Source organism: Chelonia mydas, chromosome 9, assembly GCF_015237465.2.
Source record: "Chelonia mydas isolate rCheMyd1 chromosome 9, rCheMyd1.pri.v2, whole genome shotgun sequence".
Lineage (NCBI taxonomy): Eukaryota > Metazoa > Chordata > Testudines > Cheloniidae > Chelonia > Chelonia mydas.
This window is the reverse complement of record NC_057855.1, coordinates 89,873,510-89,997,838: the sequence shown is the minus strand read 5'-3', so window position 1 is coordinate 89,997,838 and position 124,329 is coordinate 89,873,510. Positions and strand designations below refer to the sequence as shown.

General features: G+C 43.4%; 1 protein-coding gene and 1 long non-coding RNA gene across 4 annotated transcripts; both read left to right on the top strand.

Moving 5' to 3' along the window:
• Positions 1–2,956: 2,956 nt before the first annotated feature.
• On the top strand, positions 2,957–87,824 carry LOC122461786. Of its 3 annotated transcripts, none has more exons than XR_006283964.1 (7): positions 2,957–3,127; positions 51,386–51,531; positions 54,126–54,229; positions 55,390–55,585; positions 74,881–74,979; positions 79,980–80,072; positions 85,975–87,824. It is a non-coding gene; the product is annotated as an uncharacterized LOC122461786 (long non-coding RNA). The 3 variants fall into 3 exon arrangements; XR_006283966.1 differs by lacking the exon at positions 2,957–3,127 and adding an exon at positions 58,388–58,438 and having other exon boundaries at positions 51,096–51,531; XR_006283965.1 differs by lacking the exon at positions 2,957–3,127 and having other exon boundaries at positions 51,096–51,531.
• Positions 87,825–95,574: 7,750 nt separating this feature from the next.
• On the top strand, positions 95,575–101,627 carry VMA21 (vacuolar ATPase assembly factor VMA21). Its single transcript, XM_007060104.4, has 3 exons — positions 95,575–95,716; positions 97,735–97,844; positions 99,316–101,627. The coding sequence occupies exons 1-3, from the start codon at positions 95,676–95,678 to the stop codon at positions 99,456–99,458; spliced, it is 294 nt and encodes a 97-aa protein (XP_007060166.1). The 5' UTR covers positions 95,575–95,675; the 3' UTR covers positions 99,459–101,627.
• The last annotated feature ends 22,702 nt before the right edge of the window (positions 101,628–124,329 follow it).

Sequence of the window (124,329 nt, the reverse complement as noted above, 5' to 3'; positions counted from 1 at the left end):
TAAACAAAACTCTTTTTTGGAAAAATGTCAAAACATTTCAATTTTGATTGTTTTGGTTTTTTTTACTGAAACAATGTAGCAAATTCAACATGAATTTGTGAAAAGCTTCAGTATCACCAATTCTGAATTTTTAAACTCCCCCTACTCCCGTGAAAGTTTCAAAGGAATTTTTTTTTTTGCCAACCTCTAATCCTTATTTTAGCAATGATGAGTTTTCCCATATGTCTTATAATCATTAGCTAGTTAATCATCTGAGCAGTCCGGTAAGAGGTGAAATATTATTATGCCATTTAATGAATGGGGAAACTGAGGCAGAGAATCAAGTCCCCAGAGGGAGCCACTGTTAGAGCCAAGATTAGAATTAAGGAGTCCTGTGGCCAGACTACTAGTCCATAATATCTTCTCACATATTTATCTAGATTAAATAAAAACTCAGGTTATTTCCAGAGGGTGAATCTCATTTCCTTCTATCCCATTTGAGTTATGTCTTGTCTGAATCGCGTGGGCAGGGTAAAGACAAGACAGCTACAGAATAAGAGAGAAATGTTCAAGGTAGAGATTACCTTCTTGGGGACCTAGAAACCCAAACTGTTAGAAATATAGAGAATGGTTATTGTTTATGAATGCCATAACTTTACATTGTACTCCAAAGGCCTAAATTGTGACAAAGGTCACTGTCCTGAGGATGTTTTGCTCGGAGGTTCAGTTGGATCCTGCAGTGAGAACTACACAGGTGGACCCAATTACGTGATCTGGACATGGAGAAATGGAAAGCATGGTGTTAACTGGAAAGACTGGAGTAATGCTAGGTGAAATGGGCGTTCCACCAGGGCCTGGAAATGGCAACGTATAAATCATTGCCCCAGAAACTAAGAACAAAAGAGTACGGAAACTTTGAAACCAAGTGGAGGGTTTAATTTTAATTTCAGATAAATGTGTTGGCAGCAAGAATGAGTTGACGTGTGAACCAGCCGGGAACCCAGGTGGTACAAAGAAAACGGAGGCCTGCTATATCATGGGAGAGGACTGTTCTCTAAGACCCTGACTGCACTAGGCAGCTGATCTGTTGCTAACTACGGTCAACAACACGTCCCCTTGAACTGGGGCTGAGAACTGTTTAACTGCTGGACTTAAGCATGCTACCTGTAATGGAGGATGAGCAGGATTTTTGCCCTGTCTACACTAGCAATTAAATAATTTCCAGCACCACTTCAGGGGGACTGGTTGCTAACAGCAAGGATCAATAGGCTTAGAAAATTTTGTGTTTTAACAACACTTAAAAAGCCTTTTTCTCCCTCCTAACTTTTCCTGAATCATTCTGCTAGGCAGTTTTAAAAAGCTTTAGGGAGCATGTTGCTATATTTTCGTAATAGTCTCATTAAAAAGTATTTAAAGACCAGTCTGTCTGTCTTTCTCCATTTGTAATTTCTTGGCAGGCAACACAGGTGGGTTGTTATTTCAAAGACAACTGCACTCATTGGTCAGATTCTTCTCTGTGTTAAGGCCCCTTTGCACAATGTTACTAGTACAAAGTGGCCATAAAGACAGTGTGGGCATTCCAGGAAGATCACCCAGTGCAGGGGGACATCTAGTGTGGTAGACACAGCATAGTGTCTCCTTTCTTCATGTGGTTCTGGGGGGGGGGGAGGGAGAGACACAATTAGGTTTCTGTTGGGGCTATTAACAGTCATGTAAACTAGAGCAACCTCAGGGCTACTCTAACATGCCAGAGTTTGGCCCAGTACTCGGCCCAGTGCTCGGCCAGCCCAGGATTGAGAGAGCCACCTCTGAGTCCCCCTCTTGAATTGTGCTGTTCACTCCTTGGCCACAGCCAAGGAACTGGGCCATTTTGCTGAGGTCAGCGTTCTTCATATTCTCTGCATGTATGAACCATGAATTTCGAATAAAATAAAGTTTTATTAATTTAAAGTGAGTGTTTCTGAGCCACCAATAGCATTTACCAGTGTGATCCTCACTTGTGTGGAGAGAGGTGAGAACTAGTTTCCTCCCTACCTTACTCAGAAGCAGGCTGTGCTATTTTATATATGATGTTTGAACTGAAGAATTTTTCAACTGCTATTAAATTACTACGACCATTTCTATTAAGATGGGAGGCCATAGGGTCTTGCTCCTTCTCCCATTGACTTGAATGAGAACAAATCTGGGCCCATGCCTTGGCCACAGACACTCCAGAAGTCTAATCCTCACTCTGATACTTACTCCCTTTGAGGCCTTGGATAACTCACTTAACCATTATTTGCTTTACTTCCCCTATCTGTCAAAGGAGGAAAATAGCACTTAAGTCTTGTCTACACAGTGGTTTAGAGGGGTGTACATTGTAGTTGGCACCAGCATGTCACACACTAACTGGCCTACCTGGACTCTGCTGGCATGCACTAAAAGTTCCCTATTGCGCATTAATGTAATCCCATTTCAAACAGTACTTCCCACTAACTGATTGCAATAACAGGTTAACCCTTTCTGTTGTCCTAGGCAGAGACTATAAAGGTTGTCTCTCTAACCTGCTCTGCTTAGCAGAAGGAAATAAAAAGCTTGACCCCACCTTTGAACTTGGCTGTATCTCTGGTAAACAGCCAACGTGTCCAGGACAGTGGTACTGTACCACTACAAATGGGATATAAATATAGATATACAATTTATAATGACATCACTGTCCTGAACACGTTGACTGTTTACCAGAGATAGAGCCAATTATATATATTTGCTAGTGCTGGGGGAACTGTTCGTAGTTGTGATGGGGGGAGGGGCAGACTTCATCTGGAAGCAGCTGATGTGCAGAAAACAGCTGGATTTTGTATTACAGAAACAAAATATCAAAGGATGTCACTGTATCAAACACAACAGCCTGCAGCTGGGAAAAGCTTCCATTGGCTTCCTGGCCCCCAGTAAGGTGAGAATTCAGCCCCTTTTCTGGGAACTGTGAGTGACTGGATACCAACCAGGCTGTCCAGAATGGCTTCACCCTCTTAGAAGAGCCTTTCCCCAATTCCCATCATGCTCTTCTCACAGCTGGGCCTTTAAATCCAGGAGAAATGAGCAGCTGTTGCCTTTAGGTGGCCATTTTGTAGCTGACTTCTGCAGGTTCCACTCTCCTCCTTGACAAGTGGTATGTATTTTTAGCACCTTATTATTTCCCCCTTTCCTTTTCTGTGTGTCTTGGTGGCACATTCTCACTTTCATGAATGATGTGAATGGATTTTGGTTTTCTCTAGTGTAGTGTTTGTTTTGAATGGGCTGTGGCCTGCATGAGCTTGTTTGCAAACTGTTTATATACCTGTTGCTGGTATCTGACTGCCTTAGTCACATTAAATTGTGTCTTTTCCCTGATCAGATGAATGAAATATTGCCAATGTATCCTTTCACCCTCACTTTTAAATGCTGGATGTTATCCCTTGCACACTATCACTCTGCACATTTCACCCACCTGCCCCATAGTTTAATAAATTACTGTTTTATGGGAGTATTATGGGGACTCATTAATACACAAGGCTTTGAAGGTGAAAAGTGCTATGTAAGGGTTGGATCCTGCCAACACATATGCACATGCTTTATTTTACACTGTGAAAGTGGAATGTGTAATCAATGCCAAATCAATGTGACTACACGCAGTAGTAAATTTATGGACAAATGTAAGGGTTTGATGGATCGGGCTTAAGTGTTCTTATCAGCGCTGGTAGAAACTTTTTGACAAAACGTTTTTTCATTTGAAAAATGCTGACGTGTCAAAACTGAAGTTGTTTGCAGGAAAGGGTTGGTTTTGATGAATTTCCCGTTTCAAAAAAATTCAAGATTGTCCAACGGTCCTTTTTCAGCATTTTGAAAATGAAAGGTTTCCATTGTGGGGGTTGAAATGATTTTTTGTTTCAAAGTTTAAGTTCATTTATAGTTTAAAAAGGACAAAGTCAAAACATTTCAAAATTATCTCAGCAAAACATCTAGCCTGACTCAGTCTGAAACGTTTGCGGATTTGTGGTTTATGAAAATGTTTGAGATTTTGACTTTTTGTCCCAGTTCAAGAGAGGAAAAAATGTCAAAATCTTGAAAATTCTCATAGGATGGGAAACTGTTCTCCACTCCGCTCTTATTATTATGCAAGCAGGATGGGAACTAACTTACTTCATAGTCTCTGGCAAGCAGTTTCCCATGATTTCCTCTGTTCTAGAGTGTGTGGTTGTTTAGTTTGTGCTGAGCAGGTGGGACCAGGAAGAGTTGATGATACTGTGTGTACAGACTAGTATATATGCAGTCTTTATTGGTTGGCGTATCAGACCTCCTCTAGAGTGCGTGGATGGTCTGGAGTATCCATAAGGCTTACTACTACGGTATTACAGCTATTCATAATTTCTTGCACTTATACAGCAACTTTCATTACCCTTTCACTTTTAGTGGAAAGGAGCATTTTGAATCACAAGGCCCTGGATTCTGTGTCCATGAAGGCTGAGAGCTCATGCAGCCATGGATCAGCTGTGTGGATAACATGAACTCTAAGCTCTTAAAAATACAGGGTTCAATTCTTGCCCCACTGAAGTCCGTGGATGTGTCTGAACCTCAAGCTGGGGCTGTGAGTTCCAGCTCGAGCAGATGTACCCATGCTAGCTCTAATCAAGCTAGTGTGCTAAAAATAGAATGTAGCCACAGCGGTAACGAGCAATGGGTGGGGCTAGCTGCCCCAAGTCCCTGCTAGTCGGAGATGCTAAATTTGCATTCGGGGCAGCTAGCCCCTTCCGCTGCTTGCACTGCCGTGGCTATGTTCTGTTTTTAGCACACTAGCTTGATGAGAGCTAACATGGGTATGTCTCCTCCAGCAGAGAATCACACCTCCCAGCTCGAAGTGTAGACACATCCAGCATCAAAACTCCCATTGACTTCAATGGGGCCAGGATTTTAACTGCACTTCTGTCACAACACCTGTAGTAAAGCAGACAAGCCGTCTCTGAAAAAGTGCACGTCAGAATGGTTTTGTCACTTCTTCTTTGAGTCAGATTAGGGAACATGAATAACTGAATACCTCTATTGCGCTTCTGCACTGCAGGGAAGCCAAGCTGTAAGCCCCCTTTTGTGTGCTAGATAAAATTGCTTCAGGACTCACAAGAGTTCAGCAAAGTGCCGGTGGGCATTTTAATTCCCATACTTGCTACTTTTTGTTTACTTCAGTCTCTAAAAGCGACTCATCTCAGAAATTACTGCTGCACATTTAAAAGTGAGGGATTTGTTTTTTGGTGCCTCTTTATTTCCTTTGAGAAACCATGAAGTACAATGGTGGGAGATGACACAAAAAACTGAAATCCTTGGACTCCAAAAGCATCAAAGCCTGGATTCTTTGAAAATGTTCCATGGGTTGACTACTGTTAACCCAGGCATTTATAATGCACCCATCAGATAGGGGTTATCTTCCTTTTCTTGATCCTTGTGTCTGTTTCTTTCTTTGATGTGAGCTGTTTCCTACTTAACTAAATGAGCTAAAAGATACAGAGGAGAAAATCCAACCTCAGAAATCGGTGTCACAGGAGACAATTGGCTGTACATACAGCTCTCCTGAGATGCTTAGTGCTGTTGAGTATAGGAGGATGGCTTATGCTTTGAAGCTCCAGGAGACTCAAGAGCTATTTATGCACTTCCTCTCATCCCTACCACCACCAATCACTTCTTTCTCTCTGCCTTCCAACCTCAACTCCAGAACAATTCTTCCATCAAACTCCATGTGTGTGTTTGAATGTTAGGAAAAAAACATGTACTTGTCTCACTAATCAGAACTCACCTCCAGCTCTTTAGACTGGGCCTGGCCTACATAATGAGGTACTTAAAGAGTTGGTTTAAATTCAATATGGATTTTATATTTTTAACTCCACAAATAAAGAGGAACGCAAATGAAATGTCACAGCACCAATAGCATTGGCATGCACTGTGTCAATTCGGATATAACAATGGAGCTTGTACAGTGGATAGGGTGACCAAACAGCAAGTGTGAAAAATCGGGACGGGGGTGGGGGGTAATCGGTGCCTATATAAGACAAAGCGCAAATATCAGGACTGTCCCTATAAAATCAGGACATCTGTTCACCCTAACAGTAGCAGCCTAACAAAGCACCCTAACAAAGATCAGCTTTGTACAATATTTTATTCAGCAGCTAAAGGATTCCATTGCTTTGCACATAAGTTAACTAGAACACCATCAGCCTGTTCAATAGATATACCTGGAAACTGTCTCTGCATGGTACATCAGTGCAACTAATATTTTCATTTGCTTCTGTGTTGACTTCAGGCCTCGGTCCTGCAAACCCTTATTCATATAAACTGTCCCACTAAAGCCATTGGGAACCTCATGTGGGGAAGGGTTTGCAGGAGCAGACTCGACATACGATGACATGATCCCATGAGGGCACTCGGCACCTTGCAGGATCGGACCCATGGTTATTTGGAAACCTTTCTTCTCTTTTATGGAAGTCAAGCATCATTGATTCCCTCTTTCTCCCCCTCCCTCCCAGGGAAGGAGAAACTGAGTTTGCTCCTTCTGCCCCTTTTCCACAGACGGCTATGTTAATTATAAGACACACGAGAGACACCTTTTATTTACAACATGAGTCAGTCATCAATGTCAAATCATTAAAGATTTGTTACGCACCTAAGTAAGGACAACAGGATTGAGCCCTTGTCTGATCAGTGATTTCCAGAATCTCTCCTGCTGACAGGCTTTAAATATTTGCTTTTAAATATTTTTCAGACAAAATGTTTTCCATTGTCATAATTAAATTATGGAGGAATTTTTTCTCTTAACTCTGTTCTCCCTCTTATTATTTCCTCCCGACTTCTGATACCTGAGCAAGCCATTTATTTATGTCCAATTCCTTAATTATACTTCTCCCCTGAGATTGCATCCGTGTCAGTGGTTTTGTTTTTTTCATTTACATTTTATTTTTCCTCTTGCAAATTGACTGCAATCAGGATGGCTGCATGCCAGCAGTCAAAATAATGGGATTCAGAACAGAAGTAATGAGATAAGTCTAACTGAGGAATGAAACAGATCCCTGCAAGCAGAGAGGGCTCAGCAAGCAACAAATGCTACTGGCAAATTCTATTCCTTTAACCATGTGCAGTAGCAGATTACTCTGCAAACAGCCCCACTGAACTCAATGGGCCTATTCCTGGTGCATGGTATTATCAGTGGGAGCGAGGGTGGCACAATCCAGCGCACAGCAAAGCCATGGCTTATACTGTGTCATGTTTGGCTTCTTAGGTTCCATTTGCATCTGTAGTCATTGGTAGGGTGACCAAATAGCAACTGTGAAAAATTGAGACTGGGGTGGGGGGGTAATAGGCACCTATATAAGAAAAAGTCCCAAAAAACAGGACTGTCCCTATAAAAGCAGGACATCTGTCACCCTAGTCATTGGGCATTTCTCATGGCTCCCCTGCAGGCTTTGCGGGACCCTGGTCTGTGCCCTTTGGACAGAGTTGGAGTGGAGCGGGCTCTAAATGCTGTTCCTTCACTGATTCTTTGTAGAAGCTGAAGAATGGGAACTTCACATCTTGAAGGGGTAAAACCACGTGTCTACAAAAGCAGGAGTTGAAGAAGCAACTCAGAAGATATGGATGGGAATTGCAAATGGAGTTTTGGGTGCGAGGTAGAAAAGGCTCCTGACAACTAAAATAATTCCGGAGCACAAAATGGGTCATGAGTCATTTAGGAAGATTTTGGCCAACCGACAGCCTGTGTGGATCGGGAGAGGAAACATAGCAACCAATGAAGTGCCAAACTGTTTTCATTCTGAGCCTGACCTTACCAACAAAATCTCTGGCTGGAGGCTCAGATGCTGAATTCATTCAAAACCTGGGACTAACAGCTATGTGTTCTACACAGCTGATTTTGATGGATTTATTAGTAAAACAATACTTAGATGATTCCAAAAGAGGATTTTTCAAGAAGGAAATTGTTGAGATATGCCCTTTACGCATCACTAGCTAAGTGGTGTTTTTCCCCCACTCCGTGTGAGTATGCCAGCTGAATGTCTGCCAGGCTTGTAATGCTCCTTTTAAAGGGATCACTTGTCATGCAGAGTTTTTTTAAATTTTCTATTATTCAGATGGGCACATTTGACTTTTAATTGGTTTCAGGTTGCTAAGGACCCAATCCTGGGAAGTGCTGAGCACCTTGGCTTCCACAGAAGCCTATAGAAGTTACTCATGTCCTGCCACAAGAGCCTAGTGGCTGAGGGTGTGTGGCACATCACAGGATCAGGTCTTGAGTATTCTAGATGGTTCATTGAGCAGTATGTAGGGAATAACGTTACCATTGTTCTATGAGGGAACATGAATATCCATAGAAACACTTCTTCCTTCCAGAAGAGCAGTGCCATGGTGTTGGTGCCCCCCCCAGCCCCAAGAAAAAGCGGACAGCTTGAGACTGTGAGGTAGGCAATTTGAAAACAAACAAGGTTCCTGGGTTTACAGAACTGATGGCATCACGAAGGCCCCAATCCTGCAACTGGGTCCACCTGGGAGGACCACTGGATATGAAGTCAGATTTGTGGTTTATGAACATTTTTGAGATTTTTACTTTGTCCCAGATCAGGACAGGAAAAAATTTCAAAATCTTGAAAATTCTCATAGGATGGGAAACTGTTTCCCACCCAGAGAGAAGCCAGTGGGGCTCTGCATAGGGGCAGAAGTTTGCCTATGCCCCAGCACTTGCAGGGTCGGGACCTAAATCAGCCTGAGGCATGTAAGAACTGTCCAGAGGTCAGAAAGATCAACTGCAGGGGGCTGTAATGTTTGAAGAAAAGTAAGGATGATTAAAAATCAAATTGATATTGTCATGCGCTGGTGCCTTAATGTAACAACATAAAGCCACAACTAAAATAATTACTAATAAATATGTAGCAATGATAGGGCTCTTTTACATCTTCAGATATTTATGAACATTCACTAACAAATCTTCCTTTATAAGGGATAGAACCGTTCTGACAGCGAGGGAACAATTGCTACCATGTTCAGGGCTCAAGACAGTTTGGGAAGCTGTACAATACAGTAAAAAGAAAAGGAGGACTTGTGGCACCTTAGAGACTAACAAATTTATTTGAGCATAAGCTTTCGTGAGCTACAGCTCACTTCATCGGATGCATTCAGTGGAAAATACAGTGGGGAGATTTATATACATAGCGAACATGAAACAATGGGTGTTACCATATACTCTGTAATGAGAGTGATCACTTAAGGTGAGCTATTACCAGCAGGAGAGTGAGGAGGGGAAACTTTTGTAGTGATAATCAAGGTGGGCCATTTCCAGCAGTTGACAAGAACGTCTGAGGAACAGTGTGCGGGGGGGGGGGGGGGGGGGGGGGGAATAAACAAGGGGAAATAGTTTTACTTTGTGTAATGACCCATCCACTCCCAGTCTCTATTCAAGCCTAAATTAATCCGCACAGACACACCCCTGGAACCCCGACCTGGGGTATTCTATCTGCTACCCAAGATCCATAAACCTGGAAATCCTGGACACCCCATCATCTCAGGCATTGGCACCCTCACAGCAGGATTGTCTGGCTATGTAGACTCCCTCCTCAGGCCCTACCCTACCAGCACTCCCAGCTATCTTCGAGACACCACCAACTTCCTGAGGAAACTACAATCCATCGGTGATCTTCCTGAAAACATCATCCTGGCCACTATGGATGTAGAAGCCCTCTACACCAACATTCCACACAAAGATGGACTACAAGCCATCAGGAACAGTATCCCCGATAATGTCACGGCAAACCTGGTGGCTGAACTTTGTGACTTTGTCCTCCCCATAACTATTTCACATTTGGGGACAATGTATTCAGATCAGCGGCACTGCTATGGGTACCCGCATGGCTCCACAGTATGCCAACATTTTTATGGCTGACTTAGAACAACACTTCCTCGGCTCTTGTCCCCTAATGCCCCTACTCTACTTGCGCTACATTGATGACATGTTCATCATCTGGACCCATGGAAAAGAAGCCCTTGAGGAATTCCACCATGATTTCAACAATTTCCGTCCCACCATCAACCTCAGCCTGGACCAGTCCACACAAGAGATCCACTTCCTGGACACTATGGTGCTAATAAGCGATGGTCACGTAAACACCGCCCTATACCGGAAACCTACTGACCGCTATTCCTACCTACATGCCTCCAGCTTTCACCCAGACCACACCACACGATCCATTATCTACAGCCAAGCTCTACGATACAACCGCATTTGCTCCAACCCCTCAGACAGAGACAAACACCTACAAGATCTCTATCAAGCATTCTTACAACTACAATACCCACCTGCTGAAGTGAAGAAACAGATTGACAGAGCCAGAAGAGTACCCAGAAGTCACCTACTAAAGGACAGGCCCAACAAAGAAAATAACAGAATGCCACTACCCATCACCTTCAGCCCCCAACTAAAACCTCTCCAACGCATCATCAAGGATCTACAACCTATCCTGAAGGATGACCCATCACTCTCACAGATCTTGGGAGACAGGCCAGTCCTTGCTTACAGACAGCCCCCAACCTGAAGCAAATACTCACCAGCAACCACACACCACACAACACAACCACTAACCCAGGAACCTATCCTTGCAACAAAGCCCGTTGCCAACTCTGTCCACATATCTATTCAGGGGACACCATCACAGGGCCTAATAACATCAGCCACACTATCAGAAGCTCATTTACCTGCACATCTACCAATGTGATATATGCCATCATGTGCCAGCAATGCCCCTCTGCCATGTACATTGATCAAACTGGACAGTCTCTACGTAAAAGAATAAATGGACACAAATCAGACGTCAAGAATTATAACATTCAAAAACCAGTTGGAGAACACTTCAATTTCTTTGGTCACTCGCTTACAGACCTAAAAGTTGCAATTCTTCAACAAAAAAACTTCAAAACCAGACTCCAGCAAGAGACTGCTGAATTGGAATTAATTTGCAAACTGGATACATTAACTTAGGCTTGAATAGAGACTGGGAGTGGATGGGTCATTACACAAAGTAAAACTATTTCCCCTTGTTTATTCCCCCCCCCCCCCCGCACACTGTTCCTCAGACGTTCTTGTCAACTGCTGGAAATGGCCCACCTTGATTATCACTGCAAAAGGTTCCCCCCCCCTCCCCCACCCCCGGCTCTCCTGCTGGTAATAGCTCACCTTAAGTGATCACCCTCGTTACAGTGTGTATGGTAACACCCATTGTTTCATGTTTTCTATGTACATAAATCTCCCCACTGTATTTTCCACTGAATGCATCCGATGAAGTGAGCTGTAGCTCACAAAAGCTTATGCTCAAATAAATTTGTTAGTCTCTAAGGTGCCACAAGTACTTCTTTTCTTTTTGCAAATACAGACTAACACGGCTACTACTCTGAAACCTGTACAATACAGTGTTATCACAGGGTATGTCTACACAGCACACTAATACTGGTCCTGTGGGAGCCAGGCTTGTGCACTCAGTGTTTCCAAGCCCACACTTGAGCGTTCACACTGCATTGGAAGCCAGTTTACAATAGCTGAACCCAGGTCTTATAGCCATACTAACACGGCCACACTTCACTGTGCAGAACTTCTGACTTGGGTTTGCAGCTTGACCTGCGTCCACACTGCACAGTGACAGTGTGGACCTGAGTCTCAGTGGGACTCAGGCTCTGGCTCGTGCCCAGCTTGGTCCTAGGACCATGGTCCTGAGTGCTTGCTGACCCGAGTATGTGGACAGAAGTGGGGCTTGGACTCAAACCTGACTCGGAGCCCAGGTTCGGTGTGCAGTGTAGACATACCCGCAGAGGGAAAGCTTCTTTGGAGTGCTGAAACATGGGGTTCAGGTTTCCTGAAGTATCTCCAGCTGGGGACATGGTGAAGAGTATTGCTACAAGCTACACTTCCCGTATTTGCAGGGTGTCCAGTGTATGCTTTGCTTATTTAATTGCCATTCATACAGCAGCTTGCTCTTGTAGTAATTAGATATGCAAGCTTTTGGGAGCAGGGACTGCCTTTTTGTTCAGCCCCTAGCAGGATAGGGCTCTTAGGTACTGTCGTATTACAAATAATTAATAATCTAATCCCAATTTTACTCATTGAGCTAGAATCAGTGATGGATCTGTGCAAGCCTTGTGCAGATGCCTGAGTCTGCCTTGGGAGTAGGTTGTGGTGAGGCTTCCCAGCACACCTACTTCCCCACTCCTCCTTCAGAGCACCCTTCTGCTCCTTCACTGGGTCTCGCTCTGTACCCAGCTTCCATGGCCTTGCTCAGCCCCCTCCCTCTCCCTATCCAGCCCTGTTGTGAGTTCGCACCTCTCTGTGTGGCTTCCTCTTCCCCCGGGCCCACCTACTAGCTTCAGCTTCCAGCTCTGCTCCAAGGCGCAGATAGTGGTCTGGCTATAGAGGGGACCCTCCCCAAATAGGAGATGCCTTTCTGCCTCAGAAGTGCTATCATCCCAATGCACTGTGTGAAGGGACTCTCCTCTGCATGGCTAAGTCCAGGTGGGAGTGGGGATCGGTGGGTTCAGGTTGGGGCCAAGAGGGGGATACTCATGGTGTCTGACCCTCAGCCCACTGGAGATTGCCCACATAAGATAACAAAGCCCTCAGCCTGTATTATCACTGCTGTGCAGCCTCCCTCTGGAAGTCCCAGAGCAGCTATGGCCATAAGGACTAGAGCCAGTGCAGGAGTCCAAGGCCTCCCTGTGGATGGCCCTGATTTCCCCTGGATCCTGGGGATCACTCATGTTTGGGGGAGAGTCCCATGGCCTTTTCCAGGAGGTGGAGAATAAATAAAAATCCTACCCCCCAAAGATGTGGGGGAATCTCCATGAGGGGACCCTTGCAGATCTTCTTCCTCAGAGCCCTGTCTTGTGGGTTTTACCATGAGAGGGGAGGAACTGGGCCTAGCCTAGCAGTATCCCTATGAGCGCTTCCTTTCTCCACCTCACACAGCTTTCAGAATCCCCTTGTCATAGCTTCCTGGCCTTGTCAGTCCAACAGGATCTGTCTGGTTGTCTACAGGTGCCAGGAAGTGAGGAGGAAAAGGTAAAAACAAAATATCTTAATCCCCCCCCCCCCCCCCCAACTCCTCAATAAAAATTAATATTGTACTGTCAGCCTCTCCAATTTAAAAAGCGCTGTCGGGGGAGTAATACTTTGGTTTAACCTGACTCAGGAGGTAACAGCGATGGGAAAAACATTGATGAAAACACCTCTAGGAAAAGGAAGATTACTTGGCTATCAGCTTGTCTTTCAGTGAAATCACGGGGAAAACAACCTCCCCAGATGTTAAGCCCACACAAATGAGTGGTCATCATTCTTCCTTTACTATTGCATAGCCCTGCCCCGGCCCCCAAAGGAGCTGCTTTTGACTCAATGCCAGTGGGATCGGAACCTCGGGTAGTAAATACCACACAGTGATTAATGTAAGCAATCTCTGTCTTTTGCCACTGCATTGCTCTCCTGTGGATTGTGTGTACTGAAATGAAAAAACAGCACCAGCGCGCCCCCACACCCAGCCCACCCCGGAGTAGTGAGAGCAGGTTGAATCAGGCAGAGCATATCTAGAAATAATAGGTTTGCTCTGAAAAGCCCTGATTAGACAGACTCCTTTGGGGAGATGATCTCATCCCCAAATCTGATTTAATAGTGAAGAGCCCATGCTTTACAGAACATCTATTGTGCTGGGTATTTGCCCTCAGGCACAGAGAAGTGAACAGCAAGTTCCAAATTACAATGAAGGCCATACGTTCCTATGGGCTCCGCAATGGCTTTTGGCCACAGCCCTAAGTAAGGAGTGGGGTACACAGGAGTAGTGTGATGAGGAACACAAGGAGGTACAGTGCCTCCCAGAGCTCTCTGACCTACAGACAGAGCAACCTGCTATTCCAGACATCACGGAGCACAGCTTGATGCTCCCTTGTGCAGCAGCTCTACTGACTGGCACAAAGAGGAGTGGTGTCATGGGCCTACCCCCGCAGCCCTCTGCCCCTTTCCTCACCCCCGGCTTGCTAGCGGGAACCAGTCCCTGCACTCAGGACAAAGCAGGAGGGTGAGTGTGGCTGGCAGCTGGAGAAGATGGGATAAGAGGGAAGAGTCCTAGCATTGTCCTCTACCTCATGTACCCATGCAGAGGCCAGCGGCTATCTGGCCCTAAATCGGCTCCATCCAGTGTAATTCAGAAGCTCTCCCCCCCACACACACATTTCTGACTGTTGTTTTGTTTTATCTGCAATTCTGCAGAGACCTATGCGCATATTTAACTTTATGCACATGTGATGGGGGTGTTCACCCCGACACTTGTCCGGAAAGGGTTAATGTAGGCTAAGAAGGGAGCCAATTAACCAAACAGGCCACGGTTGAGAGGAATCAGGTGGCTTAAGCAACCCCCTGACTGTGGGAAGGAGCCCACTTGGGAAGGAATGAGCTGGGCTGGATTTATAGAGGCAGGAAGCTGATAGCAGAAGGGGCTGTTAGGAAAGTCTGCAGTCACTCCCTGAGAGAAGGGAGAGGCATTTGGGCTGGCAAACCCAGAGAGGGGAGGAAGGTCCTAAGGTCTAGAAGGGAACATACCTGTACTGATGGCTAAATGTCCCTGAGCCAGAACTCAGAGTAGAAGGCGGGACCAGGTTCCCCTGCCCGCCACTGAGGGGAGTGATGCTACAAGGTAGCAAACAGGAAGACTGCCTAGAACTGCTTGTGAGGGGAAAAACTTTGATACCCTGGAAAGGGAAAATGCAGATAGAGAGTCGGCGGGCTCTCACAAAGAAGCAGCAGCAACTTGTGGAACGAGAGAGGGACTGGAGACCCAAAGAGAGAGGCAGAGAGATGGTGTGCAACTGGGGAAGAAGCACTGATCTCTCGAGCTATTCCCCGCATGGCCAGGAAGAGGTGCCATCCGAGCAGTGAGTAGAGCCCCTGTCATAGCACAGGAGAAGTCCCACTGAAGTCAATGGGACACTCAGATGCATAAGATTAAGCATGTGTGAGAGTCTTTGCAGGACTGGGGACAATGACTATAGAAACAAGTCTCTGTGAGTAAAAAGAAAAGGAGTACTTGTGGCACCTTAGAGACTAACAAATTTATTTGACCATAAGCTTTCGTGAGCTACAGCTCACAAATAAATTTGTTAGTCTCTAAGGTGCCACAAGTACTCCTTTTCTTTTTGAGGATACAGACTAACATGGCTGCTACTCTGAAACCTGTCTCTGGTGAGTGTCACTTGAAAGTTGGCCTGTCTCTCATGAGCTATCTAACTAGACGTCCCTCATCGTCCCACATCTTCTTGTGATCTTTTATCATGGCAACCTATGCTGAAGTAGAGTCCAGAGTGCTGGAAGTTTGGCTGGGAGCCGCATTCTGCTCACTGTTCCACCGGCCTACATCTGAAGTAGCGGCACTGGCATGTCTCTGCATTTACTCCACAGTAGCAAAGTGGAGCATATATAGTCCCAGTGATGTTTACAAGGAGCGGCATCGTATGTACGACAGCCTCAGAATCCACCAAAATAAGAGGAGAAATAGATTTTTGTAAAGACAATCTGTCGTCTTCTGCTCTTGTTCACATCAGTGTCACAGGTTCAGGGTCAAACCACGTGTATTTCGCCCCCATGCTCCACTCCAGGCGTGCCCAGTCCGGTCTCAGGACTCCAGCTGTCACTTGTCTCTGGGCAGGGAGGGACCCTTCTGACTGGGGTTTTTAAGGCTGCACAGCCCCCTGCAATATAGTGTGGTATCCCCACAAGCCAGTCAGCCTAATGGCTAACACCCGGGCTTTGCTCTCTCTGCCAGGGCCAGCTGTTACAAGTTACCACACAGCTCTTCCTTGGCAGCATACGTTTATATAAGGACAAAAGCATCACAGAGGCAACATAAAAAAAAAAAAACAGTTCCTCCATGCTTACTAACAAACATCTTCCTTGTGAGGCCCTAGTAGCCAACAGTCTCTTCCAACCCTTCCATAAGGGCTGGGATCACCCTGGGACAGAAGGTCTCGTCCCTTTGCTACCAGACCATGAGTCAGTTCAAGCTGATCCTTTTATGCCTGAAGATCTTCCTCTCTCCCCCAGTCTCCAGATAAGGTTGTAAGGTTATCTTTATTGGAGACCTCTAATTAGAGAATGAACTTGAACAAAAGAACAGCCATACTGGGTCAGACTAATGGTCCATCTAGCCAGTATCCTGTCTTCTGATAGTGGCCAGTGCCAGACGCTTCAAAGGGAATGGAAAAAATACCAAGGAAATTATCAAGTGATCCTTCCCATGTTGTCCAGACCCAGGATCTGGCAGACAGAGGCTTAGGGACACCCAGATCATAGGGGTTGCATCCCTGACCATCTTGGCTAATACTCATTGATGGACCTATTCTCCATGAATTTATCTATTTCTTCTTTGAATCCAGTTATACTTTTGGCCTTCACAATTTCTCCTGGCCAAGAGTTCCACAAGGGTGTTGTGTGAAGAAGTACTTCCTTATGTTTGTTTAAAACCTGCTGCCTATTAATTTCATTGGGCAACCCCTGGTTCTTGTGTTATGTGACTTTCTTATTCACTTTCTCCACACCATTCATGATTTTATAGAGCTCTATCATATCCTTCCTCAGTCATCTCTTTTCCAAGCTGAGTAATCCCAGACTTTTTAATCTCTCCTCATATGGAAGCTGTTCCAGGCCTCTAATCACTTTTGTTGCCTTTCTCTGTACCTTTTCCAATTCTAATACATCTTCTTTTTAAAGATAGGGTGTGCAGTATTCAAGGTGTGGGAGTACCATGAATTGATCTAGTGTCATCGGGATATTTACTGTCTTACCTATCCCTTTTCTAACATTCTGTTATCTTTTTTGACTGCTGCTGCACATTGAGGTGGGTGTTTTCAGAGGACTATCTTGAGTAGGAACAGCTAATATAGACCTCATCATTTTTGTATGTATAGCTTAGATTGTTTTCCAATGTGCATTACTTTGAATTTATCAACATTGAATTTCGCCTGCCATTTTCTTGCCCAGACACCCACTCTTCTCAGTCTGCTTTGGACTGACTTAAGTTTGCAGAAGATAGTTATCATCTGCAAATTTTGCCACCTCACTGTTTACCCTGGTTTCCAAACCGTTTATGAATATGCTGAACAACACTGTTCCCAGTACAGATCACTATGGGACCCCGCTATTTACCTCTCTCTACTGTGAAAACTGACCATTTATTCCTACCCTCTGTTTCCTGTCTTTTAACTGGTTACTGATCCATGAGAGGACCTCTCCACTTATCCCATGACTGTTTAGTTTGCTTAGGAGCCTTTGGTGAGGGACCTTGTCAAAAGCCTTCTGAAAGTCCAAGTATCCACTGGATCCCCCTTATCCACATGTTTGTTAACCCCTTCAAAAAACTCTACTAGATTGGTGAGGCATGATTTCCCTTTACAAAAGTCATGCTGATTCTTCCCCCAACAAATCATGTTCATCTGTGTGTCTGATTATTCTGTTCTTTACGAAAGTTTCAACCAGTTTGCCGGGTACTGTCTTTTGCTAGTTGTTCTTCAAATTCTTTTTTGGCCCCTGTAATTATGCTTTTACACTTGACTTGCCAGAGCATTATGCTCCTTGCTATGTTTCTCAGCAGGATTTGATTTGATTTCCAATTTTTTGCCTCAACTGCGTCTTTTTCTTTATTTAGTTGTGGTGGCATTTTTGGGGTCTTATTATTTTGTTTGGGGTATACATTTAATTCTAGCCTCTGTAATGGGTGGTTGTTGGGTTTTTTTAAAGTTTCCATGCAGCTTTCAGGCATGTCACTCTTGTGACTTTTCCTTTTAATATCTATTTAAGTAGCTTCCTCATTTTTGTGTTCTTCCCCTTTTTGAAGTTAAACGCTACTATGAAGAGCTTCTTTGGTATTTCACCACCCATAAGGATGTTAAATGTAGTTACATTATGGTTGCTATTACCCAGCGGTTCCGCTATATTCACCTCTTGGACCAGCTCTTATGTGCCACTTAGAACTAAATAAAAATTGCTTCTGCCCTTGTGAGTTCCAGGACTGGCTGCTCCGGGAGCTGTCGTTAATGGCGTCTAGGAAATTTTTATCTCTGCATCCCATCCTAAGGTGACATGTACCCAGTCAATATGGGGGTAGTTCAAATCCTCCATTATTGTGGAGTTTTCTATTTTTATAGCATCTCTAATCTCCTTGAGCATTTCACAGTCACCATCCTGCTCAGGTTGTCCGTGTAATTTGTGGGTGAGAAAATGTTTATCTTTTGGAATTAGGATGCCTCTTTCCAAGGAGGTTAGTTTGGCCTGGATCCAAACCCAACTGTTTCTTCTTTCACTTCTGGTCCATTTAATATCCATGTCTTTCAAGGGAAACGTGCAGGCTTCCTGGCTTGGGTGGAGAAGGAAGAAAATTCTTGTGGCATTTGCAGTGACCTACCCTGCAAACAACTTGTTCCCAGCATATTTTGTATGGTGGCGTTTTGCCAGTGGGAAAATAATGGACTGGGCAAGGAATACAGAGGGGGAGGAGATTGTACAAAAGAGAATAGAACATTGGGGAGAGAGGGAAGGAAATCTTGAGGGCCTGGAGAATGCAGCTGCAAGGAAGTAAAGTATCAGAGCTAGACAATGTGAGGGGCAGGAAAACAGAAGAGTGTATGGGAGCCAAGGAGCCAGCAACATGGCTGAGATTTAATTAACGGAGACCGTACTACATGTTACACTTAGTGCCTTGCTGAGAGGGTCTGCTTTTGTGCTTGCACAGCTATAATGAACTAAACAAATTCTACGCAGCTAGGGTGATTAATTTTGATCAGAAAATCAAATATTGTTTGTTTTTTCCATCATGGTACAGAGTGAATGAATAGATACTGTGCCATGGTTGGTAATTTGATCATGGTAACTATGCCAACCTGACAACGTAAAGTCTTAACTTGATGAAATCCGAGGTGAGATTGAGTCTCCAGGGTAGAGCTAGGAAAAATCTGAAGGATTCTGTGTAGAGAGGGGTTCACAAACAGAACTCTGCCATTTGGGTCACAGGCGATGGCAATGAGTCAACATCTGCAGGCTCCCATGAGGTTTCATGTTCAGGATCTCGTCTCCCATGGTGTCCAGATTGATCAGTCCATCACCCCCAGCCACACCCAAGACGTGCCTTCTTACCTTAGATGTCTGGGGAAGGAGGTATCATAGGGCTGGGAAGAGGTGATGAAGTGGCTATTTAAAGGGATAGGTTAATTAGCATCATGTGACTGTTGAAATAACCTAGTCCCATGAACTTTTGCACATCAGGGCTGAGAATTGCAAATACATTGAGCCTTGAATGCAGGACTAAACTTGCGAGGTTTGAGGTTCCATGTGAAATATTTTGCACACTTTTAGTAATAATGCAAATTCAACATGACGGGGAGGCAATTGGCATTTGGATTTTGTTAGCTAGGCCTCTGGCATCTTAGCCAGTAAAATGGACAGCTCTGATTAGGAGGGTGATTTTTTTTTTCACATTCCTACCTATAATTCCCCCCTCCCCTCCCATCTTACTGCAAGAAGACTCTAGCCTTCTTAATATCTATAAAAATAAATGAAGCGAAGACTTTCATTTCTTTTTCACAACATGTTCTGATCCCTAGGACTAACTTAAAAATAAAATGACTTTTTAGACTCTGAAATGTGGTGGTGTTTTAACTGCCTATATCTTTTCACTCGCATCATGTTCCCTATTGGTCTGCTGCAAAATAAGGTGTGTGCAATGAATTCTTGAAGGCATATCTTATGCCCTAGTAATACTGCTGTAGCAGATGGTGACTATAACTGGAGAATCACTGCACACTTTCCAAATGTATAAAACCAGTGGGGCTGCATTGTAGGATCAGGCAATTGAGCAAAGTAAATTAATAGCCTGACTTTCAGAAGTAAAATAAAATGAACTAAAATTATAACTTTATAAAGTTATTTAGCATCACTAAAATTATGGCAAGATTTCTTCCCAGCGGTTTTACATAATTCCAACAACTGCCAATTATATGCTCACTATATGTAGTCCTTATGTCTGCCATTAATGTAAATGAGATCCCTTCTCTATAAGGGGCATCTTAAAATGATCTATGTCATTGCATTAAACATGTTAGGGCATGGACATTTCTTTGCAGAAGTTTCTCATCCAGATTTCCTTGCATTGCGTCTATTAAATGTTACACTAGCAAGAGCTTGTGCAGAACTCTGAAAAAGATTTGGGGGTCATGGTGGCTAATTAGCTGAACATGAGCTCCCAGCACAATGCTGTGGCCAAAAGGGCTAGTGCAATCCTTGGATGCATAAATAGGGGAATCTCGAGAAGCAGTAGAGGTTTTTACCTCTGTATTTGGCACTGGTGTGACCACTGCTGGAATCCTGTGTCTAGTTCTGGTGTCCACAATTAAAGAAGGTTGTTGATAAATTGGAGAGGATTTGGAGAAGAGCCATGAGAACAATTAAAGGATTTAAAAACTTGCCTTATAGCGATAGACCAGGGATCGGCAATCTATGGCACGCGGCCCGTCAGGGAAATCCGCTGACAGGCCGGGACGGTTTGTTTACCTGCACGTCCGCAGGTTCAGGCGATCGCAGCTCCCACTGGCTGCGGTTCGCTGTCCCAGGCCAATGGGGGCTGCGGGAAGTGGTGGCCAGCACATCCCTCGGCCCGTGCCGCTTTCCACAGCCCCCATTGGCCTGGAACAGCAACCCACAGCCAGTGGGAGCTGCAATTGGCCGAACCTGTGGACACTGCAGGTAAACAAACCGTCCCAGCCTGCCAGCAGCTTTCCCTGATGGGCTGTGTACCAAAGGTTGCCAATCCCTGTGATAGACTAAAGAAGCTCAAACTTTTTAGCATAATAAAGAGAAAGTTAAGGAGTGACTTGACCATAGTCTGAACATATCTATATGGAGATCAAATATTTAATAACGGGATCTTCAAGCTAGCAGAGAAATGTGTAACATCAATGGCTGGAAGTTGAATCTAGACAAATTCAGAGTAGAAATAAGGTGTAATTTTTTAATGATGAGTAACCATTACAGCAATTTACTAACCTGTCGTGGCGGATTCTCCATCACTGACATTTTAAATCAAGATTGGATGTTTTTCTAAAAGATCTCTAGGAATTATTTTGGGGAAGTTCTGTGGCCTGTGTTATACAGGAGGTCAGCCTAGATCACAGTGGTCAACCTTCTCCTTTCTCTAGAATGGATGCTAATGCCGACTATTTCAGCCACTTAAAGCTGCCATTGGTTCCTGCTCTTGGACATCAATTTCACACCCGCCAACAGCTTTCTCACGGCCTCCTGCACAATACTGAAATAATTTTCTTCTCCCTTTCCTCCTGGTAGCTCTGAGTCCCCCCCCACCCCCCACCTCCAACTTTTCTTTCTTTCTCTTTCCTCCTTCCCCCCCACCCCAAGTCATGGTTTATGTAAAACTTGCTAGCATCACCTTTTCTGATGATTCCTAAGACCACTAACATCAGTTGTCTTCCTCTCTTCTACATAACCGCTCCAGTCAAATGAGCTTTCACTGCTGAACGTTTCCATGCTCGTCAGGTTGTGTTCAGTTCTGTTGGCTCCCTCATGAACGTTCTTTGTCATTTATCTAGATGAAACATGGGCCAAAGGATTATTACTGTGAGAAATGTGCACAAAAAAAAAAGAAAGGCAGCTAATTTTGTAGAGAAGAAGAATGGTTTACTTTCTCTCAGTGGTTGCCTTTCTTAGTGGTAAAGGGCTTTTACGATATGAACACTTCTTGTGTGTTTGTGGAGGTTCTAGTGTGGGGATTTCAACTATTTGTGCTGTTTTGTTCTTGTTTTAAAGGGATTTTTAATGCCTCAGGCAACCAATAATCAAACCAATACTATTCATATCTATTTCGGTTCCTGGATGGTGGGAAACGGCAAGACCACCTAATTTTACATTAGTTGGCCTGATTGACTCCCTGAGGTTACCAAGAAAAGAAACTAGTACAATTACCAAGATATTTGGGTTTATTTGGTTTCTGCCAAATGCCACAATCTAACTCCTTTTTTACTAGCAGGATGGAAATTCTGGGACTTTACTGTTGCATAATTATTTTTTGAGGACTAGATGAAGCCAAAATATCATAGGGAAAAGAAATTTGTATGTCAAGAACAAACAATATAGCTGTGAATTAGTCAGAGCTCTCTACTGCAGACATGTACTGTATAGTTTTACACTCATAAACTCAATTTAGACCAAGTTACTGGGGCCTGCTTGTTCCTCTGCAAAGTATGAGTAACTCCCATTGATTCAATGAAATTCCCTTGATTGATTTAAAAGGAATTACTTGTATCCTGCAGTCAGAGAACTGGGTCACTGAAGAAAGAAAAAGAGGTTAACATGACTTAATGCAGTATGAGATTGCAGGAAGGGTCTAATATGATAAGAAAAGCACATGAAGATGTCACAATCCCTAATCTTACTCTGGGAGAGAGGTAATCCAATTAGATAACAGCTAGAATTATACAGATAATGCTTGTTTCACATTTGCACAGATAATAAAACCAAAAGAACAGACATTAAATAGAAACTAAAGAGTGATAAAGAAGCACATTTCAGGAAGCCATGATAAATGTGAGTTTATAATATATATTTGTTGAAATTCAGTAATATGCTCGTTCGATAAGATGCATAGCCTGTCATATTAATTATACGATCAATTGGCCATTCAGCAGGCGTAAGAGAGAAGACCTCTTTTAGGCCACTATTTATGCTCGCACTAAAGAGTAGCATTTTCTCGTATCAAAGGCTTGCAATGTACTCCTCAGAAGCTGGCTTTTGATAGAACAAAAAGCTTTTCTTCCTCTTAAAATGATTTTATAAGTGAGTTTTTGGTTCAAGAGAGATTAACCCATACATCAAAGGATTTAATGTTGTCCACCACCACAGATTGTAAAGGCATTTGGTTATAAACCACAATATTGACTGGCCAGTACTTGTACTGTGCATAAATTGGGGACTTTGGTTCAGGACTGGCAATCTGCCAGCTTGTATCAGCACTAGCATCGCTTACAAAAGAAATATATTGGACAACAGCAAATTGCTAGAATCAAGCATTTTAAATTGAGCACAAGGGGCTGGGCAATTTTCAGCAGGGACCTAGGGGTCACTTAGGCATAACGAAGGGGTGGCAGGGCCAACTTTGAACGACTCAGGTTGCAATGCTACTTGCATATGGGGCAGTCAGGCAGGTAACCTAGGCCCCCTGCTTGGCAAAAATTCTGGTTGCACCCCGTGATGAAGACTTGAAGTACCACTTCAAGAGGATGTGGAAGTCGGGTTCCACTTCCTTTGGAAGCAGTGCTTCCCCTGGGTCAAAGCTGGGTACTGCGGGTGGAAAAAGAAGCAGAAGGGGAGGGTTAAGGCCAGGCAACAGGTTAGTCCTGCAGACTTTTATCACTGGCTGTGGTGCTTACTACCAGGCATAGTCTAATGGGACTCTGTCCTAGATGACACTGCACTACAAACAATAGTCCTACAGAAGACAACGATGCTGTGCCTAATAGTATGTCTTTCCTGGAGCATATCCATTACCTAGAAACATTTAGTAGCAAGAATTTAGATATATTAGAAGCTACAAAAACTGTGTCCTGGATTGTACAGCTAATGTCAGTCAAGATGAACAGATGGTGCTTCTAATGTGTATTGTTACTGTTGTCCCTAATAGGGAGAGAGCATTTCAGGGTGAAAATATACAAACACTTTCCTGAAGATGCTCGGCCCAGAGACTCCACTGGATTTGTAATAAGGAAAACAATCTTGGTGTTTTGCAACTGTGTTTCCTCCCTTCAGGAACCTGTGACTAATGCTATAGTGACCCTCGGTCTTCTTAAAACAGTATTTTTATTTAGCAGATGAACAAAACAGAGAAAAGGGGATTTTAAAACAAACATTTGACAGACATTCAGTCTCATATAAACTTACACTTGATTATAAGCTAAACTAGATAGGCTTTCCGCTTAAGTCTGTTCTTCCTGTAACTTATGTTCTCCCAGCCAGAGCCTGAGGGTATGTCTACACTGCATAGTAAACTCAGGCTCTGACTCAGATTTACGCCCAACCCCTCCTACCATCTACACATAAAGCCTTTGACGCTCACCAGAAGCATCTCAGGACAAGATGACCTCAGGTGACTCGCCCAACAGTATGGGGCTGAGCCCAGGTCTCACTATGGTGTAGGACCAGAGGGACTCTCCCACTCCAACTCACCCTATTTGGGGGCCCTCCCAGGAGAGCTGGCTAGAACCATTAAGGCTGCTATAGCGTGGCCTCCTAATGACTTTCGATTTCAATGAGTTGTAATCACTGACGTTATCACTGTCTCACCTGTGGGTGAAGGTATGGAAGCTGTTTGTTCCCCTACCACAACTGCACCATCCTAAAAGTCTAATGCACCAAACACCAGTTTTGGGACAGAGATAAATAATCCTTACCAAGCACTCCTGCATTCGTCACAGGAACCTAGGGGAGTTGAGTAACTATCTCCTGTTGACTTTCACTGGGACTTGGGTGCCTAACTCCCTTCATTCCATTTGAAAATACTTTCTGTAAGGCTGGTATTCTTTCCAAGAGCTGAATGAGTATTTCACACTTAGTCACACTTAGTCAGATGTAGCCTTTTCTACATCTGAAATATCTGCAGGCAAAGACTAAGTCACATGGTGGTCCACATAATTCAGCAAAGTTTATGAATCTCTTCATTCTGTGGCTTAATCAAAACATTATGAGAACATTTGATAGTCAAACTAAGTTGATTAGTTGTGATTGGCAAGATAAATCAGGGTAATCTTTCTGTTTCCTGACTGGATGAGCTTGCAAACAGTTGTGCGTGTGAATTTACAGTTTGGTGTCTATACATGCTGCATATGTGGCTATGGCATTACCTATTGTCAGACATTCATGCCTGTAAAACTGGATCACCCAGATGGTCACAGAAGTGAACAAAAGGGTGAGAGACTGGTCAAAGGTGATTAGTTTAAAATTTGAGCAAGTGTGCATTGAAAATAGCTTGCAGTATTTGCCAAGTTGTGTGACGTTCTATACCATCTAGATAGCCATGCCCTCCACGAAATCTAGGTCATTGCTTCCATGCTGTCACAGAAAAATGTTCGTTTTTTTTTTTTTTAATTTAAATCAGTGTACTTTAGATTGCAAACTCCTTGGGGTAAGGACAGCCTTTTCGTTTTCTCTTTGTACAGCACCTAGTACACTAGGACCTTGGTCTATGCATGGGGCTCCTAGGTGCTACGGTAATACAAATAATAACTGTCACAGTACAGGGCAACTGCACCTGCATTTCCCCTCTGTGTCCAGCAAGGTCACCTACTCTCAGGTTTCCGGCCCCACAGCCCTCACCTTTCTTGGGTGGAGACACGCATCTCTCTCCGTCCTCACTGGGGTATTTCCACGCTGCACAGTCCCTTGTCTACACTCTGAATTCCCCAGCAAGTCAGACTGCCTAAGCAGGCCTGCTTTGCCTTCTCCTCAGAAGCCATAAACAGTGTAATTGCCACAGTTATAAGTTACCGCACAGCACATTTAGTCTTAGGGTGTGTCTACACTGACAGAGTTACAATCGCCAGCAGTTACAGCACTGCTCAGAGAGTGCTGAAGGGAAACAGCGGTTGTGCGTTCACACTGTCAGCTGCCTGCACAATCGCGTGTTCACACTTGCGGCACTTGCAGCGGTCTTCGGAGCAGTGCACTTCTGGGCAGCTATCCCACCGAGCACCTCTTCCACTTCTGCTGCTAAGAGTTGTGGGAAGGCGGAGGGGGTCGCGGGGCACCCGGGGTCCTGTCCCAATGCCCCGTGATGCTTTGCTTCATATCCCAGCAGTCCCTGTGCTTCTGTTTGCATTTGACGCCATCTTTCAACAGTTTGTGTACTGCGCACTCTGCCTCTTGGATCTGCAGGAATGGATCCCGCACTGTTGACCAATATGCTGCTCGCTCTCACTAACACATCATGAGTGTCAGTGGAGTTATGCCTTAAACTACAAAGGCAAGAGGAGTTTGACATTGATCTCGCCACACATAGTAGCTACGACATGAGTGCTTGTGGCATTCATGGAGGTGCTGACCACAGTGGAACGCCGCTTTTGGGCTCGGGAAACAAGCACTGAGTGGTGGGATCACATCATCCTGCACGTCTGGGATGACAAGCAGTGGCTGCAGAACTTTCAGATGAGGAAAGCCACATTCATGGGACTGTGTGATGAGCTCACCCCAGCCCTGCGGCGCAAGGACACGAGAATGAGAGCAGCCCTGTCATTGGAGAAGCGCTGGTGATTGCACCATGGGAGCTGGCAACTCCAGACTGCTTCCGATCGGTTGCTAACCAGTTTGGAGTGGGAAAGTTGACCGTTGGACTCATATTGACAGAAGTGTGCAGGGCCATTAATCACATCCAGCTCCGAAAGACTGTGACTGTGGGCAACGTGCGTGACACTGTGGATGGCTTTGCACAAACGGGCTTCCCTAACTGCGGAGGGGCCATACATGGCACGCATATTCCAATTCTGGAACCAGACCACCTAGCCACAGAGTACATTAAAGGGGTATTTCTCAATGATTCTCCAGGCGCTTGTGGATCACCATGGGCGTTTCACGGACATTAACGTAGGCTGGTCTGGAAAAGTGCATGACACACGCATCTTGCTGGCTTGTTCAGGAAGCTGCAAGCAGGGACTTTCTTCCTGGACCAGAAGATCACTATAGGTGATCCTGGGAAACCCTGCCTACCCCTTAATGCCATGGCCTATGAAGCCATACGCGGGGCACCTTGACAGCAGCAAGGAGTGGTTTAACAACAGGCTGAGCAAGTGCAGAATGACTGTGTGTGCTTTTGGCCATTTTAAGGTTCGCCGGTGCTGCCTATATGGGAGGCTGGACCTGGCTGATGACAATATTCCTATGCTTATAGCCGCGTGCTGTATGCGCCACAATATTTGGGAAGGGAAGGGTGAAAGCTTCACTCAGGGCTGGACTGCTGAGGCTCAGTGCCTGGAGGCTGAATTTGAACAGTCAGAGACCAGCGCTATTAGAGGGGCGCAGCATGTGGCCATGAGGATCAGGGATGCCTTGAGGCAGAAATTTGAAGCTGAAATCCAATAATAGGAGACGACTGTAATTGGTGCAGACAATGCACTATGAAGGTTTAAGAAAATTGCCTCTTGGTTTGCAGGGCTCTGTTTGCTTTCAGTTAATGGAATAAAGATTGCTTTCAAACCAAAATTCTTTTATTAAAAAAAAATACTTATCAGGGGCCTCCTCTCCTGTTTGTGCTTCGCCAAGCTCCAACAGCTAGCCTCCTCCAGGGTAGAAAAGAGCCTTGTCATAGGCGTTCCGCAGCTCCTTCACGTTGACCCTGGACTGCAGTGTGTCCCGGTCATGGCCCCTTTCTATCATGCATGTTGAAATCTGTCTGGAGGTATCATAATTCCTATGGCTGGAGCGCAGCTGGGACTGCACAGCCTCCTCTCCCCAAATGCTGCTGAGGTCCAGCAGCTCAGCATTGCTCCAAGTGGGGGATCGCCTGGTGCGTGGAGCAGGCCTGGTCACCTGGAAAGATGCGCTGAGACCACTGCACGCGTCACCGAGCAAACTGGAAGGGGACTTTCAAAATTCCCAAGGAATTTAAGGGGTGGGGCTCACGGTTGGTTACCTGAGGGCAGGGCAGCAGCGTTCAAACCGATGACCAGAGAGGCGAGAACAGGCATTGTGGGACACCTCCTGGGGGCCAATTGCAGGGCTGTAATCGACCCGGGTGTCTCCACTGGCACAGCGGCGCTGTAGCCCCAGCGCAGAAAGCTCTACGCCTCTCGTCGGGGTGGTTTTTTATTTTTTTACAGCGCAGCAAGTGTGCAGTTTCTGCACACTACGTTGGCAGTGTGTACACCTCGGGAGTTGCACTGGAGAAAGTTATATTAGTCATGTCTTCCCACTAGAGAGGTTACATAAAATCCCACAATAACACACACACATTGGCATTTTTAATACAATGACCTCCTAAAATACTTGCATTTAATTCAATCAGCTTTAACTTAATTCAATAAGGTTTGTCCAGGATATTGCAGAAAATTGACGTACCTGTCACAGTAACAATACAGAAGGAGCAACTTAAAAGCCCATGTGACTTAAACTGCTATAAGAAATGCTGTTGGAAAGTGGAGCATGTTGGCAAAGCAAAAGCAAGTGTGCTCGCTCATTGGGACAATAGACTGAACCAGTCCTTCAAGCAGGATGCTGTAACGTTATTGCCTACTACTACTAGTTCTACTTATCCAAATTCATCTGCATTATGGGTACCTGGCCTGACGTTCATGAAACATTCACATAACCAGAAAAATGTTTCGGGGGCCTCAGTCTGACTCTTCAACTGTCCTTAAGACCTTGTCTGCAAGAACTCCACCCTGGTAATAGATTTGCGTGGATGCCAATGCTAAGCAGATAGCTCGACATGCAACACACTCTTCTAGCTGCTTCTGCATCCAAGTGCTTGAGGAAATAAGGAGCTAGTCATTTATGACTCTGAAGTTAAACTTCATGGTCTCAATACTAGCTCAGGAAGGTAGTGGATCTGCAAAGTGCCCAGAAGTCCCAACCAAGTTTAAGACCACATTGTGCTAGGCGCTGTACAAGCATATGAGAGTCCCTGCCCTGAAATGCTTACTATGGTAAATTTATTTTTCTTTCTTTTTCCACCCTCCTGTTTCCTTACTGCAAAGGAAAAGCTTAGAAGATGGTCACTATCCACTGTAATGGGAAGCAAAGTATGTACATAGTGTGTGCAGGGCCAGGGGGAGGGAGAGGTGTTAGTATATACTAGCCATGGAAAGTGAGTCTGATAGCAGAGATATTTCAGCAGAAGAACTTTTCTCTAGCTCCAGGGAAAAATACACCATGTTTGAATGAAAAGTGACTTTCAGGGGTATATGTGCAAGAAGTTGGAGAGAGACCAAACTAGAGGAGAAGAGAGCCTGTTTGTAAAATGTTTGAGAAATTAGGTTACACAAGAATCTGATTACATGGAGCAATTGTTCAGGAATAAAACGCTAGGGGTTCAACAGAAAAGAATCAAAAAGGTAGCGTGGCTATTAAAAGGTTAATTGTAAAAGGTAAGATAGAGGGATCAAAGTTGCATAGATGTGTTAAGAGCTAAATATTTGCAACAGAGATAAATGGGAGCCAGAGAGAACCCATTGGGGGGAAATGAAAACAGAAAAATCAGAGAAGGAATCTGTGTGATGAAAGTGTAGGGGAAAAGAATGGTCTGAGTTAAAAGCTACGAGAAAGTGGCTATTGTTCCACAGCTTCCAAACAAAAAATTAAGTTCATATTTTTCACACAACAAGTCATTTTTGACAAAATCCCAGTTTCCGGCAAAAAGCTATTCATTGAAAAAATGTAAGCCAGCTCTACAAAACAATGGTAAGCATGTTAGTTTGCACAATTCTCTACCCTTGCATCTGTCCCCTCCCCCAAGACACACACATACACCTTATCTTTTGTCACATCCATTTGCTTGTGTGTCACCTAGGATTTATATTGTACCCATAGTGTCTCCGCCCCTTTGTTGAGCACTTCTCTTGTCTGAGTACAAAATCTTCTGTAGGGCCTGCTAGCTTGCCTCCGCCTGATCTCTCAATTGTCAACCCCCCCTGAGGTCTTCAGGAATCCATGAGGGGCCATTCTGTCCCCTGGACCCAGCAGGTTCCTGACAGAAGGCGCAACTGGAAATGGTTCCTGCCTGACACCATTTTAACAAGGTCTTTTGCCAGAATGAGCAAAATCTTGACCTTGTAGAAGTCCGGGATCTCCAGCTGTTGCCCTCTTCATTTGTTTTAATCCGTCATTTTAAAATGTCAGTTTAATGACTAAGAAAGTCAGATGTCTCCTGATACCATCTGTCTAAACGTTGCTTTTGCTAGGAAGTCAATTAAGTTATAGTTCTTCCTAGAGTATGATAGCAGCAGCCCAATGAGCAATGTACTTGGTAATTTAACAGGCACTTTGTCTTTTTAACAAGCTTTGTTGTTTTCTGAATGGTTCACTTCGTAAATATTAAAATGAATGAACCTCAGTAAAAATCTTAGTAGATCCATTAATCTGAAAGATGTTTACTCTTTACAAACTAAAAGCGAGTTCCATGAATTATCTGTGCAGATTATTAGTATCTGAATGATAAAAGTAGTTATTAGTAGAGCTGGTCAAGAATTGCTTGACTAAACATTTTTCTGTCAGAAAGTGCCAATTTGTTGACGCTGAAACTGTTCGTGTGATAGAGTCAGTTTTGATGAATTTCCCATATTGAAAATTTTTTGAAACAGTTTGGAAATTGTCAAAATGACCTGTGTTGACCTTTTTTTTTAAATTAAGTTTTGGTTTTCTGGTCAAAATGACTTGTTTAGAAATTTAAGTTCATTTTACAGTAAAATGTAAAAAATTTAAATTTAGAAATTATTGAACTGAAGCGTTTCCATTAACCAAATCTAAAATTCTGTTTGACTTTTCAGTTATCAAAAATTTGAGATTGACTTTTTCCCCCCTGCCCTGAACCAGGTCAAAATTTTTGTAATCTTGGACATTTTCTCACGGGGCAGGGAAACCTGCTCAGCTCTAGTAGTTACACTGCCTACTAGGAGAGTTATCTATATTATTATTATTATTATCATCATTATTTTATTTATTATTATTATAGGCAGAGCTAATAGTGACACTTAGAGCTAAGGATGACTAGTAATTTCCATAATAACCTGCTGATTTCAGATCCTTATAACTTTGCAACTGTTTGGGCTGAAATTCCGTACCTCTCAGGCTGGATTTTTTTATACATAGTTTGCCAGTGTTAAAAATGTAATTCCAACCATTGTTTAGAGCAGCGGTAGCGTAACTGTGGCTTGGAGCTATAAGATTAATTCTGGGGGTGGATAGTCAGAGTGATGACTTGCTGTCCTCATGAAAATCTATTCAGTTTAGCTGAATATTAAAACTACAGAAAATGGCCATTTGCACATGTGTAGTAGAACTTGTTTAGATTAAGCTTGTGTGGCATCTGCCATCTTGACCAACTCTGGGGACTGAACCAGCTGAAAGCAGAAGTCTCTAGAGCTGGGGCTGAAGAGTGAGATTCTGTAGTCTGGGTCTGTAACAGACTCTCATCCCTTTGGCCTAGTGGAAGGAACACAGGGCTGGGAACTTGTTGACCATGGGTTCTTGGCTGCTTGCCCACATGCTCTTCTTCTGTGGGAGCCTTTTCTTCAGGGGCACATTGCAATCCATTCCCTGAATTCTGCCTTTTTAACTGGTGTCTCAGGCCTCACTGACAACTTTATTGCCACTGAAAAATGCAGAAAACATTCTCAAGTTCCCAGGGTATTCGAAAATCCCATTGTGTAGAGGATCCTTCCCTCCAGTTACACTAGCCAAAGAGTAAACATAAAATACCTTGGTACGTCTGAGGCTTTTCCCCATCTTCTAATGAAAACCAGCGGCACGTGGTTAAATTTGTTTTCTGTAGGGCAAGGTGTGTATCTGGCTGAAGGCTGTTACCCACGATAGAGAAGCACTTGGCTGTTAGAGAAGAACTCTTACAGGAGGCTCTGAGAAGTAATAACTATTTAGGTCATATGAGATGCGGACAAACAGATGAACAGTGAGGAAAACGTAGGCAAACTCTGTGTAATATGGGGCCTTTGTCTCTTAGTGCCTCTTTGCAGCAGGAAGGGGAGTAACGCCAACCTGACTCTATCCCCCTTATGCCACCGCACTTGAGTCTGTGTTCGTCGAGTCCTTGTTATGACCCAGCCCCTGATAGTCTCTGTCCCAATTAGGGTAATGGCAAGTCAGAAGTTCCCTGGCTTTAGTCGGGGCTAGACAGCCCTAGGTCTCCTGGTTTTAGAGCCCTCTTCTCTGAAGTCATAGGCTGCAATAGCTAGGGGAATCCAGGGCTGCCTCTGCTGGGTCTCAATTTAGGGCTCTTGGTTGGAACAGTCAGAACCAATCCTTCTCAGTTTCATGCCGCTTCCTAGCGCTCCCCTTCTGTAGGCTTCCCACCAGCCTCTTGCCCTGCCTTCGTCTCTTTGAAGCGCTGGCTTCTTTGGCAGCTTCTCCCCAGTCTGCTGGAGGAATCCTCTCTGGCAGCTTCTTTTCTTCTCAGGAGTTCCCCCTCTGCAGTCTTAACCTTTTATCATGCCGAGGTGCTTCCCTACCTAGTTAACTGCCTCTCAGTGAGTTAACTACTCCCAGGTGAACCTGAGATGTCTCATTTCCCTTTGTGGAGCCTGTCAGAGAGAGGCTGGACCCAGACTCCCTCAGAGGGCCAACTACCCTCTGACACTCGGCCTACGTGAGGGGTGTGTGGTCTTGTGGTCTCTACAATCTGCTGAAATTACAGTAACTAGTATTGTCACATTCAGAAACCAAATGAAACAAGCACAGAACGAGAAATAATGTGGATCATTAATCAGAAAAGTCACATGTGTGGATTTCACAAGGCCTGTTTTGCTTTCCCGTGTTTTAACAATAAATATGTTAACTCTGGCAAGTGACAATAAGCATCCATATGGGGCTACATTTCTGTATTTGCACTAATTCCAAATATGTAGATTGGGAGTCTGTTCCAAAATGACTAGTGTATCAGAGCCAATTCATTTTTAGACTCTGATAGGGACCAAAGCTGAAAGGAAATATCACAAAAGCGTCTCATCTTTCACCCTGATTCCTGCTGATTCGTATTTGAGTAACACATTGCATATTTCCCTGAAAACATCCACTCAGTGTGAAGCAGCAGCCAAAACAGCTAACCGAATGTTAGGAACCATTAGGAAAGGGATAGGTAATAAAACAGAAAATATCATAATGCCACTATATAAATCCATAGTGTGCTCACACTTTGAATACTGCTTGCAGTTCTGGTTGCCTTATCTCAAAGAAGAAACATTAGAATTGGAAAAGGTACAGAAGAAGAACAATTAAAATGATTAAAGGTATAGAACAGGTTCCATCCGAGGAGAAATTTAAAGACTCAGACTGTTCAGCTTAGAAAAGAGATGACCAAGGGGGAATATGACAGAGGTCTATAAAATCATGACTGGTGTGGAGAAAATAAATAAGGAAGTGTTATTTACCCCTTCACATGACACAAGAACTAGGGGTCACCTGATGAAATTAATAGGCACCATGTTTAAAACAAACAAAAGGAAATATTTCTTCACACAACACACAGTCAAGCTGTGGAACTTGTTACCAGGGGATGTTGTGAAGGCCAAATGTACAACAGGGTACAAAAAAGAATTAGATAAGTTCCTGGTAGATAGGTCCATCAATGACTATATTAGCTAAGATGGTCAGGGATGCAGCCCTATGCTCCGGTGTCCCTAAATCTTCGATATCCAGAAGCTGGAACTGGATGACAGTGGATGAATCACTGAAAATTGCCCTGTTCTGTTCACTTCCTCTGAAGCATCTGGCACAGGATACTGGGCTAGACTGACCATTGGTCTGACCCAGTATGCCCGTTCTGATGTAACTCCTTGTAGTATTCCTCATTTCAGACTTGAAAACATTTATTAGTAGGCATTAGAAACTTATAAAATCATAGGACTGGAAGGGACCTCGAGAGGTCATCTAGTCCAGTCCCCTGCACTCATGGCAGGACTAAGTATTATCTAGTCCAGTGGTGTGCAACCTGCGGCCCTTCAAGGTAATCCACTGGTGAGCCGCGAGACAGTTTGTTTACATTGACCGTCCGCAGGCACGGCTGCCCGCAGCTCCCAGTGGCCGTGGTTCACTGTTCCCGGCCAATGGGAGCTGCGGGAAGCAGCGCGGTCCACAGGGGCGTGCTGTCCACTGCCTCCCTCAGCTCCCATTGGCCGGGAACGGGGAACTGCAGCCACTGGGAGCTATGGGTGGCCGTGCCAATGTAAACAAACTGTCTCGTGGCCCACCATCAGATTACCCTGAGGGCCACAGGTTGCCCACCACTGATCTAGACCATTCCTAATAGGCGTTAGTCTAACCTACTCTTAAAAATCTCCAAAGATGGAGATTCTACAACCTCCCTAGGCAATTTATTCCAGTGCTTAACCACTTGACAGGAAGTTTTTTTCCTAATGTCCAGCCTAAACCTCCCTTGCTGCAATTTAAGCCCATTGCTTCTTGTACTATCCTCGGAGGTTAAGAAGAACAATTCTTCTCCCTCCTCCGTGTAACAACCTTTTATGTACTTGAAAACTGTTATGTCCCCTCTGTCTTCCCTTTTCCAGACTAACCGAACCCAATTTTTTTCAATCTGCCCTCATAGGTCATGTTTTCTAGATCTTTAATCATTTTTGTTTCTGTTCTCTGGGCTTTCTCCAATTTGTCCACATCTTTCCTGAAATGTTGCGCTCAGAATTGGACACAATACTCCAGTTGAGGCCTAATCAGCATGGAGTACAGCAGAAGAATTACTTCTCATATCTTGCTTACAACACTCCTGCTAATACATTACAGAAGGATATTCGCCTTTTTTTGGAACTGCGTTACACTGCTGACTTATATTTAGCTTGTGATCCACTATGACCCCCAGTACTCCCTTTCCACAGTACTCCTTCCTAGGCAGTCATTTCCCATTTTGTATGTGTGCAACTGATTATTCCTTTCTAAGGAACTTTGCATTTGTCCTTATTGAATTTCATCCTGTTTACTTCAGATCATTTCTCCAGTTTGTCCAGATCATTTTGAATTTTAATCCTTTCCTCCAAAGCACTTGCAACCCCTCCCAGCTTGGTATCATCTGCAAACTTTATACGTGTACTCTCTATGCCATTATCTAAATCATTGATGAAGATATTGAACAGAACCGGACGCAGAACTGTTCCCTGCGGGACCCCATTCATTATGCCCTTCCAGCATGACTGTGAACCACTGATAACTACTCTCTGGGAGAGGTTTTCCAACCAGTTTTGCACCCACCTTATAGTAGCTCCATCGAGGTTGCATTTCCCTAGTTTATTTATGAGCAAGTCATGCAAGACAATATCAAAAGCCTTACTAAAGTCAAGATATATCATGTCTACTGCTTCCCCCTCCCCCCCCCCCCCACAATGCTTGTTACCCTGTCAAAGAAAGCTATCAGGTTGGTTTGACATGATTTGTTCTTGACAAATCCATGCTGACTGTTACTTATCACCTTATTATCTTCTAGATGTTTGCAAATTGATTGCTTAATTATTTGCTCCATTATCTTTTCGGGTACAGAAGTTAAGCTGACTGGTCTGTAATTCCTTGGGTTGTCCTTATTTCCCTTTTTATAGATTGGCACTATCTTTGCCCTTTTCCAGTATTCTGGAATCTCTCCTGTCTTCCATGACTTTTCAAAGATAATCGCTAATGGCTCAGATATCTCCTCAGTCAGCTCCCTGAGTATTCTAGGATGCATTTCATCAGGCCCTGGTGACTTGAAGACATCTAATTTGTCTAAGTAATTTTTAACTTGTTTTATTCCTATTTTAGCCTCTGATCCTACCTTATTTTCACTGGCATTCACTACGTTAGACATCCGATCACCTCCAACCTTCTTGGTGAAAACTGAAACAAAGAAGTCATTAAGCATCTCTGCCATTTCCACATTTTCTGTTACTGTTTTTCCCTCTTCATTGAGTAACAGGCTTACCCTGTCCTTGGTCTTCCTCTTGCTTCTAATGTATTTGTAGAATGTTTTCTTATTACTCTTTATGTCTCTAGCTAGTTTGGTCTTGTTTTGTGCCGTGGCCTTTCTAATTTTGTCCCTACATGCTTGTGTTATTTCTTTATATTCTTCTTTTTGTAATTTGACCTATTTTTTTTTGTAGGACTCTTTTTAGTTCATTGAAGATCTCCTGGTTAAGCCAGGGTAGTCTCTTGTCATACCTTCTGTCTTTCCTACGCAGTGGGATAGTTTGCTCTTGTGCCCTTAATAATGTCTCTTTGAAAAACTGCCAACTGTCTTCAGTTGTTTTTCCCCTTAGACTTGCTTCCCAGGGGATCTTACCTACCAACTCCCTGAGTTTGCTAAAGTCTGCCTTGTTGAAATCCATTGTCTTAATCCATCTGATGAAGTGAGCTGTAGCTCACAAAAGCTTATGCTCAAATAAATTTGTTAGTCTCTAAGGTCCCACAAGTCCTCCTGTTCTTTTTGTCTTAATGTTGCTTTTCTCCCGCCTACCATTCCTTAGAATCCTGAACTCTACCATTTCATGATCGTTTTCACCCAAGCTGCCTTCCAGTTTCAAATTCTCAACCAGCTCCTCCCTATTTGTCAAAATCAAATCTAGAACAGCCTCTCTCCTAGTAGCTTTCTCCACCTTCTGAAATAAAAAATGGTCTCCAATACATTCCAATAACTTGTTGGATAATCTGCGCCCTGCTGTGGTGTTTTCACAACAGATGCCTGCGTAGCTGAAGTCCCCCATCATCACCAAGTCTTGTGCTTTGGATGATTTTGTTTGTTTAAAAAAAAACCTCATCCACCTCTTTTTCCTGGTCTGGTGGTCTGTAGTAGGCTCCTACCATGACATCGCCCTTGGTTTTTACCCCTTTTATCCTTACCCAGAGACTTTCAGCAAGTCTGTCTCCTATTTCCATCTCAATCTCAGTCCAGGTGTATACGTTTTTAATATGTAAGGCAACACCTCCTCCCTTTTTTCCCTGCCTGTTCTTCCTGAGGAAGCTGTATCCTGCTATACCAGTGTTCCAGTCATGTGTATTATCCCACCAAGTCTCTGTAATGCCAACTGTGTCATAGTTGTGTTTATTTACTAGCAATTTACTTGTCATCCTTCACCTCAATGCTCTACAGCCAGCTACTCTAATTTTACTTATCTCCCTTGTGCACTTTCTTAGCCCATTTTGTTAAAATTCAGTTGAAGTCCATTCTGTATTTAGTATCTTATGAAACAAACGATAGTCACCACATTAATATATTTAAAAAGGAAAAAAACCCTAAACACTATAAGCTAGAAACCTGTTCATAAATTCTAAATGGAGAAATCTTTGCTCAGATATGTGGGATATTGGCATAGCAATATTAAATCATTTCCCACACATAGAGTAATGTGCAAAGGAAATAAAATGTTAAACACACTCAATCTTTTACAGACCCCATGGAAATTGACTCCTTTTTGAAACTTTTTTTTTTGATAGCTGCTTGAAGAAACCTGAGGTTTTATATGCTTGCAAATTATTCATTTGTAGGTTATTTGTGATATGCATAGCCGGAGCTCTAGGCACATGTTCAAACTCATTTACAAAGATCAGTAATATCTGTATAGTTAATGCCAAACTGAATGCTGTATTCAAGGTGAGGGTGAGCTGCCTGGGTTTATAGTGGCATCCTAACCTTGCCATTACTATTTTCTATTTCTCTCAATACAGCCGAACATCATGTTTACTTGCTTTTTAATCAGCACTGGTAGCTGCCCAGTGTATGTTGTAAGATAAATGGAAAAAGGCCTAATACGTAATGTGTTCAAACAATCAAGTGGATGGGTGACAAGGCACTGTTTGTTTCAAAGTCAGAGCATGGAAAAAATGAAATCTAGACATAAATCTTGGGTAACTCAATGTTATGGTACTGAATAGCCCAAATTTTGACTCATCGCTCACCTGCAGCCAGGAGCCTGTCGAACTCTGTGGTCTGGCCATAATGCAGACATGGAGAAGTGGAATCTAGTATCCTCCATCCCATACAACAAATGCTGATGGGCTGTTCTGCAGCTCCTGGACCCTGTCTACTGTTTCTAAAGGGCAGTCAGTGACTCCATCCCCAGTGTGTACATGAAACAAGGTATTAGAAGTGACATCAGGGGATGGTAGGGGCATGATCTCACTGGCTGAGTGACAGCCAGAGAGACAGTAAAGGAATTGAGCAGTCCCCAGTCTGCAGAGCTGGATGACCCCTGTGAAACTCTGTTGTGAATCAGTGAGCACTGGCAAATCGGTGCAGAAGGAGGTTCACATGAATGCAGGAGGAGCAGCACCCTCCAGGACCCACCCCTATATCCGGTCTCTTCTACAGTAGTCTGTCCCCCCGGCGACAGACAGGGGTATGAACTGTAGATGGTCAGTCTGGAAGTACAGGTAGGAACTCTTGCATGAGTTCCCTCCCGCTTTCAACAGCTTTTCAGGTCTGGGCGGTGGAGCTGCTATGGGTCTGCTCTTGGAAATCTTCCAGGTTGAACTCACTGTCTTGGGGATTAGTCAGGCCCATGCAGAGTCTCCCCCCCCAGCCCCACACACAACCATTATTCCTGCACAAGAGGGTCATGGCACCATGACTGGCGCACTAGAAATACTTAGATTAGATTATATGATAGAACCTGAGCCTGCCTGCTTTATGTCTCAAAACAAGTTGAAAATTACTTATGGGGCAAATTCTGTTCTGTTACACTGGTGCAAATCAGGATGCAGAATCAGATTCAGGCCTTTAGATGCTTTCAGTAAATGCGATAAGCCTGGCCTTATATTGTGAAGTATGGAATCATAGAAATGTAGGGCTGGAAGGGATGTCAAGAAGTCAGCTACTCCAGGCTCCTGGGCTGACCCCGGACCAATAAACCTAGACCATCCCAGACTGATGTTAGTCTAGCCTGTTCTTAAAAACCCAGTGACGAGGATTCCACAACTTCCCTTGTAAGCCTGTTCCAATCCTTAGCTATCCTTATTGTTCAAATTTTTTTCCTAATATCTAAACTAAATCTCCGATGCTGCAGATTTAAGCCAATTACTAGTTCTCCTTCTTTCAGTGGATATGGAGAACAGTTGATCACCATCCTCTTTAAAAGAGCCCTTAACATATTTGAAGACTGTTACTAGGTTACTTCCCTCCCCCATAGTGAGTTGTTGGTTTTTGGTTTTTTTTCTTAAGACTAAACATGCTCAGGTTTTTGGGTTTTTTTTAACCTTTCCTGATAGGTCAGGCTTTCTAAAACTTTTATCATCCTCGGGATTCGCTAAACTTTCTTAAAGTGTGGTGCCCAGAACTGGACATAGTACTCTAGCAGAGGCTTCACCTGCTGCAGAGAAGGCCAGCTTATCCACTGGTGCTTGCTTGCCATTTGCTATTTTTTTCTTTCTGCGTTCATTGCACAATTCTGAACAAGTCACATTCAGTAATGCACTAGCTACGCATTAAACCTGTGGGATGAGATATTGGCTGGAGTCTCGGCTGGTGTTGCCGCGGGGAGGTATCGGTCACACCCTACCCTTTCTGTGGCTGCATTTGTGCCACATGCAAGATGGCATGTGTACGTGGCGCTATTTGTCTCTTGGTGGGTTGCATGGGATCAGGCAGCAATTTTCCTCTGAGATTCATTCTGTTAATTCAATATTAATAAAAGTCCATTAAATTGAGTGTAACAAACTGGTTTTGCCATTTTGTCTCATCAGTCACGCTACTCTTTGCCATTCTGTTTTTTTGTTTTTTTTAATAGCATCCTGCTAAAATAGGGGCTGAATGTCTGTATGCTAGGCCAGTCTCTGTGCTAGCATGTCTGGTGCACAAAAAGAACCAGTAAGAGTGACAGGCACAGAAAAAGACTTGGTCATTTATTTTTAATAGGCTGGTTTATACAGTCACCTGCCCCTCGTTTTTAATAAGCTCTCATACGATCAAAGCTGCACTTGGCTACTTGCTTATTTTTATGTATGCTTATAAAATGTGCATATTAAAAATAGAATCATAGAATATCAGGGTTGGAAGGGACCTCAGAGGGTCATCTAGTCCAACCCCCTGCTCAAAGCAGGACCAATCCCCAACTAAAAGAGGATGATCAAAGGAGGAATCTGATTGAGGAAGATTTGACTGTGCAGGTAGCCAGTATAACTGTCCTGCTTATGCAGCAAACTGTTTTCGTTTAGTTAGGGACTAAGTTTGCATGTTATCTACTGAAGAATCATGACTTGATTCATTTGGTAAATCAAAAGGATTCCTGAAGACACAATCCTTTATTCCTTCTAAAGGAGTCACTGGGAGTTTTGTCTGAGTAACGAGTGAGTAAGCAATGCAGGCTGAGGCCCATATATATACTTCGCTTGAATTTATTGGTGTTTCACTGGTGAACCAAAAGGTGAATTTGGTGCATGATTTGAATCCCAGGTGGGTAAATTATGCGCATGTCGGTCAATCATTTTAGCAAACCGTCTTCTGTTAAGTACTTGGGTGCAATATAAAATTAATATGGTAATAATAATATATTAATATTAATATCAAATCAGAAAACTCCACAATATAAAATGGGGGTTGAGAGGGGCTGTTGTCCAAAACTGTCAGAAATGCATTTAAAATTTATTTACCAACTTGAGATGTATAAATTATACAGCAGACGTTCTTTTCCAACTTGCACTGAAACTATTAGTCACACAGAAATGAAGCCATTCAATTAAAAAAAATATCATGTGGGAGTCGGTGGAAGAACAGAACTTAGTTTTCATAATGTATGGTGTTTGCCTGTGGGAGGCCCATTTTTAGTGTGCACAGTTTTAATAGCAGGCTTTCCGCTCTCTTATTCTGCACTTTTTCTTAGCCTGTCAAAAGAGAATAGTACTGATCCCACAGACCAAGCTTTCATTGTCACCAACAGGAGCCAGCTGGAATCAGTAAATTCAGATGCCATGGTGATGGGCATGTTACAGGTACACAAATACAATAGGTAGGAAGTCTTGTCTGTATTGGGACTGCTAGCTCTATTTCAGTAGTTGGATAATTTTGGTTGAGGTTTCTGTAATTTAGTTAAATGTGGTCTCATCTTGGAGTTAATCCTCAAAACCTATTGAAAAATGTATATTTGGGACAAACTGCCCTATCTAATCTGTAACATTCCATTTAATCTCTTGTGGGCAGAAACTAGCTCTCACTCTATACAGCATCTAGAACAATGGGTCCCTGATCTTGGTTGGGGCTTCTGGAATACAGATAATAAATACTTGCTCACACTGTTTTTATATGTCCTGTAAAAATAGTTCATTTTGATGTCTCAGTGGTACACCCTGAGAATTCTGCTTTGAACTTGTTCTGTCTATATAATTTACCTTGTTATTCCATAGCTCCCAACACCATAGGCTCTAAAGGGAAGATTTTCCAAGATGCGTAGGGGAGTTGGGCAACCAATTCCCATTGATTTTTCAATGGCAGTTGAAAGCCTAACTCCTAGGCGCTTCTGGAAATCCTAAATGCCTTTCTGTGCTTCCAATCAGTTTGCTGAGCAAGGTGAATATGGCACAGTCATTAGTGTTCTTCAAGATTAAATATAGACCTATCAACAGAGGTAACAGTAGTATAGGAATCTTAGAATTCACAAGGACCTTGATATATTGGAGAATTGTTCTGAAATCAACAAGATGAAATTCAGTAAAGACAAGTGCAAAGAACTACACTTGGGAAGGAAAAATCAAATGCACAAATACAAAATGGGGAATAACTGGCTCAGGAGTAGTGCTGCAGAGATCAAGGTGACTGCTTTACGAAGAGCAAGCAGAAGGATGCAATGAAGGGCAGAAGCTAAGGAAATAATGGAGAGACTGCAGCGCATGTGAAAGGCTCCTGTAGGGAAGACCCTGAGACCAAGGGAACTATGATAGAGAGGAGCTGCAGTGAGTTCTTGTTAGAGACCCTGTCTGTGAAAAGGGTTTGGAAGCCTGGAAGCCAGAGGGCTGACCTCCAGCTAGGTAAAGCTGAAGAGACTTTGAATTTGAATGTAGCTCTGGGAAGAAGGCCTGATGAATCCCTGTTTAAAGGGAATGAGTGACTGAACTGGGGTTGGGGCCTGAAGGGCCAGTATGTAAAGACTTAATAAATGGGATTGCAGGAGGGGATGTTGTAATTACCTGTGCGACGGTGAGTTAAGGGGCCCTGAAGAAGGGAGAAATTGGTAGCAGAGCACTGCAGAGTGACCTCTGGCCATGAGGGGGCACTCAGGAGGCAGCTAGCCCTGTTACAGGTATAACAGGAGTGTTGTATGTAAAATATGGGAGGTCATTGTCCTGTTTTGCTTGCAATTGGTGAGGCCTCCAGCTGGAGTACTGTGTCCAGTTCTGTGTGCCACCAAACTTTCAAGCTCCACTAGTATGAATACTTGTTAAACCTGAATTTTTCTATGTTTGCTAAAAGCAAATTTTGAGTTGTGTATTCAGTCGCAATATTCATAGTTTGCACTGATTAGGGATGGCTGTCATCCAATCAAGGAATGGAATCAATGTCATGTGACTTGTGTAAATTGCCAGTGCAGAACATTTCACCAAAACTTGAATATTGAATTTTCACAACGAATTTTCACGAGCTATTCAAACAGGGAAAAATCCTGAAGAAATTCACACATTGTCTTAAATACTGGACACATTCAAAAAGTTTACAATCATCTTACAAATGGAAATTCACTTTTTTCTGTTCATGAATGAAGAATAAATTGTTTGCATATGATTCCCTCAGCTCTAATATTAACAGGTTTTATACAAATGCCTATTTACTTTGTGTCTCATAGTGAAACTTCATAACAAAATTATGAGATTAATTAGCAGTTCTGCTAAAGAAAATTGATTTGGGACTTTGAATTACATGTCTTATGTTTAATTCATAGCAGCTTCATTTTGTAACTCTGCATGTAGTTTCTGGGGATAAGAGTGCTTTCTATGGACTGCCTTGCAATTTAAGAAAACCAATTTATGAATCTCTGCTCCAAATATTCTATAACAAAGAGAAGTAACATTTGAGCAATGAAACATTTGAGCAATGAAAGCTTTCCAAGCTATCATCAAAATTCACATTTTTCAGATGTCAAGGTCACCCAGAGGTTCATAAATTAATTCATGCCAAGAGAAATTAATGAACCAGTTAAAAGATTAATACTCATGTCTGGCTCTGTCAACACTTTGGTTAATCATGTCATCACTGAGAGTCAACTAAATGTGCTTTAGAATACTCTTCTGAATTTACTTCTACATTTACTTTGAATAAATCTTTATCCAAAGTTCACTGTGGTATATCAAGCAGATTCCTCCGCTGGGTCATCTTGAACATTTTTGATATTTATATTAAGGAATTGGTAGCATAAATGTTCTGTAACCAGCATATAGGATAGTCACTGGAGTTAGAACAAAGACCTTCTAGATACCGACACAGTCACAATGTAAAATAAGGATATAAATTGTACCCTGGTTCCAAGAAATAAACCATTAAAGACAAACTTCACAAATGTGTTGGGGGATCATCTCCCATGGATCAGCACATGAAAGGTTCTTCCTCCTCTCCAGCTCTTTAGGACTTCTCTCCCCTTTTTGAGACAGGTGGAAAAATGGGGTCCAGCCACATCCATGGCACCATTGCTCCCTGTCCCCCACCCTTAGGGGCCTGTTGTATGTCCAGGGATTCATACATGAGTGTGGGCAAAGGCCAGGGATGGGTATGCCAAGTGAATTGTCCTACCCAGGAAACAGCACTTCTTTGGTAGTTAATGTTAAAGTTAATGTCACTGAAGGCTGCATTAGCTTTCCCTTGCCTCCTTCTGGGCCACGGAGCATGCCTTTTCAAGAAGCAAGTGCTGAGGGCGGCAGCAGGTGGGGGAAATTGATGTCAGTATGGGCCTCGCCTGGAGCTGACAGTGAGTGCAGAGGGGAAGGGAAGCATAGGGTTCACAGCTGGTGTGGAAGCAAAAGACCAGTGTGTAAGAAGGCCCTCTACCTCCACCAGGTCCCTGAAATCTTGGGGAATCCACAAGTTTGTAGCCAAATGCTCATTCTCTGAGAGGAGGGAATGGGGGGAAACAAGGACCCACACCACTACCCTACTGACAGAAGAATTCAGAAGAAACTTCATGAGGGGACTCTCACAGTGATGTCTACCCTGCCCCACCCACAGACATCTCTCTCGGTATGGAGCTATCATCCCCAACCACCCCAGCAACAACAAAAAAATAAGTTAGTAAATTGCTGGATTTAGACAACAGCTAGTCAACGATTTCTAAAGCTGATTTGAATGTTGTAAGGCTTCCAGAGCAACCTGACTACAAAGGTTGTGCAGAATGTATATAATATATTAAATTACAGTTCTTTTGTCTCCATTAGTACATTTGGCTTTAATTTACCTGCTTTGTTTATTATGGTCCGATCCAGTTAAAATAATACCTGCCATGCTAATTGCCTAATAGTTAACCTGGAAGACTTCTGTCAAGGTTCCTTCCCCACTCTGAACTCTAGGGTACAGATGTGGGGACCTGCACGAAAGACCCCCTAAGCTTATTCTTACCAGCTTAGTTTAAAAACTTCCCCAAGGTACAAACTTTTTGCCTTGTCCTTGAACCCTACACTGCCACCACCAAGCGTGTTAAACAAAGAACAGGGAAAGAGCCCACTTGGAGACATCTTCCCCCAAAATATCCCCCCAAGCCCTTCACCCCCTTTCCTGGGGAAGGCTTGATAAAAATCCTCACCAATTTGTACAGGTGAACACAGACCCAAACCCTTGGATCTTAAGAACAATGACAAATCAATCAGGTTCTTAAAAGAAGAATTTTAATGAAAGAAAAGGTAAGAGAATCACCTCTGTAAAATCAGGATGGTAAATACCTTACAGGGTAATCAGATTCAAAACATAGAGAATCCCTCTAGGCAAAACCTTAAATTACAAAAAGACATAAAAACAGGAATATACATTCCGTCCAGCACAGCTTATTTTACCAGCCATTAAACAGAAGGAAATCTAACATGTTTCTAGCTAGATTACTTACTAACTAACAGAAGTTCTGAGACTGCATTCCTGATCTATTCCCGGCAAAAGCATCACACAGACAGACAGATCCTTTGTTCCCCTCCTCCAGATTTGAAAGTATCTTGTCTCCTCATTGGTCATTTTGGTCAGGTGCCAGCAAGGTTATCTTAGCTTCCTAACCCTTTACAGGTGAAAGGGTTTTACCTCTGGCCAGAAGGGATTTTATAGCACTGTATACAGACAGGTGGTTACCCCTCCCTTTATTTTTATGACAACTTCTTAAAATAATATTTCAGGGATTCCATTTCACAGAACTTCCAAAAAGGCTCGCTCTATTTAAATGGCCTCCATGGCCATACCACCTCACAAACTTTAATGTATTTCTCATCACAACACCTATGTGAGGTAAGTAGAGGAATTACTCCTATCTTACAGAAGGGAAACTGAGGTACATAGAGATCAAGTGGCTTTTCCCAAGGTCTGTGTCTTCCGCCTCTGGATTTTGCACAAAACTCCTCTTGACTTTAATCTGTGCACAGAACAATTGCAAAAGATGGGTCCAAATACCAAACAAATTCCCCTTGTCAGGGCTCTGATAAAGCGAATTATTTCAACCTGTTTCATAGTCCAGCACTGCCAAACATGGTCTCGCTCTTCTTACGGCAAAGTGGGAGAGGCTATTAAGGCAATAGCTTGGTAATGAGCGATTAGAGAACATCTAATATGAATTGATGTTATAAGCAAAGAGCTGAATACTGTGCTTGAGCAGCGTTAGTTCTTTAGGGAACTGAAATATGTTCTTTCAACCTCTCTTATGGACATGCATTATCTAGTATAGATTTCAGTGAGGCAGTAAAAATAATATTGATCTGCTTCAATTTCAAAGACGTAAGTCCCAAGTTTAGTCTGTTGAAGTTGATCCAACAGGAGTGTAAAGGGCCAAAAACTATGTGGTGAGGGGTTCAATGCACAATAAGTCCCTGATCTTCTAAAAATTTAGTTTTCTCAGGCAAAATTCCCACTGATGTTGGCTCAGGTCCTCAAAGGCATTGGGGTTTCTAACTTCCATTGAAATCAGTGGACGTTAGCAGCCTAAATATCTTTGAGGATCTGGACCTTTGTACTTAATTTGGCCTAGGCTACACCTAAAACTTAGGTTGACCTATTCACGTCTCTCAGAGCTGTGAAAAATGTTGTGTCCTAAGCTCTGTATTTAGGTTGAACTAACCCCCCATGTAGCTGCAGCTAGCTCAATGGAAAGATTCTTCCCACCAACGGAGCTGCCACCTCCTGGAGAGGTGGATTTACAACAATGACAGGAAAAACCCGTCTGTCAATGTAGGAAGTGCTTCTTGTGCTGGACCAACTCAGAGCCCTTCCTGTCCTCAGTAAATGAACATCCAACGTGGCGTATGGAGAAATTAAGTTTGTTTGTCTTTTTATAGAGGCGCATTCAAGACTCAGCCCAAAGGTTCATACTATCTTTAACTCAGGCTACACATCCCATCCCAGCCTCAGTCTGCATTCTTTTATCAGGCAAAATTCCCACTGACCTCAGGAGCACAGATTGCTGGTCTGTTTTAAAGCTTTGTGAAAGGAATGATTTAAACAAACAGGCAATGTGACCTCCAAAAGGAGGGCAGACAATTAGGCATTAAGCTGAGTAACATTTTAAAAGCCATTATGAATTTTACTTGCAGATCAGTAGTACCAAACAGACAGCTTTAGGGCTGGAGTGTCACACTCATCTGCTAGGGGAGACCACATTTGAACTAGTTTTTGGTTGCATAAATAAATAGTTTTTTAGCTAAACCATCTAGTGATTTAGATGCTTGCCTGACTGCATCAAAGAAATATTTTAATATCGGCTGCTGATGAAGTCATTTGATATGCTGACTTAGCAGCAGCATCACTGGTGTGATCAGACTAGCATTCCTAAAATATGCTGTAAAAGAAAAGCCTATACGTTAGATACTGTGGGGAGACGGTAGTGCCCACTTCTCATTTACAGAAAGGTCTCTTTAATCATTATGGCAGTTAATAATATATGGTTTTAAAAAAAACAGAGTACTATTTAGAGTCCTCTGTAAATTGCTTGCCTCTCAATTTCATTCAAAAGTCCCCTTTATTCCTGTGTTATGAGATGATAAATAGGATTACTGAATTATCGTCTCGAAAATATTTATTATTTTGTATACTCTGTCATATTCTCTGTCATCCGGCTCCTCTCTCCATTAAACGTGTCCCTTTTTTCTAGTGTCTGTGCATCGAGAAGCTGAAGGATTTCCATCCCCATCTCTGAACTCCCTCTATTTCTGCTATTGCCTTTCGAGACTGGGTGACGCGTGGAAGCTTGGTGCTGCCTGGGCTCAATCTGTTGCTCAGATAAAGAGCATCTGAGTCTGTAGGGCTCAATCTGGCACGTTTCAGCAGCACATTTGCTTAAACAATTTAAAGCAGGAGGGTGGGAGAGTATCTAGCCAATCCTGGGAGTCCCAAGAACCATTAAATGAGGAGTGATAAACTGCCCGATTTGTGCAATAACTGTAGAAAAACTCTCCAGGAAGAGTTGGTGTCCAAAGGCCTACACAGCCGCACTTTAAACCATATCCACAGACAAGTGTTAGCGTACAGCAATATCCAAATGTGAAAGATAAAGCAAGGGAAAAAATGCACATAAGTTCACAGCCTCTTTCACATTAATCTTTGACATTTAAAATTTTTTTTTATTTAAAAAAAATACACTAAACTGAGAGCGGCTGTATCTTAAAAGAAATAATGGAACCATTTATGTTAAGAACCACAAGAATTGCTTACTCACATCTCAAGTTAAATATGCCTGGATTCCCTTCATAGGACTGTATAAGTATGATGATAAAATTAAAGAGAAATGTAGTTTTGTATTAAAGCCAATAATCTAAACATCTGTGGGCTCTTGAGTTAAGGAGGGTTACAACTGGCACTTGTATGTTTTGAGACTAGAAGTGCAGACGTACTGACTGATTAGTTGTCTTCACATTGGTGTAGTATTGTATTTTTCTTCCACTTTGGCATTTTTTTATTTATTTATTTTTGATAGGTCATAAAGGACGGAATCTGAGTCAGACACTCATCTAAACTGAGCATGCCAGAGTGCATACCTGTCTTTGTAGCTGATGGGTGTCTACACGTCTGGACTGAGTGTGTGCATTGATGCGTGTGCAGGCTAATCAAGCAGGCTTTGGGAGCAAAAGAGGGCACATACACACTTTTCAACAAAGGCTTCTCTTGGAGGAGGGCTGGAGTTTATTTGGGAGGTTGTGAAGGAGGCAGGGAACGCAGCCTCCAAATTCCAGGCCCTGGAATGAAAGATCCTGCACCACAGTGTGCTGACCATTCAGGAATGCTGCCTGGCTTGCCCTTCCCCCAGGGTGCCATGACGTCCATAGACACTGTACTACCATTGGCTCCTCTTCCTTTATGGGTGATACAACCATGGCACATTAACTTCCACATGGGTATCCGCCTGGATAGCCACTGGCTTCTGGTGGCAGCCTGCTTCAGAGAGTGGTTATTCCCCAGCCCGTCTTTCCAGGATGACCATGCTAGGTTGGTGTGAATAGGCTGCCAAAGGCTTTTGCGTGGCAGCATGCCGTGGAGATGTTGCTGCTGCTCGCCCCCACAGTCCATGTGCTTGTACCCCTTTCTGTCCACAGAGATGGAGGGGATCATTGGTCTTTCTCCCGTTGAAGCAAACTCCCATGAATCCTTTAGGTTCTGTTCATCTGAATAAGTTAAAAATAAGCAGGAGTACCTAGAGAATATCTGGCTTAATTCAGGGGATCAGTTGAGGATTGATGAGATCATGCCTATCAAATCCGATTGCATGTTGGGACAAAGTAAAAAAACAGCTTAGAAATCAACAAGAGCCCTCCCCTCTTCATGCTTTGTTCTTCTTCCAGAATACAGAACAGTCCCGTTAAGTGCTGTGACAGCGCAGATGCATGGTTAGGCCGCCCGTAGCTGCGGAAGAACATAGCGTCTAGGTCTGCTCTGGAATGGAGATTTCACCGTCGTGCGTTTTGGATTCAATACATGGAAGAAAAGCAGGGAGGAGGAAAAAGGAAGCAAAAATAGCTTGTGCCCTCAGAACATCCCAGCTGTGAGAGCAGGGATGAGTGAGCATCAAGGGCTAGGCATGTGAATCCCTGATTCAGTCTGGCACCTCTGATACGGGTGCTAAGTAGGCATGAGGTGGACTTGTTGTTTGCTGTGTTACAGACCAGGAAAAGGATTTTATGGGCTATGGGGTGGATGCACAGGTGGACGTGAACCAGGGCCAATGACTGGCTTCTATCCAGTAAAGTGGCAGGTCATATAGTGTCAGCTCTGATTTTTTTTAAGGACTTATAATTTTGCCGCTGAATGAGGTTTCTAGCTTCTAGAACTGATCCGTTTAGTCTGTCGTGACAAAATACGCCTGGCTTGCCATTGTAGTAAAAGGGAAACAAATGACTATCCTTATTTCCTCTCTCTTCCCCACCCCCCACCCCCCTCCCCACACCACACACACACACACACACACACACACTGGTGTAAATAACCGCACAGAAATCCATGGAATTACATTGGCATAAAACAGATTAAATGAGGGGAGAACTAGGTCCATAATGTCTAGTTTTCCTTGGAACAGTGTCCCCAATTCAATGGGCTAGATCCTCAACTGGTGTAAATCAGTGTAGCTTCATTTACTCCAGTGGAGCACTTCTGATTATCCCAGCTGATGATCTGGCCCACTAACCCTTTTGCAGAACTGGTTACAAATGTTGTCGAGGTTGTGGTTTTTTTTTTGTTTTTTTTTTTTTTTAATATTACTGTCCTAGGTAAAGCCCACCTCCAATGTGTTTGACTTCTCAGGTCTCTTTAAAGATGAAAAATGATGTTTGCATCATGCTGTTATTTAGAATCTGGTAATCTTAGAGGTCCTGCATGGATTTTCAGTTGTGCTTTGATGAATTTGCCTCTGTGGGACAACGTTGCCTCATCTTCGTTAGGGTCTTTTTTTTTTTAAATGATAGTATGTACTATAGGTGTCACCCGTGGAGAGTGAAATCCTTTAGCCACAGAACAGGTATGAACATGGAGTGAAAACTTCACAAGACTGTCTCATTCCAGGGACTACCTTTTTAGATATGGAAGTGAAGTACAAGGTCCAAGTGCATTCACTCCTTGACCTGAATGGTAAGAGGTGGATTTTGTGGCATACACACTTGCTCGATACAAAGGATACCAAATCATCTCAATTAGGTCCAGGACCAGCCATCGGATGCTGAACCTAGCCAAGGCTGGATTTGAAATGGTGTCCTTGAGATTAAAGACACTATAACTCTTGACCAGTTCCTGGATCCATACATTGATGGATCTTTTTGTAATTTGCCTTTAGTAGCTAACATGATGTGTGACTTCAAAGACCTTTATGCTTCATTTGATAAACTTTAATGAAATCTACCCTAAGTCTGGCAGGCCAGAATGGAAACCACCTACAACATTTGTTGGTCCAATCAAATCCATGTATTCTGACCCTAAGCACCACACAGTCTCATGGAAGTCCATGGCTATGTCCTTACTCATGCGGCCCTGTTACCTTAGCCTCTGAGTGGCTTCTGTGTCAGGTCCTGCCATGTTGACCAATGCCCCTGTTTTCATGTTCGTCCCCTCTATTTGTAAATATCAGGTGACTGACTCATCAATGACTCCAAACCCTCTCTGGCTATTTTTGAGCAGCTCAGAATAAGCCACTCAGATGTGCAGCATCTTGAGCAGTTTTTAACCTATGCAAATAGCATGAGATGTTTAGCAAGTCTGCGCCATTGGCTACAGGCCGTTGCTGCCAAATTGAGACATGATGAGTGACAGCACTTTTACTAATTTAAAAATACGAGTTTTCCCAAAGCTAAACCCTTGTCCCTACAAGATTTGTCTAAAATAGAGAAAATGGGCAGCAGCTAGGTTGGATTTGCGCTCATTGTGACCTTTCAACTTTCTTCCTTTTGTGCTGAGTGGGAGTCATGGGTGCACCTCAGCCAAGGCAAAGTGCAATGTATCTGCGCTGAAAGGTCAAGCGTAGTTCAAGCACACAGCTGACCTAACCGTGACCCATTTGACTAGTATAGACAAGTACTGCTTACTTCTCAGAGCTTGGTATTTCAATATCCTACAGAATATCAGGCCTACTTGTCAAAAGTTCTGAATACAGACTGTTGTAGCTATATTTTTTTATTTACGTTGGATCTCTGTTGGCCTTCCTCTTATCCGCCACGCTTTATCCACCACCTGAAAAAATATGAGCCATTCAGTGCTAGCTAATAATCCCGGTTCCATTCTTCCCCACGTCCATCCCTCCTGGCTTCATGAACCACAATCCTTCCCCCTCCATCCATCTCATATCGTCCTACGATTCCTTTCTGTCACACCTTCAAAATAAATAACATTCCCTCCTTCGTTGATTGCAGCTGGAATACACTCATGCAAGGGGAAGATGGTGGAACTACTCCGGGCTGGAGGATCATGCTTTACATTGCCTCATGCAAATTAGCCCTCTTGATTTTTATTTTTTTTTATTTTTTTTTCAGTGCCCTCAGGTATGGAGAACTACCTGGCTTCACCTCTGTTACCACCTCTGGTCAATACAGCAGCAGATGCCAAAGAAAACAGGAAGGTGCTATTCAGGGTGATGTAGTGGCCACTTTACATTAGTGGAGGTGGTCCCAACACAGCTGTAAGTGCCTCCCCCTTTTCCCAAGGGTAGTCCCAATATATAGAGCCTCCCTGAGAGGCATAACATCCACCTCTGCAGGAGCCATGTCTTCTTCTCTCCTCCCCTTCCCCCACCCCCGCCATAAGTGGCCCACTGGGGATGTAAGAGGGCACCACTGGGGTGTTCTTACACCCAGACATTTCTCTGGTAGTACAGGGGCCCAGAAGGGACATAGTAGCTGAGTCACAAATTGGGCCTCAGGTCTGCTCTATCCTGGATCAGGGGCTCAACTATGCCTGGGCAGGCCCAAGAAAGGGGAAGCACAAGCTGCCCTCAGCCTCTGCAATGGAGTCCCCCAGCAAAAGACGGCAAGCCTGACCCCCTTCCCCTGCCCACACACATCCCCCTAGTAATGTTGCAACAGTGAAAACTTCCAAGAATAGAGTAGGCAAACCTCAGTGCTTTAATTTCAGCTACTTTCTATTTCTTCAGTTTTCTAATGGGTGGAGACATTGCGCACCTAGAAGGCTAAGAACTATGCCATGAACAAAAACAGCACAAGGAATACAATGTTTAGAACTGCGGCAATGGAAAAGATGTGTGTCCTCATTTGGAACTTCTAGAGGCCTTTGAACATTGTCCTCCTCTATCAAACTTTTAAAATCTCACCACAGCATGCAGGTAGCAGTTTGTACTGATGGGGCAGCATAATAAACATCAGCTAAGCTTACAAAAACTAAACACCTACAACTCCCAGCTGTGGAACAAATCAGTTAACACAGCTGACCCAGAATAGAGACAAGCAAGCAGAACGGAGGACTGAACATGATATGAATAGCAAAGAGGGATAGGAGATCAGAAACTCATCTGATCTGCAAACTTCCCTTGAATTTACTGTGCAAAGTGTGGCTGGAAATCCATATGATCCAGACACGGGGAGACAAGAAGTCCCATTTGTTTAGACCTCTGCTTGTGATCAAAAACCTAAGAAAATGGGATAGGAGGGTAGATGGGGAAAGCTGCAAGTCTGTGTCACTTACTGGACCCCTAAATAGTTTGAGCTTGGGGCACTGCTGGAAAGCCACAGAACACAAGTGCCTGCACGTGTGTTGGTGTTATCCAAAGGCAGAAAGAACGCTGAGGGGAGCTATTTTTTCAGATAAGGCCCATTTGAAAACATCTATCAACCTGATGACAATATTTGTTCATTCAGAGTGAGAGAGGAGAAAAACTCCACATATTGACTCCACCCTGCTGCTGGAGAGGTGTGCAATTGTCAGACCTCACTCCAGGGATTTCTCCCTGGGGGCAAGCAAAGGGAGGGCACCATCCCCAGAGGAGCCTTGGTTCCCTTAGGGATGTGCTGTATCACGAACCCTGGGCATGCCCTCTTCCCAACCAGTGCCACCTACTTTGGGGGCTGAGATGACTAGCTCTGGGCCCCAGGTAGAGCAGGGCTTGCAAGTGCTTTGCAATACTGTGAGTAGCCCCGTGGACTTTCCGCCCTGAGGAGGCAGTGTCTGCGGTAAGCTATTAGTTGTCAGTACTTAAGACACCGGATAGTTCAACTGTTCAGTGGCTGATTTGCAATGGCCAATGCCCTCCCCCCCGCAATAGAATGATGAACAGGAATTTCCTTGAGTTAAACTCAGAAGCTTCCAGGGGTCTTTTTCCTGTATCAGGAATGAACTGCTTCCTGAGCTGAAACATCCATTGCCCCTCGTATTCCTTCTGTAGAGCAAGTACTGAGGGAGGATTGCAGGGCTGTAGTGAGGTAAGTGTTATTGCAGTACCTGAATCTCCTCTACTTCAGAATGGTTGCAGAAGTAGACTGTGTGTGCAGAACGTGAATAGTTCTCTTTTCTCTTGCACAAAGTCTTTACCATAATGTAAGCAGGTTCTGCATACAAAGCAGGTTCTGATGTATAAGCGGGTTCTGCATACGTACAGTAACAATTTGGTGCAACAGAAGGGGCCCTAGGTTTTGCCTGGGCAGGGGGCGGGAAAGCCCTCTGTGCAGTAAGTGATGTGCATCCTCAGCATCACCCACACAGCACAGGGATTTGACACCCTGGTGACTGCAGGGCTGTGGGGGAGGGTGTCACATGCTGGTAGAGGTGGATCAGGGAGTTTCGCTTCGGGGAGGTTACACCATGAAAGAGAGATTATCAAGAGTGCAAAGAATTTAAAAATGAAGGCAGGCACTCTAGCTCCTGTTGTCGGGGGGGAAGAATTCCAAAGGGAGCCCAGGCTAGCCGGGGCACTAAACTACCGGACACAAGTTCTGAAGTATTAATATCAGGCTTGCATCTGTGCTTTCAAACCATTCGTTTTCTCACTGAGGCATAGGCTCAGCTGTAGGAGAGAGAAGACACAGTCCTACATAAACAAACACATGGACTTAAAATGGCTTTGCAAGGAGAGAGTTTCCTGATATGGATGAAAAGAGGCAGAGGTTTGAATGGCACAGCAAGGAAAACCGAAAATAATTCCTTGTTTGGTTCCGGGCTAGCCTTCATCCCCAGCTGTCCAAACATACATCTTTCGACACTTTGGCTCACATAAAAATAAAACCAGCTATTTCCCAGTCAGTTCTTTTATTTTCTTATTCTCAGATTCAGATGTTCACGTTTGAAACCCTAAATTCCTGAGGAGGTTATGTCAATCGTCTAGCCACACAAGTGATTTGCAACATGTACCACTGGAATAAACTTCTTGGGTATGTACAGTATTAGGAATTAGTAAATAATAGCAGAAGGAGATACCTTCTGGGGGGAGGAATAGGTCAGTGGTTTGAGCATTGGCCTGCTAAACCCAAAGCTGTGACTTCAATCCTTGAGAGGGCCATTTAGGGATCTGGGCCAAAAATTGGGGATGGGTCCTGCTTTGAGCAGGGGGTTGGACTAGATGACCTCCTGAGGTCCCTTCCAACCCTGATATTCTAGGATACCAGCTAAGGGGTAGAGACAAGGGAGGAGGGGCAGGGGAAAGAAGAGGGGAGGCTTGGTTACTACCAGATGAAGAGAGAAGCAGCCAGTCAGTCCTTCCTTGAGATATGATAGAACATGGATTAAGTTGAAGAGTTTTTAAACACAAAGGTACAAATACACTCTCAATCACATCTCAGGTCCCATTTGGCTGCCTCAGCGAATGACCTACTCCCTCCTCTCCACTGGCTCAGTTGCACCTGCTGGCATGTTGGGGGAGGGTACAGGCAGGCTCCATTCCCCCACCCACCAGCATGGGAGTGGGAGCAGCCAGAGTGTCTTCGCTCGCATGCCCACCCACCACATAGGTAGCAGCTGCCTGGGCGTAAGGGGACTTTCTGTGCCCCTTTAGTCCTTTGCACAAGTTCACCGGTGTCGCAGTCTGGCCTGGAAATTTGAAAGCAGCACTGAGACTGGCACTCCTATGCCTGAAAGCCCGCGGGAGGCATTCTCTCTGACGGAAGAGCTGTAATGACCAGCGCGTGGCTTGTCTCACAGGCACTGAGGACCGTGTGTATGGGGACAATAGCGAAAACACTTTAAAAGCGCTCAGATGGTGCGTTGTCACCTGTGGCGCCTCATGCATATGGTTTTAAAATGGAGCCAATGTGGTGCTCAGAGAAGAACAACAAACTGGACTAACTTTAAGCCGGGGAGAGCATGAACAATCGCAGGCCATGCTGTTCCCCCACCCCAGCTCTGCCAGAGCATCTGAGTCTAACACCACTGCTTTTCCAAAGCAGCCATCTGTTGCTGCATTGTGTGATACCATGTGGTGGGTTTGGATATGTGGGTCTTTAAAAAATAAAAAGACACATTAAAATACACTGTCTATTGTGAGCTAAGTCGGATTCGAACCAGGGTTTCATTCTGATTACTCTTTCTGCACTAGAGGGATTCCAGCGCTTGCTGGAATAAAGCTGATTGCATTTGGAGACCATTCCTTGGGCTGCTTGAGAGCTGTGGCCAATTCCTTGCTTGACACTGCTACTGGACGGTGCACCCTCATGTACTTTGGACAAGACTTTCATCCAGCAGCTACTGGGTTCATGTTGAGTTCTGGAGCACAGTAGCTTAATTGGAGCAAGGTGAGCTTGCCTTTTTCTATTGGCTAGAGGTGCCTGGAGGTAAGCAGAAACCATAGTTGGTGCCTTTGGAATCTCCTGGTTGGTCCCTGGTTTTGCCCGTTGAGAAGACTGAGTTGCTTCTGAGCCAGAAAGACCTGGTAGGGCCCGAGAGAGGTTGCTCTCTTCCTTTCCTCCCGCTCTCCAGCAGCTGGGCTCAAACTCCATGTGGTGCTTTACCTCTTGCCCGAAGGGGGAGGGTGAGCCAGCAGGCCTGGTGGGGATTAGTGTTCCACACACCAAATAGGACCTTTCTGGTTGCACAGGTCACTAGCCCCAAAAGGAGTGTTTAATGAGAGGTTAGCAGCAGGCCTACAAGACTCTGGCTTCATATTGCTTTTTGGCTGGGCCAAATATTGACAAGTGAGTGACAGTAGTAGTATTCATATGTGAATCTGTGGCTTCCTCAACTCCCAAATGAATGAGATGCCTGAACATAGCCCTTATAGTAATATCACTATTTAAGAGTCATTCACATCTCCTCTTCGTGCTGGAGTCAGAGACAGAAGGCAGACTGGGGTCAGGACTATGAAAACCCTATTTTCCTTTGCTGAAGATGTGAATTATTTTATTTAAATAGTTTAGAAACAAGCTGGCGGGGGGGGACAGATTTTTATCCACTCATGTCTTCACTGTCCTTTTTCTTAAAAATAAGCCGATTCTTTCTATATAAACATTGACATTTCTTTCAATAAACTTCCAGTGGCGGTCTGAAACAGTTGTCTCTCCAGAAAGTTACTGATTATTTCAGTAATTCCAGCATTTGACAGGTATTTATGAGTTAGAAGGCTGTATAAAGTTTAAAGTGAATCCAGGGATGCTGGAACAATTTGTATAGTGGGGGTGCTGAGAGCCATTGAACCAAACTATAAACCCTGGATATGATGGAAACTACTTTAAGCCAGGGGATAAAGCAGCACCCCTAGTTTCAGGACCTATGAGTGAATCCATTCTTACAGTGAACGAAATAATACTCCAAAGACTGAAAATGGCCTTAGAATTACTGGTTTCAGAGTAGCAGCCGTGTTAGTCTGTATTCGCAAAAAGAAAAGGAGGACTTGTGGCACCTTAGAGACTAACAAATTTATTTGAGCGTAAGCTTTCATGAGCTACAGCTCACTTCATCGGATGCATTCAGTGAAAAATAGAGTGGGGATCCACTTCATTGGATGCATTCAGATAATTCAGATTATCCCCACTGTATTTTCCACTGAATGCATCTGATGAAGTGAGCTGTAGCTCACAAAAACTTACGCTCAAATAAATTTATTAGTCTCTAAGGTGCCACAAGTACTCCTTTTCTTTTTTCTTAGAATTACTGTTTCTTATTGCTACATTTAAAGTTTTAGTTACTCTTCTATTGTTATGCTTAATGGGTTGGCAATTTTTATTTGTGTGGAGTTGAACCAGGGCAACATGTAGCTATTAGAGCTGGGTTGTTTTTTTGTTTGTTTGTAGGGGTTTTTTTTAAAAATCCCATCCCATGGGAAATTCTGAGAGTTGGAAACTCCATTTTTCCACGTATCAGGACAAAAAGTAGAAATCTTGGAATTTTTCATGAAACTAAATATTCCGAAATACCTGGTGAAGTCAGGAGGGATGGTAAGGGTGTTCTGCTCTGGATCCAGTCTTCCCATTGAGAATTTGACTTCAGTTGGCTCAGGGACTGACCCAATGGCACCGCCTTTGGGCTTCCACAGCCATGCCTTTTTTTTTTTTCTTGCTTTCTAAAGGTGTCTGTCTTCCTCCTTTTTTCCTGGGGCCTGACACTGAGAGCCACCCAATGCCATTTGAGTGCTGAACAGCTGTTCAAAATTATTCTGTAAATTGCAGCTCCATGGCATGCAGCAGAAGAGTGGATCAGACGGGACATTCCAATGGGAGATTTAAAAATATTTTAAAAAATTTAACCAATATTTTTCCTCATCCTCCATTACCTCTGCTGCCCCCCAGCTGAAGCCCGTGATTGCTCCTATTTTATCCTGCCTTATAACAGACAAATACAAAAAAAGTAATTCGCCCAAAGAAGGTATTGAGGAAAAGAATTTAATAGGATTCCAAAATGGATTAGACACACTTTTATCCTTTAATATTTTTGTATCTGGGATACCAACCCTCATGCTTCAGGACATAAGGCAACATTCCAACTGTCTGGGGATAGGAAGAAACTCCGCACCCCCACCCCGGGAAACATGCTGTTATATAGTTGTCTATGTGTATTAAGGAAGCGGACTGTGACAGAGTGCTGGAGGCTAACAAGCGAGCCAGCTTTCTGATCATTTACGCACCAGTTAGTTCCCCTGGAGAAGGCTGATTGGTTCATCAGCTAATATTCCCCAATTAGCCATCAGCTGAGGGGGGAGAGGACTGGGTTAGCTGAGTTCAGCATGTTCTGAGATCCCAAGGGACGGAGCTCTCTGTTCCTCTCTGGCCCTGTGGGGCAAGCAACCCCAGTAAATACTTTGCTGCACAAGATTGCGTAGGGGTTGGTGCCAAGAATATAAATAAAGAACATGGAGGTGCCACTCACTGCAGAGTCAGAGGCTTCTGGGCATCAGAGGGCAGGGATGGAGCCTGCCCATTACAGGGACTTACAGCTTCTTCTAAAGCATCTGGAGCCAGTAAGTACAGAAGATAGGCTGGCAGAGCTGTGATCTGATATGGGGCTGCTTCTGTCTTTGGCTAGTGCAGCCTCTTCATAAAGAAAGGAATTTATAAAAGAAATTGACCCAAGAGGTGACCTGCCTTTTTGTTCTGTTTGTACAGAGCCTAACACAAGAGGATTGTGGTCCAGGAACAGAGCTGCTATGCACTATGGTAATACGAATCAATGCATAACAGATCATTGGGTAAAAGTACTGTGTGCTAATCCCCCTAGCAGACAAGGAGGATGAAGCCACTGAGGACAGCTCAGTCACATGGGCTTACATTATGGCATGCACTGGGGAAAGCATGTGAGTGTAAAAAGAACTACCTCAATCAGTTATTTTTGTGGTGCAAACGTCAGTCACTTGTAAATTCCCCCAAACTTTTAAACAGATGGCAATTATAAGCAGATGGTGGTGGGGAGTGGAGAGAGTTTTGTCAGATGATTTTCTAACTGAATTAGTCCATAAATATAAATGAAATCCAGGCTGCATTCTGTTCACCTCTCTTCATCCTCCTACAGAGTAAGGTCTATTGGTTAACTTATATGAATTAGGGGCCAACAGATCTGGGGTTTATTCCTGATTCTGCCACTTACTTGCTCTCTGATCTGAAACAAAATCCTTAACTCTTCTGTCCTTCAGCTTTCCTTTTTGCAAAGTAGGGGGTGTTGTAAAGTTTAACTAGTTGTTGTAAAGTGCTTTGAGATTGAAGGTGCTAGAAAAGTGCATTGTGTCTCCGTAATAAAGAATCTAAATTAGAACATCTGGAAATGGCTATAGAGTAAACTGCAGTTGCTTGATCCCTCTGTTGTCCAAAAACTTTGCTCAGCATGCGTAAGGGTATATTTTTTTATTATAACTATTTGTATTACTGTAGCACCCTTATCATGGGCCAGAATCCCATTGTGCTAGATGCTGTACAAACACAGAACAAAAAAAAAGACCCCCAAAGGAGCTTACGATTGACGTATAAAACAAGGGACAGATGCATATAGACAAACTGAGTACAAGGAAACAATGAGATATTAGCAGGCTAGGCAACGGGCTCAGCACACCAGTGGCCTAACTGTGTTGTCAAGGCTTTTGTGGGCCTCTTGGCAAAGGAGGATAATGAGAGCTCTGCAGATGTTTGAGGAGTACGACCTCCCAGGCATGACGGGAGAAAGCACAAAGCTAGTTTCCCTGCACTGTCCCCAATAAGGGTAGTACCATTACTGCATTCCATCTACATTCCAAACAGTGATGTAAATATGTTCTGGCTAGTGTTTGTTTGAAAGCACCAGAGATTGTGACACTTCTAATCCAGGTCCCAAGATTTGGAGGAGAGCACTTGGGGCTTCTTGCACAGAGGCAAATGGAATCTTGGGGCTTGTAGTTCCTGAACAAGAATTGCGGGGGAGTTAGAAGTCTGCCAAGGTGTTAGGCTCCCTAAATGCCGCAGGACAGCAAGACACCACACTCCCACTCCCTCTCTCCCCTCCCTCTGTGCCAGCCCGTGGTGTAGACCCAGTATGGCATTCTGATAAGATGTAGCAATCACCATTCCTGTGTGTGATCCCCAACCACACCTAGATATGTTGTGCTTTCTGTCTCCAGCCATGAACGCCACAAATCTGGCCCTTGGCTCCAGTCATTGCTTGGTGGTGGTAACACATGCGTCCATGAATGCAAAACTGCCAAATGAAACCAGGAAGCCTTCTGTTCTTTAAAGGCTTCAGCTTTATGTATTGGCCTATTTCAGGTATTTTTAGTACTCAGAGGGCTTAGTTCTTCTCTCGTTCCAGGGAAAATCAGAAGACACTTGTTTGAAGTCATTGGCTTATAAGAAGGTATAAATGAGATGAGAATCGGGCCAAATATATTCAAGGAAACATGACAACAAAACTGGCTTTATTACCATCTCTCCTATTTGTAAAATGATGGAACTGATGATACTTTGCTTCATAGAGTGCTTTGAGATCTATGGATGAAAAACAGCACAAGTGCTGAGTATGAATAAATACTGTCCCTCCTGCAATAGTTAAACACCTTCTTAAGGAGCTGTCTTTGAGATAAGGCTTTCTTGCCCTCTCTTCTCCAGGAGCCGATATGGAATACTAAGCATTAGCTGAATCAGTATTGCCTTTCTAAGGCTTGGCTGAACACATACCAGTTACATACCCAATCCAAAAAAATTTTCAAAAGCTGAGCACAACCAGACCCTTTTGTTGAATAAAGCCAATCTGTCCTATTATTAAGCACTCCCACCCCAAAGTGGTACTTCTATTGGAAGTCTTATCAGAGGGAAAGAAGCTGCTCTGACTCCCAGGAAAGGATGGAGACATATTGAAGGAGAAGCTTGTATTTCTGTGTCCTGTACTCCACGTGGTTTGGAGACGGAGGACCCTGTCTCCAGGCAGATGGTTGACCCAGCATCTTTGATAGCGTTTCCGCAGCAAGTACTTTAACTGTACCTTTAATGTGTTGTCAAGTTTGAAACACTTGCCATTGTAATGCAGCAGCATAGCTATTCAGTTGAATGCCTGACAAGGAAAGTATTTATTTAATTTATCCAAGTGTTATCAAAGATCTGAATACCATACAGGCATCAGACTTAAACCTCTCCAGCTGACTGCCTCTAAATTGTTCTCAAGCATCTATAACGAGATATAAGCTCTGCAATCAGAGATTCTCATATAAAACACATTAGCTTTCTAAATACTCTGCTTCAATTTTTAACACTTGATAGAAATAATGAAAAGTACCTTTTTAAATTATCGTATTTGTGTATGATCATGCATTAATATTAAAAAAAACATATGCTAAGAAAAGATCTGAAAATACTTGCCTGCAAATCCAAAGTTGCAGCATTTATCTCCTTCTATACTTCAAAATTAACACTGGCTGCTAGCAAATAATAATGTAACACCAATGTATAGAGCATTACTTGCAATCACTAGCAAACACTGTCCTAAGAAAGAATAAAGTTGCTTTGACAGCAAAAATCCTTAGATACTGTTTTTATTATTTCATGTGCCGTTAGCCCGGGATTTGTGGGAGGTGTTGCCTAATTAAACTAGGATTTTTAAGCACCAGACATCACAAAGACCAGCAATAGGTGATCATCCTGATGTCTCTGTCTGACAGATAGAACTTGATCGTATGGCTCTGGGCAAATTTTAATTGTGTCTTTACTACACTTTTCTCCAGCTGGGGAAATAAATTGCAGAGTTATTTATTGCTCTTTTTCCCCCACTCTGAAGTCTGTAAGATGTGTCTGAGTGTAAAGCAACTAGAAATACACCGGTGATTTGCCCAGACGGGGAGGGGAGCTTGCAGGAATGTAACTTTTTTGTCTGTTTGACATTCTGGAAAGTAGGTTTGATTATCAACTCTGTGTGCCCCCCCCCCCGCCCCCAAAAGGGAAGGAAGCACACTAGTCTGACACAGAACTGTAGTGATCTAGAAAATTCATAGATTCCAAGGCCAGAAGGGAATATTATGATCATCTAGTCTGACCTCCTGTATGACACAGGCCATAGAACTTCCCCAAAATAATTCCTAGAGCAGATCTTTTAGGAAAACATCCAATCTTGTTTTAAAAATTGTCAGTGATGGAGAATCCACCATGATCCTTAGTAAACTGTTCCATTGGTTATTTACTCTCACTGTAAAAAATGGATGCCTTCTTTCCTGTCTGAATTTGTTTAGCTTCAACATTATACTATCATCTATCCATCATCTAGCATCCATCCTCTATCTATTATACATTTCTGCACTAGGCTGAAGAGCCCATTGTTAAATATTTGATTCCCATGTAGATTCTTAGACTGTAACATCACCCCTTAACATTCTCTTTGTTAAGGTACATAGATTGACTCAAGGAGCTCAATCACGGCAAGGCATGTTTTCTAATCTGTAATCACTCTTTTCTCTAATTTATCAATATCCTTCTTGAATTGTGGGCACCAGAACAGGACACAATATTCCAGCGGAGGTCACACTGGTGCAAAACAGATTCCCTTATCTATGCAAGCCGGAGATTAGATTAGCTGTCTTGGCCACAGCATCGCGTCAGGAGGTCATGTTCAACTGATTATCCACCAACATATGCCCCCACATCTCTTTCAGCATTACTGCTTGCCAGGATAGTCTGCCATTTTGTAAGTATGGCCTACATTCTTTGTTCCTAGATGTATGCATTTACATTTAGCCGTATTAAAACACATTGTTTGCTTGTACCCAGTTTACCAAGACATCCAAATCACTCTGAATCAGTGATCTGTCCTCTTAATTATTTAACACGCCAACTCTTGTGTCATTTACAAACTTTATCCGTGATTTTTGTTTTTCTCCAGTACATTGATAAAATCATTAAATAGCATAGGGCCAAGAACTGATCCCTGCAGGACCACACTGGAAACACACCGACTCGATAATGATTCGTCCCTATTTATACTTACACTTTTGAGTCTTAGCCAGTTTTTAGTCCATTTGCTTTTGATATCCTTCTATGTTTGTTTTTTTTACCAAAATGTTGTGCAGTACCAAATCAAACGCCGTACATAGGCCTAAGCGTACTACGTCAACACTATTACCTTCATCAGCCAAACTTGTAATCACATTAAAAAAATATAGCAAGTTAGACAGGATCTATTTTCCATAAACCCATGCTGATTTGCATTAATTCCATTACCCTCCTTTAATTCTTTATCCAATATCAGCCACTCCATTATCTTGCCTGGGACTGATGTCGCGCTCACAGGCCTATAATTGCCTAAGCCCATTCCATTTATCCTCTTAAATTGTCACAACATTAGCTTTCTTCCAGTCTTCTGGAACTTCCTCAGTGCTCCAAAACTTATTGAAAATCAACATTAATGGTCTAGCAAGCTTCTTGGCTGGCTCTTTTAAAACTCTTGTATACAAGTTATCTGGAGCTGCTGATTTTAAAATGTTTAACTTTTTAGTAGCTTCTGTTTAACATCTTACAGAGATACTAGTGGAATGGAATGAGTGTTATCACCATATGATGAGACTGCATCACCTGTTTTCTGCCCCTCCCCAAATACAGAACAGAAATATTTATTGAACACTTCTGCCTTTGTTGTAGTCCTGCACTATCAGCTTTCTCTTTGTTTCTAGTGTATTTAGAAAACTGCTTCTTATTGTCCTTAACTTTGCTGGCCATAGATTTCTCCATGTGTCCCTTGGCTTCCCTTGTCAACTTTCTATAATTCCAAATTTCTGATTTATATTCATTACTATCAACTTCCCCTTTCTTCCATTTGTTATATATGTTTCAGCTGCCTTCACTTCCCCTCCAATCCAGGTCAGTTTTTCAACCAGTATGGCCTTCTTCCAGGATTGTAGCTTTTTGGGCACCTAGTAAGGTGTTCTTAAATAATTTCCAATGCTAATTTTTTCTGATTTAAATTCTTCCTCACAGCTGATTTGGCTGATAACTGTTTTCAACTTTGAAATTGGCCCTGTTAAAGATCCAAGTATATATATTACTGGTCTGGACTTTATTCTGCTTGTACATTATTAATATGATCAAGTTGTACCGAAGCCAGCATTAAATTTTTAGGTTCTGTGGTCCATTTCAAAGTCGAATAAAGAATTCCCCCATCCTCAGTGTAACAGTTCTTGAGACAGGAAATTGTTGTCTATGTTTAGAAATTTTAAGGATGTTTTAGTACTGGCAGCATGAGACCTCCAGCTAAAAGTCTCCCATGATCACACAGCTTTTTTCCTACACATTGTAGATAGGCACATAAGGTGCGATTTGGTGGGCTGTAGCAAACACCAACTAGTACCCCCATCTTGTGCTTTATCTGTTCAGACACTGCTCTATTAGCATTCAAGATCACTTTCTTCTGCGTTATCGGTGACTCAGAAACAGGTAATGCCCTGTCTGACAGAGTGCCACTCCTCCGCCCCTTCTGCCCACTCAGTCCTTCCTAGATAGGTAAGGCCATTGGTTTTACAATGCCAACCATATGAATCATCTCACCAGGTTTCAGTAATGCCAACTAAATTGAATTTATGCTCATAAATGAGCGATTCCAGTTCCTCGTTCCCCAGGCGCAACTCCTTGCCGTGGTGTATAGATAATTCACAAACTTCTTCTCCTCATGTCCTTTGGTTCCTTGATTAATTCTGTTCTCAACATCTCAGTTTGGGGTTCTTATATTTTTCCCTCTTTTTACTTTCCATTCTGCTATTCGTTTAACCCTCTCCTGATGACTTTAGCCAGCCTGTCCCCGAGGAGATTGGTCCTGCCTTCTATGGAGGTGCAGGCCATCCAAACTATACAGCCATTTCTCCCCCTTGGAGATGCACCAGTGTTCCACAAAACCAAACCCCCTGTCCTACACCACTTAGTTAGCCAGCCATTCACTTCCAGAATCTTCTGCCTTCTGTTTCTCTGCTCATGGGACAGGGAAGGTCACTTGGGCATGCTTCTTGAGTTCCCTTAAGTGATCTACCATCTGCAAGATATCCTTCAATGCAGTGTCATTAGTGCAGATAGGAGCCATCACCAATGGATCCTTGCCTGTTGATTTCAGAAACCTGTTCAATCTGCGTGACCTCTTGTGTCTTGGCTTCAGGAAGGGGGCACACCGTCCTGTTGTCCACCTGTCCCTCACAGAATGTTCTTTTGATTCTTCTGAGTAGTGACTCTCTAACAAGGATAGTCTGATTTTGTTCGTTTAGACCTTGTGCAATCTCAGTTTGAAAAAACCTACCAAGTAGTGTTGGACCGGGTCAGCATTTGGATGGGTGACCAAATACTCTGAGGATGCTATAAGACGTAGGACCACCAAGGACTCAGGTGGCAATCTTCCCTCTGTACCCATACTGAATCAGTGCTCCAGTGGCGTTAGAGCATGCTGATGCTGGAGGTGATCTTTCTTGGGTGAGCTAGGAGGCTGAGATCCTAACCACCCACGATCATTGAGATATCAAAGAGCTTTTGTCAAGGATTAGACTGTTCACACAGTTGTCATGGACATATTCCAGTTGGGCAATTGTTTGTGTCCGAGTTACCAATAAAACGCAGAGAAGGGAGTGAGTTGGGATACTAAGGGTTTGATCCAAAGCCCACTTCAATAGGTTTTGGTTCAAGCCCTAACTCAGTGTCTGCATCTTCTTAATAGCCTTCTGTTCCTGCAGTAATTTTTTTCTTAACATGGCAGAATAGAGGGAGATGTATGGGTTAACTTCTGGATTCAATTTGTCTTGTATTTTTGTTATTACTAATTTTAAAATCCTGGGAGAGAAGGGAGCAAGATGGCTTGGATTGGTGTCAATTACAATGGAACTCTGCAAAAAATAGAAGTGGTTTTAAACCACTTTCATTACATAAAATGTCATTCATGCAGATAGATCAGAAGATTCTCCGATATTTATGTGGCTGGCATCCTTGTGTCCATATCATAGTAGCCTCTAAGCCTTCTATTCCATGGCTGCACACAAATAAAACCCAGGCCAGATCTTTTACAATTCCATAGAGTTAATTCTGCACCAGAAAAACATCATATTAATGGGTAATTCTATCCGCAAGTGTTCCTTCTAATAATAATTTAGTAACCAACATGTGCCTTCAGTTAGTGGTCATTTAAGATACATGGTAAGCACTAACAACAAAAAGATCCCAAAGCTTTACTCTGAGGAAAAGCACAACTACTGCCCTCTAGCAAATTCACACAAGTGTAGCAAATCTTCAAATAATAATTAATCTCCTGTTCCAAATCAAAGTACATATCGTACCGTACATATTCAAGACCGTAAATGCAAGTAAAGCAGAGTTGAAGTATTACTTATATCAAGGCAGGAGATGCATGCAATTAGGTACTGTAAAATACAAAGAGATCGTCACATCTTAAGTGATGTAAGGCTCTAGTTTTAAGAAGGGATTTTGTTAAGTGAGTATAACAGTGCTTTTATATGTTGGAAGATTGTGTTTGTGTGTGTGGCTTCATTTTCAGAGTACAGCATGGCATATTTTGATATTTAAATACCAACAAAATACAGATTTATTCATTTACTTATAGCATTTTGCTTTTCAGTTTTCAGAAGAATGTGCCTAACATAATCAGATATAAAAAATTTTATAGCATACTTCCTGCAATTGATAGCAGCCAAAGACAATCCCAAGTTTAGAATTCAGCCACCAGACAGGAGAGCAAAACCCAGACATGCTCATCAATCAGTTGCCCTGCCAAATCCTTTGGATAAGACTCTCTGCTCACACCAAATCCATCTCAGGCAAAAGCCTCAATAAACAGATGCTCCTTGCACTGAGCCCTGAAAAATTAGACTCTGATGACCTAAAGAGAAAAGTGCATTGCAAATTCAAGGGCCCTCCATCCACTTGGAAACAAATTCAGTAGCAAGCTAATGCAGCATGCAGAACACATGTGTAATACATTGAATGTCACTTGCACCATTCTGCAAGCACGCTGAATGGGACAATTCAGGTTCTTAAAGCTAGTCCTGTGCTTAAATACCTTCTAGAAGCAGAGTACAAATGGTTTGGATGAGAAACTTTCAGACTCTGGGTCATTCAAAAAAATATTCACTTTGTCTTACTATTTTTGCAGCGTACAGCCATCATTTCAGCTTCTAGATTGGATGGACGAAACACTTAAACAGGAGAACAGACTCCAGTGAGAGACTGCTGAATTGGAATTAATTTGCAAATTGGATACAATTAATTTAGGCTTGAATAGAGACTGGGAATGGTTGATTCATTATAAAAAGTAACCTATTTCCCCTTGTTTATCCCCCCCCCCCCAGGTTCCTCAGATGTTCTTGTTAAACCCTGGATTTGTGCTGGAAATGGCCCACCTTGATTATCATACACATTGTAAGGAGAGTGATCACTTTAGATAAGCTATTACCAACAGGAGAGTGGGGTGGGGGGAGAGAAAACCTTTTGTAGTGATAAACACCCATTTTTTTCATGGTCTGTGTGTATAAAAACTTCTTCTGTATTTTCCACAGTATGCATCTGATGAAGTGAGCTGTAGCTCACGAAAGCTTATGCTCAGATAAATTGGTTAGTCTCTAAGGTGCCACAAGTACTCCTTTTCTTTAAACAGGAGAATAACAAATAATCACAAGTAAATGAGCTCATGAAACTTTTTCAGGATTCACAAACATTTTCTGGAATTCCCACTAATCGCTGAATGCTTCTGAATAATGAATAACAGAACCTCCCAAACAGCAAAGAATTGATGTCAAGCTGTTAGGTTTGCAAATCAGTTTTCTGTTGTTTGACCAGTTCTAATGCTAACCCTAGTGTCTTAGCCATGTGCCAGTCAGAAGAGTTACATTCTTCCTATTTAATTTCCCCAGCAGTGCCCGTGTTCCAGTGAGGGGTGAAGTGATTTTTTTTTTGGTATGTCTGGGTTTTTAAGCCCTTTGGGATGAACGACACTATATTAGAGTAAGATGATCCTGTTGTTGTTAGTGGAGTATTACTTCTGAGAATAATTTGAGGCACTACAGTAAATGGCTTTTAAAATATTAAGGGATCTATTTTCCCCTCAGTACAAGTGCTCTGAAAAGAAGCTTAGGATTGCCTCTAATGTATACGGATACTTTTCCTACCACTCCAGAAACTCTGGAGTGCTTTGTGAGAAGGTAACGTCAGAGATTGTTGATAATGTTTTCAGAGAATTCCCATCATCCAAGATACCCCAGGCCCTCTTGAAAACAAATGTTAATCTTCATTGTATATTACAGTAAAGAAGAAAAGCTAAAGGGGAAACACTCAGTTGTAAACTAATGCTTAATGCATTTTTTTGCTCTGGAATTGTTGAACAGAGAATTTCTCTATACTCCGTCAGGTATGTGCAGATTTCCTCCTTACTTCAGTAGGGGTTTTGCCATTGTGGGCATTGGAGGACTGGGCCAGAGAGCAGATCAATGGGAATTGAGGGCCCCCTGTGGCTAGAGACTTATTCTGAGCAGAAACAAGCAAGGGAATAAGGGAGGCTGAAATTTCTTATTCCCCTGTGTGACTGGCTAAGGGCTCTGACAATTTAGCCCTATTAAGGGCGCTGGAACTTTTGTAGAAGTGTGGGGAGGACACTGGCGCTGGGATGGGGGGGCCATGCCCCACTTTTTAACACAGGTATAGTTTGGGGGGTAGGGGATGGTGTGCTCCCCCAAACTGCAAGCCTCAGGCAGGCGCAGAGCAGCTTGGGCAGGGACTGCACTATGCAGCAGTGTTGCACCCCCCAAATTATGCCCATGTTAAAAAGTGGGGGATCATGGCCCCCTGCCACCTCCAGGTTCTGTCACTGTTGAGCCCTGTGTATTTATGGGTGTGGGCCCTCAGTGTCCACGCATGGTGTAATTTGTATTGCTGTCAAACAGCAAAATTGTTAGCAGTCCCCTCATTATTCATGTAATGTTGAGCTAGTTTAAATGAATTGTCTGTCTGATCAGAGAGTAATTTAGGGAAAAGGCAGATGATGGTAAGTACAGGAAACAAGCTAAAGCACTCTCCAGAAGGCACTTAGCACCTCCCAGGATCAGGTCTATAAAGAGAATGGAAGGAAATCTGAGCAGCTGCAACTCCCACTGAAATGAATTAAAAACTTCATGAGTCATTTAAAAAAAATTCATAATGCAGGCCACAGTGACTGTTTCCTCATGATAACACCTGTAGAACTGTCTTGGGATAGGCCCTGCCCACACTGCTGTCCAGCGATGCTAACAACAAGGCAGACTGAGTACAGTTTCAGACCCATGTGGAGAAGGACTTTCCTACCGGGCTGTCGACAACCGCAGGGACGTGGCTGGGCTTAAGGTCAGAACAAGCCATGAACAGGAATGAATGGTGACAGTGTAGCTGCTCCCTGTATCTCTGCAGATGCTCTGGGATGAAAAGGAAAAGAAGAATGGACACCTAAGGTTATAAGCAAATTATCGCATTCTGCACGTCTGGGTGTCAGGGCTAGGACCCTGCTAATATCCACCCAGTTTACACATGGATGGAGAGCACAGACTCACTTACCCCTATAATCTGCTTTGTGGAGGTGCCGGAAGACCACCGTTCCTGTGACCTTTCCTCTGCTTCTTGTGATCTCTGCCAGTGTAAAGTTGGACCGGAGCACATTTAAAATGAAGCTGTTCCAGGCTGTGCAGAAAAGAATAGATTCTTCATTCTGAAACAGAGAGAGTGTAGAGATTTTTCTGGGGTGGATGGAGCTTGAGTATAGTACGCAAGGCTTTTGAAAGGATTTTGCTAATCTAATATTCTGTTCAATAATCTTGTCTCCTTTACCCTGTGTCAGGGTTCCTTCCCCACTCTGAACTCTAGGGTACAGATGTGGGGACCCGCCTGAAAGACCCCCTATGCTTATTCTTACCAGCTTAGGTTAAAAACTTCCCCAAGGTACAAACTTTGCCTTGTCCTTGAACAGTATGCTGCCACCACCAAGCGTTTTAAACAAAGAACAGGGAAAGAGCCCACTTGGAGACGTCTTCCCCAGAAATATCCCTCCAAGCCCTACACCCCCTTTCCTGGGGAAGGCTTGATGATAATCCTCACCAATTGGTACAGGTGAACACAGACCCAAACCCTTGGATCTTAAGAACAATGACAAATCAATCAGGTTCTTAAAAGAAGAATTTTAATTAAAGAAAAGGCAAAAGAATCACCTCTGTAAAATCAGAATGGAAAATACTTTACAGGGTATTCAAATTCAAAACACAGAGGATCCCCCTCTGGGCAAGACCTTAAAGTTACAGGAAACAGGAATAAATCTCCCTCTTAACACAGGGAAAATTCACATAAAACAAAAGATAAACTAATCCGCCTTGCCTGATTTACCTATACTGGTTGCAATATTGGAGACTTGGATTAGGATGGGTTGGAGAAGATGGATTTCTGTCTGGCCTCTCTCAGTCCCAAGAGAGAACCAACACGTAAACAAAGAGCACAAACAAAAGCCTTTCCCCCCCCAAGATTTGAAAGTATCTTGTTCCCTTATTGGTCCTTTGGATCAGGTGCCAGCCAGGTTGGCTGAGCTTCTTAACCCTTTACAGGTAACAGGATGTTGCCTCTGGCCAGGAGGGATTTTATAGCACTGTATACAGAAAGGTGGTTACCCTTCCCTTTATATTTATGACACCCTGATTTAAGGTTAATCTGCATAGCCATCCAGCTTGAAGCCACCATCCCCTGGAAGTACCTCTATATTAAAGAAAGGTCAGGTGCCAAGCTAACACATAGTGACACATTAATCTTGTGCACAGGCTTATTAATTAGCTGTAAATTCAAATCTCTCAATATCTGCCCCACTTCTGTGAAATGGAGTTCCATACATTCCTCCTGAACCCACGTTAGGCACCCATCATGTGCATTGTCCATTTTTTCAAAATATGAAACTTATTTAACATATTTAGCATAAATAAACATCTGGATTCTGGTTTTCTTCTCTCCTGATATTTACAGGTTCCACTGTTCAGTTCCCTCTTAGTTCCTATTCATGTTCATGGCTACATTTCGTAATCTTAAGCCTGGCTGAGTGTGAAAAGTCTTTGGCTAGTTAAACTTTCATTATAAATGGGACTTAGAAACTCTCCCTTGACTCTCAGCTCTTTGCATTAGACAGTAGACAGCAAACACCAAAGAACAGCTGTTTAGGAATCTCCACCTTGTAATATTTTAAGCCATTCTAACTTTTTTCTGCATTCGCTCTCTCTCTCTTCATTGGGCTGATCCAGACGCTCCTGGACTATGGGGAATTTCAGATCTGGGTCCGACATGGACCCAACTAATGAGAAGGTAGAATTCTGTACATGCTGAAGCCCTGGGACTCTGAGAGGCACAGAGCAGGAGACAGTGTGTATGTTGCAGAAGTCAAGGTGAGAAGTGACCACAGCATAGACTTTTTTCAGAGTAACAGCCGTGTTAGTCTGAATTCGCAAAAAGAAAAGGAGGGCTTGTGGCACCTTAGAGACTAACCAATTTATTTGAGCATAAGCTTTCATGAGCTACAGCTCACTTCATCGGATGCATACTGTGGAAAGTATAGAAGATCTTTTTATACACACAAAGCATGAAAAAATGGGTGTTTACCACTACAAAAGGTTTTCTCTCCCCCCACCCCACTCTCCTGCTGGTATAGACTTTGTTAGAGGGAGTTGAGGCAGGGGAGTACACAGGCAAAGTTACAGAGAGGCAGATTTGCAGGCATAGATTCTCCTTCTTTCATATGATATCACAAGTCGATATCTAGATTGTTTAGCCACCTAACTGCTGCATCATCAAGGGCAGCAAGGTGTTCCAGTCCACCCTCCAGTCATCTAATCATGCACTCCTCCACCACATCTGACTGTCTGCATCACAGCCCCACAGTCATGCTGTGAAGATGGAACTAAGCCACATTTCTGCATTGTGGCAGCCACTCTAGCCATTCCAGTCACAGCCTGCTAAGCCTCATACTGGATCTGTGACCCATGCTGCAACATGGTGGGTGTAATTTGAGCTTCTGAAATTCATCATCCACATGCCTGGCTCTCTATCCCAGAGTTGCTGCCACTCTGTGAGGACATAGCTGTCGGCCCCGGTACACCATTGCAGGCCTTAGGTGATGTGCAAGAAGAAAAATTCAGATCCGAGTATGAAGATCTCAAGGAAGATCCCAGTATGAGGGACTTTGGAGGCAAATGGAATCCTTTCAAAGAGGCTTTCAGTTAGTTTCTTAACTGGCAGGTGAGCTTCAGTGGTAAGTGAGAGGAAGAAAACTGCCATGTGGCCTAAAAAACAACTGCCCGTTTAAAAAAAAACACAAAAAAACAGGAAGGTAATAGATGTTCAGTAACTCTCTGATACCACAACTATTAGAAATGGGAGTCCCTGCACCAATGGGGAAGGTGATCCTCTGCAGAAGTCCTTAGAGATCAGAGGGAGAATTTGGGGGGGGGGGGGGGCGGGGACTCACCCAGATAACTAAATATCACTGCCCATAAGCCAGACTCCCAGTATCTTTACCCATGGCTGTACAGGGCAATTAGCAATAGACACACCCCTATGGCTCTGTGTAGCCAGGGACTGATGGCCCTGAGAATTGGGAGTTATTGGAGCTTCACAAGTGGGGAGCTGATTAGCACAAGCTCTGCCGCCTCCGGGGCAGCTCCACAACTTGTTGATGTGAGGCTGCGTTATTTTTAGAGATCCAGCCCACAGATGCGATTGTAGAAATTGGCCCCTCAAGCTCTAACTGAGTGGGTTGTCGCTGTCAATGCAGTTCCAAAGTGAAAACAGCCATGCTAAAAAAAGCAAAACTCTGTCATACAACACAGGGGGAAATATAACCCGGGGGGAGGGTTCCCTTTCAAGTTTTATTTATAAGAACAACACGAGATGCAACAGTATGTGTAAACCTCCTTATGCATCATATGGATTCTGTAACCCCCTTTCTCTTTGGTCACATGGACTGAGCCTGTAAGGTGTGGATGGCCCTCAATTCCAGTTGAGGATGAGAGACTGGAACAGAAATCGTGGGCGTTGAAGGTGCTCAGCAGCATGCAGGTTTGGAGCCACAGGGCTTGGGCACAGGATCTCCAAGCCAACATGCCTTCCACCCTGGATTATTTGCCTGCTGTGACCTCCTTGCTTTTCAATCATGAACCTACTGATCTCCTTCCCTGTTTATTGACAGCCTTCCCTGGGAATAAATTGTATAGGGTTTATTATCCTTTTGAGTAACATAGTTCTGTCAGGGTTCCTACTTTTGACTCGTAGGATACCTGCCGTGGTTGCCACTTAAAAAGTCTGTGTTAGCAGTTGCTACACTATGGCATGCAAGATGTTTGTTGCTCTTTCTCTCTGAGATCTTCTCTGTTGATACCATTCCCATCTTTGTGGTGGTGTGGTAACTGTCGATAACTGCTGACTTTTCAATAGTGCGCACAGCATCGGTGTTTCGTATTTCTGAGATGTTCAGAAAAACATGTCTGTGTCTGTCAACTTCCTGCAGGGAATATCTCTCTCTCTCCTCCCCCGCTTTCAGTCCAGATTGTATCCCACCCCTTTGAGTGTGCAAGGGAGAGTACCCCAGGAGCCTCCATTCTTTGCAGCCATAGAGGCTCGCCACAATTGCAGTCCTGGTGCTACCTGAATGTGGCTAGACCGATTAGGTGAGTTCTGGCAACCTACAACACAAAGGTTTGAATGACTCAGAACTGAGTTTTGCTTTGGAAACTAATAGACACTGGTGGTTTTGGTTTAGGGTCACTTTGCATTCTGGGGTTCAGTCTAATCAAGACTAAGAGTGCAGACTCTCAAAAATGTCTACACAAAACCCCGTGAACCAATCCCCGACAGTTCTGTGTCTACACTATATATTGCATTTGCCATCTGCTGCTCAGTCATCTAACCCATCCCAATGCTTTTGAATCTGGTTGCATTGTTTCTCAGCATTTGCTCTGCCTCCAACCTCATTATCTGTAAAATTGGACACTGGGCCTGATTTTAATCTCACTTGTGCCAGTAAAAATCAGGACTAAACATTGCCATAAAAACAACATAAAATGAGCTCCGAACCAGGCTTATTGTCAATATCCAGCGACAAACCAAATACCTTGTTCTTGACTTCTTTTTACCCCTGCTCTGATGTCAGTTTCCTACCTGGTACTATTTTAGTTCCTACACCATGACTTTACCTTAGCACCTATTATGAACATCCCATTTTCCGAGAACAATGTTTCACTTACAGTAACATACTCCCTAGAAAGTGACACTGAAGAGAGGTCTGTGTAGCTGCGTTATTCTTATTAAAGGGTAGGATGGTATCTTACCTTTAAAAGCACATCTACTTCACATAAAGAATATGGCCTTTTTATGAAAAAAGCTATGTTGTTTCTTATGAGGAAGAATTCATTAAGCATGTAACTAGATCTTGCTTTTATGCTATGAAAGTCAGTAATAACCCTCCAGCCTGTGCTTGACTAGAGCTGTACTACCTCCAGCCCGCTCCAACGGTCTGCACTCTTTCAGCCATGTCATCTTGAGCTGCAATGTAATCAGATTTCCTAAAATGAAGCAGGATCAGCCTTGGTTTGTACTTGGATAGGAGACATCAAAGGAAGAAGCCCACGTTGTTGCAGAAAGTGATGTTTCCTTTGATTTCAATAGAGAAACACACCATGCTGTTTAAAGGGCACTGTGCTATCTTTTGGATGAGCCATAATGCCACATTGTTCATCATTTGTGCTTGTTAAAGATCTCATAATATACATCACTAGAGTTGGGGTTTGAATCCCAATGTCCCGGCCAGGTCGCACTTCAGATCATTACATTCTGCCTTAAATTCCCATAGCAGTTTCTGTTGCATATTATGCTATTTCAGTCACCTAACTATTTTGAATTGTTGCTGCTGTGTGGTGTTGTTAGGTGCTCTGTTTTATCCCCAGAGATGGGTGCAATTTAGTGATAGGTGAACTGTTTCCTGTATGCAGCGAGGTGTCACTCTTGGATTGTTTGGGTTGCAATTAGAGGGATGCAGTTGTTAGCACATCCTGTGTGTTCTTTGGTTCTTAAAATAGGGCTTGGTTCTTTAAAAACCTTCATCCACTGATAACTTTGGTGACAATGTCTTGCAGTGGAAATCCATGTCTGATGAATCCTGCTTTCAAAGCATCAGTGAATTTTGGCTGCCCGCTGCTGTGTGCTACAGTAATGAAACAAGCTATTGGTTTGAGGTAAGTGCAGTTACTAGACAGGTAATACAGTTATTCAATTATAAATGAAACTATTGCATTTTTGTAGCACAATGCTCTCGAAACATTTGTGTTTAACTCAGTAAATAGCACATTTCGCTATTATAGATAGATACACAGGCCTACAACCAGCAGTTCAGCTATTACAAAGTAACCCCACAAAGGCCGGAAGGCAAAGAGGAGCATGGAAATGACTGCCAGTCTGTCTGTTGGCTAAATGTTCTGTGCCACTAGTACCCAGGATTTTAAATGTTCTTTAATAATCTTTAAACTAAAATGCTGTGACTTTCATGGCCCAGAGGCTTTCCATGACGTCCCCAGACTCCCAGTTCAGACACATTCTTAATATATTAGAGTCTGATCCGAAGCCCATTAAGTCAATAGAAATACTCCCACTTCAGTGGATTTTGGATCAAGTGTTCAGTAAAGTTCTGCTTACAGAAGTTGCTACCTCCAGTCTTTACCAATACAAAAGAGAGGTAACAGGAAACTGCACTATGCAAAAGGTTCTAGATTACAGAGAGTAAACATCTCTCACAGTGATACAATTACTGTACTAACCTGTTGATCTCCCAGTCATTTGAAATGGCATACATTAAGGATGTGGCATGGGATAGGCATGATTAAAGGACACTCCTCATAATTCAGTCTGTCTAGTGGGAACACAGGGAAGGAAATAGCAATTTTTGTGCATTCCACAGGAAAATGTCTTAATTGAAAGTTGAAACTAGGGAAATAGCATACTTTGTAATTGTCACCTTTGGATCCAAGGAGAAATTTTTTCTATGGGGATAAGACATTCTCCACAAGGAAAATGTCACCTGTTAGGCTGGTGGCTACAGCATAATGTTGGATTGTTGCCTAGTATATAGATTTCTCCAATACACCTATTATGATATAGTAATCTGTCAATATTCTGAAAAGGCCTGACCCAGAGTACATTGAAGTCAATGGAAAAACTCCAATTGACTTTAATGGGCTCTGGGTCCGGTCCTGATTGAAGCTCCAGTCTAGTTTGAAGGTACTTTTCACAATATCCATGTCAAGCATTTAGGGACAGATGAGCAGTACCTTGCTCCATGAATAGTCCAACGTCGTAAGGTACTACTCAGTGTCCGTAAGGCTGGTAGAATCTGTCCCATAATGTTTAACAATTTTCTACTTTCTCTAATGTCACTTGAGTTATATTTTTTAAAATGCTTATATCCAAGTGAAACAGCAGGGGAAAACTTAGAATGTGATTAATCATGTTAGAATTGGTACTGGACACTGACCTTAACAGTCTTGCTCTTGTGACATTGCCGTGACATTTTTAATCAGCACCAGTGCTCGGGACCTTTAGTTTTGCACCTCATCCAGTGTTGATGCATCACTCTTCTTTCGCACTCTTTGCCCTGTTATAAAGAAGTAACTGAGCAGAGAATCATCATTCAGTAACATATGATATCACTTGTGTTGAATGGTCCAAGTTTTGCAAGCAAATTGTTAACAAGTATTGGCATGACTTGTAACTGTGCCAATGTTTAACTGACAGATCACTTGGGAACAAAGCAGGCTGGAACTATAAAATTGTGTCCTAATTCTGTAAATGAAGAATGAATGCCAGGGGCCATAAAAAATGTTCTTCGCAATTTAACTGCTCTTTTATTTAAGATCCAGAAATTAAACTTTTTAGCCCTGGACCTGCTTGTCTACCCGGGCACATTGAAATCAGTGAAGACTCAGGGACCGTAGTACCTGCTACCAGAAGAAGCAGAGGTAGAAAAAGATCCATCTGGGATGTGAAAGGAATAACCAATTCCTCCTTAGTTGCCAGCTCAAGAGTGCTTGCACAGACTGATCCCAGTAATAACACATGATCAGGCAGAAGGTCTCGGCTACATGACAAATGCATAGCAAATAAGAATTTTAATCCAATTTGCCATAAAAGGGGAAGAAGAAAAAACAGATGGAGAAAACAATTAACTGATAGACAGTTGAACTGGATTAAAATTCTTATTTGCCTTGGGTGAGGACATCAGCGAGGTCTCTTCCACCTCATCGGTTGTTACAAAGCTAAAAAGAAAAGAACTTAGCGGGCAAATCAGAAGATACAGGAGTCTCCCCAAATCTTCCTTAGAGCTGCCTGGCTATTAAGATGGGAGAGTTCCTTTTTCGCCACTTCAGCCATAAAGTGGGACTTGATTTGGATCTAGAAATCTACTTTCAAACCTAGGGGGTTTGATTTTGGACAGAACTGTATATTTCTGAAGTAAAAGTTCCTTTTGCTCTGGCAAGATACGAGTTCTGGGACACTACGTGTTTTTATTTTACAAGCAGAACAAGAATTAGAGTGTTGCACTGCATTGTCTATCTGTGCATTGGAACCCTTTTGTATTTTGATCATCTCCGCCTTGAGGAGGAACTTGTGTCTTACCAACTGGCCTTTAACAACTAGGCTCCAGTTCAGCAAGTTTCTTAAGCATGTTTCACTATGGCAGGGTGAATAATGGGTTTTTCAGTTTGATAGCACTTAAAACAAATCATTTTGGTTGGAACAAATTTTTTTGTTTCAACTTCAAGCATTTTTTAAATGTTTTTGAATTTTATAAATAAAATTAAAGACAATTTCAAAAAAAAAAAAAAAAAAGGAAATTCAAACTGAAAAATCAAAACATTTTTGTTTAGATTTTCCAGATTTTTTTTTAACTACTTTTCCCCAAAACAGACACTTTGGCAAGATTGACATGAATTCATGAAACATTTCAGTGTTTACGAAATCTGTTTTATGCTGGCAAAAAGTTTGTCAAAAATTAGCACAGCTCTACACTTAACTTTAAAAATGTAAGCAATCTCTGGCCTTGTCTACACTATGGGGGTAAGTCGATCTAAGTTATGCAACTCCAGCTACGTGAATAATGTAGCTGGAGTCGACATAGCTTAGGTTGACTTACTGCGGTGTCTACACCACGCTGCATTGACAGGAGACCAGAGCACCAGAGTTGATGGGAGAGCGATCTGTGGTCGATTTAATGGGTCTCTTCACTAGACCCACTAAATCAACCCCAGTGCATCAATCACCGCAGCTAAGTGTAGACATGCCCCTCTTGACTTCAGTGGGACTAAGCACAAGAATGTGTCTAGCTTTAAGAAATGTTTCAGGGATTCTCAAACTTCGTTACACTGCGACTCCCTTCTGACAACAAAAATTAGTACATGACCCCAGGAGTGGGGGAACCGAAGCTTGAGCCCACCTGAGCCCTACTGCCCTGATTGGGAGGGCTAAAGCTTTAGCCCCAATGTCCCGGGGTGGGCGGGGGAGGCAAAGCTGAAGCCCGAGAGCTTCAGCTCCAGGCAGGGGGTCTGTAACCTGAGCCCCGCCACCCAAGGCTTAAGCCCTCGGGCTTTGGCTTTAACCCCGGGCCCCAGCAAGTCTAAGCCAGCCCTGGCAACCCCATTAAAACGGAGTTGCGGCCCACTTTGGGGTCCCGACCCGCTGTTTGAGAACCGCTGATTAGTCCCATTGAAGTCGGTGGGGGATTGTTTACATGTTTAAAGTCAAATGCATGTTTAAATACCTTGCTGAATCAGGTCTGTAATCACCCTCACTAGAAGAAAAATTACTCTCCAAGGATCTGTATTGTGTGCATTATTTATTCTTTATTGTTTGCACAGGCTTCCATGTAGAGATAGATGGGTGTTTTTAAAAACCAAATGTCCTGTGAAAAACAGTTATTAGAACCAAGGAGGAAAATATTTTGCACATTCTTTTGCCAGACTCAGAATTTTAAAATAAAAATTTCTAGATGCTTTACGAAACTCCAAACTTCTCAACTATGTAAACGGCAAATAGCTGCAGCATTCCTACCAAAAAAGGGTTGTATTTAATCTGAAACTTCCAAATAGTTGTTCCCTGGGTAACTTGTGCAACCTTGATAACATGCGTAACAGAACATGCGTGGGTCTTCTATGCCAAACTCTCTGTCGCCTCTATAATATAGATTTTCCCCCCTTTTACTCATTTAAATATTTTGCAGAACTCTATCTGGAAACCTAGAAAAGTGCTGTGGGTGAAGAGTCTCCTGCTGGGAACATCCACTCTCTAGCTGCCAGCACATTTACTGGGGCTTATAATTCAATTAGAAGTCCCTAGTTAAGAACTCCATCAAACTCCTTGTATGGGACAAACCCCAGGGTTTTTTGAGGAGGGAGAAGATTTTGAACCATGTGTGTTCAATTTAACCAGTCTCAAAACAGGCGTTCTTCAAAGCCAAGCTTCCTCACAAGGAAAACAAATAACCTTATTCCAAATCTAGTTAAACAAAACCAACTGCTTGGAGGGAAGATTCTCAAATAGATGACTTGCACTAGTGCAGTCGGTGATGAAAATGTGCTGGGTACCAAAGACTGTCTTCATGCTGCCCACAGTCACATCTCACTCTAAAAGAAAGCGTTTACTTCTTCAATGAAACACAGTACAGATTCCCTCTTACCTTACTCTAGAGCAGCCTGAATGAATCACCTGCAAAATTACCTTACCAGACTTCCTTTGAAACAAACAAAATCTGATTTATCATGACAGCAAAATGAATTGAAATGTGGGGAATGACTGGGTACCCTTGGAGTACTTTCTCGTTTTAACTCAAAACCCCCCCACAAGCACATGCACGGGGCCCATGGTCTCTCCTGAGACCGGGGAGGGAAACATTTAGGGAGATGAATGTGTCTGTATGAAGTGGCAATCATTTCCTGCTGAGCAGCACCATCTAGAGGGCTTTGTAAGCCAAGTGGCAGCATAAAGCAGGGAAGAGGGATGGCAATATGCATGCCCTCCAAGGTGGACTCAACAGAAAAGATTTCTGTATTTTAAAATATTTAAACTTCTCTCGCATCTTGAAAAGGTATGGACTTGGTCCAATCCTTTATTTCAGTCTCCCTGCATTTCCTCTAAGGGTGGAGCAGGTAAGTTAATACTGACCAATCCCATGGTGTCTGGTTTGCAGGAGATGTCACCGTGAGCGTCCTTCTCCCCGTCCTGCCACCACCTGTGAATCCCAGTTCCCTGGCAGCACCACCAGTGGGGTGAAGGGAGAAAGGTGAGCAATACAGCTGAGATGATGCTTCCCCATTCTGAGCTGGGATATGTGCTCTCCCCTCCCCCCCACCAGTCTTGCTTTTATGGAAACAGAGGGGATGGGCACGGCCCACAACTGATCTTAAAGCAGACAGACAGCAGTTTAACAGCCATTCAAATTCATGCCTACTGCACAGGGTATGCATGGGAATAGGCCTTGGTCCTGGCTTTTGTTAGTAGATAGTAAGGACTTCCTAGCCAGTTTCAAAAGGGTTCATTATACTGAACTGAGTATTTAACGGCTTTTAATACTTAGAGCATAAATCCCCTTCTTGTCCATGTCAGCTTCCTAATAACGCTTGACCCTTGGCAACAGCCACTGTATATGAAAACCTACAAAACTTCTTCTCTGGCATATGGGCCTAATCCTGCACCACTGAAATCAATAGCCAAACTTCCATCAGCTTTAATTATGTAAGATTAAACCTTATTAAAGTCAATGGGAATTTGGTGACAGACTTCAATAGGAGCAGGATCCCCTTTCAAAGTTAAAGTTATGATCAGAATAAGCATTGCCGCTAAATTCTATATACTATGAGCCCCCTTCCCATTGATAGTCTTAAATCATTCTCTCTCTCTCTCACACTCACACACACACACACACACACACACACACACACACACACACACAACCATCTATAAACACACTTTTAGGAATTTCACAACAGTCCCAAATAAACTGGATATAAACAGGCCATCAGGAAGTTTAGATTGGAAATTAGATGAAGGTTTATAACCATCAGAGGAGTGAAGTTCTGGAACAGCTTTCAAAGGGAAGCAGTGGGGGCAAAAGACCTATCTGGCTTCAAGATTAAATTCAGTACGTTTATGGAGGGGATGGTATGATGGGGTAACGTGATTTGGGCAATTAACTGATCTTTAACTATTCATGGTAAATAGGCCCAATGGCCTGTGATGGGATGTTAGATGGGGTGGGACCTGAGTTACTACAGAGAATTCTTTCATCTGGCTGGTGAATCTTGCCCACGTGCTCAGGATTCAGCTGATTGCCATATTAGGGGTCGGGAAGGAATTTTCCTCCATGGTAGACTGGAAGAAGCCCTGGGGGTTTTTCACCTTCCTCTGCAGCGTGGGGCATGGGTCACTTGCTGGAGGATTCTCTGCACCTTGAAGTCTTTAAACTATGATTTGAGGACTTCAATAGCTCAGACATAGGTGAGAGGTTTATCGCAGGAGTGGGTGGGTGAGATTCTGTGGCCTGCATTGTGCAGGAGGTCAGACTAGATGATCACAATGGTCCCTTCTGACCTTAATGTCTAGGAGTTTCCAAAGACTTTACATTAGAGCTGTGCAAATAACAGGTTTTTCAGTTCAGTAGCTGAACTGAAAAATCAAGAAAAATTCGTTTCAGGTCCAACAAAACATCTTGTTTGAAATGAAGCTTTTTTGTTTGGGGTTTTTAATTATTTTTTAATAGTCCTTTGGAATTGAAAAATCAAAACTTTTCATTTCAGAAATGTCTAAACTGAACACTGATTTTTTTTGGAAATTTTCACACGGAATTCATTAAATATTTGACTCCACTTTGCATTTTTCATATGAAAAAATATTTTGTCCGTACAACTTCACCCAGCTCTAATTTCGATTCATAAGGCTTTGATAACAGGAGAGACACCTTGTGCTGGGCTTTGGTATTCAATGGGGAGCTATTGCAGAAAATGTAGCACCAGGGATGTTTGTTTGCAGTGACCTGTGTTGCTAAGCATATGGAGTGCTGGGCTGTTCAGCAGATGGATTTGGGGCTGGGGCGGGGGGTTAGTTTAATTCCTAGATATGAGTTGTAGTCAAACCTAGAAGTCACAAATGTGCCGATCTCTGTGTCTGATAGGTTGGGATGGCATATACTAGCCAGTTGCCGATGGCAGTGGCTGATTTTTATAGCCATGGCTAACTGGAGATCCAGTAGGAATGAGAAGTCAAAAGGATCACAAGGCTGTGAACTGACTGAGCAGTGCAAGAGCTGCTTTTTATAATGGTGTATATTAGGAGGAACAAGCCATTTCTTCCTACCAGCATCCTCTCCACATTGCCGGGGGTTAGCTTCAGCCAGCTCCACTCCATCCAGGTATTCCTCTCCACTAGGCAGTGGGAAAGCTGGGCATGGGTGCTATTTATGTGTAAGCAGAGTCTGAATGAGCTCTCCCCTGACGTCTAGTGATGAGTTGTTGAAGAAGACTTCAGGAGCTGATCTCGTTTGCATGGGCAAACCCACCCTGCCTAGGTGTTCAGCATGATGGGATTGCTTGCCCGTATGGTCACTTTTGGCTGGTGTTGGATTCCCAGTCTCCTTGTTATTGGGGCAGGAGTAATCCTTGTTATGTGAATCCTGGGCAGCAGAACTGTACTTGGCATTTCCCAATGGAGAGACTCACCCTCAACTAAGCGCCACTCGCTAGGCAGGGGACATGGGTTCCAAAGCCCAGTGAGGGGAGAGATGGTGGGGACGGGTACTTGTACTTGGTGGTGTGAGCCCTAGACACCATCTGACCCTTCCTCTCTCCACTGTGTAATAACAGAGCTAATTTAGACTCAATTTAGTCTTGTTACACGCTGCAGAGTTGAAATCACTGATACCTAGCTCTGAGTATTAGACTTGCTTTGGGATAGTATCTCTGATGCAAGGGACTACCCAGTATGCACCAGCAGTGAGGCTCCCCCACTAACAGCTGAAATCACTGAGAGTTGTGTTGAGTGGTGGGCCCTGAAGACATCTTGGCGAGCTGCCAGCAGGGCGGCTGGCGGAGAGGTGTGGTGAGCGGCCAGCAGGGCAGCTGGCAGAGAGGGCCAGAGCAGAGCCCCACAGAGAGGCGTGGAGAGTGAGTGCCCGAGCAGCAGAGCGAGTAAGGTGCCTCCTTACTCCCCCTCTCCCTCCCTCCCTCCCTTCCTCCCCCCCCCCCCGTGGGAGGTGAATGCCGCAGATGCAACTCTGGGTCTGCACTGTCCAAGGACAGCAACTGTGAGTGGGGTACAGAGAAGGGACGGCCACATTAAAGGGACTTTTGGGTTGCTGGACTTAAGAACCTGAGGGGAAAAGGACACTGCCCAACTTACTTGCAGGTGGGTCTTTCACTCATGGTTTATGTTTATGAGCCTTGTTTGCAGTGTTTCCCCAAATTAATGCAGTTATTTCCCTCCTTTTATTAAAAGTTTTTTGGTACACTCAGACTCTGTGCTTGAGAAGGGAAGTATTGCCTTTAGAGGTGCCCAGGGGGGTGATGTCCCTGGGTGGAGGCTCGAGACAGTTTTGTGTTGTATTGTTGAAAAGGAACCCCTAGATACTGAACCTGGCCCTTGTTGATGCCAGCTCTGACTGGCAGAAGGGTTACATACGTCTGACACACGAGATGTAGAGCTGTATGTCATCACCATATTAATGGTACTCCACCAGCTTCCCGGCTGCCTTCAGGTGGATGCTGAATAAGATGGGATACAGAACTGAGCCTTGTGGAACTGCATAGGCAAGGCCCCTGGAAGCGGAGTGGTCAATTGACCATCGCAACCCTCTGAATTTAGTCTGAGAGGAAAGATGCCTGCTGTTTCGGGGTATTTCCATACACCTCTGCGTTCTCTTGGGGGTGGGCAGGAGCCTGTAGTGATCAACTATCTTACGTACTGCAGAGACGTCCAGCAGGATAAGTATGTGTGGACATCATTCACCAAAGCAGTAAGGGCTGTGTCTGTACCATGTCCTGGCCTGAAGCCCGAGAGAGGTTCCAGGGCATTGGAGACTGGTGTTTCGTGTCCCACTCCCCACCACCTTCTTGATTAGGTTGCTCAGAAAAGGTTAGACATAGCACAGTGACTTGTATGGTGGAAAGCACAGAGTGGTGGCTTTTCTAGTTCTGGTTGGACTATTGTGCAGTTCAGGGTAGTCAGGAGGATTCCCTCTGTGAAGGATGTGTTGATGCTATTGTTAAATCTCAGGTGTGTTCTCTTCTCTCTTTCCAAGCAGAAAAGGCAGGTGGTGCCCAGTACTGGGGGTGGCCCTGATTGCTATGACTTCTTGTGCAATTGGGCTGAATTCTCTCGGAGGACTTTGTGCCTTTTTTAGTCCTTTGTCAGGCTTGTTGTTCCTACTACCCCATGAGGCCCTCTTGGATGGAGAGATCACCTGTATGAAATAAGACAGTTCCACACAGAGCGAGATGTGAGGTTCTGGGGGGCATGGGGAGGCATTCTGGGTTTCCGAAATGATTTAGTTTGGAAAGGTCCCATCAGTGTTACTATGCTCCCTTTCTGGCAGAGAAGACATTTCAGGGTAAAGACCTACATTTCTAATGCAGAAAAAGGCAAGTCAGAGTCTGAACTGAGCCCTGCTGTCCCACCTTTGCTAAAGCTGCTGAGTGCTTGGCCTGTTCCAGGCTCGCTTTCCTATAACGTCCTTTTCAGTGAATGGACTGAGAGGTTTTGCCCAGGTGCACTCTGCTACAGGACCGTTCATTGCCTGTATCTTATTCAGGAAGGGTTAGCATCAAAGTCTAAGCATATCACGTCAAGATTTGAAGTTAACTCTCACCCCTAATAAAGCAAATGACTGTGTTCCTCATCCCAACGCCGTAGGTTCTCTTTCCTGGGAACGATTATTCTTGCAGCCAGGGAGGGCTGGAAACATTTCTGTTGAACTAAAGCTTGATTCCAAATCCATGAGTTAATCACATCTATGGGTTGGCCTTGACATCGGTTTTATAGCTAGCCAGTAGGTTTATGATCATGCTATGCTGAAATCAGGCATTTATCTAATAAACTTTGCTGGACTGCTGGCCTCTGCTGTCTCTACTTTTCATTTCCCACATAAGTTCCCCTGGTGCTTTCCCTTTCTAACAATTCTCCCAGCCCTCCTCCCTTCACCAGAAGACCAGAATGCTTCCTCTGACAAGCATAGTATAGAAGTGCATCCTGCCTGCATTATTGCTAGGTATCTTATAACTCCAGAGGTAAAGTGGAGTGGTTGTTCTATTGTCCCTGCACATAGCTACTAAATGTAAGGGAAATCCTTTCAAGAAAGAGATCTCTTTTCTCCAGCTTTAGGGGGGTGTCACATATTTAATTATTTTCCTCTTGTTAAAGGGAAGAGGAAGGATGGAGCATGAAATCTCTCCCCAAAAGATACTAATTCAATAAAATGTACCTATTGTATACTTAGGAAATGATTACAGTATCACTGGCAGCAGTTGGCTAAACAGAAGCATCAGTCATTGGGCCTTAGTCCCCTGGTGAGCTAGTGCTCTGATGTCTGTGTTATGTACACAGTGTACTTAGCAACATACCATTCACAAATTCCTTTGTAGCCTTAAAAAAGTAATCACCATATTTAGGAATTCTTGGGGGAGCTATTTCCCTTGTATATTCTAGTGTGTTTGGTTTATACTCCCAAATATCATCACAAAAAACAGACTAATTCTCACCACAAGAGGAATGTCGAATATACTCTTACAAAGCAACCAAATGGTGAATTACTTTGAGACCGGTTTCAGAGATGTCATAATGCTTAAACTGCTAGGGGAAGATGAGGGGTCATGGTTTTAAATATCTTGTAGGGGTGCTAGGCCAAGGGAAGGAGTAGGATGGCGGAGGGATGGACTAGAATAGTGATTTCTCCACCAGTGGGTCATGATGCCTGGTGGGGGGAGGGGTCATAAGGCATTGAAAAATGTATTGCAATCTAAATCAAAGAAACTCTTGTTTTCCCCTTTCCCTGCCCACTCTTACCCTTTAAAGTCAAATATTCTCTGTCAACCATTTGAAACCCCCTCAAACTATGTAGCCATTGCATTGACACTTTTCTTTAAAAATCTTATAGTAAATGTAAGGAGGTTACAAACACTTTTTTACTTTTGAATAAGGAGCCATCACCACCCCGGGAACGGCTGAAAAACGATGGACTAGACTGCACGCAACATATCCCAGCCTGCTGGAAGGATCTTTGGAGCAAAGATGTACTGATCAGAAGATACCGTGGGTGTGTCCCACGTGCGCAGCATCCTGTGATTGCAGAAGAACCTCAGACAATAAGGGACCTTGGGCCTTTTTATCCTCTCTTTATATGTTTATGAATCAGAATCTTTGTGGGTGAAGAAAATTAGCAGTGACGGGAGATTTTAGTGCTGAATAGGAGGTCTCTGATATTCTGTGTGGGGAAGTTGGGGGGCTTCACACATTTCTACAGTGCATTCTCAGGAAAACGTGAGCCAGATCTGCACTGGGAAAATGTTGGGTGCATCTGAGGAGGTGGGAGGGGCCTTCTGCCACCTTTCCTCTAAACCCATAGATCCTGGGGGCACAGGTGAAAGCAGCCTTAAGGCTGCTCTAACTTGTGCTAGATGCAACAGGTTCCTATGTATGTTCCACAAGCTCAAGATCTCCAGAGCACAAGGCTCTCCAGCCACACCCCTGGACCGCTCCCTAAACCAGGGCACTAAGAACCTGTGGCATGTGGGGTGTTCTGGAGATAAGTTGGTGGGAGCAATGGAATGAGGAGGCATTACTTGTATAAAGTGCCTATTTTATGCTAAGCCAAGCACTAATGCAAACACTAAAGAATATTACAAACTCTAACCAGTTCAAGTGAGTAAGTTTTGCACATAGACATTCAACTATGTACCTTGTCTCAGCATCCTCCTGAACGCTGCTTCACCATGCTGGGAGTGACAGTCGCTATTTTGCTTTTCGTGGGGGTCAAAACAAAGTTCTGTGCTCTGGTGAAAAACCAAGAATTTAGTCCAAGGTTCCTAGAATCTAATCTGGAATGAGCCACAGATTCCCTTGGTGGCCTTTGACAAATGACATTGCCCTAGGTCTAGCTGGAAAACCGGGTAAAGAAAGATTTCCCTGAGGATAAACACGACACCACACCCTCATTTAAAATGACGGAGAACTTCTGAACATTGCCATGCAGTGAGCCAGATCAGTGTGGCTTCTGGTGAATTGGGTGCATGCATCTGAATGCTAAATTTGGCCATCTAACTGGATTTGGGGTACATTTCGTGCTTGTAGAGCAGCAAAGATTTATGCTGAGGAAACTGACCTTGAAGATTTCCTTCAGCTGATTCAGGTGCAGAATGTAAAGGACAGAAGTAAAAACAACCCCCCTCTACTTAAAACTAAGCTAAATTATTACTAAAGTTTGGAAAGCATGGTTTGTCATCCCCCATTGCTATATAAATGTTATTCCTTTTATTGGATAGTGCAAATAATATAACTCTCAAACTCATCAATAACTCATATTGATGAATAGCTTAGCACAAGAGGACAGGGGAAAGATGACATTTTTTGCAAAAATTTGCATATTGTGACTGAATTGGCTCAGTATGCAAAGCCCCTGTAGCACATTCAAGGATACAAGATATGAAATGGAATCATCCTGTGTGTAAGTTTTAATGAAAATAAAACATTCTGGAGAGAGATTTGTTTTCACGTAATTGAGGAAAATAATTTTAAGCTCCTCAGAAATCCTTAACTTGTAGCTGTTTCGGCAAAGAAACTAAAGATTTTTAAATATAATATGAACACACTATATTTGTATGTTAATGTGATTAATTGTAACTACAATTAATTAGTTGTAGTGCGACTGACCTACAAGCCCTGCCTGGCTTTCTTACCTCTAGTTTTATTTATAACACTTTTTTTTTTAATTTATTAAACAACTTTTTTTTCGCTTACCTTGTGAGTTTCTTGGTCAAGCTATACCACATGAGTGTGGAAAATGTTAAGCAACGACAGCTAATTTGAGGGTGCTGTTTCTTTTCTCTTGGGCTTTGGTGCTTTCATGGGTGAGGTCTGATTTCATTCACAATTGGAGAGCGCTTGTCTCACAGAACGCCAGAGCCTGAGGAATCTGGAAGAAGCTGAGTTCGAAGTTTCTGGCCTCTGTTCTGGGGGTGAGGCACTCGATCTAAGTTATTGTTTGCACATGACAACTATCAAAAGCAGGTTCTCCACCAGTTCAGCCAAACAAATAAGTTTGCCTGTATCTTCTCTACTTGCCAGTTCTGCCATCTGTGCAGCCTATGACATGGCTTTTGGTGGTTTTTAAAATGCAAAAGTTAGTGACCGGGGCTGATTTTGAGTATAGTTGAGGTTCTCTCTGTCCCAGGTTTGCATCCACAGGGATGTTGTGAGAATAAATACACTAAAGATTGTGAGGCCATAGAAGTAGCACAGATCGAATCAGTCCAGTCTCCTTGCCCCGTCCATTCCTTGGCCTCCCTATTAAGACTTCCAGTGAGGGGCTAAGAAGTTTCATTCAGTGTGGTGAGTTTGTGATGTTGACCCTCGTCTGCAGAACTTGAACAAAGACCCACCAGCTGTGTGGTCCCAGACCAAACAGACGGCAACACATCTCTCCCTGCCGGGGTCTAGTTGGATCCTGTGACCCTTGGCACCTTATTGCTTAGGCATGAAAATAAAAAATGGAGCTCTGTGAAGCCCTTTCCTGACTGCAATAATGCCTTTCTTTGTGGTGCTGGATAATACTCAGCACAAGTGGGATTGGTATTCATGTCGCTGAATGGGCCTTGGAAGTACTTTATCTCTGTGTTGGCCAGGCAAGGACTGTACATCAGCAACCGCAGGCATAATTATATTATTCTCAGCCTGCCAAGAACAGCAGCTTTTTTGAGGTCTGTGGCTCTGAGTGGTTACAAGCTGGTATGCGGTATTTACAAGGAGCTGTCTGACTGGGAGCCAAGTTGACAAGCCTTTCGTCAACAGGCTACACCATCGGTTTATAACGATGGTGGAATGTACATTGCCACAGTTGCTGCCATAATTTGGGAAGTGTCCATGTGTCTGAATAATAGAAACAGCATTTATCTGTCTCATCGGCACTTTTAATCCACCACTGCGCATCGCAGTTAGCTGTGATTTTCCATTTCCAAATGGAAATTACCAAACACACTGGAGTTATTTTCTGAAGTGGGATAAATTTAACATAAGTACTTCCTGATCCTATGAGGTGCTGAGGCCCTTTGGTTCCCTTGAGGACACTCAGTCCTGTGGAGGACCGAGGGTTTTTTCTCTCTCAAGGGCTGTGCCCAGCTGTAGCGCTGTGTACATAATGTAACAGTCAAGCTATTAATGTAAACTCTTCCATGCTATTGTTTTAAACTATATGTTGGGCAGCGTGGGGATGAGAGCAAATTGTGGCTGATTTGCCACTTTTGTTATACCAATAAATTAAAAACCAGCAGGATCTTATTAAAGGGAAAAAGGCAAAATACCACATTTATTGTGAATACAGAAAGAATCATAGTAAGCAGTTAGTTATAGCTATAACATTCCATTCAATCTCATATTTATTCACACATTCATTCATACAAACACACACACACACAGGTTCTGCAAGGTTGTTATCATAGTTACCAACCTTAGAGTTGCTCATGCCAAGCCACTGGCCAGGTGGCCTGGACATGAGGAGGGAGCAGGGCCTTGTCAGATGCTCGTCTGATGCTCCTGGAAGTTGATTTGCAGAATCAGACCCCAAAGTTCTCACTTTTTAGAGTCTATTTTTATAGGAATTTCTTCCTATGCCAGTCTGTGGGAATTGCTTCATCATGCTGTTGCTGAATCAATCAGCAGATAGCACATTCCTGACGGCTCCGTGCTGCTAGATGTTTGGTTCTCCCATTCTTGAGGCTGTTGGGTGGATTTCAGTCTGCCCTCCGGGGGCCCTCTGGTTATTTCCACTTGATGCCTTCTTCAGCCGATGGACACTGGATTCTTAGGCTGGCTCCTCCCTGATCATTCAGTTATTATCCACACCAAGCATCCATCCACATACATCCTCTATCTCTATTTTAATCACAATTGTTAATACAACAAAAGGGCAGGGAGTCTCTGGGTGCTGTTTCTGTTGTTAGAGTATTGCTTTGAGTCTCTCTCTCTGTGAATTGCTTTGACAACAGACTCTGTCTTAGAATGTACTAACACAATTAGCAGCTTGCAAGTTTCACACATAGAGGGAGAGAAACAGTACCAAAAACCAAGAGACCTCTTAATTAGTAATACCCTGGAATTTAAACTATGGGGAATCAAAATCATTTGTGATTTTAATACAGAACTTCTTTAATATGATCCAACACTGTGACTGAGATCCACTCGGTATAGCAGAAGGGAGGGGATGTAACGGGACTGATTATGGGTCTCTGGATTAGCCCTGGCCCTGTGTAAACTGGAGCAGGCTGAGAGCTTCTCTAGCATACATAAATTGGCAAAAATATCTTTCCCAGCTGAGGATAGTTAGGGGACCGGAGGGAGAGATCACAGCTAGAGCACTGCTACTCTCTATGTTGGGCTAGGGGATAGACTGTGTAAGGAGTTGACTATCTTGCCTTTCTCTTCTTTCCTCCCCTCCCTATGCTCCCCCTCCTCCCCCTCGAGGGAGTTCTCAGCTGTCTGGATATGACCCCTTAGACAGGAAAGGGCTTAATTAAATTGGTTTTTGGTAACCATTCCTCATAAAGTCTAGTGTCTGGGTTGTGAAATTAGGGCTGGGAAGCCTAAGGAGACTGCATTTTTGACTTCTTGTTAACCAACATGGTGAGACAGAAGCTTACTTTTGTTACTAGCTTGGTATATCGAATGGTAGAATAACCACCAGTTTGATGGGGAGTCTGCCCTGTTTCTCAGCAGTTTGGCCCGAATCTGGTATTCTGAGCTGTGAGCCACTGAGGCACAAGCACACCCCATCAAAAACTTTTTTCCCCTTTGAAAATCATTCCGAACCATGTAAAAGTGTTTACAAATTCTAACCAAACAGCGCCAGCCCCGCTACTGCAAGGCACAGCCTGCCTGCCTGCCGCAAGCTGCTGGGAAGTTGCAACCTTGAGCATATTCTGCACCTCACAGGAGGCACTTGACAACTCTGCAGTATAGGGCCCAATTTTGAGTCTTTTCCTGCCCCTCTGGCATCCCTTCTAGCCATTGCCTCCTTCCCCTGCTCCTACCTTCTTCCCTTTTTCAGTAAATTTCCATGGAAACAAACCTTGATTTTATCCATATATATATTAAATCCTCAATAAACAGGATTTTAAAGACAATCAGTCTTTGAACGTTTCACTTCTTCCCTCTTCTCCACCTTTTTCTTTTTCCTTCCTGGTCTTTTGAGACTAGCATCTCTCTCCAGCACCCACTAGATGGTGTACGGAAGGGATACACCAACTTTTATTGATCTGTATCTTTTCGGGAGAAGATGAGGCAGAATATACATCCATTGTGATATCAGCAGTAAGATAAAATGGTTTGGTGAGAGGAACTTCTGGCCGGCGTAAATATAGGCAGAACAATAGCTAAACACACACACTGTAGAATTTGTCTTGACATTTGTCTGTCAAGTCTGGCATCCATTCCTAGCAAGGGTCAGTACTTGATGCTTCAGAGAAAGGTGAAGATACCTAGCTACTTTCCCATTGCTCTAGGTGGTGTTGGGGAAACTTATTCTGATGTGAGATCTTTACATAAATGTTTCTTAATACATAAGCAACCAATCTCCAAAATAGAAAAAAGGGAAGAGGAAGAATCAACCAAGAACCAATCCACAGCCAAAGCCAAATATTTGCAGCAAATGAATCAGGCAATTCCTATCTTTTCATGTGCTGTAATATATATACTGCTTACTGTATTTTTCACTCCATGCATCTGATGAAGTGGGTTTTAGCCCATGAAAGCTTATGCCCAAATTAATTTGTTAGTCTCTAAGGTGCCACAAGGACTCCTCGTTGTTTTTGCTGATACAGACTAACACGGCTACCACTCTGAAACCTATTATATCCTTATCGATCCAGGCTGGTCCTGTGGTTACAGCACTTCCCTAAGACTTGGTAGACCCAGATTCAATTCCTTGCCCTGCTACAGATTTCCTTTGAGACTGTGGATGAGTCACTTAGTCTCTCTGTGCCTTGGTTCCCCAGCTGTAAAATGAGGGTAATCGTATTTCTCTGTGTCACATGGGGTATTGTGAGGCTGTTTAGATTCCACAATAAGAGGATCCATATAATTACCTTAGATGGAAAGGAGTGAACACCTCAGAGATAGAAAGCATTTATCAAAAAAATAATCCATGAGAAAGAGTTTGCTGGGCATAGGAGCCAGAGGTTGGACAGTAGGCATTTTAAGAAAAAAAAATACAAGCAGGATTGTGGACGGCATAGCAATAGCAGGGCTTCAGCTAATGGTATCGTATACGTTATGGAGCAACACTTGCTCCATAGTTAGAATTGCAGCAGAGTTTCTGTGTAAGGGCAAATTTTGCATTACCTCTCCAATCCATAAGAGATGGCAGAGCTGCCTGAAATTTGGTAAGCCAGCTCAGGCGTAAGGGTAGTTTCATGCGCAAAATATGAAATAATTTGACAAGGGGTTCCCAAGTTACAGTATTTTTGACTGGATTTTGTTTTTTGAGCAGCTTCTTTTACAGTTGCAAATGTTGAACATGTTCTTGCACATCTGTTAAGCATCTCTGTAAGAAAATCAGTTAAATAAAAAAATGATTCAGCAAAACTTTTATAAGTCTAGCTAACAAGACTTTTGCATTAAAAAAAAGACATGGGCTGGTGCACCTCAAGTGATTTGTTGCCTTTTAATAATGGATATAAATCTTCATAATAAATGTATGATATGAGCCTGTTCCATTTTTAAGTTTCTTTGCTGTTATAAAAATGTTTTGTGTAGTTGCAGTTTTCACTATAGAATCAACCAGCAAAGTGAAACCAGAGGCAAAAGAAATATCCTGTACTTAGAGATAAAATGGGGGGCGAGGGGGGGGGGGGAATCAAGCGGGTGCTTGTTAAAGCCACCTACTTGTGTTCATTTATTTTAACCACCCAATTTAATTCTTAACACATTCCTCATGAGCAGGATTGTTAAAAGGCCGGGCAGTATTAACTACTACTTACTTTACATTTACAAGACTCATGTACCTCATCCTTTGCCCATGTAAAATATTCCACCCATCAGGAGAAAGTTGTATTTAACATGAAGCCTTGTTGTTAAGCTTCTCAAACACCAGCTTTCATGCTTCCTCTTTAAACTAGAATGTATATACCAGAGAAGTAATGAGACGTATTAGGACAAGCACTCTTGCCCTACTGATGGTAAAATCTTTCATCATCTTGTCTTTATAGCTTGTCTCTTTGTTTTCTTGTTGGGTAAAAAGACCAGGAAGGCCAATTGGGTTGTGTTCTTCATCCTCTCTCCTGAACTCTCCTCCCTGATTCCTAGCATGCTTTTTCCCCTCACTCCATCTCAAGCTTGTAGGGGATCCCTTGTGCGGCTCCAGAAAGGGAAGCAAAAGCATGCAGTTTTGAGGGGGCAGAAATCAGATATTGTTTGGGGGCAATGGTGAATTTCTCCCCTGTGATCATGACCAGTTAAGGCCTTTGATTTAATATTTTCTGGGGTTTTTTGGCCCATATCCCTAAAAAATGGATGGATTTCAATGACCCCACCTCCACCGCTAAGATCCCCATGGATACTTCAGCAGGGCTTGAGGCAGCAGAGGGTGGACCTAACCCTTCGGACAAAGTCGTGGACAAGGAGTTTGAGTTGGAGGATGATGTGAAACACTTGGCAGAGTCATCTGGTGGTGCGGCGCATCAGGGTCTCTTTTCCAGTAAGACTCTGGCGGTGTCCAGCAGTCCATCTCTGAAGTGCATGATTTCAGATCTGAACGCAAACTTTCCCCAGGTGTTCGGTTTGGGTCTCTCTCGAATGATGTTGTTCTACTACCATCACTAATCCTTAGGCCCCTATACTCAGCCACATGTGTGAGACAAAGGGCTGCCCCAAGGAGCTTACAGAGAGAACCTGGGTGCTGCTGTAGGAAATGTTGGGAAATGAGCCCAGTATAAATGTAAGGGGACTGTTCCCCCTTACTAACATTCACTGGGGGTGTTTTAGTTGCTAGCTCCCAGTACTAAAAAGGGGGAAGGGTCGATGGGGAATCAGGACCCTGAGACTGACAGCCCCCAGGAACAATGGGGAGAGGCCAATTCTCCAGGTCAGCCTGAATGACAGGGCGGGCAGGCTAATCAGGGAGCCAGAAGGCCAGGGAGGTCCCGTCCTCCATGTGAGCTGGATTTGCCTGCGTCAGACAGAGTGGGGCCGAGCTAAGGAGAAAGCAGGGGCCCAAGCTAAGCTGGGAGCAGAGCTGTGCCAGATCCAGAGGGACCAGAAAAGCAGCCCAGGAAGCAGGTCAGTGCTGGGAGCAGAGTCACAGAAGCAGCCTGCAGAGCAGACCTGTCTTGGGAGCAGAGCTGCAGCAACCAGAGCCAGAGGGGCCAAAGGAGCAGCCCAGGGAGCTGGAGGCAGAGCAGCAGTAGTGCAGAGACAGGGTGGTGGAGCTGGGGCTGGAGCAGTCCGGAGCTGGGTGCAGTGAGCAGCTGGGGAGACCGAGGGGGACCCTGGGCAGCAGGCCCAGAACAGGGAGATGCCTCAGCCAAGAGGCTCTGCAGGCCAAGCTTGGATCGTAACCCCGACAGGGCGGGGGCGACACTGGGAAGAAGGGTCCTACCACTTAGAGCCTGAGAGCGTGTGGCCACTACCAGAGCAAGTGTCCAACCCACAGCATCCCTGCAGCACAGCCAGGGCCTGAGCAGGAGGCCTGGGACTTACAAGGAGCAGACTGTGAACTGCCCGGACATTCCAGAGACACTGTTTGTGATGTTCCCTTCCACAGAGCGGAGTGATGTGTTTCCTTTAACCTTTCCCATTTTTCCTTATTCTTTTTAAAATTAATTGTTGATTAAATAACTTTGCTTTAACTTGTATGTAATGGTCAGTGGGTCAGGGACGTGCCCAGTGCAGAGAGAGTACCCCGGAGTGGGGACACCCTAGCCCCTGTCCTAGGTGACCACAGCAGGGTTGGGGGTCGAGCCCCCCAGGAATCCTGGGCCCAGCCTTGTTGGGGTTACGAGGACTCTGCCAGGCAGGAGAGTGGAAGGGGAGTCCTCAAGGGCAGGGAGGCCACTGGGTAAAGGAAGTGGGAGCGACGACTCAGATCCTTTCACTAGCCCATTTCATCGGGGTAGTGCAGAAGCCAGGAAAGTTCCCCACAATAGCGGGAGGATTCCCCCGTTTACAGAGGGCTGGATCACAGGATGGGTACAGCTTGACAGAGGCTGTCACGTTGCTCTTGGGGCTAAGGCACAGGACCTAGCGGGCCTCACGCCCTCTTGCCTCAGTCGGGCCCCAGCAGCGCCGCTGACCTCCCCGAGCCTCAGTTTCCCTCTTGGTAAAATGGGGGACAGGGAGGTTTCCAGGTGCTGTATTAGGCGGGGTGCTGTGCAGCGCTGGGGGGCAGCTACGCACCCCGCCGGGGGGCTGCAGCCACGGCCCGGGCTGGGGAGCGCAGACCGCCCAGCGCGGCCCCGCCCGCAGCCGCTCCCCTGTGGGGGGGCGTGGCCTCAGCAGCCCTTGGAACGTCCCCGCCCCCTCTCCCCGAGTGGGCGGTGCGAGCCTGAAAACCAGCCCCCGACGGGTCACATGATACGCGCGGGGGGGTCAGCTGACCGGAAGTAGAGCGAGCTGAGGAAGGCGGCGGGTCGCTGCGATGGAGCGCTACGATAAAGCGGCGCCCCCGGAGCTCGGGCAGTGAGTACGGAGCGGGGGGAGGGGAAGCCCCCGGTCCGGGCGAGTCTCGGGCCGGGGAGCTGCAGGGCCGGGCCGGGCTCGTCTCTGGCCCAGTGGCTGCCGGCGGCGTTGGAGCCCCTGCCCTGGGTCCCGGGGTGTCACCGGGCCTCGCTGTCGGGCCTGCCCGGCCCCGCTGGGGTCGCCTGACCGCGCCCGGCCCTGCCATGGCTGGTGGCTCCCGGGTCCATGCCCAGGCTGGGGCGCTGGAAGGGAGGGAAGAGAAACCTGGAGCTCCGAGTTGCTGCGTGACCCGGGGCAGGGGCAGGAGTTGAGTAAGCGGCACCAGGTGCTTCCCTTGGGGCAGGGGTCGCAGCGTTGCGCGGAAAGCTGGGGCGTCTGAAGGGTGAGTGCTGGGAAGGCCCGAGTTTCCCGCCCCTTCCACGGGACGCGCAGCGAGGGTCCTGACCGCATTCCAGCCCAGAGAGCCCGGCTGTAACCCACTGCACACAGGTGGGCTTGGGGCCTGCTGTCTAACCTCGGGCAGGCTACTTGAGCTCTGTCTTGAGGCTTCTCTACACTACAATATGTGGCTACTTTCAATATACTGGGGTAGTTAAAGCAGGGAGAATCCCCCTTGTTTGGATGAATTTATACTAATTTAGCTTATTTTGGTTCCCAAATCGGAATAAGCTGTACTAGTGTAAGGCACCTTTATAACCAGTATAATTGCATCTACACTAGGGCTTTTGCTGGTATAATTATGTTGGCAAAACAAAAAAACAACCCATCCTAACCAATGTATTTTAAATGTAGACTAGCCATTAATTTCTCCATATGGAAAGAGATCTTTTGATAGATCTATGGAAGTTTACATGTGAAAAGTTCTGGGCAGGTGCTAAGTAGTAGTATTAAGAATCCCTGGCTTAACTTGCTTTTGACGGACCTTCATGTTTCAAAATGAAGGGCTCCCCTGTGAGGACACACTGACATTGACTCTTGTAGGTTTTGGAAGTAGGCCACAGATTGCTTGGCTGGTTAGATCGTTTTATTTTGGAGTAAATACTTACTTAGTTTGGTGTAAGAGCTAGCAAAAGCAAATGCAAAAACAAGTTGTAGCTGGTGTATATAGAGATACACACCTTGTCCTGACACACCAAATGCAGTTGATTAAGGGCATTCTTTTCCTTGTTTTTACTGACCAAATTGTACTTAACCCTGCTACTGTTGTTTTTTTTTTTTTGCAAGCTCTGTTAACTTTATAGTAGCAACCAAACTTTTTGTTCCTAGAGATGTTCTGATATTGGTCTATAATTCAGGTGCCCAGTCAAAGAGGTTTAGCTATAATATTAGCTTTATATTTTAACTTTAATTTGTTGCAGCTAAAATAAATTGATACTTTTTTGCTCCATCCTGTTTTCTGAATGGAATTTAAATTAATGGAAACTTAAAAAAATAGTGTTGAATGGCAGTGATATTGGGATAATAAAAAAGAACCTGAGTTCTAGACAATTAAGTGTTGAAAGTTGTTCTTAGGTACTACACCTGCCTCTAAATCTCCTTGTCAATTTTATGGTCCTAATCATATTTTGCCGTCTTACAAACTTTTTTTCTCATCTCTGCTTGTGGGAGAGACCCCCCTACTATAAAAGGGGGGAATGATACATAGTCAGCAACATGGACTGATTTGTGTAATGCTTCAAGTAAAAAAGCATTGATAAGAATGATTTTTTTTTAAGTCGATGAAGGTCCCTTTGATGCTTTAGCAGGCATTTATTTTTTTTTAATATACTAAAATAACTTTATTTCTTGTTATAACTGTTTAATGGCAGAATTTGACCCTGAAATACATCTGAACAAAAAGATGTTCAAATACCAGCTTTGAATACAAAGCTTAATTTCTGGTATCTTCCAAACAGCAAATGCAAAGAAAGTTCTTTAAAACCAACAGTTTGTATTTCTCCCCTTGAAGGAAATCTGATGCACTATGTTAGATGTGTTATGTGACTTTGTTTTGTTACAGCTGTTCTTGTTCATTTCAGAAATGAGGGCTCGTTAACATCAACTCTAAGAACGCTTCTGTTCTTCACAGCTCTGATGATCTTATTACCTATTGGGCTGTACTTCTCTTCAAAGGCTTATGTATTTGAAGGTAATTCTGTTCCTGCTAAACAGAACATTTTTAAGAGACAAAGCCTCAGACCTAAAATCCTAGTTTTTTGTCCTTTCTTTCTCTAGTACCATTTCTTTTCACAAACTGAATGCATTCGATTAGACAGAGAACCCTCTTGGAATATGGGGCTGGAAACATTAAAGGTTGTGATATTCAAGGTTTTGGGTGCAAACGAGAACAAATTTATTTCAGTGGCTTATGCAGAGTGTAAAATCTGAGTTTCAGCTGTGTAGCGAATACTTGAAAGGCTGCAGTGGTGATGCGCGTCGAAATTGTTCTGTGAAGCTTTTCTTGTAACAGCATAAGCCATCAAGTGACATTCAGAATGGTATAATTCTGTCCTTCTCTAGCCCCATGTCTTTAACTTTAAAAAAAAAAAAAAAATCGCTTAGTATGTTTATAAATATAAACATTTCATTCAAACCCTAAGAGCTTCAGATTTTGAATTCTGTTGCTTGAAGAATTTCATTCTCTCCACCTTCCTGAAGGTTGAGGATGAAACTTGTGCTGTGGAGCCAGGGCTCTGTTAAATTGCTGACAACCAACCAAAGCCTGTCTCTGATTCTGCAACAGGAAAAATGAACAAACCAGCAGAACTTTCTGATGCTGCATAACTGTCTTTCTGAAGACAAAAATAGAACTTCCCTCTTAAGACAAGAGCAGCTGAGGAATATGTGACTGTTTAAAGGCCTCCCAAAAACCACATTGTTTCGTTCAATCATTGTGGTTGTGAATAGAAATGGAATAAAAGATTCAGAAAAAACTGTTTAGTTTCCTATTTTCTTGATATGTTGACTTTTCTGAAGACATTCTTTTCGGTTACAACAAGCTCTACCAACAATGACACTTTGTGTTAGGCTGGAAAGAATGATGTATTGGAAATAGCTCTAATATCTTAAATCTTGTATTATATGGGAACCATTCATATAGTTTCCCACTTATCTAATACACACAGTACTTCTGATGAGGAAGCATGGTTTGTCTAGTGGCCTGAGCATGGAAGTCAGGAATCCTAAGTTCTAATCATGGCTGTACCATTGACTGTCTGACCATAGGCAAATATCTTAACCTCTGGTCCTCAGTTTTCCCCATCGATAAAAAGAAAACAATACTCAGTTGACAGGGATGTTGAGGTCTGATGTTGGAGGATGGCAGAAGAATATGTGTAGAACACTTTAAAGATCTAAAATCCTGTATTTCCAAAAGTTAACTAGTACCTCAAAGGAAACAGGCAAAAAGCAGTTTCGTTATCTTGCATCCCAATTGTAACATACTAGCCAAGTCTCATTAATAACTGTAAATGCTGACCTATTGCTCTGTCTATCCTACCCTTGATATAATAAATATGTAATAAATTGGGCCTCTTTAAACAATTGCAAGTTATTGTTCTGCCTTAATAGAAACACTCAGAATTCCTTTAAATTAGTGTGCTTTTTGTCTGTCTTCTCAGGTACCTTGGGAATGTCCAACAGAGACAGCTATTTTTATGCTGCCATCGTCGCTGTAGTTACTGTTCATGTGGTACTTGCTCTCTTTGTCTATGTAGCTTGGAATGAAGGGTCTCGCCAGTGGCGTGAAGGCAAGCAGGACTAAAGCAAGCATCACCATCTGATATCCACAGACTGGAGACTGGATATTTGTGGATGGAGTGAAAACATTCTTGTGCAAAACAGAAGTTAATGCCTCTGGGCTCTGAATGCCTGTGTGTGAATAGTCCAAGATTCGTGCTCATCTCAGCTGAATACTAGTAATGTGTTGAAGGGTGACCATTTATAATTTAAATCAACCTCAGCTTGGCAAAGTTGGAGAAGCCTTTACCTGAAATTGGAGTGGAGTGACTAGAAGGAATGTGTATTTTGTATGTGTACAACAAGTTTGGGGTTTTTTTACAGTTCTGACCTGCTAACAAGACACAGAAATTGAGACACACATGGGTCAGTTATGAAGCGAAATTATGTATTGCTAATGTTAAGTTACCGGTTTAAAAGGCTGAGTAACATTCTAGTAGGACTAAAACAGAGTAGATTTGATTCCCACTTGCTCTGGGTGGATGGTCAGTTTTAGAAACATGGAATCAAATTGAGCAGCACTTTGTGCTCCTCAGCCATAGTAGCATGAGTGTACAGTTTACATTTATAGTGGAAGAATAGGAAGAGAATGTTTCTTACATAATCCTAAAAGGCAGCTCTTGAGAGCTAAAGACCTTGCATATTGGAGAGTGGCTTGTTAATGTTTTATGGGAACTGTGAGCTATCAGAACAACAGAATAGAGGATGCACTCTTAAAATTTCACTATTAGACATATCTCAAGCTCCCTGAAAATCATTAGCTTGTATCAAAACATTTTCTGACTCTTACCATTCATTTCCAGGAAAAGTTATTTCATAAACTACAAGGAACCATGTAATATGGTGTCTTACTGCTTCAATAAGCTATGGCAAATGCATTTGAGGGATTCTGCTGCAGCTGGGGTGGTGAACTTAAGGCTTAAGACCAAATAGATGAAAGTAACCTCCCAAGAAATGCAATAAATCTCCTACAAAGGCATGTTTGGGAGTAATGTCATAGCAGCTTAGCAAGGTGGTCAGAAAATTCAGTTGGTGTCTTCTGTTTCATAGTGAACAGCTTTTAGTTTTGTCATTTTTAAATTTTGGCTTGTTGCATTTTTTTTTTTTTTTTACTGACTTTTCTCTCAACTGACATTTTCAGTATCTCTAGAAGATTTCGGTAATCCTGACCTGCTCATCCTTCCACTCTTACCACCTTGAAGCTTTGATACAAAGGAGAACTGCCTATTGTTTTCTTTCCAATGACCATACTAAGTTGCAGTTGCTCCTAAACAAGTCTCGCTTTCAGCCACCTCCCACTGCTAATTGAATGTGTTGGATATTTCTTATGGTGCAATCATGGACAAAATACATTGAAGAGTGTGTTTGGGAGATGTGCTGGAGGAACAAGTGAGATTTAAGGGGAGAAAGCCAGCTAAAGCAATACTCTTAAAACTTTTGTCCACTATTAAATAAAACATAATGGTGACCATGTTTTATCATCACTACCTCTTCCATGACAGATATCCACTTTGCTTATTTTGTTGAATCATGAAAGAAATGAACTTGTTCTAATTTTCTATCCTCTTGGAAGGAAAGGGGCTTTACCTAAAGTCACATCAGGATGAAATATGTCTAACAGATCATTATCCTGAGTTTCATTCTGCTTTTGTATTAACTATACAAAATGCTGTGTGGAGCAGCATTTTTCCTAAGATTACAGTAATGCATAGCCTTTCCTATACATTTTTTTTTTAAAGGCGCTTTGTGACTTTGCTTTTCCTGTTTCACTTGTATCATGTTCCTACAGTTTCAAAGGGATTGTGGGTTGATGTGGGAATTGGATTGTTTGTACCCACACTTGTGGTCTGCAGACCACGAATATGGTAGATCAACTATTTGGGCTTATGTGCACAATAGATAGGGGTGGGTGGGTCACAGTCTATGTACTAATGTTTAGGAGCAAGCCCTAAAAGTGAAGCATACTGCATGTTAGCTTCAGATTAGCCACAAATCAATTTTTAAATCTCATGTCTGAAACATTAACTTTTCCAGTCTGGAAGTCCAGTGTTGCTGGCACACTAGAGAAGGATACTGTAGCTATTTGAAATGCAGATTTATTTTGTAAGATGCCATTCTGAGAGATCCCCATTCCCCACTGTATGTACCCCCATGTTATATAAGATTCCTTTAATAAAGAATTATCATTCACTGAGTTCCAGTACCGAGGCTTAGTAAACGTAAATACTCTAGCTGAATTATTTCTCAATCATCGTCCTGCTAATGCTGCTCATGTAATAACATGATTTATAATGAACAGATTAGCTACAGCAACATACAGAATTAACTTTACTCCATTTATAATAGTCTGAAAATGAGGGCTCTGCTGTGCTTCATTGATTCTGTGTACAATGTTATATCCAGGTGTTTGTGCTGTCAGGGGTCACTAGACCCTAAAATTACATTTCCGTGGAATTAGAATTGCTTACCATACTTGGCTAGTCACAAAAAAGTAGAGGTACTGAAAAGTTCCAGAGGACCGTAGCTTAAATATGTTTCAGCTATTCATAGTGAAAATGTGAGTAGTCCGTTGATAAGATTTTTATTTCCTCATAAGCAGAACATCTTGGTTTTTAAAAGGCCTCCTTAGGGAAAGTAAGACCAGAGTTTTGAGTATAGGGACAGTGGAAACAACAACTGAGCAGAGCAAAGCAAAGAAGCTGAACACCCCATCTAGGCATGTGACACTGAAAAGAGCAATATTGAAAGAAGAAAAATAAGAGGTGTAGAACCTGAGAAGTTACAAAAGAGCTTAAAGAATATAGCCCACATCCATAGTGGGGCTCAAACAGACTTAATGAGCTCTGTGTTAAACTCACTGTAAGAATTGGTCTGTTTAAACTGATTTCATGGCCTACTTTGGCTAATGTGTACAAGGCCAAAAGCATGTTAAAAATGTATAGGCTGCTGCTTTCAAATAGGATCCTCACCCAACTTGCCCCATTCTGCTCTGCATGGCCAGACTTTTAGAAATCCTTTTAGCTGTTGTTTATATTTCATTGGTGGCTAGGAACCTGGGATCACACTCCGCTAGGCATTGTACAAATGCAGAACAAAACGATGGTCTGTGTCCCGAACAGCTTACAGTCTTAGGACCCTATGCCTCGATTTGGTTTTAAAGATCAGTGCACTCGGAGCAAACGGAGACGCAGCAATACACCAATAAGAGCTTATTCTGTGGATGGATACTAGTTAGTGCATTGTGTGTACAAGAATTATGCTAACCAGCCAGGTACCTGGACCTGTTTGGCTACAACAGGGTTCAAAAAAGAACTAGCTAAGTTCATTGCAGATAGGTCCGTCAATGACTATTAGTCAGGATGGACAGGGATGGTGTCCCTCACCTCTGTTTGCTAGAAGCTGGGAATTGGCGATGGGATGGATCACTTGATGATTACCTGTTCTGTTCATTCCCTTTGAAGCAACTGGTATTGGCCGCTGTTGGAAGACCAAATACCAGGCTAGATGGACCTTTGGTCTGACCCAGTAAGGCCATTCTTATGTTCTTAGAAAATATATACTGCACTATATACCCTACTGGGAGCCTTCTTGTGCTTCAGCAACATGAAGTTATATTTTAAATCGTGGTAGGCTGAGTTTGTATTAGAGTCCAGCGTTCATGTCAGAGTAACATCCAAGCTAATTTGTTATCGTGACACAAATTGTCAGTGTATAATAGCCATAGACCCTTTTCTTGTTTAAATAATACTCTGTAGGCTTTGAAATTATCCTGAATTGTAAGATTAGCACTTTCCCTTTCCTTGTTTCCTGATTATTTGTGTAAAACTAAATCGTGCAACAAGGGAATATTTTTAATTGGCATTTAGAAGTTTGCCTTCATTTTCTTATATTAATGTTTTTCAGTACTTAAACAGGGTTTTGAACAATTGCTGGTAAACAACACAATTTACAGTTTTACACAGGATGGTCGAACTAGAGCTGATTAGATAGCATGAATAGATATTCTTTGAGACCAGTTGTATCTCTAAATTTTCAAAATATTCCCCAGGTCTCTAGCTATGTGGCCCATTGAGACAGTTGGGAATTATGGAGTCAAAAACCCAGGAACTTTCCAAAATTATTCTGTAGTATTACTTGGATAAGTCGACTTTCCTTTCTTTTGTGTGTCCTGCACAGGCTAAATTTTCATCTGATCCTTCCTTTTTAAAATGACTGCAGAGGTGTATGAGAGACACTCAGAAATTGGAATAAGCAAGCTTAATTGGGGTTCAGAACACTTCATTTAGTTTAGACCGAGAATTGCTAAAAGAGTGTCATGTGAAATCTACGCAGGAAGATGTCAATATTTGGGTTTATCAGTTGTCATTGTTCTCTTAAACTTGTTCTTTCCCTCTTTTCTGTCATCCCCTAACGCTGGCTGATGTAAATAAGCTTTTAATATGTGGGCAGCACAGCATACGGAGACTGAAGTCAGGGAAAAAAAGTATAAAATGTTTGTGGGGTGGGTAACTTTCATTTTACTTGAAACTGCTAAAAACCACTTAAATGGACATAGCACAAGCTTGTATGCAGTGCTATAGCAGTGTTTGGTCTCAGGATAGTAGAGATACAAGATGGTGAGGTAATATTTGAAGAACTCTAAGCTTGAAAGCTTGTCTCTCTCTCACCAATACAAGCTGGTCCAGTAAAAGATATTGCCTCACCCGCATAGTACAAGATTGTTAGTAAACAGTCTCCGGTTTGTCATACTGCACTAGCAGAGTGACTGACTGGATGGCAGGTTTTTCTGTCTGAAATTCGGTGGGGGTGTGGGGGTGTGTGCGCGCGCGCTCCATTAGCTAGAAAATGGAGAGGAAAATTATATACTTCTCTCTTGGTGAACTGCTGGACAGTAAGTGTTTGGGGTTATTGGCATTTTGATAGCTTTTAGCTTCACTAGCTTGGCAGCTGTTTGCAAATTAATCTTGTTATATTTGGTTTGAGGTAGAGTACTTTCAGAGCCTTCCCGAAGGGATGTAGCTGACTCCAGTATCTTTGTCCAAAGACAGGCAAGCTGTATGTCACAAAGGGTCTTTTCTGACGGCCTTCAATGTGGACACATACAGTTTAGTTCAGGGAGGCTGCTTTCTGTATAGGGAGCCCTATGGAAGAAGGCCCAAGGGTGATTGTGGGAAAAACTGACAAGCGGGTGCATGAGTGAGAACTGGAATATGCCTCTTTTACGGCTCTGTACATGTTGTCCTAAGCTCTTTCTGGGCAGCATTTTATGGTATATATTCAATTAATTTTTGAGGATCAGGCAAAGTACCAATGCCATTGATCTCGTATTACATGTGAGTCATGCACAAAGCAGCAAACCAGCTCTGATTTTATATTTTTAAAACTTTCAGTGTAAATCTGGAAGCAAAAAAGTTCACAGCTTTACATCTTTGTGCATGGTTTCACCAGGCATTTGTACGCTCTAGCATTGGATGCATAGGGGCACATAGAAACAAGCAGGGTAGCTTTTCCTATAAAATCCTCAGTGATGCATCTCTAAGGGGTGGGTCAAGCCTCTGAACTATATACCTTCTTAAAATCCCACAGAGCAATTGGCACTCTGTTTAGCCCTCGTTATCTCTGATCTAGTACTTGTTTACATACATAAAATCAGTATTTTCAGTGTTAGGTTACTGAATGCATCTTCGCCTATATTGACACGTCAGGAGCCAGCATTAGTGAAGGCCAAATTAGGCTTGAATGGTGCATACAAAAAGGAAATATTGCCAAGTGCTGGGGTCCAAATCCAGTCCTGTGTCGGTCAGTAAAGACTTTTCTATACTAATGCCATGAATTTCTGGTGGTGTGTTCTGCTGTTCAAGGGGAAAGCTCTGAGAGAACTGAAGCAGGATCAATGGACCATGGTGGTGCTATATGTAGCAGAACTGAGGTTGGGGACAAAGATGAACCTTTGGAGATTTGGTCCTTCCTATTCCCTTAGAATGATATTTGGTTGGGATAGAGGAGGAAGGAGGGATGTTTCCAGGAGCATCAGTCGCCGCCTCCTAGTGGGGATAGAGAAATGCAGTGGCCTTCCATTTCGGGAGGGCAGGGCGGTTGATTGGGATGCTTTTTGGTGGGAGGGTGTCCCAGTTGGGGTCTGAGCGTGAAAGGTGGGGGAAAGAATGCTGCCTTACCTGCAAGCTAAACCCACGCCTCTCATACCTCAAAAATTGAAGTAGAGATGCACATAACAAGAAACACCAATAACACTTTCTGAGACTTACCTAGAAGTGGTTTGATATTTCACATATCTTGGCAGCATTGTAAGTACAACAGATGGAACAGACGAAGACACTGAAGCCAGAATAGTGATAGCCAGATATGCCTTTGTAACTCTAAAGCCAATTGGGAGAAACAGAAATCTTGCCCTCCAGGCTAAACTTAGAATATATAGCACTATTGTAACGTTGGTCTTACTCTGTGGTGCTGAAACTCGGAGACTTATTAAAACCTTACTATCTAAACTCCACGTTTTCATGAACAGCTGCCTTTGACAAATTCTGACTGTCAGATGTCCAAAAAAAAAAATCACAATTGAATTCTGGAGGAGGACAAAATAGAAACTGATAGGTCAGGAAATAATGGAATGAAAATGGAGGTGAGGTAGGACATACGTGGAGGGAGGACCTGGAGCACCTAAGACAAGTATTGGACTAAAAGCCCCTCGACGAGGTGATGAGGTATACCAAGGATAACATGGAAACACACAATCGAAGCAGGACTGAAGCTAAAACTGCAGCGGGAGACCAGCAAAGATGGAAGGCAGTGGTGAAGGCCCTGTATTCTGCATGGAAGAGAGAGGTACTTCAGATCAATTCCTGCTCCACTGATTCTCTTCCTGTTTGAGACTGTGGCCCTTAGCAGAAGCAATTGTCTGTTTATAAATTTTGGTGCTGGGACTGAAGCTCTCTTTCACAAGAGAACAGACACAGTGTATGTGGTGGCAAAACACACTGCCCTACCAAAGTGTGTCAACCCTGAATTGAAGGGGAGGAGAGCTGTATACCTGATCAATCAGTATGTGATCCCTGTCCCCTTTCTCCTCAGACTACCAGCAAAGATGCCAGTTGTGGAAATTCCACCATGTGGACACCTCATATTGAATTATGTGGCCACTGAACCACCATGAGGTGGTAATGACTTTTGGTCACTTTTGCTCTGAGCTAGAATCAAGGAGATGTAATGCTGTTTCCAAGCTATACTGTGATCTTCTACAGTGTAGTCAGTCTGCGACTGGTTAAGGCTGGTCTAATATAATTGACTTCTTGTCTATTTTGAGTGGGAGCCTGAAACCGAATGGAGCAACTCTAAAAGGTGTAACTTTACAACAATAAAAAGGTAACTGGTTAAGTGCTATTTTCATTCTGTGACTCACCTGTACTTCTGACAGAAGACAACGCATCAGAATTGTGACCTTTATCTCGATAATGTGCCCGCAAAACAATAATGAAAACAATGACTAAGCAAGGGAACAAATTCTCCTTGAAAATTAACAGTGGGTTGTCTTAAACTTTGTGTAACCCCCTTCAAGCTCTGTTGTACTTCTTATTCGTTGCTGGAGTAAATACTATTTTTGTCAAGTACCATTGGCCTACTGGATTACCAATGTAATAAACAGTTTTGATCTTGTTTTCTTGAGATTCAAGCTTGAGCCTGAAGTTTGTCTCCTGTAGATACTGTGCGTTTATTCATTCGTTCAACTAATGCCTACCATTGTGTTACTGTAATTAACCTTGCTTTTAAAAAGTACATCTTAGCTGACTTTCCATGCAGATACTGTGACAAACTGCTGATTTGATTACTCTTTACCTGAATTACGGTAATGCTCAGAGTCCCAATTGAAATCAGTGTCTCCATTGTGCTTAGAGCTGTGCAGACATCCAAGATGACTACCCCTAAGAACTTACAATCTAAGACCCCAAAATGACAAACATGTATATCAGTGGTCCCTAAACTTTGCAGGATTGTGCCCCCCCTTCCTCACACACACACATACTCACTCACTCACTCCTGTCCGCCCCGGGGCTGGGCGCAAGGCTGGGGCCAGGAGCGGCGCACCGCTCGGGTGCCGGGAGTGTGGGAGCAGAGCTGGGTGGTGCTGCTTTTCCCTCTTTCCCCCATTTAGGTTGGCCTGGGCCCCAGCCACGCCCCCCTGAATGGTCCTCTGTACCCCGCTAGTGGGGCAAGCCCCATAGTTTGGGGACCTCTGGTGTACGTGTTTCACTGTGAACCCAGGAGTAGCCTTTAAATGTTTTCAGGGTCTAAGACATGGTGCATTAAGAAGCTCTAACAAATGCTAGGAAGGAAGGCAGAAGTAACTGATGATCACTAATCAAAGTTGATATTCTTGTCCCTTTTTAACCCATATGGCTCGTCAAAGTTCAAGGCACTGGGATGTTCCAGCTAGGAATAGAAATTGATGGAGTCTAGTATGTTCGATGCACTCTTGTTCATTTACAAGGAATATACAAAGTCCTGTTTCCTGGAGAAATCAAAAACAAAAGAAGCAGTTTCTTAGATAATAGCCCCAAGCCTCTGTAACCAACAGGCCCAGAATCTCTCTTTTTCCAGGGTCACACTGTGCTCATCAGCTACTGCTTGGCTTTCTTGCTTTTTATCTCTGCTTCTCTGTTCTAGTCTGATCTCAGTTTCTATGTTTTTTCCCTCACCCCATGTTTACTTAGCAAAAGTCCTCCACACACTCAGTCCAAGCTCCTGGGCAGGTTCACAGCCCTCTTTTGTTATGGGGGGGGGGGGGGGGGGGGGGGAGAGGGTTCTGATTAACTCATCCTGACAATTATGCAAATTGTCCTAGAAGTACGAATTGAATGCAAGTAGTTGATACCACAATTTTCTCCAATTTCCTCTGCCATTTTCTCTAAAAAAAAAGGTTAAAATGAGAACTAGTGGTTGGCATAATGTTCCAAATGTTGGCCATGTAACCAGTCTTTTTTTAAATTTAGGTTAAATCTTTAAATTTGGATTCCCATGAGGAGTTTTACTCTGTGGATTTCATACTTCTAAGAATGCTTAATAGGATATTTCCATGACGGTGTTTAATACATATTGGTATAAAGAAGAACATGGAAATGAATCCAGTATCTAGGAAAACTTTTAAAGTGATATATTTATTACTTCATAGCTTATGCCTTTGCAAAATTAATCAAGACGGGGCCTTACTTGTTTTCAGCTTAAAATGAAACAGTAAGAGCATATGTTTTTCACTGGTAGCTTCCATGTTAACTTTTATAATTGCTAACCGTTAAACCATTCCTTTATAATTAACAACTATATGTATGCTGTTCAAAATTTAATTTAAAAAATCAGTCACTGTTTACATAAATTCACCGAGTGCATATGTGGCTTCGATGGAAAGCAGTGTTATATTTCTGTTAGCAATGTGTCTGTTTTATCCTGTTGCTATATTAGATTTATGCTTCTGTCATCAGTGAAGTACAATGGGTATGCTTGAAAATCTGCTTCTGTGCAGTTGAATATATCAAATCCTACAATGGCAGTTAGAAGGTTGCATTTTCCAGAGCATAATAATGAAGCACACATGTCTCAGTCATGACATTAAAGCAAGCAACAGAAAGTTGTCCATTTGCATTTTTAACATTCCCCCTCCCCTCTTCCTCCCCCAGCTCCACCTTCAAAAGTGATTGTCAAGTACTTTACAAAAAGAAAAGGAGTACGTGTGGCACCTTAGAGATTAACCAATTTATTTGAGCATAAGCTTTCGTGAGCTACAGCTCACTTATCGGATGCATAAACGTGGAAAATGCAGTGAGGATGTTTTTATACACACAGACCATGGAAAAAATGGGTGTTTATCACTTCGAAAGGTTTTCCCCCCCCCCCCACCCTCCCACACCACTCTCCTGCTGGTAATAGCTTATCTAAAGTGATCACTCTTCTTACAATGTGTATGATAATCAAGGTGGGCCATTTCCAGCACAAATCCAGGGTTTAACAAGAATGTCTGAGGAACCGGGGGAAGGGGGTAGGAAAAAACAAGGAGAAATAGGTTACCTTGCATAATGACTTAGCCACTCCCAGTCTCTATTCAAGCCTAAGTTAATTGTATTCAATTTGCAAATGAATTCCAATTCAGCAGTCTCTCGCTGGACTCTGGTTTTGAAGTTTTTCTGTTGTAATATCGCAACTTTCATGTCTGTAATCGCGTGACCAGAGAGATTGAAGTGTTCTCCGACTGGTTAATGACTGTTTTAATTCTTGACATCTGATTTGTGTCCATTTATTCTTTTATGTAGAGACTGTCCAGTTTGACCAATGTACATGGCAGAGGGGCATTGCTTGCACATGATGGCATATATCACATTGGTAGATGTGCAGGTGAACGAGCCTCTGATAGTGTGGCTGATGTTATTAGGCCCTGTGATGGTGTCCCTGGAATAGATATGTGGACGCAGTTGGCAAACAGGTGGGCTTTGTTGCAAGGATAGGTTCCTGGGTTAGTGGTTCTGTTGTGTGGTATGTAGTTGCTGGTGAGTATTTGCTTCAGGTTGGGGGGCTGTCTGTAGGCAAGGACTGGCCTGTCTCCCAAGATTTGTGAGAGTGATGGGTCGTCCTTCAGGATAGGTTGTAGATCCTTGATGATGCGTTGGAGAGGTTTTAGTTGGGGGCGGAAGGTGACGGCTAGTGGCGTTCTGTTGTTTTTCTTTGTTGGGCCTGTCCTGTAATAGGTGACTTCTGGGTACTCTTCTGGCTCTGTCCATCTGTTTCTTCACTTCAGCAGGTGGGTATTGCAGTTGTAAGAATGCTTGATAGAGATCTTGTAGGTGTTTGCCCCTGTCTGAGGGGTTGGAGCAAATGCGGTTGTATCGTAGAGCTTGGCTGTAGATAATGGACCGTGTGGTGTGGTCTGGGTGAAAGCTGGAGGCATGTAGGTAGGAATAGCGGTCAATAGGTTTCCGGTATAGGGCGGTGTTTACGTGACCATCGCTTATTAGCACTGTAGTGTCCAGGAAGTGGATCTCTTGTGTGGACTGGTCCAGGCTGAGGTTGATGGTGGGACGGAAATTGTTGAAATCATGATGGAATTCCTCAAGGGCTTCTTTTCCATGGGTCCAGATGATGAAGATGTCATCAATATAGCGCAAGTAGAGTAGGGGTATTAGGGGACGAGAGATGAGGAAGCGTTGTTCTAAGTCAGCCATAAAAATGTTGGCATACTGTGGGGCTATGCAGGTACCCATAGCAGTGCCGCTGATTTGAAGGTATACATTGTCTCCAAATGTGAAATAGTTATGGGTGAGGACAAAGTCACAAAGTTCAGCCACCAGGTGTGCCGTGACATTATCGGGGATAGTGTTCCTGACGGCTTGTAGTCCATCTTTGTGTGGAATGTTGGTGTAGAGGGCTTCTACGTCCATAGTGGCCACTTTTATGCATCAGATGAAGTGAGCTGTAGCTCACAAAAGCTTTATGCTCAAATAAATTGGTTAGTCTCTAAGGTGCCACAAGTACTCCTTTTCTTTTTCGAATACAGACTAACAGGGCTGCTACTCTGAAACCTGTCAAGTAGTTTACAGCAGCAGAAAATTTCAGTTGTGTGGCATTTCTGTAGCCTCAGGTGTGATCCATTGATAAGATTACATGGAGATTTACATATGAAGTAGGATATAAAGCCCTCAGCTCTATAGTCTAGGAATTGTGCTTAGTGTCCACATGTATTAGAATAATTGATGTTAGCTTTGAATTTTATGACATATAACAATAGTGACTTTTGTTAAAGAAATGTTCTTAAATCACCTTCAAAAGTTGGATCACTTGGTCCCACTTTTTTTGGTTTTGTATTATGAGCTAATCATAAAACTACAAAAGTAAATAATGAATAATGAACATGAAACAATGGGTGTTACCATACACACTGTAATCAGTGTGATCACTTTTGTAGTGATAATCAAGGTGGGCCATTTCCAGCAGTTGAAAAGAACAGACGTTCTTGTCAACTGCTGGAAATGGCCCACCTTGATTAACGCTACAAAAGGTTCCTTCCCCCCCCACCCCACCCCCCGCTCTCCTGCTGGTAATAGCTCACCTTAAGTGATCCCTCTCATTACAGTGTGTATGGTAACACCCATTGTTTCATGTTCTCTATGTATATAAATCTCCCCACTGTATTTTCCACTGAATGCATCCGATGAAGTGAGCTGTAGCTCACGAAAGCTTATGCTCAGATAAATTTGTTAGTCTCTAAGGTGCCACAAGTACTCCTTTTGATTTCTAGTGTATGCCTGGGGCAGCGGGATGTGTGTACTGAATCTTAATTCTCAGTTAAGAAGCTTGTTATTTTGGGGAAATACAATCATGCTTGGCTAATGCTCTGCATTTGTTCTCCCGCTCTCTGCCCCTCAAGCATTGTGCCATATTAAGTGTTGTGTTTTTCCCATATTTAAATGTATTTACGCACCGAAAAACTACTTTCCATTTTCATTTTTTTCCAGAACAATTGTTGAACTGTTTTTATTAATTGCTTTCATCCTCAAAGAGCCCATATCTGTGACACACAATAGAAGCAAATGAATTGATGTTTTGAGACAAGGATGCTCTTTATCCTACAGAAACGATGACTCATGAGATTCCACAAGCCTCATCTCTATTCCTCCCCCAGCTAATACGTTTAATGTAAGTTTTGTGTTTATATTAAAAGGCAGCCGGTGCTTACCTCACCAAGGAGCTTGTTTGAAGATTGAGTTCCCGAGGAAAAAAAATTCCCTACCACAGCGAAGCTGCATTTCTAGTACTAATGCAGCCTTGCAAACTTCCCTAGGCAAATAAAATATCATCGGAGATTAACTCCTTGTGGTCGTCATAGTAAGTGTGAGAAGCTAGCTGGTATGCTGGTAAATGTTCAGGATATTTAGGAAGTCTTACCTAGGACTCTACAAATAGATGGCAACAGGCAGACAGGCCTGTGCAGTTTCATGTCCAAGACTTGCTAAGGCTCAGCTAAGCAAGTAATCAGCATGTAAAATAAATAAATGCCCCTCAGGCGCCATTGTTGTGTTGACTCGAAGGCCTAGCAGTTGGGGAATTTTAAAAAGGAAGAGGAGAGAGTCCTGCGCTGAGAGTCCTTCTTGCCAAATCATTCTCTCAAACCACAGTAGTCTCCCAAATACATGACTACTGTTCCGAAAAAGCAAATCCTCTTCCTTCCTGTGCAGCAGTGAAAGTTCACTTAGCGGTGGAACTGTTTCCCCCCCCCACCCCCGCCCTGGGCGGCCCTGATTCCACCACCTCCCTAGGTAACACAGCTTAGTGTCATCTGCCAACTTGCTGATAGTGCAATCCATTCCGTCATCCAGATCATAAATAAAGATGTTGAACAAAACCGGACAGACTCCTAGACTCTACTTGATAACCGGCTGCCAACTAGACATCAAGCCATTGATCGCTACCCATTGAGTCTGACAATCTAGCCAGCTTTCTATCCACCTTATAGTCCCTTCATCCAATTCATACTTTCTTTAACTTGCTGGCAAGAATACTGTGGGAGACTGTATCAAAAGCTTTGCTAAAGTCCAGATATATCATGTCCACCACTTTCCCCATATCCACAGAGCCAGTTATCTCATTATAGAAGGCAATCAGGTTGGTCAGGCATGACTTGCCCTTGATGAATCCATGTTGATGGTTCCTGAGCACTTTCCTCTCCTCCAAGTGCTTAAAAAATGGATTCCTTGAGGACCTGCTCCATGATTTTTCCAGGGAATGAGGTGAGGCTGACTGGTCTGTAATTCCATGGATTCTCCTTCTTCCTTTTTTTAAAGATGGGCACTATATTTGCCTTTTTCCAGTCGTCTGGGACCTCCCCCAATCGCCATGAGTTTTCAAAGATAATGGCCAATGGCTCTGCAATCACATCAGCCAACTCTCTCAGCACCCTCGGATGAATTAGATACTGACCCATGGACTTGTGCATGTCCAGATATTCTAAATATCTGTTCTTTCACCACTGAGGATTGCTAACCTCCTCCCCATACTGTGCTGCCCAGTGCAGCAGTCTGGGAGCTGACCTTGTCTGTGAAGACCGAGGCAAAAAAAGCTGCAAGTACTTCTGCTTTTTCCACATCATCTGTCACTAGGTTGCCTCCCCCATTCAGTAAGGGTCCCACACTTTCCCTGACCACCTTCTTGTTGCTAACATACCTGTAAAAACCCTTCTTGTTACCCTTCACATGCCTTGCTAGCTGCCACTCCAATTGTGCTTTGGCCTTCCTAATTTGGCCCCTGTATGCTCGAGCAATATTTTTATACTCCTCCCTAGTCATCTGTCCAAGTTTCCACTTCTTGTGAGCTTCCTTTTTGTGTTTAAGCTCACCAAAGATTTCTCTGTTAAGCCAAGCTGGTCACCTGTCATATTTGCTATTCTTCCTGCACATCAGGATGGCTTGTTCCTGCACCCTCAATAACGCTTCTTTAAAATACAGCCAGCTCTCCTGGATGCCTTTCCTCCTCATATTAGCCTCCCAGGGGATCCTGCCCATCAATTCCCGGAGGGATTCAAAGTCTGCTTTTCTGATGTCCAGGATCTGTATTCTGCTACTTTCCTTTTTTCCGTTTGTCAGGATCCTGAACTCGACCATCTCATGGTCATTGCTGCCCAGGTTGCCACCCACTTCTACTTCCCTTACCAATTCTTCCCTGTTTGTGAGCAGCAGGTCAAGAGGAGCATGACCCCTAGTTGGTTCCTCCAGCACTTGCACCAGGAAGTTGTCCCCAACACTCTCCAAAAACTTCCTGGATTGTCTGTTCACTGCTGTATTGCTCTCCCCGCTGATGTCGGGGTGATTGAAGTCCCCCATGAGAACCCGGGCCTGTCATCTGGAAACTTCTGTTGTCCAAAGAAAGCCTCATCTACCTCATCCTCCTGGTCTGGTGGTCTATAGCAGACACCCACCACGACATCACCCTTGTTGCTCTCGCCTCTAAACTTAACCCAACTCTCAACAGGCTTTTCTCGTTTCATACTGGAGTTCTGAGCAATCATATTGTTCCCTTACATACAGTGCAGCTCTGCCGCCTTTTCTCCCCCACCTGTCCTTCCTGAACCGTTTATACGCATCCATGACAGTGCTCCAGTCATGTGAGTTACCCCACCAAGTCTGTTTTTTCCAATCACATCATAGTTCCTTGACTGACTGTGCCAGGACTTCCAGTTCTTGCTGCTTTTTTCCCAGGCTTCTTACATTCGTGTACAGGCACCTAAGATAACTAGCTGATTTCCCTACTTTCTCAGTATGACTCAGGAGGTCACCCTTGTTGCACCCTCCTCCTTATGTTTCCTCCTGGTATCCCACTTCCCCACTTACCTCGCCGCTTAGGAGGGAGTTCCTGACCATCACCACCCATCTCCTCCTCTTGGGAGTGGTGTTGTGAAACCCCCATGATGACTCTTCCAAACTGTTCTCCACTGTAGTACCTGTGCAGAGAGCCTGAAAATGGTTTCTTACCTGTATATGCATTGGGGGTACATGGGTTCTCCTCTTTCTTCTTCTGGAGGTCACATGCTGCCAATTTTCTTCCCCATTCTGCACTACCCTCTCAGATTCTTCAGCATGCTGTGCCTGCAGTACCAAATGCTGACTTCTATCCAGAAAATTTTCTCTGGTGCAATGCAGGGTTGATACTTGGCTCTCTAGACCTTTAAACTTCTCTTCCAATATGGAGATCAGCTTGCACTTTGTACAGACAAAGTCACGTCTATCCTCTGGGAGAAGTACAAACATGGCACATCCTGTACAGGTCACAACAGCTGATCGCTCACTATCCATATTGTCTTCCTTCTAAGAGCCTCTTCAGATGTTGTATTTACTGCTCACAGAAGCCTGAAAGGCAAAAATAAAAAAAACTCTGTGGGAGCTCCTCTCCCCAGGCAAATTCCCTCTGCTGCTGTGTGAGCCCTTGGGATGGAGAAGCTTCCATGGAGAGGTTCTGTATTTGGGTCTGTAGCCGTTATGAATCGGGGCAGGCGGACATTTTGCTCCTTAAAAAAAACCACTCGGGAAGGCAAGAGGTGAGAGGTGGTGGTGGTGTATATATCGGACCTTCCCAGGGACATCTGGTAGTCTTCTATTTGTTTTTAACCTACAGAGGTTTTTCTGAACTCTCCTCGTCACTGTGCAGAGGAATGTAAGCTGTGTTTAGCCTGTTCTTATTCTAGCAGGAATAACATGAGCCCAGAGCTCACCTAATGGTGTATTTTTGCCTTTTTAAAACCTGAGCCACTCTATCTCTATGAATCTGGCTTAGAGTTTTTGTGAGGACTTTCTATCTACCTTGGCCCTGATATTTTTTTTGTTACCTCTTTTTTAATACTGGCTTTTCTGTACATTGTGATCGGCTTCAAAGTTGCTTCCATCTCTGAAGTCCTCTGAGTAAAGTGTACTGGGAGCTGAGTAGGGTGACCACATGTCCCAATTTTATAGGGACAGTTCTGATATTCGGGGCTTTGTCTTATATAGGTGCCTATTATCCCCCACCCTGCCCCGACTTGCTATCTCTTGCTACCCTAGCGCTGAGTTTGGGGTGACTAGCAGACACTGACGTCTCTGGGCAGAGCATGACTTGGTTTTGGCTCAGGTATCGCGATCTTTTCTTCAGAACCTGAGATTCCGTTTTGCTGGAAGAGTGGGGACAATGTAAGAACCAATTGTGATTTGCCCAAGAAGAATTTGAGGAATTCTCCTCCTAGCCCTTCACTGTCCCGAAGAGTTCCTTTGGCTTCAGTGACCTCATGATATATGAAATCGTAGGGCTTTTAAATGAGAAGTGTTTATTTAAACAAAAGACCTACAGCTACAACAAATGAGCTTCTGCACAGCTTGAGTTCCAGCTTTATCTCCTTTTGTTTACCAAGGAACACACCCTACCTGGAGATCAATACAACATAGAGATGTCCACTGGCTGAATAATATATAAACCTATAATTAAAACCAGGGCTGTTTACACGGGAGCTGCAGTGTTGAACCTATTCTTTTAAAATAATAGTCTCCGGGGTTGCTATAAAGTAATTGAGCTATGTTGTCTTTAATAAATGTGATATATTATGTAGGTGAACTGTCTTTATTTATAGGGATAGGAATAGATAATTCCCACAGTGCTGTCTTACAACAGCATTACAAAGTTATGCAAGAACTAATGAGTCCAATGCTTGTCACTTATATTGGCAGAAGGGGTGGGGGGACTAAGACCAGCAAAACAGAGCACTGTTCTTGCCCCATAAATACAATCAATCACAGTCTGCAACTGGATGTTCTGTTTGTAACAACCTCCTTCTGGCCACTGTGTGTCACTCTTGAAGCTCACTCTCAGATGCACAAGAGCATTGATGTCAACAACAGTCTCTTCTCACAGAGGTTTCCCCACCTTCTCCAGGAAAGAGAAGAAACCCTGGATCTGTCAGATGAGGTGAAAGGAAACCAAAATCAGGAACGAACTGGAAGTGGTGTAGACCATTGAAGATCAAAAGGGGTTCTGCTAAAATTCCCACAATGAATGAAAAAGGTTAAGCTTAGTAAAGGAGAGACAAGTGCAGAGCTGTGCTGAAATCTGAATCCTACCCAAAAAAAAAAAAATCTGGTGGGCCACGGGGGGTGCGAGACATCACATGGTGTCCCTTACAGCTAAGGAAAAGGCTCCGGAGAGCTGCATGGAGACCTCTGTCCGCATTACCACATAATCTTCCAACAGGGGGGCATCCTGTCACCGGCTTCAGGCCAGTGCATTGTAACCACCTCTGGGATGAGCCATTTGAGACAGTGCAGTTCTTGTGCAAGTTCTTGTTCCTCAGAAGCCAGCAGGCTGACTTGTGGGGGACCTTGTCGGTTCTCTACACTCTGGGCTAACTTGGAATTGCCTGGATGGGATAAGAGTATCTGACATAGTGAGAATGGATTATTTAACCCTGTCCTAATAGTTTATACACAGTTGGGTCTAAGAGTTGTGCTTGCTATTTTCTTCATTATTTTAATATCCTAATTTCACTAGGTCAGCTGAGCTGGAAAACAATTGGATCCTATGTTTGCAATTATTTTCATTTTCTTTCCTTTGCTCCAGGCAGTCTAAGCATTTATTGATATCTGTGATAATTAATAAGCTCTTATCTAGCGCTTTACATTTTCAAAGCGCTTTGCAAACATTAATTAGATAATGTCAACTAGTGCCTGAGGTTTCTTTGGCTGAAAGCGCAAGGGTAATATCTCCCGTGGACCCTTTCTTACACATTGGAAGGATTTGTATATAGTTGTGTGCGCACAAACCTGTCTCTTATAATAATTTTTTTCATTTGAAAGTAAATTTGGTGATTGTAAGAAGTACCTGATGCGCATCGCTGGAAGCTGCCAGCTATTCTCTGCTCCAGTCCTTTTGTGCTACTCTGATGGTGCAAGGGGAGTGGAAACTTTCCTCCATGTCCTCCCACCCTCTCCACAGTGTGGGGAAGTCCTCAGAAGAGCCAGCACCTATGCCTCCCAACCTGTGACCTGCAGTAGAGCGGCTGAGGAGAGTTGGGTATAGAGAATATGTTCTGGCGATCCACAGCTGGCACAATTTAGAGCGGACCTGAGGCCGCTCTAACCTTGGACTAGAGAGAGAATCAGGGAAGTGTAGGCTCTGTGACAGTCCTCCATCTCTGCTGCACCCAAAGAAAGCTGGATGTACCAGAGAATTGGCCCTGAAAGTCTATTTGCAGAGGAATGTTATGGTCTTCCACTCACTACACCTTAAACCTCTTGGAGCAAGAGGGGATTTCACCCTCTATTCAGTCCCCAGAAAAGATACCAATTATTGCCATTTGCAAAGGCAGTTCTTTTGTTTCTGGATTTTTTTTTAACGTAAACATTCATCAACTAAGAACAGGACTAAACCGCTCATTCACTCTGCAAAGGGTGCCAAACAGCTGTCTGGTGACAGCAGCTTTCATTGATTGGCACTGACTGGGCCTCAGTGGAACCGGCGACTTAGAGGTGAATTCTCAGGCACATGGACTCTTTCCTTCTCTCTTCCCAGTTGTTCGTTATTCCGTGGTATTAATTCCAGAAGAGTGAGTTCAGTACCTTGCATCATTCTTTCTTGTTACTCCAGGGTTTCAAGGCAAGATGAAAATAGTCAAGGAAAGAAGAAAAGAAAAAATTATGGTCATGGTCAAATGCAAGTGCTAAAGATAAAACTTCATCCCGCCCCCCCCCCCCTTCATAACTGTCCCAGGCTTCATACAGTGGTGAAGTTATGTGTGTTGAAGTGGGAAAGTCAAAATTAGGGACTGGCCAGGAACAGTAAAAACTCTGAGCCAAACTATTCTGTCTTTTTTTCGGGAGGGAGGCTGATTACCCCGCTCTGCTGCCGACAAAGGCTCAGTGCAATTGCCTGGACTACCAAATATGCATGCATGTGATTGACTTCTCTGCTCTCAGTTGGCTACATAAGCACCTAGATGTGTTTTTTGTCTAGAAAAGTCGAGATATAAATTCAGTAATGCACCTGCGTGATTGTACCCAGACCTTGTCCAAAAGCAGGTCCTGGTTATCCATTGAATATTGTGCAGTAATTTTGTATGTTGAACTATTTTTTTAATGGAACAATGCATATGGAATTTGTATTTGTCAGCAGGACTTCTGATTTGCTATCATTTTATGCCCACTTTGCACAGGGGTAAACAACTGCACAAGTACCTGGCAGTGGAGAATCAAGCTTAACAACCTTCTAAGCAAATTTGGTTGAGTATGTTATACAGCAAAACAATATGTTAATTGTGCTTTGTGTTAGGGCACCCTGTGAGATACCACATACAAGAATACCAATTGAAAACCAACTTAGGTCATAAACTTTTGTTTTCAAATGCAAAAATGTTCCCGCTTCCATGGGAGGAGGTTGACAATAGAGTTTCCACTATCACAGAAACCTTGGGAAGAAATCCGAGTATCTGTTTATAGGCCGCAAGCCGTGACAGGCAATTCGTGTTCCGTGTTGGATCAGTTTGGTGAATTTCTGATCAGTCACAAGTCAAAGCACAATGAGTGCTACTTAGGAGATATTTGTCTCCATTGAACTGCTCTGCTGTTTGTAGGAAGCATGTTCTAAATTTGGATCAGTGAATAACTCTTTTTAAAAAAAATTCTTCATGTGTCTTTTAGTTCCTCTCTTCTGCCGTGAAGGCAAATCTGAGTAAAAGGAAACCTCATCCGTTCAGTCGGATTTATTATTGCCAAAAAAAGCTCTTCCTCTTCTACTTGCCTTCCGCCATCCCTAAGAGTAAGGGACCAGATCTTCCACTGGTGTAAATTGGCATAGCTCCATATACACATGCCAGTTCACACTAGCTGAGGAACATCCAGGGTCTGAACCTACAGGCTTTACCCAAGCAAATCCCCCCTCTTGTTGACATCAACAGGAGTTTTGCCTGAGTTAGAATTGCAGGAGTGGTCTGTTGGTTTGACAGGGTCCTATGTACATGTTGAATGTCGCATATTGTCTTGGACGTATCACAGTTCAAAGCACAGTGTGTTAGTTTATCAGTAAAAAGGTCCATAAATATTATCGCTATCCCTTTCCATGATGGCAAACTATTTAATATTGCTGTCTTTTACAGTACCCTAATGATGAATATAGTATTAGCGTGTTTGTATATAAAACCTCTCTTTTCAGATACAGTTGCTGTTAAAGTGCAGATTTGCCAGCTTCTGTGGTGCTCTGTACTATGTGGAAGTCCCTAAGTTATTTTCCCAGCATGCATTCATTATAAGAATTTGTATGGTGTTTTTTTTTTTAACGTTGCATGCCATAGAGGATATTTAAAAGCTTCTAAGGGATGAGCATCTGTATTACGAGCTGGGAATCCTTGTAAGTTGTTACAACCTTAAAACATAAATGGATTAGAAAATAAAGATTTTGAGAAGAGTGATAGTGATTACAGAACCACGAAAATGTACTAGAAACCTAACTAGTAGTATAAGCCTTGAGGGGGAAATTACTTCCGCATTCATTTATAATGATAATGTGTTTGGCTTTGTTTTAGTCAGACTTGGAGTCTGACTCCATGAAAACCTCTTGACTCTCATTCTGAAAAACCATCACAGATGGGGGTGGGGTGAGCTTAATTTAGGAACATTGATCTATTCACTCTAATATGTTGCTGGTGCCCGTTTCTGTGACAAGGGAGGGAGATATCACAATATTTGGTGGAATAATGTGAGGAGACAGTTGAGCAAGCCCCCAATGCTTCCCCTTTGTGCAGCTTGCCCCTGTCCTTCAGGAAGTGTGCGCAGGTGTGGGAGACATCTGCTTCCACAGCACTGTCCTACTCTGGCCTGCACTTCATAGCCCTCTGTGGGGTTGGGGATATTTAGATGGGGAGTGGGCCAGAAGAGAGGGATGTACACCAAACCCCATGGAAAACACAGTATATAATTGATACAAACTAAAGCTGCCCTTCTGCCCTTGGAAACCCACTCTAAAGGTGGGAGGTGCTCTTGGGGTAGCCGTGGATGCCAACTCCTTGGCAACGTGCTTCTATGGCAACCGTGAGGCCTTATAACCAGAGAAGAGGCTGTGGGCCCCCAAAGCACAAGTCCTTCATGGGGACATCCCTGGCCTCTCGGGACCAGGGAGGGACACAGGGGCCCTGGTGGAGGCTGACCTTTTCTCTTAGGGGAAACTGCCTGGGAATCGCCATGTTCTCCTTCTCTCAGAGCTCCCTCCTGAATTTCCACAGAAGGGAGCAATCCAGGCCAAAGCTAACTTCTGAGAAGCGGAGAGGTGGCTGAGTAGGTTAATGCATCTCCAACGCCTCAGGAGCCAGGGGTTAACTTGAGGTTGTGTGTTTTTGTTTTCATATATCTGTATCCTAGTGTCCCCAGCATCACGAGGGGATGTTTTAAGAGAATAACAAACCAAAAGCCTTACCCCCGCATTCCACGTGGGCAGAAGCCCAGCTCTGAACTCCTTCCTAGGCAAAACTCCCACCTCCTTGCTCCCATGAATGATGCTCTTCTCTAGGAGGTGAGAGGTTTCCACCACTTCCGTGTCCTCGGAAAGACAGGGGATGCCTGTGGGCGAGGAAGGACTCCATCCAAGCCCCAGAGGGTGCTGCGGGATTGTCATGTATGCAGCCTGCCTGCCTGAGAGGCACACAATGTTTGTGTCATGATGTGTAGGAGGAGAAAGAGGGTGTGGGAGGGAAAGAGAGGGGCCCTGGGCAGGACTCCTTGCTCTCAGTCCTGGATACCAAACTTCAGTATGCACGACTATCTTGTCAGTTACTCCTGCAAACTGGTAATGGTAGATAGGCAGCCCCATGGAGCAGTGCCACAGTGTGCAGGTATGTCTCCCTCTCCCGCCATTTCATCCATTCCTTGGAGAATTTGCCCTTTTTTCTTCTATTTCCGAGGATCCTTTAATCTACCCCGGGGCCTGTCTGACTGTAGCTGGCACAAGTATGTCTGAAGAAACAAACAAAAGAAGGTGAGGAAGGTAAACTAAGGAACAGACAGAGCAGGAGTGAGGAAGGGCAGTATGAGCCAAGGCAGCCTCTGTTTATGTTCATCTGAAGCATAATGGTGCCAGTGAATCTGATCGGAAGGGCTTGTAAATACGGCCCAACATTTGTTGTCTAATGTACCCACCTCATTTGATCTCATTACGTTGCCATCGTTGTCGCTGTCAATAATAGCTGCAAACTTAGCAAGATCGTTATATATGTGTTAGGAGTGGGCCTGTAATTTGTGTCTAGTAAACTATCTTGTAAAATGGTAATCCCTTTACACACAATGTGCCAGAGCAGAGAGGCTGCAATATATTAACTGTGTTACAGCCTCTCAGCCATCCGCTCCATTGCCACGATCTGACAAACACAGGGAAAATAAATGACAGGGATAGAGCAGCTGTGGTTTGGCAAGGTGTACAGGGTTGAAATAAGCATTCAGAATTGCGTGGCAGTGTAGTTAGAGATGACCAAATACTAGCTCCTGTGTGATAAGCAATTCTGGGGACATCAAAACCTAACTGTGGAATCCCAGACATGTGCTACCTTTTTCTGCTTAGGTGCTTTTTTTTGGTAACAGCCTGTCAGTCATCTGTCGCGTTTGTTTATACTTGTCATAAATATAAAGGGAAGGGTAACCACCTTTCTCTATACAGAACTATAAAATCCCTCCTGGCCAGAGGCAAAACTTTCATCTGTAAAGGGTTAAGAAGCTAGGATAACCTTGCTGGCACCTGACCAAAATGACCAATGAGGAGACAAGTTACTTTCAAAGCTGGAGGAGGGGGAAACAAAGGCTCCGTCTGTCTGTGTGATGCTTTTGCTGGGAACAGATCAGGAATGCTCTTCAGAACTTCTGTTAAGTTAGTAAATCTAGCTAGAAATGCATTAGATTTCCTTTTGTTAAATGGCTGGTAAAATAGGTTGTGCTGAATGGAATGTATATTCCTGTTTTTGTGCCTTTTTATAACTTAGTTTTGCCTAGAGGGATTCTTTATGTTTTGAATCTGATTACCCTGTAAGGTATTTACCATCCTGATTTTATGGAGATGATTCTTTCACTTTTTCTTTAATTAAAATTCTTCTTTTAAGAACCTGATTGCTTTTTCATTGTTCTTAAGATCCCAGTGTTTGGATCTGTGTTCACCTATGCAAATTAGTGAGGATTTTTATCAAGCCTTCCCCAGGAAAGGGGGTGTAGGGCTTGGGGGGATATTTTAGGGGAAGACGTCTCCAAGTGGGCTCTTTCCCTGTTCTTTGTTTAACACGCTTGGTGGTGGCAGCATAGGGTTCAAGGACAAGGCAAAGTTTGTACCTTGAGGAAGTTTTTAACCTAAGCTGGTAAGAAGAAGCTTAGGGGGTCTTTCATGCAGGTCCCCACCTCTGAACCCTAGAGTTCAGAGTGGGGAAGGAACCTTGACAATACTGCTCATTGGAGAAGAGACTTTGTTTTTGGCTGTACAGGGCCTCGATTTGCAGTGCAATCTAAGTAAATAATAATAGAGCATAAAGTCTGTCCAAGAAAAAGCATATCAGATACTAAATGGGTGCTGTATTAGGTATTTATTTAACATGTATAGCTCACACCATAGGCAAACATGGAGCATTATAAAGAGAATAAAGAAAACACAATCCCTATCTTAAGGTGCTCACAGTGTAGGTATGCTTGATCTTAGACCAAAGGTTGAGGAGAAATGCCTTCCCGCCTTTCTCGATGCAATTGTCAGCTGCGTGGACTTTGGAGGTGATCCTGCAAGGTATTGAAACCCCTCCATCCCACAGAGAAGAAAAGAGAGCACTGAAAAGCTATTCAATGTCCACTCCCCTGTTTCTGGCTGCTCTGTTTGCCAAAAGATTCTCAGTCAGCTGTGCTGCTTTCTCTCTCACTCTTTTCCATTATGGGATTGGACAGGCTAGGAAGTGGGGTCAGCCATATTTTGTTCTAACTTTCATTAAAAGCCCTTCAACGTTTGGGCGGGATTGTGACAAAGCGAAGTTTAGTGCCCAATTCCCCTTACTCATGTCACAAAAGTACCTACGTCCATGAGGAGACTCATTGAAATTTGTGGGATTCCTTGCTGGGATTGTGGATTGTGGGATTCCTCAGCATGAATAAGGGTATCAGGATTTAGACATTGAAGGGGAAGAGAAAACAGAAGACTAGGGCAGCGGACTGGGGTAGAGAATCCGTGAAAGGAAGGAGCGGGGTATGTGGTGTGAGGGGGACAGGGAATATCACCCGAATGGGACAATGAGCAGTGGAAGCTACTTTTCAGAATATTAGGCTTTGTGTTTTAGATTCTACCCTATGTGCTATGTACGTTCAATAAGATGAACCTGGTAAAAATAA

Bases quoted from the DNA above. Each gene is read 5' to 3' on its own strand.
- VMA21 (XM_007060104.4), top strand. From the start codon at position 95,676: ATGGAGCGCTACGATAAAGCGGCGCCCCCGGAGCTCGGGCA. The intron at 95,717-97,734 runs GTGAGTACGGAG...TGTTCATTTCAG, and splicing joins GCGCCCCCGGAGCTCGGGCA to AAATGAGGGCTCGTTAACAT. The intron at 97,845-99,315 runs GTAATTCTGTTC...CTGTCTTCTCAG, and splicing joins AAAGGCTTATGTATTTGAAG to GTACCTTGGGAATGTCCAAC.